The sequence below is a fragment of the Poecilia mexicana genome, unplaced genomic scaffold (assembly GCF_051168715.1).
Source record: "Poecilia mexicana isolate PSO_F unplaced genomic scaffold, ASM5116871v1 scaffold_22, whole genome shotgun sequence".
Classification (NCBI taxonomy): domain Eukaryota; kingdom Metazoa; phylum Chordata; class Actinopteri; order Cyprinodontiformes; family Poeciliidae; genus Poecilia; species Poecilia mexicana.
In genome coordinates this window covers 10,637,338-10,760,426 of record NW_028263391.1, presented here as the reverse complement: position 1 = coordinate 10,760,426, position 123,089 = coordinate 10,637,338, and the positions used below count along the sequence as shown (strand labels likewise).

Sequence of the window (123,089 nt, the reverse complement as noted above, 5' to 3'; positions counted from 1 at the left end):
CAACTTTACACTCACAACCCCCAAATAGTTGCGCTGTGGTCTGTTTGTTTACTTCCTGCTAGAACCATCTGTCCCGACTGAAGCAAACTTTTTTGTTGTATGCTCATTGCTCAAGTTTAGGTTGCTCCTTCCGTTAAAGTCTTTCATAATCCTTGGGCAAATGAAGTTTTGTTCTGATAAACTCGTTTTGGTGGATGAGGAGAAGCACATTTTCTCACCTGTTTAATTCCACAGAGGTCACTTTCTGCATCAAAAGTGTTGACTTTTTCTGTTGGCAATCAGCGGAATCACATCCATTCAACATATTCCTGTTCACAAACTCATATATATATATATATATACATATATATATATATATATATATATATAGTCATAGGACTATATATAGTCCTATATAGTCTATATATAGTCATAGGACACTGACTATATAAAGTAGTCAGTGTCCTATGTACAACAGTATCAGACACTGAGGATCCAACATGGTTTAAATTCTTCAATAGATGTTAAGGATCTAAGAGGACATCCAATTAGGTGAATCTGATAACATGCATTAGCAAAGCAAATCCATCAGTACTGCATTACTTTCTAATTATTATCCTCTTTAATCGATTTCCTGTCTTCCCTGATTAAACCATGTAGGTTTTTGCTACCATTTCATAAGATGATGACGTCATCATCAGGTGGTTTTAGGGGGTCCTGATTCGTCATCGCCCTCCAGATTTCAGGTGTTTCACCAGTGACATGTGACTGTCCACTGAAGGGGAACAAGCAAAAGCCTGAAAATAAACAGATTGTCAGGGGGCGTCCTCGGATTCAATCTCTACCTCCATTTGGCACCACCTGGTTTCTGCTGGTCAGACTGCGTTCGTCATGTTTGGATTGCACCAGGCTCAGACTGTCGCATGGAGGCGTACTTCTGGTTGAACTCTGTCATCTAGTGGAAAGATAAAGCCAGTGCATACAAAGCTTTAAGGACGACTTCAAAGAGACTTCCAGTCAATAATTGTACAGCCTAAAGAAAAAAAAAAAAAAAAGAAGTCACAAAGTGCAAATCTCATGCAGATTTAGTCAAACTCATTGCAATAAACTGCTTAACAAAACTTCATAAGACAGCATTTTACATGAAGTGACAAAAAAGTGAAGGTGTAGGCAATATTTTATTCAGAACTGATGGATTAGACTGCTGGAAGGCAGTTTAATCCATCAGTCCATATATCTCCTGTTCGCAAGTGAACAAGTACACCATGATGACTTGTCATTCTCTCTGCACTCGGCTGCTGTCAGCAACTCAAGAACTACTATGTATGCACTATTAGAGTCCATATCTGAAAACACAAATGCCCCTACCACTTGGTATGTTTTTTACAGAGATCTCTCTGCAAAAAACTGGAGTCAAATAATTTAAATAAAAATTACTTTATTATGTTTTTTTAAAATAAATGCATTTTTTTACAGTCAGAAAACAGAACAGCAGGACATGCACAGCTGCTCTGGACACTGGAGGCAAACAAACATCAACAAGAACAAAAATATATATTTATTTATGCTTGTTTTTTTCTTCTCTCAATTTTTTATTAATATTAATTTTTGTTGAACTGTCTCAAACTCCAGGGTCATCTTCTTCACCACATTATATGGTACTCTTCAGTTGTGACAAAAAAAAGTTATAAAAGATGTGAACAAGCTGAATATAAGGCAGAAATGTTTGTAAATAATTGTCAGTTCAAACAAATAATAAATATGGTTCTCTTGGCCATTAATTGACAGGTTTTTTTTTTTTTTAAAATGGGACAAGAGAATACACAAAAATAAATGAACAAAATAAACTAAGAACAACAATGACTCAACCTGGGGTCTGGCTGCACATAAGAAAAAAACATCTCAACCAAGTCAGGAGTTTGAGGCTAGTGTTATCTTCATTTAAAGTCATATGCATCATCATGTGGGACCTCAGTAAGACCACAATGTACAGACACAGTTCTGAAAGCTACACACGTCGACTGATGGCTTCTGAAACAAAACAAAAAAAACCCTCCAAATCCCCAAAGCAGAAAAAAAAAAAAAAAAAAAAAAAAACTGTACAATTTTATAAAATGTTTGCGTTTTTACATTAGTTACAAAAAATAACAATACTTCATTTATCAATCCTTCATACTGAGAAGAGAACAAAAGAAAATTGCATATTCATTCTTTAAATTCTGTGACCTTTTGCTGGTGTGTATTGATAACGATATAATACTATACGGTGAGAAACAGGACTTCATTGACGTAGGACATGCTTCGAGGGACTGTGATAGTGTTCCTCCTGTTGCGTAGTGTACATGCACTTTAACATCACAGCTGTAATTTCAAGTCTCCGGTTGCTTAAAACTCGTAAAAGCAGCTACAGACGGCCACATCTCTTGCTGTTACAGTTTAAAAAAAAAAAAAAAAAAAAAAAAAACGTAGGCAAGTCACAAAAAAATTGGCGCCCTTGCATATAACTCAAACTGAATGAAACACTGAACTTATTCGGTACACATAGGTGGTAAAACCCACAGGACGCTTATTACAGCGCATTGAAGTGTAGCATTTTCAGAAATGTTTCCTATTCAGTCTGCTGAATACAAATGAAGGCTTACAAGGGGGTCTGCGTCAGGCTAATACATGGCCAACAGGGTGGCTCAACCAAACAAGACCAAGGGTGTGAAATAAGAAAGCAAAAGAAAAATTTAACAGATTGCTAATAGAGAGGAATCTATAAATCAAAAGTGTTTCCATGAGACATAAAGTAAAGTAATAGAAAGGGAAAGGTGGGTGTAAATTTATCGATTGACTCATTCCTTTATATGAAATAAATATTAGTTAATATGGCAAGATTTTAGCTCCTTCAGTCCAGGTATAGATGAGAATGCAGGGCTTTTAAATTTTCCCTGTTTTTAACTTTATCTTCATTCATTAGTATTCAGAATTATTTGCCAAAATCTTTTTGTCAGTCCTTATTACATTATTATGACCATTTGAAAACAAAACGTAAAAGAACTGAACTACTTCAGTCATCTTGAGCATTTTGCAAAGTATAATTTAATCCATAATTACTTAAACTAGTTATGACATCACGAGGCAAGATTTAAAATAGCTCCTGTAAATGTTACAAAGATTAGTTAAAGACTAATCTTAGATAAATGTTATTATTGAAATAACTCCACATGTTATGAAATTTGGATTTTTTAAAAATATTTTGTATAATTAAAAAAGTCTGAAAGAACATTTCCTCTACATTTCTCTAGACTTGGCAAATGACAAACTCTAATTCCATATTTTTCCAACCTAAGGAAAAATACGGAATATGATTAAGAGAGACAAGTCTGAAAATATTCTTTGGGATTAAATCTAAAGGTTGATCAAACAGTCATCATGGATTAAAATTTGTGGCCACAACTCTAATAGAGGAAAAGACAAGAAAGCAAAGAGGAGAATAAGAAGGTGGTGGTACAAGGTGTTATTCTAAGGTTCCTACTAAAACACAAGGCTTCATCTGGATTGTACCAACCAAAACATTAGTGACGCAACAAATGACTGTGAGAGCATTAATGCTATATATATATATATATATATATATATAACTAGAACAATAATTGTGTCAGTCTTGGCAATACCTGTGCTAAACTTTGACTTCTTCGGCACAGTTTCAAACAATTAAAATGACAACAGAACACAATAAAATAAACCCATACAAGCCTGCTCCTCTTCCCGACCCCTGACCTAAAAATCATCGACCCCTGCTGGCCTGGGACTGCTCAGACCCAGCCGCTGGTCAGTTTATAGAACATTTCCTCATCTAGCGACTCGTTCTGGTCCTTGGCGCGTGTCGACAGGAAGATGTAGCCGCCGATGAACTCGTGGACCACCTTGCAGTCCACTTCGGCGCAGATGAAGGACAGACTGGGCTCGTCCGCAAATTCAACAGTCACCTGAACGCACAGGACATGACGCGTCAATCAGACAACACACAAACAATATATGACCCCCCTTTGAGGAACTCATAAAAAGTTTTGTTTGCCTCAATCCTTGTCAGAGACATGGTTGAAAATGGAGAAGAACATGTTCTGGTCAGATGAAAACCTAACGCCAAACCCAACAGTCCCATGTTATATGACATGGTGGAGGAGGAATCATGCTGTGGGGATACTTTGTTCAGCAGAAACAAGAAAGCTAGTGGGAGAAAATGTTAGATGTGTCTTATCCCAAAAGATGAGCAGATAGAACTGCTGTAAATTGTGTTTCTACAAAGAATTGACTAATCAAGGATTCATAGCAATAAACGTCAAAGATTTTTTATTTGTAAAACCTTTGGCTTTTGGAAACCTCTACATCACAATTATGTGATACACTGTGTTGGTATGTCAGATGAAACACCAATAAAATACACTGAACTAGGGATAAATGTGAAAAACCTCAAAGGGTGAGGACATTTTTGATAAGGCACCGTATGAAAAAACAATTTTAGTGACTTTCGTTGGTCTTCCTACCATCTTGATCTCCCAGTTGACATTCCACTGTTTCATGTTGCTGAAGCGCCAGGTCTTGATTGCGTCTCCAGTGTGGGCGTCCATTCGGATCAGGCGATTATAGGTGATTCCGATCAGCTCTTCTTTTTTTCCTCCTTGGAATCTGAGGAGCAAAAAGGGAAACAAAGAGTGACGGTTTAGCTCAGCAGACTGCATGATATGCCACAAAAAATACAGATTAAAAAGATAGATCATGGTGATTGAACTATGTACTTTGCAAGGAAGTGAGTGATTCCAAACTCTGGCAAGGACTGCCATGCCTGAATGAAGCGCATCTTGGCCTCGATGAGACTCATCTGGGCCACGTTTTGATGGGCTTCAAGAATTCGGGCGGAAATCTGCCAAAGACAAAAATCACACACATAAAAAAACAGCTTTTTGGCATGGCGCTCTATTAAACTAATACAAACTAAGCCCAATCCAACAAAGTCATCCCGTCACCACATAACACAACAACTACCCCATCAAATATGAATCCACACTTCAATATAAACTCTTGCCAAGACATAGAAAGAATTGAGGTGAGTTCACAGATATGTTTGTGGTGCATTTGACCTGGCGCTTTAGAAAGATATAAAACCTCAAGTATTTCACAAACAAGATATCAAATATAATAAAACCTTACCATGTTCAAGATGGCGCATGAAGTGACTAGTAAATACATCACTGCGAGGGAATGCAAAACTTACGGTGTGAATGCAAAAATAAGTCCTGTCACCTAGGGGGCGCCATACGTTACAATCCAATGGTTTTTCTAATGACGCGTCCTGATAACTCTTTAATTTTGTTTTAATGTGGTGGTCATTATTTTTCCTGTGCCTTTTATTTTTATTTCTGACAAGACGCTGGCTTGATGCTGATGCATAAGAACTGCAGTGAACCTGAACAGCTATTCTTCTCCGACATCAATGCCACACAAGTCAACACAGGATCAGAGCTACCCTAAAATTGTTTCAGTCACAATTGTGTGTATTTGTAAAGTAACTGTGGCCAAAACACGTTTACTGTTGCCACTCACTTACCTCCAGTTGAGTTATATTGGAGACACACAAACTAAAGCAGTGTGATAAAGCTAATACTAAAGTCATTTAAACGCTTATTAATCTATTATGAGTGTTAAATGGACTAAAGCATGCAGCAGAACTCCATGTTTTAGTCTTTGACATATTTGTTAAGATTGTTGTTTCAACATGAAGTAGAAGCCATAGCAATACTTTCACATGTGATTTTCTTTTCCTTATTAACTCTTAGAAACTCGTTATAGCTGAAGACAAACAAGACACATTAGTAATTATCCCATCTACTTTCTATAGTTAGAGGAGCACCCAGACAAAAAAGAAAGTATATACACAAACATGCAGAATGGCTTAAAGACACCCAGTGGACACACATCACTTACCAAATCCCTGACATAGCCTGGCTGAAGAGAGGAGGTGGGTATGGAAAGATGCAGGAGTTTGACAGAGATGCAGAAAAAACAGAAAGAGGAAAAAAGTTTGGACAACAAACAGGCAAAACAGATTAGAATCAAGGGAGGAAGGATAACAATAATAAAAAAGTAATGCTGGAAACTGCGGCATAACTGTAATGAAAGAGCAGGACTGTGGGGATGAGGTGTCATGCAGTATTGAGCCACAATGGAGAGTAGAGCTCAAAAAAGAAAAGAAGGACGGCAACACTGTTGTCAAGGAAAACATCAGTCAAATAGAAACTGGAATTGTATATTTAGGCTTTGACTGTGTTTACTGTGTCATAACTTCCACAGAGACAATAAAATATCAGAGCTCCTCATATATTGTACCACAAGATGGCGTTGTGTACCAACTTCAGTGGGGCTGAAGATTAAAGTCTTGAAGCTTTAGGAGCTGCTTTTCAACTCTTCCATCGCTTGCTTTATGGCTAAACTTGTACAAGCAGACCAGACAGTGCTCCAACCCACGTAATGCAGAAATTCCTGTGTGTACATCCGCTTGGAGCAACAGCACGGAAGTCTCCCTGGACGAATCTTGCAACAGGAAGCCTGATTTGAAGGGAGATGGGGAGGGGTCGCAGCCGGCTAGAGGGTTTACAGGTTTTTTTTTCCCCAGACAGTTTTCCCGCGCAGCATTCCCAAGCAAGGTTCATTTCCTGATGCCTCAACGCCCACTACACAAGTTCACGTCACGTGTGCATGTGTGTGTGTGAGCATAAGGCACTCACTGTACATACAGTACAGCATTACCCTTTCATGTTGAGCCCGTGGAAAACATTCATCACACCGGGCTGGTGTGAGTTTTGGTGATGTATTTGAAATGCAGCTATTACAGTTAAGGACACATTTGTTTGCACCCCTGGTAAAAAATGTGCAAAGTTCCTTAAAAACAATTAATATTTTAATGAAATAGCATGGATTCATATGGAAAATTCAACATGTTTTCAGTAGCATATAGATGGGAGGACTTCGATGGTTATGCCAGAAAATAGATTTTTTGTCTGGTGCACCATTTCTTTGATTGATTTTTCAGTCAAGACAGAAACTAAATTGCATACCAAACTAGCAAAAAAGCAACATAAAATACAGTACATTTATCCACAGTAGACTATAATAACTTATTCTTTTACGATTCCCAACTAAATCTCAACTACAGTCAGTTTTGAACAAAGCCTTTTAAAACAAAGTTTAGTTTTCTGTATTACTAACCACAACTGTGATATCCCTGGAACCAACACCAACTCTGACGATGACTCAATGCTTCCTGTTTTATAGCAATTCGTGATTGTCTAATCCTTGTTCTCCGTCTCCATTTCTTTCTGGATATCTGTGATACTCCAGGCGGCGGTCCAGACTCCTTGAGTCATCGTTTACTGTATCAGCTCCCCCCTGACATCCTTCCCTCTGGCAAAATGCCACATTTTTACTTCCAACTTAAACAGCTCCAGATTGAGTGACTAAGCTAAAGTACAGAGGTAAGATCCTGCCTCATCCATCCCTAACTAACACTGCCATGGCAGCCGTGTACACAGCTGCTGCATTGTACACACAGCAGCCTATTTGTTTGCATGCAAATCGGCTGAGCAAAGTGTAGAATCTTCCCAACATCTGAAAGAGAATTGAAAGGCTGGTAGGGATTAAATGTTGGAAACTTTCACTCCTACTGCTGAAACAACTTCAGACGCACCAAATTTGGAGATTGAACGAAAAATAAAAGAAACAAGTCAACAGTTTTCAGCTTTGTGTTGCCTCAACTCTAGGTCAGTTCTGTTGTGTAGATTTAAATAGAGCAGTGATTTCTAAACAGAATGTAGGAATTATGTGATGAAAACACTGATGCAGCTAAAACCTTGTGCAGCCGATTCAAACCCCAGGCTTTGGTAAAGTTTTCACCTGCTGATGCCAGTTTTACGTTTATTAGATTGTCCTGTAAGAACTAAAATATAACAAGTATCAAGAAGAGCACTAAAACTCCTTTTTTGTAGCTATCCTGCTGTGAATGCTCATTTTTTGTTAGGATCCAAGCTAACTTCTCAATAGTATGTAACAAAGTAGCGTCTTATTTTAAAACCCTCATATTTTAAATTATTAGCTTTTATTAGAGATCAGTGCACATAGCCTGGCTTACATTACAAAAACAGCAGCCTCCTGTCATTACCTTTCCTGTTAGTTTCCCAAAAGGCTGGAAACTTTTCCAAATACAGAATGAATGGTTATAAAGCTCAAAAAGTTTTTTTAACGTAATCTATAAAGTTTTCTGTCTGTTATCTGCTGATGTGCAAATACTGAGAAAACGGTTTCCTTTTAAAAAGCTTTGTCGTTTGTGATTCCTCTGGTTACCTCACTAATTACCCCCTTTGGGTTTTTTCAAGTTACAGCACCCACATTAAAGAGCATTTCTGTCAACGTGACCTGCTTGAGCTTAGTACAGTGCTCTAGCAGTAAAATATTCTTTGCTGGAGTTTCCAACTAGCCAGGGCCAACTAAGCTGAAAATTAGCTCAACTTTTTTGGTGCATTTAATATTTGGCCATAAGGAATTAGGGCTGTTGTAAACGAATATTTTAGTAATCGAGTAATCTATCGATTATTCTTACGATTAATCAAGTAATCGGATAAAAAAAATTCTAAAATGAAATACTGGTAAATCTGGCATAATACCGGTGTTACTATCAGATATCAATATCAGTCCAATTTTTCATATTTGAGCATCCCTAACAGTTGCTTTTTTGTAGTTTAGAAAACTAACCTGTAACAATAATAGCTCACTTTCTAAGTTAACCAGAAGAAAAGTTATAGAAAAATCTGAAATTATATTGAATTTAATAACAAAGAGGCAGGCTCACAAATATGCTTATAAAAAATGTCTACAATCCAGCTTTTAGTTTATGTATTCATCTTCAGTGAGTTTAATAGATTAATTAAACTCACCTTGCCACCTAACCTGTCACGCTTTGGGTTTGAAAATACGGGAAATGCCGCCTGGAGTGGGAGGAGAGGGCGAATGAACGAACGTAAGATGGGGTGGAGGGGAGGAAATAGACCAGCGGACTGACGAACCGTTAGACCGGGGGATGAACACGGGGGGAAACAATACGGGATATTTACGACACCTTCACTGGTCACACTCAGAAACTCATCTACCAGCCATGTACGATGCGCTCCGCCACCCGTTTCTTCAGACCGGGATATGAAATTTATTGTGCGGTTCGTCGGTAAAGCTACATTTACACGGTAAGCATCAGCTACTCAGCCACCCGCCCTGTTCAGGCTATCCGCTCACCTCAGTGCTCTTCCCGCCGTTCGCTTTCAACCAGCAGCCCCGGAGGAGAAATGCTGCCGTACTCCAGGCATTCCCCCAGTCATTTTAAGGATGCTTATTGGTTCCCCAAAAACGATAAAAAGTCGGGCATTATCATCAATCAATAAAATCCCCACGGGCCAGTCTTGAAGATTGGACTTTATGCCGCTGAGACTTAGCTTTTGTCAACAACTCAGAGGCGGAAGTGAGAGCTCCGCGCAACGCAAATGAAGTCCCGGCCGGAACACGGTGCGCTAACTAATAAAACATAAATTAACGAAGCTTCGAGGCAGGTAAATTTTCCTCGAGGAATTTTAGTAATCGAGGTATTCGAATCATTCGAGGAATCGTTTCAGCCCTATAAGGAATTCTGATTTGCTGCATCAGAGGATAGAAAGAGTTTAGCAAAAGCAGCTGGGTGTTGTAAAGATTGTGCTTTAAAAGTCTGATGTAAAGTTGACTGTGACAGAGGAAGATATGTACGGGAAGTTAAGGTGAAAAAAACAGTAAAAAAGGAAAATGTGGAGTAAGAGTCACTGATATCTGGGCATAAAACGTTTCACCAATCAGCTCAACTAATAAATTGCACAGTTAAACAATCTATAAAACAACAAATTATTTGAAAAAAACAAACATTTGTTAAAATATTACATTAAAGCTTCCAGCAGAACCTGGGTGGCTCACCTGCTTGTTCTTGTACTTTTTAAGATACCGTGGAGACACCAGACACTCTGGGTTGATGTCAGTGGTGATTGGTTCAATGAACTGAGGGTCGGGGTTCATGTGTTGCATCTTGAGGAAGGAGAGAATGTTCTGGACCTCCAGGTTGTATGAGCTGTCGGCCATGGTCTTCCCTTTGGAGGCCAGGCGACATGCTGCCATCCAGTGAGCGTACTGTTTCTCCTGCAGACAGAACAGTGGAATTAAGGAGAGCAGCAGAGAGAGGAGAAATCTGGGGAAACGATTCAGCCTTACTGTGTCACACCGAAGCCAGATCTCGTTCATCCCATCGGCCACGGGGATTAGCAATTTGATGTTGAATTTCTGACCAGAAATATTCACATCTGGCGTTACCTCACAACCTGAGCAGACGGGAAATGAGGACAAAAGGTTTCCGTCATTCTTTTAACACGCCACCTACCATAACATGTTTAAAGCAGATAAATAAACCTTCACATTTCACGATGAGAATCATGCAACACTTTAGGCATGTTTGTGTTTCTGCACCTCTGAGATTCATTTGGTGTGCCGGTGTCCCGAGTGCTTCCTCTTTACTCTTGTAGCAGGAAATCGTGATGTCCTTGAACGTGCACCAGTACTGCTTATAGCCCTTCAGCGTCAGCTTCTTGGGTCTAGAAATGCACAGCAGACAGACATATCAGGGTTCAGCTGGAAAAATGCTCAATACTCTTTAGCAGGAAGAGCGGGGGAGGAAAGATCATAGGAGAATACAAAGAGGGGGAAGAGAGGGAGCTCCTGAAGTGTAAAGTCAGCGAGGTGAGGAGGAATGGAGCCAGCATTGTGGAAAACCATTACAGAGGAAATGCTCCTCAATATCACAGCCCCCACTCCAAACAACTTTATCCTGCATATTTTATGAGACAAATACCCCAGGAGGCAACATTTTGTCAGCAACGTCTTTGAGCCAAAAACGGATTGGATTCAAAATATGCTTCCACCAACTAATCTCCCTAAAGAGAAACTAAAAGCTCCCTCCTATTTAAATGGTCTTTGGTACTGGCACCATTACAGTTTAGTGCAATGTTGGAAAGAGAAAATATTTCTTTAAAAAGTTAATAAAAATTATTTTAATCTTTTAATCAGAGATGTTTCTGAATTTATGAGGAGTTACTTGCATTTTGTATGTCAGAGAAAGAGCAAATGCTTTTTTTAGGGAGGTGTTGCTCTGAAAATACACTTACTTGAAAACTTTGACGTAGTCTGCCAGTTCTGGAATAGATGTGATGTCACCCTGAGAGGAAATGGGGAAAAAAAAAATCCATTAACATTTATGCTTCATGTGTCAACAGTTGAATTAGCAACTCTGAAGTGAGGAAGTTTTACACCAGAAATATACCAAATCTAACTTTTAGCATGTCCTTTGGTTTAGAATTTATATGACTTTAAATGTATCACTTTTAAAGAGCTGACCAATATAAGAGGACTAAATAAAAGATTTTTATTTGGTTCTGTGCCCAAAATCAAGTTGTATGTGAAGAGAAAAACAAACCGCAAACAAAGAAAATGAGCACAATGACAATGAAAAACCGAAGAGTGATTACTTTATGTACGCAACGAAAAGGCAGCTCAAGACAAAATTGGTGACAAGCACCTCCCTGAAACCAATGCCAATTTTTCCACTGAGGAGTAACACACTGCCCTCATACCCAGGGATTTAACAGAGCTCAGTGGAAGGTCCAGCTTACTTGTAATCCATTACACTGACGAATGGCTGCTTGTGACAAAAACTGGTAGAAAAAAAGAACTGAACCAGATGTTATTTCTGACCAGCATTCCCACACTGAAGTGCAAAGGCTGGCACATTAATAATTGTGTGAATTAAAGTTCATATAAACACGTTCATATAGCCAAGCAGTATAAAAACAGCTCATAAATCTTAAATCTTAATTTTCAGTTTTAGTCACTTTTGAGCTTGCTACACCACTCAAAAGTGTCCATCGGTTTACATGTCAGGCCCTAGAAATGCACTTAAAGTAAATGTTAGCAAATGGCGTTGAAAAGGAAGTAAAAGTAGCTATACACAATCTAAATGATATATTTACTGAAATTGTGAGTTTATAGTACACTCAAGTTGTATCTTGTTTATTTTTCTTCGTACTCCTTTTTGTGTCCTTGTTAACTTTATGTGAAGCGTAAATTAAGCTCATGAACTCCAAAATTGAAACAAAAACACGGACCAAAACCTCAGAACTGGGGAAAAAATTGGTTTCCCATTGTAAGTTTGCAAAATGCACTTCACCAATAAAAAAATGCAGCAGAGTTTTTCTCATACCAGTGTGCTGGAGGTTTTCCCTCCCTCCAAAGTAATCTCCAGGTCAGACAACGCTGCATCCACCTCATCCACCTCCTTCTCGCTGTTATTCATGTGGTTGTCGGAAGACATGCCTGACAGCTTGTTGATGTGGTACTGAGGGGAAAAAAATGCTTCAGTTCAGACAACTTCAATGATTCATTGTTTCTTCCATACAGATCAATCAGGAGTATTGAAATGTCACTATACCAGTAAAGCTGAAACAATTAGTTAAAGTAGAGAGAGCAAAACCCGTAGTCATGTTAGCTGATATCTGTGAAGTTTGTTGCTATTCTTGCAAAAATGCTCCAAGTTCCCTTTTATAAATGAAAGCTGGGCTGCAATGAATGTTATAAAAATACTTGTATGGTAAAGCTTATTGCAACTGTGTACCATTTAACGTTTTTTAAACTGAGGAAGTTTAAAAAAAACAACAGGATAGGACAAAATGACAGACGATGCTAATGCACCGCATAATAAGCGATGTGGTCAGGGAAACATTCATAGCACGTATTTGAAGTTTAACAACAAATAAAAATCTTTCTCACTGGGGTACATATGTGCAAGATGAGGAAACGTGTTAGTAATAATGGAAACAACAGTTCAGAAGGATAGCCTCATTACAGAAAATCCTCCAGTGAGTCACCAAAACTAAAAACAGCTTGTTGACAAATGGCATTTTTCCATGTCAACTCATCACCAGCCTCCTTCACCGATATATGAATGAACAGCTGCCCAGAAAGTGAAAGCCACAGAGCTGCGTTTGGCAGAAATATGTTGCATACAAGCAGTAAGGCTGGCAGAAAGAGTTTGATGCGATACATTTTATTCTGAACTGACATTTCTTTTGAAAATATGGTAAAGAACAAAGCTTAATTTCCCATTTTGAGGCTCTAGGTTATATTTTTAACCATCACATGCCAAATTTCTGCGTAATGTCAAGATGACGGCATGCAAACGCCCAGCGGAACCAGACTGGAACTAAACGATCACTGCTCCTTTTTTTTTAGATGTCTGCTTGCCTCCCTCAGCTGTGAAATCTTATGCTCTTAGTAAGTGGATGAAACGCAGCAGAGCTACGTGCTAATAGACAGGTAGTGATAGAGCTGCCACCGGTCGGAACACCAAACGTCCATCAGCAACACTAATGGCACAGCAACAAGAAACCATTCAAGTGTGATTTATTACCAGTCTGATAAAATACACGTTCACACCTCAGACTGCAAGAGCTTTCACAGGAATGCCCAGCAGGTCTATGGGAAGGTATCTTGTTGGAATGGGTGGTCTGGGCCAATGCATGGAGCCCTGCGGCCAAATACGCACTATAATTACCCTCGGGGTGAGGACAGAGTGGCGTCCTCAGGTCTTGGCACCCAGTTTATGATGGTCAGAAATAGCTGAGGGCACCATGTGGCAACTTGAGGAAGCAAAAGGGGCTAACATCTGTAGATCATTTCCACTGCTCCCCTTTCACTAGTGGCCTGCCCAGGGATTACCCCACTACTTGACCAGCAGCCTGGATAATAGGCTGGATTCTAGCCTACTGTAATTCAAAACTAGAAGTAACTAAAAGTAATGGATGTATGTAAACATACTAAAAAGTCCCATAGAAACAATACTGAAAATGTAGCTTATTCTCAGAATGCAAACAATATAGACATTATTTATTTGACCTTCCAATACAAAGTGGTGCATAATTATGAACTTTAAGTAAAACGAAATGGATTTTAAGATGTTTTTACACTTATAAATCTAAAAAGTGTGGCATGCATTTGCATTCATCCCCTCTTTGATCTGACACACCTCTATAAAGTCCAGCTGCTTTCAAAAGTCACCTCATTAGTAAACTGGGTGTTTGTGTGGAAATCAACCTCAGTATCAACCCAGCTGTTCAGTAAAGACCCCAGAGGTTTGCTAGAGAACATTAGTGAACGAGCAGTACCATGAAAACGAAGAAACACAGCAGCAATCAGGTTGTAAAGCAGCATGAACACCAAGACACTGTGTGCACTGCCCAACTGGCAGCCATATGGCCCAGCTTTTGACTGGGATCCAGTCCAATTAATTAGCATCAGGTAGTTGGTTACAACATCCAAAGACAAAAATGACTGCAAAGCCCTTCATATTTAAGATCTATATACCCAACAAGGAAAGAAAAAAAAAACAAAAAACAGGCTTTCGCACAAACACACTGTTCTTACCTGCAGGGCAGCAAACATCATCATTTCCTCCTCTGTGCACTCAATTTCCTCCAGCAGGATGGCCCACTTGGCCTGTTCATAGAGCTGGTTGACTCTGATGGCATCATACTGCAGATAAATACAAACACATGCTGAAGGGAAAAGGCATTGCAACACCTGTTAAAGTCTCAGAACTCGAAATGCTCTGCCTTAACGACCAGACTAGCATTAAATCACAGAATTTGATTAGATTCAAACTCAAAAGAACATCACAAATGTTTCTTGAAATATGAAGACGGCACACATTTTAGTGACTATATTTTTCCCTAAAATATCACATGACTGTATAGTACAGAAAACTAGCTACTGCTTTACTTGTGATTTCCTGACTTTAAGACGTACCTTAGGGTTGAGGTCAAAGAAGCTGTGATATTTAAACCTCAGCAGCAGCACATCGTTCTCCTTCACATCCTGCTCCATGAGAGACCTGGATGAGTCCAGCCACCTGAACAAACATAAAAACTACAATAAAAACCCGCACAGCCCTAAACGATGTAAAAACAACATATTTACATTTAAGATGATTTGGCTTTTTTCCAAACTACTAGGTCAGCATCATCTCACCCTTGATTGATCTTGGCTTTGTCCAGCAGGGACTGGGGTTTGTAGAGTTTAACCAGGATGTCTGGTGAGGCTATCGACTGGCTGACGGCAAGGATGCCAGGATTGCCCTCTGACAGGGGGCTATCCCCAAACCAGGCTGAGGTGGGCGACAGGGGGCTGCCATCTCTGGAATCGTAGGTGGGGGTCATGGTCTTACTGTACAAGCCTGGACTAGAGTAGACACTCCCTGCAATAGAAAAACCACAAACCCAAATCTCCAGTTAATCCGCCATTATCCACATACAAAGAAAAGCACACAATGCATAAAGACAAACATTTTCACTACATAAATGGTGCTTTGCAAAGCTTTTTTTTAAATCTTTTTACCATGATCTTTTTTCCCACATTACAACCATTACAGTAGAATTAACTAAACTGAAAGTAGTGTAGATCATCTACAAATTATCTACAAATCATTTGTAGATTTCATTCTACAAATGAAAATCTGAGGTGTGGCTTGCATTTCTCCACTTGTGCTGGAATTTATTTAGCAATATCAGAGTGAAAGGGACTGAATATGAAAGCATTTTTTCCCCACTTCACAATTATGCCCCACTTTGAGTCAATCACATGAAACCCTAATGATATCCTTAGTAAGACCAGTTAGCATTCAACATCACTATACAACTTCCACCCAGCAGTGTTCCCAATAATGCATCATGATAAGATAAGCAGACCTGTTGAAGTACAACCACATACCGACAGAATTACACTGCAGAAGCAAACTATGCACAGCCAAGGCGAGATTCAACAGGCAAAATTAACAATATGAACAAATTAGTTGAACAAAATATTATATTCAAGCGCTCCAAACATTGATTTACATGTACAATTTTTTTCCTTAGGTTTTCAGAGTTGGAATCCAACACCACACACACAAGTCCCTGGGGTAAAGCTGTTTGCATTTCCTGTTGAGAGTATTTTTGGCAATCTCACCCCCTTCGTTCCCTCTCTTCCTCCTACAGCCGTAGGTCAAGAAGTAGCTGACTAAACCACTAAATCTCTTCAGAAACAAGGAAGTGGGTTTGGTTGGAGTTTGTGACAGTGTATGTTTGTGTTTGTTAGCTAAGGTCATGAGAAAGCGGTGCCGGCTTTGACCACCCATTTTATGTGGGGGAGGGTGTTATCCAACTGATCCTCCAAGGTCTTCCTCCTAATGCCGAGTTCACCAGGGCAGGGAGAGTACTCCCATCTCCCATAGGGTCTCATGAGGAATGTCAACCATGTAGTGCAAGTATGTAGAAGACAAAGCTGTCAGTTTATTGAGAAACACAAATGAGCTTCCTCCATCCTGTTTACTGTTTAGTTCTTGCAAAATGGAATTCCCTTAATTTCCCACACTTGGATGCATGCTGCAGTTAGGACCTCAAACAAGAAAAACAAAAGCAGAAGACAATAAATTTAACCGGATTACTTTTCTATTTGGGTTGTTATCTGAGCCATAAAGACAGAATAATAATGTATGTTTAAACTGCTGGCTGTCCTGCACATCCTTTAGAGAGCAAATTACTAAAAAAACCCCAAAAAAACTGAGGTTTGACCTAATAGGATGCATAAGTTTGTATCATGAGACTACTAATGTCAGGTGACTCTCTCTTGAGGAGAAGTCAGGTGACTCTACTGCCGACCTTCAGCCTACGGATGAGGTCTAATGCGCCGACGGAAGGGGGAGAAGGATAAGGAAGCAGTGCAGAAGACACAGGACAGAAGAAGAAGGAAAAGCTTACCTTTCACTGGTCCGATGAAAATTATCTCAGAGGCTGGTGTGAGAAAGAAAGTAGGAAAAGGAAAGACAGGAAAAAGTGAAGGAAAAAGGAGAGGAATAGTAAGAAATAAAATTAGTAGGATAGATTCAGGATGCTTCAAACTCTTCAAGGAAAGAGGAAACAGAAAAAAAAAAATCAGGAGAAAAGACAAAAGATGAATATTAAAGTAAGACTATGTGGCATTTCCGGAGACAGTGCCAGGGCGAATGAGTCAGTTTGTCCCATTTTTAGGAGATGGGTTGGGCACAACCAACATGGTTCCCTCCATGTATGCGTAATCACTCAACACAGCAACAGTGACTGCAAACTCAGACAAGGTAGTGGTCAAAATGACCACGTATCCTGAGTGTACAGTTTAGGAACAATTTTCTGATTTATGGTCCAATTCTAATATCTGCTTTGAGTAAAGTTTTCCAAAGTCTGCCAACATTTCCAAATCCAAGATTTAGATATATAGACAGTATTTATTAAAGACAGAGGTTAATAGCACAAGATAAAATAAGGAGAAACCTTGCTGTAATATGCACATCCCTGCTGTTATCTGCTGAAGCCTCACTCTCCCTTACTCTAGCAGTCTTAATAAATGTATGCTGAAGCCTGGCTGTCTTCTACTCCACTGCAGCTTGAAAAAAAAACCTTCATATTATCTAATGAGGTCAATTTAGGGTCAAGTTCTCCTCTTTACAAAACTGCTGAGACATCAAAATGTTTGAACTGTCATCCTCCGGCAGACGTATTAGGGCGTGCTTGTACAGCAGATCAAACTGAAAATTCTCGCTGATTTCTCAACCAGAAATCAGAGTTTAAGAAATCAAATTCTGGTGCATGTCTGGTATGAAGCCCTAGTCATCAGAGGTTTTGCCAACTTAGGAGAAAACTGTGGGAACAAGTCTCAGTTTGTGTCATAAGCACGACAAACAACAAGACAATTGTCTAACCTTTTAGCTCCGTTTATATAACCAGTGATTTCTTTTCTTATAATGTTAAGATCGTCTCTCAATTTTGTTATTTTATAATTTACTTCTACGACTGGAATACCTATGCACATTTAATTTTGCTAATCTGTTGTAAAATGGAATGAGAAACATAAATAAAATGAATGGTGTAATTTCTTATTTTCATACATTTTTGCTTTAAAAAAAGAAGAAGCATAAATCATTCCCAAATCGCCGTTAAATCCTTTTCAGTTTATTGACTGACTGATTAACAGCAGCACCGCATGTGACGAGTCACACTGGTAGGGAGTTGGAAAGGGGAAAAGAGCGCACTCTGATTGCATCGCTGCCTCTCTGCGAAGCCTTGTGATTTTGATCAGGAGACCTGGGCTAAGCGGCCACCTCCTCCCCTCAAGGGACAGAACATCCTACAATCTGACCACGAAATAAAGCCTTAGACTGCAGCTTTTGATTTGAAAGGGAGGCCCCGCAGGAAGCACACAGAGCAGACAAGGAAACCAATGACAACAAGTAGATTTTGCACGTGTTTGTTGAAGCTCGGCTCCGCCTCGTAGTGTGACCACACGCACCCACTGGGAAATAAGTACATCTTGAATGTCACACACCCATGTTATGCAATGATGTGACTTTGGGTGTGATCATCTTTGCTATTATGAGGTGGTTCCTTTTTGCGTTTTCTGGGATTAATTCTAATTTGACATAAGCATTTTAAAAAAGCTTTTCTACAGGAAGAATAAAAAGAACAGCAGTGGAAATGGAGCAACAGTCAAGTAGACTCATTTACTCCGTCCCATAAATCAGTGACAGCGACCCAGCCTGTTTTGTTCTGCTCCTCCTTGCTCATGTGGTTGCAACTCTCCATCACTCAGTACAAAGAGAAGGAGGAGGAGGAGGACGGTTATAATAACTGCACTCCTCTTCCCTGGTTTGGGCTTAAAATGGCAGCGTGACCAGCTATGTGTGGAATCTCAACCATTCTTAGTCCTCCCTGCTGAAGAATTGGGAGCCATGGCTGTCAATCCCTTGCAGGCCTCCAATTCGCACATTCACATTTGGTCACAAGAAACAGCAGTGTGGAGTTATCTCAGTGGTTTCTCAACCACAGGTGCAGTCAAGCACAAACAAAAAGAATGGAAGACGCTCCGTGTGAGCCAGCAGAACCTGCTGTTCAACCTGCTGCTTCAGGACAGTGTCGGTGTAACATAAACAAAGATTATTTTAATGTAGACAGAAATATAAAAGCTGTGTGTGCCTCACCAGATCCAGGAGTCAACAGGGGACCCTCCAGCTCCAGACTGTCCTCTTCTGCCTCCTCCAACTTTTTCTTTTTCTTCTTGGGGTCACGAGGTTTGCGCAGTAGAGACAACTCCTCTGGGTGGCGGATATCTAAGGTGGACGACACAGAAATGGGAAGCAAAGGTTTTTCGATGTGGTATAAAAATAAAGAAGCCAAACAAAACTCGACAAAAGGGAGACAGATTTTGATACTGAAAGGAAACATCAACTTGTCACAGGCTGTTGTGAGATTTGACACATTATTTTGATCAGATAATGCTGGGTGAAAATACCAGGTCTGTTTCCAAAACAGGAATGGAGTAATTATATGTACTGCAGCAAAGACAAACCATACTAAGGAATACTCAGTGTTAACTTAGTTTTGATGAGTGCAGCAAAAAACAAAAAGAAAAGTTGGATGTATTTTCAATTACATATTGCAAAGTACACTCTACCATTTTCTGATAGTGTTATAATATAACACTGATGATACAATGTTGTTATATGCCGTTTAGTCAGACGATCTACCTGTGCAAAGCCGGAAGTTGTTTTTTTGTTGTTGTTTTTTTAACAGATAACTCCTGGTTGCATTTGATGCAGTTGTTAAAGAGCCTATTCTGTCCAAGGGAAATCTCAAAACATTTATCCATTCTTTTATAACCTTGCATATTAGGTACTCTAAGAAACTGCTTTTAGACTTTATCTTCCATTTCTCACCATATATATTTGAAATATTGCCTCCACTTCATTTGTGAATTCATTTTAAATAACAAAAAAGTCCCTATGCAGTGTTGCTCTAATAAGCTTCAACTGCTCCACCGTTATGCACATACTGCTGCACAGTATGCAGCATATCAGCTAACCTGATGCTTTTACATGGTCTAGACGCCATTCACACCGAGAGGCGTCTGAGATCTTGCTTTCCAATATTTTGGAATGCAGTCTGCGGACAGGATTGTTCACCAACTACTTTTAAATCTTTAATAAAAAAAGACTCTTTTTGTGATTAGTGACATGTATTCAGACTCTACATGCTAATAATATATTTGGTTAGCCCTTCACGCCTAACGTTTATGTTAATTTATGTTAATAATAAGACGCTTAAGCTCACAACAAGTGTTTAGGAATTTTGATGGGACCCTCTGAAACCGTTGTATACCTTGATACCAGTAAATGGCCCCTGTCAACGTGAACAAACAGTAATTAGTGCTTTCTCAACTATAGGCCTTAAATAAACCACCTGGCTTCTCCTAGGGACCAGAAACAATACCATGAAGCCACACAAGACCGGAAAACAGGGATGCCGAGTCAACATAAAGTGTGAAAGACAGAAAGGAGGAGGAGCAGGAGGGGGTATATGGGTAGAACTGCAAACAGCTGTACACACATGGCGTGGAAAATTGAAAATCCTTTTTCTCATGGCCCCCAAAAATCTCGCTTTACTGTAATCACCAATTGAGCCATGGGAGCCACAGCCTTACTCCTCCTTAGCAGAAGCGCATCAAAGATGAATTCAGTTGGTGCTGATGGCAAATTTTAAGGAATGACATCTTTTACCCAAGAAGCTTCCTATTAATTTGAATAATGAAAAAAAAAAAAAGAGTGCAAGAAGCCGACACCATGCAGAGTAGATGGACTCAAGCAGCGGCCCGGGCTTCTCTTATTTTCTCTCCATCCCTTGGAGCAGAAAGCCAACATTCAGCAGCAGCTTTGATAGGACGATTCTGACGAAGGAGGTGAAGGAGCCAGAAAGTGTCAGCATTAAAACAGATGGGCCAAACGCAGAGGGAGCACATCTGGACTCAGCTGGATTTGGCTTTCCTCGCAGATTCCTTATAAATCAAAGAGTATGTCGATATTGGAAAGACATTTCTAATTATTTTTAATTCGTCTTCGTACACAGCTGATCGTTGTCTCATTTCCACAGACATAAAGAAAAAAAACCCACCACAGATGAAGGCTTTAACAACTGTGGCAGACTGATTGAGGAGGTCGCTGGAGGTGCTGAGGAGAGCGAGGCCAGGAGGCTCGAGGGGAACATCTTGACTTGGTGAGAAGCTGTTTGGCTTGTGTAACTAAAGCAAAAGCATTCCAGGAGTTTTAAGAACTACCAGATGGGAGTTGGTCCTCTCTCCCCGTCTCCCTCCTCCCTCATTCTCGTACTGTTGCAGCACTGGAGCAGTCCCTCTGCCCTTATACAGCCATGTGAGCTCCAAGCGTGCTGCTGAGCTTTAACCTGACTGAACTATGCGAAGGGGCTGGTTGACACACAAACACATGCACTGTGTGACGTGTTTCAGGCTGCGAATACTTGGACAGGACATGCGTCTAGCTGAGGCATAGCAGAAGCATGTGGCATTTTACTACACTGTCATTTTAAGAGTTTAGCTCGTACACACATAATGGAAAATTTTCTGATTCACACAAAAGAGACATTTCGTAATATTGTGCATCTGATGAAAATGAAGATATGTCTTTAATTTGTTGTATCATGGGTTAAATTGTGACCCTCGTCTGTGTTATTCAGCTCAGATTTTAATGATTTTTTTTTTTTTTTATAAATTTGTTGGAAAACTTGGTCAAATCTCTTGAATTATACATCCAGATTACATGACAAAATGAAACGTGTATGTCCTGCTGGTTGGTAACAAACATGACGGTTGTTTTAACGATTAGTGGACATAGCAGAAATAAGCTTGCGCCAACAACACGCTCTTCAGTGTGGGAAGTCTTACTGAGGTAATAGTTGGTAATTTTCAGTTTCAGTTAGGTGTTTAAATAACAACAACAGGAAAGACGTAAAAGCTGTAAGAATCAGTTTTAAAAGGAAATGGTATTTTCTAGGGAGGCATGTCAGTTTATTCTGGCTGCTACAAAGGAGAGCGAGAAGCTTTCCATCTCTTCCTGTTATGGAACTGACTTGATTTGGAAATGTACCACCACGTTCTGTGCCCCCTCAGATCACCATTAAGTATCATAAATTTGACTTTTTTTCCCCTCCACTAGCAGCAGCTCTGCCCTTTCATACTTTTAAACAGTGATTAGATCTCAGGATTTACCAGCTTTCTCCATTGTGAATGGTATTACATCATGTTGTCTCTTACATTATGACCCTCTAAGCATCTTATTTTAAAGAGATGCAGCACTTCAGTGATTCCTCATAAATCTCAGGAATAAATCTCCCTTCTCCAACATACCTGAACTTTAACAGTTTGTCATCTGCTCCCACAGAGAGAAGCACCCGCTGACTTATTTCCAGGCAAACAGTGCGAAGCTTGTGTTCGGTTCCAACATGCAAACGACTCAGGAGGTAATTTATGTTACAAAATGATTATATAATTTATTTATTTATTTTTTGGCCATTGCATTGGATCCCCACCAATTCACCGTTCAGTAATCACAGATTCATTTCTTTAGAGAGGTCTTAAATATTCACAGACATTTGCAGGTGATTGTGGGCACCAAACTCCACAATGCATTGGGTCCACTGTATTGTGTTTTTATTATTCTAATGACAGAATTTCCTTTAAAGACCATGCAAAATATTCAACTAAGATTCTTTAAATACGTGCACATAGATGCTCAAACATCTCACACGAGACATCTGCATTGATATATTCTACATCCTACTTTTATAAAGGTAGAATTACCGGGAAACGGCATAATAGAGTAAAAGTCACAATATGATTTACTTTTGTGAAACCACATAGAAGTAAAGCACTGATAGAGCAAAAGGAGCCTGGAAGAATAAAGTAAATATTTTTAGACATTGGAAAACACTCGTTGATTTTTACCGACATAGTCAGTGGTCTAACTGTATGGCATTGTGTTGGTTTAAGACTTCATCTTAGGGAAATCAGTTCTTCTAAACTCACCACATATCCTGGGATGATCTTGTATGGAGGAGATGTGACTAATGAGATTTTTTTTGACAAATGTTTGTCGCTTTTCTGTCAACAGAAATGGGACAGGAACAACAAGTCCCCCATCTTCTATCCTACAGACTTCTGACAGCAACCAGGCCTGAGGTCAGAGGAGCGGGGCTGACAGGGAGCCAGCTGTATGTGAAAGATCTGCTCCTTGGAACAGATGACTCAGTTCAGTGAGTAATACCCACCACAAAAAAGACAGAAACTTTGTCACAGTCTAATTTTAGAACACCAGAAATTACAGTATAAAAAGGTGCAAACCCTACATGGACATCCATGAAGACAAAAATTAAGGATTTACAATATGACATGAGCTCATTCGTAAAAAAACAGCTTGCTTTGTTTATCAGACAAGGCCTAAAGTGTAGTAAATAAGAAGACACTTTTGATTTAGGAGTCAGAGTTAAGTCAAACCACAGTTGTTTTATATTATAAACAAGACTGGCCAGTACATTTAGGCCAAGATAAGTAGCCCACAGCTTGATGGGCCATAAATCTGCTGGAGCTAAACAACAAAGCAACAGCCCAAACATTAAAATAACTTATCAGAAACTTTACTGAAAAGACCATCAAAGTCAAACTCCCAATACAAAAGTGCTGCCTTAAGCCTTTGTTTCCACACTCATCTGGATCCACTGAGATTTATTAATTCATCTGTTCGTTATCCATCCCTTACCCACACACCAGGTCAGAGGTTATTGGTCCAGGAGGGGAAACACATTCTTCCTTCCCGCCAGAGAGACCAACTCATTCTAGGGGTTTCCAGAAGAGAAATACTGTATACTCCCTACAGCTGGTTATGAGTCTGCCCCGGAGTCCCCCTATTGGATAACCTCCACAAGGAGGCATCCAGAAGGTATCCTGATCAGATACTCATACTGATTCAGCTGTCTCCGCTCAGCTTCACTAAGCAGTGCCTAATCTGCAGGAGGAAGCTCATTTCAGTCGTTCTAAATCTATTGGTCCTGATAAATATTTCCTGGCCAAAAGTGAGGATTGTTACATAAACAGATTGGTTAACTGGGAACATAACCTTTCCTTTCAGCTTTTTCAATCAAACTCAAGCTCCATCCTACAATCACTTGTGAACACCAGGATACTTGAAAATGACTCTGTTTTAGGCAAAATCAACCTCCACCCAGATAAAGAGCATCTTTTTCTGGTTGGCAACTATGGCCTCTGAGAGGAGTTGATCTATGTACTGTAAAATGGGTTAGTACATATGAAATCCTGCTTTTGTGTCTCTGCTTACTGTAATGAATGACTAAATGTCATAATTAAGTGGAGAAACCTTACTCGTTACCCTGCAGAAAGGAGGCTTTTTGTTAACATCACAAAACCCGTAGCAAAGTGTTGGTTAGATGTTGGAAAGTAAATAAATCCTCATGGTGGAGGAAGGCAAATAGGATGCACACCAACACAAACTGGAAATGTTTTTATCAGAACATTATTATGGGCTCTCTAGCACTTTAACCAGAGTTCATGAGAATTCTCATTACTGTTGACTAAAAAAAAAAAAAAAAGCACACATCATCTTATAAGCAGAAAATTCCCTAAAGTCATCCCTTCACTATCAACTTAGCAGCACAGAACAGGATGTGAGAGCAGCCAAATAGCAATAGTGGTCAAAAATAGGAGTGGTGGAAAGTTATTTTCATTACAGTGTATTACAGCACATCAACCTTTAGCTACATTTTTTCCTCAATGTGTCAACCCAGATGGGCTTTGTCTAAGTCAAAAGACAACCTCCTACAACATTCATATTTTGCTTTCCACTTAACTTGGAGTGTTTAGTTAATTTTCTGCATGTTGCTCCTGTGCAGTATAAGGTATTAATTATAAAAACGATTGTATGACGACAACGAAAAGCTTGGATTCCAAACTTTTTAGTATGATGAAAAAATTGACTAACAGTCAAAAACAACACTAAAGGGCTGAGCTTCTGTGCGACCAGCTGACCACATAAAACAGCAAAATCAAAGAAACATATCAGTGTTAGAAGTGCAACAACTAATAACCTGTCATCGGAAAACAAATGTGGTCATGTCTTCAATACATGAGGGGTCCTTTCTTTTCTCCTGTCTGCTGGACAGACCTCGTCTCTTCCTGTTCCTTCTGATTCTCTATCCTTCGTAGCTCAGCAGAAATGTTCAGGAAACTGTTAAGCTAAGAGTTCCCTCGAAAAAACAACGTACCCAGACGTGAATGTTGCTGTAAATTAAGCCAAGTCAGCTGTCATAAAACTACAGTGCAAAATTGTCTCTTGCTAATGACCAATAAAGAAAAGTGATGTTGAAGGGAGCATTTAGAGTCAGCAAACAATATCCTGACACATACAAAGTCAGCCAAAAGCTATCTGCCTTCAATCTCTGTGAAACTAAAACATTTTTTAATGCCTGACTCACAGAAAAGCTTTTATTCTGTTCACATCAGCAGGCTTCAAAAACAGCTGTTGTTCGATTTAAGCCCAATAAAAACAACTATGTAGTTTAAATTAAAAACAAGAACATTTGCTGCTGTTGAAAACATTCAAAAAGGAGAAAATCTGCTGCTTGAGCCTCTGATATCTGGCTCAAAACAGTACTGGAACAAAGATGTGTGTTTTGACCATATCCATGAATCCTTCATACGTATTCTTTAGGTTGTTTTACATTTTTTGATGGCACAACAGCAAATGTCTATGGTTCTTAGGGCGCAAAAGTTATCCTGTCGACAGATTCTTCCACCTTAGCTATGCATCTCTGTAGCTACTCCAAAGTAACCATGTTTTAGCAGTCTGATTAATGCTCTCCTTGTTTGACTTGCAAGAGTAAATAGCAGCTATGTTTAAAAGTAGTAGATAGTGACAATGTTTGCAGTTGATCCAATATTATGTGTACATTGTGTATTATCAGATAAAATCCCAATTATAAACAGCCAAATTTTTGCTTGTAAAGTGAAAAAGTGTCAAAATGTGTAAAAATGTTTATGAATACATTTGCAAAGCCATACATGTTCTCCAAGCTAGCGAAACATGGATGAGATTGGTGCAAAGAGGCCTTCTGGAAAACACAGAGTTTGTTTTTAGGTAAGGGCTCAATGGGATCTAGAATGTGACCTCTGACCTGTCTCTCAGAGAACATAGTGGAGCCAGGGTTATGAGAAATCCACAGAGGGAGCATAAACATGAGTAGTCATGTTTTCTTCCAGTGTTTTCTGTAAGCCTAACACAGATTGATAATCTTTGTATACTAAACATTAATCTGAGGTAGCTACAAACCTGAGTTCAAGGACATAACTTCATACAGGCGGGCGTGCAAAGAGGAGAGAGTGTTTGATAAACACAAGAAATTACTACATAAAAACAGAGCCACAGGAAGGGTGTGATTATCAAAGCTCAACGTAGAATATTTCCAAAAATACCATCACCAGAGGAAGTTTTCAGTTCAGCAGGGTGTGTGCCTTCAGCATATCCTTAAACACTCCAAACAATCCGACGTCATAAAAAAAAAAAAACGAGCAGATGGTTTCACTCACTGAAAGTCTTGCAGATGTCCGACACAGCCTTGAAGACCCGGTCTGAGAAGTTCACCTTGACCTTCATGTGCTTCATGTTGGGCAGCTGCAGGCGCAGCAGTTTGTGCTGCGGCGTGAAGAGCAGCCTGGCGTCGGCCTGGATGCCGTACTTGTCCAACGTCCAGTGGGTTTTCAGCAGCCATGTCTTCTTCTTTTCCCACCACAGGGCATGGTCTGACCAGTCCTTCTTCACATCTAAAATATGGAGGAAACAAAGAGATGAAAACGCTTAGAATATTTACAGTAAAAAGAGTTGACTAACAAATAAATCCGTATTGTTTACTTTGAGACTAAAAAAAGAAAAAGAAGAGAAGCAAATTTGTATCTGTAGCTACTTAAGATCATCAAATACGCTCCTTCCAGGAAACGGGTCATAATTGGGAAGGACACTGTAAAAGGGTTACTGAAAAAGCTTTTAAAAGGGGCAGCAAAGTCAGAGTGTAAAGGGTGAGAGGAGCGTGTGAAAGATGTGGCTGTTTGAGTGACACAGTGGGAATATCGGGTTCATACCTCCTTTATTCCCAAGTCACACTGTGATCCCTTTTAAAACAAACACAAGGCACCCAAAACCCCACACAGCTTCTAGGCTTTTGCTCAGGAGGAGCTCAGCACAATAGCGACAGGCCTGTGGTCTCATGGTCTACGTGTCTGACTTCAAGGTGGAGGTGAAAGCCGCAGGGATTTTAAGGGAGCGTGCAGCATCTGTTTTCAACATCGCATGGTTTCTATTCAAGCAATGCAGCCGTAAGCTGAGGACTTTCAAAATCCCTTCAAAGTAAAATGTAAACATAAAGCTATACATCATTTATTAACAAATACCTTGCATTTCCTTGAGTTATATGCAAAAGAAAGCGAAATCAGTTTTAAAGTAAAGACCCCTTCAAAATCAAGCCTTTCAATTATTGTTCCTCAGTTTCTTAGAAATTAATTATTTTCCGTTTTCCTAGGGTATCCAAAGCACACTAGAGGTCTGTATGTTTTTTCCCCACTAAGCTGTACATCGTGTTACCACACACAGCGAGCTTGAATGGCAAGGGAGAGTAAAAAATAATCAACAACAAAAACTCATCTTAGTGTCACAGAGCCTCTATAACAAACATTACCATTACTTCTACATTCTGGTTACTTAGAAGTGATGCAAGATAAAAAAAAAAAAAAAAAAAACATTTTCTGTCCTACTACAGCAAAAGGAAATGTGTAGTTCTCCGTCTCGTGTCTGTAGCAATACGAGTTGGTCAGATGGGACTGAGATTCAGGGTTTTCGGATGAATATGTGGAAGAGTATCTCATGCCAGCTGTTCGGTGTGGTGGAGTATATGTGGGTTTCTTTCTCTTCCAAAGGAACCTTATGTACCAATATGAACTTTGAAATACAAGAAGATTTTAAATGAGCATTCTCATTCTGGACACTCATATCCCGTAGAAAACTTGTATGGCATTTACAGAAAACCAATGGTGAGTCTAGGGATTTTACGGAAAATACTATTTATGTAAATAAGGCAATGTTCTCAAATTAAATGTTGGACTCTCAGTCAGAGATTATGTTCATTTTCATTTTAATGCTTTTTACACATATTTAACAGGTGTGCCAAAAAATTTATTTGTACACATTAAGAAAATAAATAGAGCAATGTAGTATGTCCCATTCATATATAATCCACTCATAGGACATAAGCAAGAACATAACATAACCTTTGTTCTTCACTTCTTCTACAAGAGCAACGGTTTACAGACACAGATAAATAAACACGATGTTGGATGTTGTTTGTGCCCAATCCCCATGCACCTGTCAGGTGAAGAGCTTGTTGCCATGACGTCCGAAACCCGACGTGGCCGTGTTATTTCAGAGTGCTGCTGTTGTTTTCCCTGACCTTTACTTTACATGGGGGCAAATACATGCATTACTGGCACGCCTGCTGATTTTGTCTGAGAGTTGAATGAATGGGATTAGTGGGTGTCTGAGTGAAAACACCAGAATGTCTGTTTGGACCAAGGAAACAAGGCTGCTGTGATGAGGGAAAAGCAAACTGAGCAGAGGAAGGAATTACAATAATGATTAAAATGGAGAGTGTGGGGGGGGTATGAGAACTGGGGGGACCCCCATCAGCATCTCAAAGCTTTGAGGACCATCTTGGGGAGGGGTTGGTTGTTTGTAAAGCTGCTGGCTTGTATGCCGTTTACTCCAACAGGCAAACACTTGGAGGCCGAGTGAAAACATTCCAAGCTTTCCGAGTCCTTGTGCAAGTTGCTCCAACAGCATGGGGTCAAGCTGTCACCGCTTCCTTCTGATGCCTCAGCCGTGCAGAACACGGCTTCATTGCTACCATCAGCATAACTTTGCCCTCAAGTTTGGTGCAGCTATTAAAAACAGAACTAATGAGAGGGACTATGGAGAGAAAACCTGAAAATAATCCTGAATGTATTTTCATAACACTGCTCAGTTTTTCCCCTCAGACAACCTTGTAATTTCTGGTGTCTGGGAACAGCCAACCATAACATTTGGCACTAAGGTTTGCACCACACTCATCCTATAGAAATGCTCTTATATTCATGCATTCCTGAATACATCGACTTGGCTAGTCTTAAGACACTCTTAACACACTCCCTATAGACTCTGCTTCTTCATAGCTGCCCAATGCTGAGCCCACGGTGAACACGGCCTTCTGCCCTATCCCTACAAGAGTCATTATGCAGTGGTTCGATGAGTTGTGATTGGACAAAGGCAGCTTGGGCAGCCTTCTATTGGTCCCCTTCAGCAATAACAGGGTAACTCAATCCACACAGAGCGGAAGAGAAGGCCAATGGCATCTTACAGCTAAAAATATAGCTTGCCAAGCCTGACGTAATGCAACAGCCAGAGGAATGGGGGGCCTAAGTAATTGGGTGCATTAAATGTAGACCCACAGCTCCTGATCTGTGCACATGGACTGAGAGGGAAGGGGAATCAGAATGAGAAAACCATGTTTTATGACCTCCACATGACATGACAAATGATACAGAGAATGTATGTTATGTGCGTCTGCATGTGTGTGCTGCTTTTATCCTCCCATTAACTACATTAGCTCTAAGTGTGCTGTGCATGAGTGTGTCTGGGCTTTAATAGGCTTAATTAATTCATAAATTCTAGCAAAATAAGTACGTCACATTCTGCACCATAATTTCTTAATCTGATTTATGCATAAATTGCCGTGAGCAGAGATACAGGTTATTAAAGAAAAGAAAGACAAATCACTTCCCCCAAAGGCTTGATCTATCAAGAGGAAAGCTAAAAACCATGAAATGTTTCTCAGCAGGTACAAAAGTACTCAGTCTGAAGGGCTTTCATTGGGATTTGCTCTCCTCTACATACTCCCTCCATATCTTGTCTTCTGCTCTGAATATCTTTTTTGTTTACACTGGGAGGCTACTTTGTTTATGAACGCCTGTCTGTAAGGGGGAGGGCCAGGGAAGAGGGATGATGAAGGGAATGAGTAAAAGGGCATGAAAACGAAGGGTGAGCAGGATGAGCTACAGACAGGGAGGAGCAACAGCAATATGAAAGCAGGTGGTAAAGCAGCAAGGACATTCAAGGTTAAAACTGATGTTAAACCACACCTTCAATTTATTGGGAATAATTCAAATTAACTAAGAAAGAATAAAATTTACCAACTGTAACAACCAAAAAGGCGCCCTCTGCTATGTCATATTAGCCAGGTTATCTACGTTATTCCAAGCTGTATTGACATAGAATGGATTCTTTTTGCAGCTTCTGCCAATGATGTGGAAGTTACACTAAAATAATGGTTACATCCTTTTACTCGTCAGTGCATGACATCCCAGTATTTCCATTCCTGATCACATTCTAACACAAAACAGTCAAATACATAAGATTTAGAAATGTGGAAAAACTCCAGATCCATATTGAAATAAATTAAGATTTCCAACATTGCAGCTGAAAGCCTGCCTCTCCCTGGTCCTACGACACGAGCATCCCAGCGTCTGCAGTTTTTCCAAGCAACATTTGAACAAAAATCAGGTAATGTGTGGCTCTTAATTTTTCCAAGAGCCACATATGCTCTGCAAGACATGAACATATCAGACTGGTGGTGTGAAAGTCACAAAACAATGTGGATAAAAGCTTTTTTTTTGTTTGTTTTTTTTTGTGATATGCAATAAATGCAAAACCTTCTTGTAGAAAAACTAAACTGCTTTTTGGAAAAAAAAAAAGATTTTAAAAAGTGAGTCAATGGTTCAACTGAAAGAAAATATTTATCACCGTCAGCGCTACTGCAGGCTGAAATCAAAACTAAATCTAAAAACATAAAGTTTAAGCACAAAAGAAGTGTTGTCTTGCAGCTTTAACGGGGAGATTGTGGAGAGTGAACTCAGTGACATGATGTAGCTATTTTTTTTTCAGTGTTTCGCAGCAGTAGACATCAGCTGGCAGCCAAAGCCAAAGCCACCCTCATAAAATGATTTAAAGGGGCTGTGTGTGGAGCTTTTGTGAGGCTTTTTAACTCCGATCAGCCAGTGCAACCAGTACGTCAGTCATCACTAAAAACATGTCCGTGCACTGAAAGGCCGTGTCACTTTCAGCCATCAGTTGATAACATTACGACCGGGTAAGACTAGTCATGCCGTTTCCAAGGCGACTACTGTCTGACGCCACAGGGGCTGCAGTGTGACGACTTGTTTTCAAACACAACAAAGACGAAGAGCAAGGTTTGTTAGAATTAACCTAGCACATTCACAAGAACACAGACTGGACAGAAAACGCTACAATAAAGATTAGGAGAGCATTGTTCTTAAGTTGGAGATACTAAATACATTATCCATAATGCATTCACAGCACTTCACTTTTTCCATATGTTCTTTTTCTTCCAAATTCTAAATATAAATACCCTTTTATGACAATGAAAACAATTTTTGAGATTTTTGCAAAAGTTTTGCAGAACAAAATGTCCTGAAGTGGCCAAGCAAGACTCCAAGCTTGAATTCAATAAGCCATATCTGGAGAGATCTGAAAATGGCCAGACAGACGTCTCCCATCCAACTTCATGGAGCTTCAGAAGTTCTGCAACAAAGAAGGGGTAGAACTGTCTAAAGAATAGGGGAGGTAGGCTTGTGTGTCATATTTAAAAAGGCTTCAGGCTGTGATTGTTATCAAAGGTCGATCAACAAACTACAAAATGTTATTTCTTGTTTTTTTTGTTTGTTTTTTTCAAATTACAAGAGTCTCAAGTATCTTTCTATTTTGTCGTAATGGGGTATTTGTGCATAGAAATATGAGGAATGAGCTGAATTTGATACAATTTGGAATAAGGCTGTGACATAAAATTTGAAAAAAAAAAAACCCTGAAGCCCTGTGAATTCTTTCAACAAATGTCTCCACATATTTTTTTTTAAGTTCATGCATACAGAATCTTAAAATTCTACTTACATTTATCCCATAAATCTACATAAATTTAAAGCAAGTAGTTAAATCCGGTAATGCTGAAGTGTTTTTTATCGATAAGGTTGAACTGAAGGAGGATATCTGAGCTTGTTTCCAGGCCCCTGGTTATATAACAGCTCAGTTCTCTGCCAAGAGTCTATCAAACTAAGCATTTATCACATAAATTAAATATGCAATGCACACAGAGCTTGAAAGGGAGTCAGGGAAAATTCTCATATGTTATTGATTGTAGTCCTTTGATACCCCTCCTATTCCTGCTACCACTACTAATGCTACCTCTGTGCCTCACACGCAACCACAATCCAGCCAAAATCAAGGTAATGTCTTTCTCAGGACATATGGTTTCGTCATTACACAAACAACCCAAATTCAATGAATGGAGTATTAAAACTTTGTTCTGTAAATCACCGTTTTGCCTATTGTAAAACATTAATCTACTTAAAAGGTTAAACTTTCGTTTTTTATTTTGCGAAGCATGGATTTGAGACATTGCAGCTGTAGGTTTACATTTTATTTGTGGTTTCTTAAAAATAATGAAGCAACATTAGCAGAGCTAATGCCTGAAAGGCACATGGATAAATATGATGTAACTGGTCTGAATAATTTTATAAACCAGGTAAACAGATAAACTCCTCCCTTTGCAACTTTGGCTGTTTAAACATCATATACAAGTACTTCTGCGTTACTGCAGATGTCTTGTTAAAACAAATTCTCTGTCACAACGTGGAAGCACTAACGGTTTCCATCAGAGACTGGCAAATGGTAGAATGCAGGCTCAGATGAGGAGATCACATTTATTACAGCTGAAAAGATTTTGTTCAAATGCAGAAGTATATGGAAGATAAAAATACCGGCTCAGTCTGAGATGGCATAAAAGCCGGGAAGCATTGCCCTTTAAAGTATCTGAAACCTAAACCAGACACGTTAGAGTGGCCAGCCTGTCCAAATGAGAAGAATCCAACATTTCTGGCTTTGACGAATCAGACAAAAAGCCGGAGGGCTACAGGGCGCCTCCTTAGATGCAGATACTTTGTATCCATTTGTGTCATAATCCCAACAGAGCAAAGCAGTGGGGATAGTAGTCCTCCACCCCGACACAGCTTTATGCAATTAAGTATTCTGGGTCCTGGTGGAATAATGAGATTACAAAGAAACTCTGGGAATAAGATCAATGGAGAAGATATACAATATTCATCTGTTCTTTTTTTTCCCCATACAGGAACCCAGTTAAAATTCCCTTCAGGATTTTGACGAGCTGCTCCACTGAAGCCTCTTTGAAACGAACAGGATGCTGTTGCAACAGTTCAAGAAGCTCCAAAGTGGGCCTAAGAGGTAAAAGGAAACCTGAGAAAACGTCCTGCAGCTCAGGAGGGCTGCTTCTAAATAAAATGATTTAGTAAACCTTAGTACACCTAAATATTTGACAAAACATCTGGTTCCACTCTATTATTGCCAAGTGCCTTGGTTGTGAAAACAAACTCCATGGTAGGTTTAGAAATGAGTGAAATGAGGGCCGAGAAGCTGCACAAACCCCTCCAGATCATTTTACTCTATTGACACAAAGGTTTGTGGTGTTATACCAACAATGAGCAGGTTTAAGGTTTCCCTGCTCTAAATCTACTGTGCTATTTGTACTAGAGGAAGGTGAAAGGGACAAAGCTATTTGCAGTGGATTCCTTAAGGAACCAATGAAAGGATTTTGCAGTTCATGGTTTAGATGCCACGTATGATTAAATCATCCTTAACAAGCACAGGAATGTACAAGAAGAGCAAAGCATTCCTGAATTTCTTTGATTCCACAGCAAAATAATAATAAAAAAAAAAGATTAGATTTTTCCGTATTTTTCAGAAGCCGGTTCATAAATAGTACATTTCTAGAGAAATGACTGTTTATAATTATACTATTATCTGTTCCTTGAATAATCAAGCATTGAACAGTAAAATGATTCTGCAATGAAACCAAGAAGAAGATAAACAATAATAATCCTTAATAGAAGCTTTTAATCCACTTAGTAAAACAGAAATGGAAAACTACTGCTAATGTCTGTCCATCAAGCCTTCTCCTCAACATGACCTAATAGTGTGTTGCAATAAATACAAAACTCATTATGAGTCTGATTTTATGTTAAACAAAACCTCAAATAATGTATTTAGGACTTTCACTTTATCTTCACAGAATAGTGGAAGAACCCAGATACATACAGAGAAGGAAGGACTCCAAGATGGAAGGGTAGAGGGATGGAAGTAAGGATACAAATAACACAAGGACAGAATAAATGGACAATCTGAAGGAAAATTAAAGTAAGAAAAAAAAACAAGGAGGAGAATGAGGAAGGAAATATGTGTACAAATGTGAGGAAGGAGATGGGATGACAAGGACGTAAGCACAGTTGGAAGGAAAGAAAGACAACTTCAGACAATGGGACAGAAAAAGCCAAGAAATACTAATTTTTCCCTTCATGCTTTTCTTCCTTACAATCTTGTCCATGGCTGGAAAATATTTAAAATTGAATTCCCTTCTTTTCTGAACTGTGCAGGAAACCCGTTTCTTGGTAAGTTACCACAGAGTCTTCAGGTTAAGCATTCTGCAGGCTTGTTGTGTATGAATATATTAAGCGGCTCTTAATAGCAAATGATTTGATTCTGTCAACCTGTGTTCACATAGGAATGCTGAATATGCTTCCAGTTCTTCAGGGTCATGATTTACGTGAAACCACAGATCTACTCTGAATGCCGAGTAGCACAATCACTGTAGCATCTGAAACAGGAAAGCTCTAGCCTGGGCAGGACCACCACTTAGGCTAACTACGTCCTGTCAGAAAGATTAAACAGCAAGATGATTACATGAGCTGGCAGACCATTTCTCACTTCGAACCGACAGACTTAGAACAGCTTGACGGCCACAATCAATGAGACTCCTATACATAGGAATATGTCTCTGCATCATGCTTTAGTGGAACAAAAAGAACGCTGAAGCCACTCATCAACACAGTTCACATCTGCAGTAAAGGGAATAAAATATGAGACGCGTCTTTACATCCTCAGGAAAGATATGACTATCAATATCTCAGACCGATCTTTCCCTAAGGTCCTTACAAAATGTCTGACATAGCAAGAGGGCAGGAAGGCGGGAAAGAAAGCTAGACAGAAGGTAGAAGGCAAATAAAAAAAAAAGAGGAAGTTGAGCATCCTGTGTTAAACAGTAACCATTTCCTAATGAAACCTGGATCTATTGTCAAAGAAAAGCCATCTCCATGTGGTCACCACAACCTGTAGCAGAGTTAGGCTGACATTGCAAAAAGGAAACTGCAATAAAACAGCTGTTTAGGTGAAGAGATACATTTAAACAAGGGAAAAAGTTTAGTCTGTAAATTTACTTTCTACAACTATAACTATGTGCTGGTTAAATTGTAACTGGTGCATTGACAGTAGTTGTGAGCATTACCCCTTCAGATGAAAGAGGTGCATACCTTGGCTATTCTCCCTAATCTTAATGTCAGTTATCAAAACTAATGACATAACTCCTGTCGAACGAAGGTGCTCCATGTCATTTCAGCTAGTGCATATTTGGTAAAGTTGCCATTCACAGTGTAAGTGTTGCTCAGAAAAACAGGAGGAAAACAGTGAGACTTACATACACAAAGGGTATCCATGGTAGAATATGACTAAAGAAGAAATACCGCAAAATGTTCTGTAAACAATAACCATGCTAAACGCAAAGCTAAATGTACTTTCCTATCGACTCTTCTGCTATCACCTCTTTAATAGAGACGATATGGTTTTTTTGGTGTGCCTCGTGATTTGTTCAATTAAAACAGTGTACCTTGGCTCAAAAAAGGTTGAAAAACACTGCTCTAAGCAGCCAAGCCAATCATTGCATGAGAAAGGATGTATTCATGAGGCTAGAAGTGAGACAATACTCTGTTTGCTTAGATAGACTTTTTCCCCTCAATTAAAGCAGAATAAAGTTTTACTGTTTTCAGTAAATTAGGAATCACAGAATAATTTGATTTGATAGATGCCAAGAGAATAGATTTTTATTACTTTTTTTCTCTAATTCAGAAGTTTACACACACACACTAAGATTACTTTGTAAAAAGTGTGGGAAAGCCCTGAGGCACAAAACATTTAAATTAACTGGAGGTACACATGTGGATGCATTTTAAGGCAAAACATCAAACACATTCCCTTTAATGTCTTCTTAATGTGCTTTCTAAACTTCATTACATTTTATTTAAAATATAACCCTATGGAGGATAAATGAGGGCAATATTGACAAATGGCACGGCAGCTTTACCTCCTGTGAAGACACTGAAACAAGTACAGAATTAATACATTTTGCTCATTTCTAGCAAAACGAATATGTAGGGCACAGAAAATGCAAAACACACATAATGTTTTCCACGTAGGAAAAGTTCTATGTGGCAGGTCGGTGGTACGGCAGCCAAAACCTGCATGCCTTGCACTGGAAGCAACCACATGCGCTATAGAGACACACCAGACCAATTAGTTTGCTCAAGTTCTATTTCTGGAACACTGAATAGTCAGCGTACATGAACCCAGGTCAGAAACAATGAAAGAATGAACAAAGCTTAGTTTGGAGTTTCCAGTTGATCATCTACCGACATCTTGCTATATTTTAAGACACGTTATTCTTGGTCATAAAATAAGTCTGAAATACTCCCATAAAAACGCAGCTATTTTAGTGGCAACTAGAAAAGAAGGTGAAAACAGGGAGAGAGGCAAAGAGGGAGGGGTTTACGAAGAAAGTGGGAAGAGGATGAAGAACGCAACAGAGACTCCAGCAATGACGGCAGCCACCAGAGAGCCACATGCCAATCCCTGGAGCTCATTTCCTGCTTCATCGAAGACTTTTATGGAATTGTAGTAGCATGGCTAACGTCACACTGAGGGGAGATGGCAAGAGGAGAGAAAGATCAGGCCCTCTACTCTCTTCTCGCTCATCTGTCTCTTTTCTTATTTTCTCTTTTCTAGCGACAGTGCTTTGAAAAAAAGTATTTGAATATTTACAGATTTTTTTCTGTCTTTGATCTGTTACAATTAGCTAAGACAAAAAGGTAAACAAATTCTAGTATTGGAAAAAGATAACCTAAGTGAAAACAAAAGTTCTTAAATGGGGATTTTATTAGCCTTGGCCTATAAGAAAATATATTTGTCACTTCTGGTTTTACCACAGCGATAATGTTTGTCCTCTCCTTTACAAAGATATTTGAACTCACCCACACAGGAAGGTTTTCAAGCATTCACAGCCCGTTTTACGCCACAGCATCTTAATTGGATTTAAGTCGGGAGTACGTCTAGTTCAGTTTGACTTTTTTTTTTTTAGCATTCAGGGCTGAATTTTCTGATATGCTTTGATAATTAATTTGCTGCATAGCCCCTGTGTGCTTGGCCTTAAAAATCACAAACTGATGTCCAGATAGTCTCTCTCACGATTTTCTGCTAAACAGCAGAAATTTGGATTTTATCGGTTCAGAGCAAATCACCCAGATCCTGATGAAGCAATGTAACCTTCACACTACTACTACCATGTTTAACTGTTGGAATAATGTTATTTTCTGAACTGCTTTGCTACTGCCAAAAACGGTTACACTTTTGTCTCCTAAATCTACAAACTACTTCGAGTGTGAAGGGTTATCAAGATGTTTTCTACAAATAAATTCAGCTGTTTGTGGTCAGCAGTGATTTTATCTTTTCTTTCTTTGGTAAGTGAAACTGAAGCAAAAATAAGTGTTCATTGCATGCAAGTCATGAATTAACATAATTATATTCACATCAAACAAGTTACATTTGGACAACCTTTCTTTTAATAAATAAAACCACTGATATTAAGATTGTTTGATGATTCAAAAAATGGAAGTGTGACTCAGGATTTTTCTTTTTTCTCAAAAGCACTCATGTGTAAGTTTGGATGTGAGAAGCACACACTGCTACCCAGATTATCAAAGCTAAAAACCATCCAACTCAAAAAAAAAAAAAATTATTGCTTTAAACTGAATCAATCTCATGCGGCTCACAGCAATCTGTACAATATGTTCCCTACTAAATGGAAAAGCTTTTATATAAACAGATTGTTATTCGTTTAGATAACATGTACAAATTGAAAGAAAGCTCCAATGATGGAAAGCAACAAACGGATGAAAGGATTACCAGACTCAAGGACCGAGAGGCGGTTAATCGGCTGCCTTTTAAATACAGCTCTCCTGCAGGTTTGCAAGGGGGAAGTGGAAGCAGGGTCCGTCACTGTGATCAATACCTAAGTGGCTTCCTGGCATTTGTCTATTCAATCCATTATCAAAGGCCATCTGAGCCTGCAGCTCACAAGAAGGGTCGAATGATGGCGGGAGGATGCACATCGAGGCGACACGCCCACCGAGCCAGACGACCACACTCACGTGTGGGAACACATGCGTGTGTACGCCTACTGATGAAATCTCATAATCCCAAAAATATACCACACTGAAAGGGAATACCGCTCTTACCTGTACCCAAAACAAGTTAATATTCTCAAAATGTCAACCACCAAAAACAAATTAACCAGAAATCTTAACAGAGTGAAACAAGACATTAATCATTAAACCTAGGATGTTATTTTATGTTAGACTGTTCAACAAAGGATTCTAAAGCATCCCATGCCTGTACAATAGCATAATAGAGTCCAGCTATCATGCTAACGAGTGTTTAGAGGCTAATGTGCAATAAATAAGACCACTGCGACCTCAGAGGAACAGTCTGGTTACTAGTAACAGGAAAAGACGTGATGAGTTTCGTTTTAAACGGGTCACACTGGAGTTGCTCCAACTACATGGCTGATGACCAGAAATATTCCTGAATGGAAAGTTTATTTCTTAAAGAAACAAACTTTTAAGAAAAAAAGTTCTTAAGTTATTTTATATATCTTAGAAAATAAGTCTGAGATATGCAGAAAGTCATGCAAGGGTCTTGTGTGAAGCTGACATAAGTGTTGTACTCCAACATCATTAATTAGTTGAATAATGAGAAGAGGTGGTTCTAGTAGAAGAGAAATATAAACATATATAATGCCACACCGCTGACATGACTTACTGCGCTGGCATCTGGATGGAACCAGTAGTCGTTAAAGGATGCAATAGAGGCCAAAAAGGTTCCTGTTTGTAGGACAGATACAACTGAAAACTGACAATTTTTAGGTTGACTGGCATTGCCAGTGACTATTATGCGTCATAAAGTCAGATTAAATTAGATTGGAGCGCTTTTAGAAACATGCATCAACATAACTCCTTGAAACACTTGCCTTTTAATAAAGCACATGCTCATTAACAGGGGGAAAAATGAAGTAGCTAGGCTTAAAATGAGGTTACATTTTAGCTGTGCAATTCCACTTGGAAAAAAAATATTCTCCCTTCCAGCATAGTCTGAGTTTACGCCCCTCAACTCAGATTGTTTCTGGTCAATTTTTTGACTGGGCCAATCAGCGAACATCAGGAGAAGTTGTGAACGATGACATTGATTTTCTGCGTTGTTTCAGAATTGTAGTCTGCCTGTAGTTTTAGCGATGGATGTGGACGGTTGTTTAGAACGCAGGCAATTTCTCCATAACGTGGAACTGGTGCGTTACAGGCAAATGTTAGCGATTGGAGCAACAAAATGACCCAGAACCAAAGTTTTATATATGTATATATATATTGTATGATTAACTGATCTAAATATTAAAAACAGACTTGTCTTATTGGTAATATGTCAACACTAAAAGCACATCAACATGAACGCACCAGCTAGAAAAACACTAACTTCAATCTAAAATGTCAAATTTAAGTCTGCCATTCTCCTTACGCCAGTCTCAGCAGCCCAGGTTATACTTCATTTTAGTGCAACAAGCTTTTACATAGAAATTCAAAATTTATGGATATGCCCTTCTTAGCCTTATGATTTGGCCAGCTCTATAGTAGCTCTTCACACAGAAAACCTTCTAACTTTGTAACGATTAATAAATGTCAAAAATACACATATCTTCTCCTTGTTTTAAGAATAAAAATGTGCTGCATGATCTGTATACTCTAACCAGCAATGTCCAACCTTGAGTTAAATCCAGATTTTAGCTGGATTAATGATTGAAATTCATGACAACCTTATGACTCAGGGTAGCAGAAATATTTCCACTCTTATGTGTCAGTTGCACAAATATTCTCCAAAACTTGGAGAGAAATTTAACAGCAGCACATCGCTCTGCTACTCAGTAAAGAGGAATCTCTCAAATTCAATCATACTTCAGACAGATGAATATAGAGCAACAAAATGGTTATCAATGCCAATGGAAATACAGGAACTCTGAAATGAATGAGTGGCCTAAGCAAAGATCCATAAACATATTCTGCTACATTCCCTTTTAAAGTAAAATTGTACTCACGCCTGTCAAATAGATCATGCATTTCTAAATGTTGTAATGCCAAGACTAGCTAAAGTACAAAAGAGCGTCATATGGTTTACCAGAGGGAGGCTGTCCAACAAAAAAAAATGCTCCTAGTACATCAACACAACAATAATGGATAAGGGCGGGTCTTTATCGCGTGTGGGATGACAGGAATTGCATCCAACACTGCACTTCACTGAGCATAGATGCATCCCAACACAGACGACCACAGAGAACAAAGACTTCAATTATGTGGCGCTCCAACAGGAGAGCTAAAAACGGGACCCGAAGGCAGGGAATAAAAACCTTGGAGCGCTGGAGGAATTCTGAGCATCTGAGCACCATCAACACACAACAAGCTGTCACTCCTAAATCGCGCTGCCAACGCTGCTGACCTTTTCTCCAGGCTGCATGAAATGAGCCAGTGTTCAAGTGGGTGGAACAGAGGGCTCTTATGCTCACGGGCACCCGAACTTCTCCAGAACATATCGCTGCTTACAGAATCGTGCATGCTGAAGAGAGGCAAGGGGCGTCATGCATGGCTTCAATATGCATCGAGCTGCTTAGGCATAATACGCTGCAAGGAAAGACAAGTTCATTCATACAGCACCATTGAGGTGACATAGAAATACAAAGTTTCATGTTGTCAGTGTACATATGGTACCGTAATCTAAGCAACAGATACTGAATTTTAAAAAAAGTATCCCAAGAATGGAGCCTTGAGGAGACCCAAATTATATACAGTAGTCCTGGTCTGCCAAATAAGATCTGAACCAGTTTAGAATAGTACCAGACAAGCTCACCTGCATTTCCAGTCTATTAACCAGTATGTTACATTCAGCTGCGCCACGTTCCAGAGACACTACTGTCATTTAAAACCTTCACCAAAACAGTCATAGAACTTTGATTTGGTAGAAAACCTGACTGAGAAAAACTATAGAGTTTTTGGGTTTTCTTAATCAAAAAGAAAGGAATGGTCATATGAGCCTTTACACTGGTCACAAAAAATACAAACATACAATCGACGTTTTACATTTTCCTCTCCAGATCTCAACAGAAGAGATTCTTTTAAGCTCTCAGTCATCAGGGTGATGCAAAACGTCAGCTGCTGACTCTTGTTTTCTGAAACATTTTGTACTTTTGCAATCTTCATGGAATTTAGTTTCTCAGAGTGGTGCCTACTTCGAATGAGGCTTTTACAGCCCAACAAATGTGAACAGATAACACAAGCCAGCTCCAGAAACGCACACAACTCTCTCACACGGCAAGGCAGAAAAAGGAATAGGTTTTTCGTAGCTGCTCCATTACAAATGGAGCAGCTACGAATAGCAGCTACGAATAGCATCTTCTGCTATTTGAAGATGTAGTCGTACGTGTCACGTCAAAATCAGTCAGGAAATTATGCACACATCACGACAGACTTTATGTGTAGTTTTCTGCAGAGACATAACAAAATGTACATGTACCTAGCTTCTCCACAAGTTTGAGCATAACTCCACCGATGTGGATTTCCCCAGTGACTCTCAGAGACACGTCCCTGTGGAGGTCGGTGACATGCATCTTCAGCTCCCATGTCCCATCGGCATAGCAGCCATCGGGCATCCGGATCCCATCCAGTGCCATCCTGCTGGAGAAGAACCAAAAATAGGTGGTGAAACAACACAGCCAAAACATACAGCACACATTTAAGGTCTTGGGGGGGGGAAAAAAATTTAATCCCCGGTTTGATAGTTCAAAGACCCTCCCCTCCACGTCCGTTACATTTTTTATTAATATCCACCTATCGCATCTGATCTTTCGTCAAGGATTAACACAACTACAACCGTACCAGCAATCTTTGCTGCTGCTTTGTTGTTCCCCTCATGTCTTCTGTTGCTCTGGAAATCTTTTGGAGCACATAGGAAACACAACCCTGATGTCATAGTGGGTTTTCAACCAAACCCTCCAGCCCCCGGGCTGTTTGCTCTATAAGCACAAAGTTTCTGCTGAATTTCCAAGAGTTTACCAAACTCTATGTTTATGCCTGTGATAGTGGGACAGAAAAAATGTTTGCAAGCTGGCATCACTGCCAAACTAACTGACAAGCTGACCACACCTAATGCGTGTGCCAAGCTTTGCTGCAATTGACAGATTTGGAAATTGCATAATTACCTCACTATACGATGGCAAGATAAACTAGGTCTTTGTTCAGCCTTGTTTGTCACAGTCCAGTTAAATACATTTTTAAATTGCTCTTGCTGTAGGTATAGGCAAGCTTAACAAGGTAGCCAGTTTTTAACAACAATCTCCTGACTTGTGAAGTTCAACACATATCTGCCTTATTGGACTTGCATGTTTTATCTTTCTCATTTTGAAAAGCAGACGCATAAAATTGGTGTCTGTGTCATGTTAGAAAGTTAGATTAGAACGTTATTGGACATGTTAATGAACTTTAAGAAATCTACAGCTTAGAACAAAATTATTCCTGCGCCATGCAGATTTAGATTGAAAATATATTTCTTTTAATTCTATCAGTAAACTGAGTTCAGATGGGTCCGGAAACTCTCAAAACATAATACAACATCAAAGGAATACATTGGTTTTATTTGCATTTTATGAGAAATATCTCATGCCAAAAAGTGTTTATATGCCTTTTAGTAAGCATTGGAAAAATCTTCATTAGCATTAGAGCAATCAAATCCTTCTGTTAATATTACTTCCAGTCAGAAAAAGCATGTAGGTAAAATTCTGAGCCCAACTATCAAATAAAAGAAATACTCAATAACATTTACTGTAGGTTTTTAAGAAGTACAAATAACTGTTCTCTATGAGACGTCATATATATTTTTTCCGTCACTAACTAATTAGTCTCAAATGTAAGGTGGTATTTTTCTAAATGTTTCCAGTGAAGGACTAATTTATTTGAAAGGTTTTTAACCATCTTTAGCATCTTATCCTTACTCACATCAGATAATGTTGGAAAATAATGTAACCTATAGAAAAAATAGATGCAGAAAATATCAAATTATTGATAAAACCCATAAATAATGTGGCAGGAGTCATGTTTTAGCATCTCTCCCTACAACTTCAATAGTGTAGCCCAGTTTCTCCAGCTCTGCTACACAGCCATGGCCGCTTACAGTTTTCAACATCTCTCAGTGCTCAATAACTCAGTCTAAAGCATTAACTTAGTAAAGAAGGAATGACTAGAATTTCATGGTGCCCGTTTATAAAACATGCCCTGTTGAACAAAGTGACCGCCAAAAAGTTACCACCGTCTCTGTACATGTCACTCCATTATCTGAGGCTCTCTGTTGGAGTGGCCTGGCTTTTCAAAGCAGCCGTCCAGTCAATAAAAACACGGCACAACAAAGGCCATCTTCCCGCGAAAGCAGCTTCAATAGAGACCTTTGGCAGCTGTTATCTACGTCAATGTGTCGTTTCACCTGTTAAAACTAACGGTAAAGGCTGGCTTACAAATAGGAGTTAATTATGTAAGCACAGCAACTCCCCGGCTGCTGTTGCATGCAGCATACAAACCACTCAGTCGGTCCCTGAAGAAATAAGTTCAACTAAAAGTGTTGAAGAAAACAAAACGACCCCTAAAACCTCACAGGGAAATAAAAAAGTAGGGTTTTAGTGAAAAGTAAGCAAAGTGAAAAGAGGTTTTCATATTTCCGAGCGGCGAACGAGGACAGCTTTGAGGTCGAGCATTTAAATGTGCACACTCACCTTCAAAAAGACGGGGAAAAAACACACCAAAAGACTCGACTACACGGCACAGAACAAGCCCCCCTTCTTTAAATCATGTATATATTCTTGACTGGGTGCTAAAAAGAGAGAAAAATCCCCGAAGAACTCGCCGAAGAAGTGAAGTATCCCAAACACTTTTCCAGGCAGCAGGCTTCGCATTAATGGAGTCCAGCCCTCCCTCTCTCTTCCCTCCCTCTTTTCCAGCAGGGATAACGTCACCGCCCCAATCCCACTTTTCCTTTCTAACCAGGAGAGTCCACTGCTGGACTCTAACTATTCTGAGCATCTTCCCCCAGTTCATGCGCTTTGCTTAATCTACAAAGGCGCATCTAGAAGATTTTGTAAGGAGTGTCCAGATGGGAGGGGGGTGGGGGGGGCACTGATAATGTTGGGGTGGCAAAAAGTGAGAACAAAAAAGCCAGATCAGAGTTTTAGGAGTTTCATCAAACAAAGTTGCTGTGGTGGAAATTGAAATCCAGGTTTGTTTAAAAAAATATTCACAGTTGTCCCCAGCATTTAAAATAAACAGTTTTGTTTTTTCTTTTCAGGAAAATTCAGAACAAAAACAAATAAATAAAATTTAACTTTCATTTTTAAATGGATTGATGAACAGACATTTAAAAAAAATGTCCTGTAAAGTAAATCCTAATTATACAGGAAAGATTTACTTTCATGCATAGTAAAATAACCATTTACCCTTATTGTCATAAAACAGTTTCGGCCCAGAATAAAAAATAAAAAATTAAAAAAAACTGAATAAAGCTCACTTAAATGTAAATCTATGAGTAAAGAACAATGTTGAATATCTTGAATCAGATTTAAATTGAACTGAAAGCCTCCAGGACATTCAGCAGCCTGCAGGGTTAATGGAGACAGGAAAGATTTCAAGCTGCCCTTATATGGCAACAATGCAGCTGAGCCATGCATCAGTAGCCAGGGACCAGGAGTTCCTAGATTTAAATAACGACACAGAATGACAGGAGAGATCATTTTAAAACACTTTAATATCTTAAATTCTTTTTTTTTTTCTGTAGAATGACAAAAGATTTTTAAGTCTTAAATCTTCCTCCGCTACACGAGTCATTGAATAAACTCCGTAGCTCAGAAAGAACACCTAACATGAGTCCCAAGATTTCTCCTGGTGGTATTCGCGGCAGCTTTTCTAATTTTAAATAACATTTCTTCTCCCTGCTGTTTGCACAGTTTCAGTTCAAACATTGTATTCTTTTGTTTTTAAATGGTTTTAAAGAACATTTTCTTTTCCATTGCCCTACTCAGTTGCACATTTTTTGGATCAGAGTCTGCCATTTTTGATTACTGCACAGTATTTTATAGTGTAATTTTGCTGTTATTGTACAGTATATTATTGCTCATTTAAAAAAAAAAAAAATATATATATATATATATATATATATATATATTTATATATATATTTATATTTTTCTTTGTGTGACCCCACATGCCTCCACTTCCTGCCACTTTGCTGCTTTTACAAGTTACACATGAATTCAAGTTACACATGAATTCAAGTTAGACATGAGTTTCTGTTATAAATTTGCCAAACTACATTGCATTTTCTGAAATTTTAAATTACAAAAGTAGTGTGGAATTGCAAAGTGGAAAGAAAAAGAGTTGTCTTTCAGACTTAAGCGTGAATAACAGCCTGGAATATGTGTCATGCTTTTGCATTCTGTCTCACTGAGTCGATACAGTGCAGAACCACCTTTTATTACAATCATAGCTGCAAAAGCTTTGCACAACAAAATGAATTTTTTTTTTTATATACCTCTAGCTCAGCACATTTTTAAGTCTTGTCAGAGATTCTCAATTAGATTAAGATGTGAACTTTGACTGGACCATCCTAACACAAACCATTCTAATGTATCTCTGGCATTGTGTCAACGGTTGTTGTCCTGCTGGAAAATAAATCTCCACGCCGGTCTTTTGCACTCCAGCAGGTTTTCTTTGTTTTTTTCCTAGGTACTTTGGGCATCCTGCAACAGAAAAAGGCCTCCCTGCAGGATGATACACACACCTTTAATGAGGACAGTACGTTATATAGTTTTACTTCAGTCATAACTAAAAATTTCCATTATGGTCTATTTGTCTATTCTTCTGCACACTTACTTAGTCCTTTACATGGCTTGTGGTAAAATTCAAATGGGATTTCTTGTCGCTTTTTTAAATAAAGGTCAGATTTTGACATTTTAAAAACCTTTGAATCCTTCCAAACTTTTTCACAATAATGCATTACATCTCATTTGTGACTGTAAAGAGAAAAGCTGTTTAAAAGTATGAATAGTACGAATAACTTTTCATGTGTATTTTCTTCTTAGTATACATTTGATTGAAGTAGTTCTTTCAAATAATGACACTTAGTCTGGATCACAAGAAGCAGATGACAACACAGCCTGCAAGCCGCGCGGCTCCTCGTCTCACTGTTGTAGATGAAAGATAACAATTTACGCAACAATGAGCGACTACACAAATCACACGTAGCGGGGGTTGGGGGGTGGGGGGGGGGAACGTCATGAGCCTCCCTGAAGCAGGACCACAATACGCACTCTGCCGCACGCTCTCCAAACGATCAGCGGCAACATCTCATGAATCATGAGCGTTCTTGGCGCGGTCTCCTGGTGAACTCACTCTCCTCCAGTCCTCCAGCGAAGGAATCTGGGCCTTCAGATCCCAGGTCTGCATCAAAGCGATTTATAACCCATCTCCCTGCTGCTGCTACAACCCCCCCCCACCCCCCACCCCCCAAAACCCCCCGTCAGGATCTGGCAGCAGACCCCATTGCCTTTTATAGGCTGTGTTTTAATTGCAGAGTAAACAGTTCAGTCCGACGCAAAGCAGAAGAGTCAGATAAGAAGTTGGCCCAGCTGCTGCTGATGTGGACGAGGTCGGAGGAGGGGTGAGGCACACGAAGAAGAAGCAGAAAGTTGAAAGAGACATAAGTTTGATCGTTCACATAAACTCATAGGTTGCTTTATTGTCGTACATGCCCAGTCTACGTGTCCAGGCGTCACTGATCAATGCTAGTTACAGTTAAGAGAACATCTGTTAAAATGGCTCATTATGCAGACACAGGATGAGACCCTGAGCACTGAACAGATGGTCATTGTGCCTTTGTTTCAACATTACCAGTGGTACACTGACCTCTGGTGGTCAGAGAAACCATGGCGTCATTCGTTATGTATGACCCAGCTGATCCTATTTGTTACTATGTTGCATAAAATAGAAAAAAAAAAAAAAAACACACACACACACACACCATGAGCTCATGTGGAAGCTATCAATGCTAATGCGTAACCTATTCATCAACTATGAGTTAAAGTCTGTTCAGGGGGTGTTGAAGAAGGAATCCGGTCTGTGTCGCTGATGAACAGACACACCCATTGTCTACTGAATTGAGTCTAAAATTGAGAGAGGAGGGCATCTACATGCTCCTGCACAGGAGAGGGACCAGTTCAGTATTTTCCTCCCTTTAATAATGTACAAAACAAGACCAAATGAGAAAAGGAAATGATTTAATAAAAGGAAATAAATACAGTGCTTTGGATGGCAGTTGGAATCCAGTACAGGAATGGGTTATTGCACAGCTCTAAGGACAGACAAACTTTTTTTTCCCCTCCCCAAAGACATCTGCTCAAAGTTCAAACAAGAATAACATTTAATTTGGACCTCCTCCTAATTCAAATGTTTATTTCCCTTATCCTCGTACTTAAGACGTGCAGAGCATACGCAACTTATGCATGAAGCTGCTATGTTTTACAAAACAACAAACATCTCGAGCTGGATCATAATCGACGGCTTCAATCTGACACCCAACCCATAGTGGAAATTCTGCAAACACGTAGCAGCGGACAATTCCTCAAACGCCTTTGCTACGAAAAATATGCTGTCATCAGTCAAAAAAGCTGTACATTAACTGGACGTAGAGTCAGTCAAAATGTATGTTTTGCGAAAACTCTCCCGAACGCTTTCCTGTGAGCTCGCAAGCTTCTAAAGCAAGCAGAGTGAAGAAGTCTGAGCTTGAACTGAAAGACTTCGAAATGTGCCAGTTTGCACATATTTTAATGAAATACTGTCAAACTACACAGTTGCAGCGCCACCCGGTGGAGGTTTTGTTGCTATTACAGTACAGACTGAATTTGTCACTGCATGAATGAGAGACGAGGCCAGGGTAAAACTGCATTTCTGTGGGTTGAAATTAGCTTCCCGCATGTGTTTCTGCAATGTTACGTCACGCTAAGCAAAAAAGATAAAACAAATGGGAATCTTTAGTAAAGATTCTGTGCATTTCTTAGTAATGATTGTAAGATTTCCAACAGATCAAATCAATAAATAATCTCATATTACTCTGCCTTATTTGCCACAGGTAAACCACCGATCTTGCTATCATGTCAGCTTTTCAAGGCAGAATGGTTTAAGCAAATTGGCCTTTGCAAATGTAACAGTCATTTTACACTCATAATAAACTGATTCCACTCAGCAGCAGAGCACAAAGAATCAGACTTAAGGTGGTGCAGTTCAGCTGTGTACATCAAATTCAAACGAGCTCCTTTATTACTACATATGCATCGCAAAGTTATAACAAAATCAATAAGTAATTTGCTTCAGTAATGCAATTCAAAAAGTTAAATCCTTACACACAGAGTGCTACACCTCAGACATTATCTCTGTTCGTTTTGATTGTTATGGCTCGGAACTAGTGAAAATCCAAAATTCTGTTTCAAAGAACACTTGCATATTAAGTCATGTAGAAACAAGTCAGCTTCTGCTGACTTGAAGGTTTTCCAGGCGGCAATCATTGACACTCTCTCCGAAGAGGACAGACCACAAAAAGGTTATTGCTAAAATATCTGGCTGGTCAGAGTTCTGAAGCCAAGTAAATCATGGAGAGATAAGTGTAAGAACAATAAATAAATAAAATACCTTATGCGTTATTCTAATTTTCATAGAAACCAAGTTTTAGATTTTCATTGTATAAACCATAACCAATAAATCACTCTGTGCAATTAATCTACACATTGTAAGAGTTTCACTTCTAGAAGCGCGTTACTGAAATAAATCAATTATTTGATGATATTCTAACTTAATGAGATGACCCTGTATGATAATGCAACAAAAATGGATACATTAAATTTGATACTTTTTAATGCAACTCTGCTTTGTTTCTTCATCCTTTTGCTCGCGTGTTTCAAATGAGTCATTTTGCAGTGTTAAAAAATTCTTGGATGTGTGTTGGCACACAGCACTATTTTTTTATTGTTCCGACATTCATCAGCTATGTATCTGAGACCATGCAAAGTGCAAAAGCATTCTAGTTTCTGCAGAAATATTACTGGGGCTAGAAATTAAAGAGGGATCTCGTTTGCACCTACAACCACAGATCATTTCTTTTTTTTAGAAAATAATTACTTACCATATCCTGTCTTCGTTTTTTTTCTTCTTCTATCTTTTTGGAATAAATCTAGGTTTCATACAAGCAATTGTACTTCAAGTGACTTTGTTTGACTATTTGACTGCAACTGTAAATTTTCATAAATAAACACCAATATAACATCTGGCCAAAGGGGGGAAAAAAAGTGCACATTGGTAACAAAAAGCGGAGAAACGATAACATGTGCATCGTCTTCGAAAAACACCTCAACGAACGTACTTTTAAGTTTCACACCTTGTCAATTACATTTTTCCATGGACCACAGACGGTAGCTTTACTACAGCAGCTAACAACACTGGACACATAAATGTTATTTGGCCACATGTCTGAATCCCACTTTTCACATGATGAGATTCAGGTTTATATGCGCAAGCGCCTGAAAATCATTATGAAAATATAGAACCATTCATTTCATTTGGACATCAATGAAAACATATAGGCAAATATAAGGACGATCAGATGCATCTCCATAAATTAATACAAATAATAAAGAAGCGTTGATTTCAGTTGAGCAACAATGACTGCTTTCAGGAGAACTCATGTAAATCACACCATCGAGACCTTCCCACTGTCATAAAGCGTAAGAAAATAACTATATGCTTTCCAATCTGCCTGTTGTGATACAAGAGGTACACGTCTGAAAGTGACATGGAATTCAAAAGGGAAATATTTAGTTGCAACTGCTGAAAGAAAGTTTCCCCCAAAAACTAAAAGTGTTTTATTTTGGTGTAACTAAACCAAGAAGTCATACTTGACAACAAATATACAATATGCCGAGGTTGTATTTGGTTTACGCCTTTCAAATATTACTGATCTTAAAAAGTTGAAAGCAAACAACTGAATAAAACTCATATTGCCAATATTATTAAAGGGTTTATGCCTTATTTTTTTTTTTTTTTTTTTTGTGTGAAAATAGTATATTAGTAACATTTTTGGGCTGATTTCAAAAGGCATTTCATTCCCATGTAAGCAGTGGGTTTTTCACATTTTGGCTAAACATTTCGTGAAAAAACCTTTTTGTAACAATCATTCCTTTTATAAATCCAAAAATACATCAGAAGGCTCCAGAGTGAGTGTCTGCAGAGTAGATGGGCTGATAAAACATTACACTTGTAGACAACCTAATAAGCCAAACAGACTCGATGTTGGGATGAAAATAAAATTGCTTTTTTGATGCTGGAGGAACCTCCATGATTTAGGGTAACTGCCTCTTCTTCCATGGTACCGTTAGCGTTCACACTGGCACAGAGTTTCCTTCTGTAGGGTCTCCTGGACCATCAATGGCTACATCTCGGAATGAAGTTTTCTTATTATTTTTAAACCAATGATTCTCAAATGTAGCTGGATCATAAATCAAGACAAAGGACAGGTTGATAGTTCATGTATTTGACAGGTTGCAAGGGGAGAATCAAGCAGTCACTGTTTTGAGTTTTGTCAGGAAACGACAAAAGCTTCAGCAGTTACAGGACACCTGCTCAGGCGTACGTGTTGGAACAAACGCCTCAGTCTGGTTCCGGAGTCTGTTCTGCTGAGGCGGAGGGTGTCGACTTATTATATAGGAAGGTCAGCAAGAAGAGCGCAATGTCATGTGAGCACCAGTAGCCAGTGTGTGAGGTCACAGCTGACCAATAGCGGCTCTCTACCAGACCCTCCCTCAGCTCGAAGTCGATGCGTCTCTCCAGCTCCACTGCAAGAGAGAAACAGAGGATTACAGTCAGAATATGCCAACAGATACCCTGCTGGCCCTCCTTAAAAGTTCATTAGCCTTTATGTGAACTTATAAATTACACTGTTTCTTTTCTTTTCAGCTTCCTAAAATATAGTTTGATGAATGATTTCAAAACAAAATACAATTTCCGTATATATACAATAACATGCAGGGGGTCTATGTCTGTTAATCTGATTGTGATTAAGTCAGTCCCTCACCAGCCATGAACCTCTCCGCACGTCACTGATGCACACAAACACACTTTGGTTAATGCTTTGTACCAGAAAGAACATACATAAAGTGTCACCAGTGGGAGATGTTGGTCGAGTTATTGTGGAAAGACCATAAGACGACTGGCTTTCGGTGCGCTTCTCCTCCTCTTCCTCAGCGTTCGCTCCTCCCTCAACTCCTAAGGACACTGAAGGTTGGCTGTTTGATCGGGAAAACCGTGAGAAGAGGATGCCTCCTAAACCCTTTCCTATGCTTGCTGCACCTGCAGGTTGACATGAAGGAAGAGTTTAAAATATACAGAGAACGTTCCAGCGCCTGATATTTGTAAGAACGTATTTTTTGAAAACAACGCATCGTTTTCCATGTATGTCAAAATGACAGCTTTCTTCCTGTTGGTCACTCAGCAGTCTAATGAAATAATGTTTATGAATATAACATGATCAAATGTGAAAAGAGGGTATGACTAATTCTTTAAATGTATTTTTTATATATATATATATATATATATATATATATATATATATATATATATATATAAAAAAAGCAGAGCAACAGTAGTTGCCCTTTATGGCCACATGATGGCACCACTGACTCAAAGTTGGGGGAAAATTCAAACCGCTGTCTAATACAGTCTGATATTTTCACCAAAGACAATTACCGTACATTTTCAGAAAATTCTACAGAGTATGTGTAATTAGAAGCAGTGTGTGAAATTTGTACTAACCTGTTTCATTTGATGATATTAAGTGGAACAAAGTAAAGGAAACACCAATCAAACAATAAAAACACGCTAAATTTACCTAGTATACTGGCCTTGCCCAGGCTGGTGATAGACTCTCCATAGTGTTTACGGGCCAAGACAGGAGACGTACTCGGACTGGGAATGCTCTCCGTGTCTGAAGCCGGATCTTTAACTGGATTGAGGAAGGTCGGCCGGACCTCATCATAGGACGAAGGGTTAGTGGCACTACACCTGGTGATGAAAACAATTTATACATTTGTTACCACTTTGTGCTAATAAAGAATAATAAAAGTGTAAAACTTAAGCTTTTACCAATGTATCTGGACAGGTGCGACGTTACTATAATGCTTAAGGATGAGAGGCTCCAGTCTGTAAGCCTAAACACAACAGAAAAGAGTTAACTCCTTAAAAGAAAAGATGCAGAGCATGAACATTTATCATTTTCACTTCTCATTTATAAAATATATATATATATATATAAATTATAGGCATATATCAGGCATATCTGACCACAGGGTCTGTTGGATGGAAGACATTGAAGAGCCGGCTGCAGATGGAGGTGGGCAGGATGTGGTCCTGGTGGCCGCTGGTGCCTGGGCGAATCCCTCGCAGGGCCAAGAAAACTGCCAGAGGAGACCCCATGCAGAAAAAGTTTTCTACCTGTGAGACAAAAGGTGAAAAAATTGATAGTAAATCCCCCAACAAGAGCTTTATGTATATATACATATACATCTTTTTATCGTAAACAAAAGTTGTTAATTGTAATAAACAACAACGTGAGGCGAGTTAAGTTTTTCCTTGATGCATTAACATGTTTTTCGTTGCTTATTTAACTGCAGCCAGTTTCAGTTTACATTAAGCTGTTCTTGTTTTACAGCATTGTTGTCTTTCTGTGCCAAAACCCCGAGCCAGGTTTCAACCACCAGTTTCTACAGGACGATTCCCGTTTAGCAAGGAAACATACGACCACCACACACGGCATGCCGTAAATGCTGCACCTGGGAGACGCTCCTTTGAGTTTCAGGAGTTATAAACTACAGAAAAACATGTTTTGACTCCAGGTGATGCTACCAAGACTATTGGTAAATAAGACTTCATCCTCTACACAGGGCAGACATTATTCCTGTTTGCTCTGGAAAGACATACACTTGGGGGGGAAGTGTATTAAGCGATGTTGTCGGACATTACACACAGTCATCGTCAGAAATGTGCTTGATCTACATCTATGGTTTTCATTTTTTCCAAGGGTGTATAATGATATCATCCTATCAGTACCATCATATATGTTTATATTTTGGCTTGTATGTGAAAGGAGCCTAGGTCAGTTAGATAAAATCTAACTCGAGTGTCAGTTTTGCTTCCTGAAATTTATTGTAGCACACTACCACCCTTAAATAAGAGTTGTTTAAAAACATTCATGGTCATGATGATTGTATGTAATCTTCTGACTACTATTGCAAAATCCAAGAGTCCAAAAAAATCGTACCTTGAATTTAAGAGCTGGGGGAGCTGAAGGATTAGAGGCCTCCAGTTTGACCAGTTGATTTTCCAACTCTCTTAACCTGGCAAAAACAAAAATAAAACTAATTTTGCACCACACCACACAAAAAATAAAGAGATATTATTCCCTGACCTTTTCCCATCCTTAGTCAGCAACATATCCTTTGAGTCACTGCTCTGTATAATTAATATCCCACCTATTCTTTGTGAGCCTCAGCTCCTCTAAAAGCTGCCTCTCTTCGTAAGACATCCAGCGGAAATCCTGCTCCTCCTCTACTGCGCAGTGCTCCTGCAGACAGAACCGTACGGGATCCCATCCTGTCATAATGTCATAGGTGATGACACAGCCGAGGGAGTGAGACACAATGGACACTTTTCCACCACGTTCTTCAAAATCAGGGTTCCGCGAGCAGAAGAGCGAGTACAGTCTGTTCAGCTCTTCTGTGAGCCCCTTGGTTATCTAGGGGAAAAAAACCAAACAAACAGAAGAGAAGAAGTTATCTTAAGGATAAAAAAAAAAAAAAAAAAAAGGCTACCAGAGACGCCTTTTATAATCTGTAACTGTATGATTCTCACTTCGTCGCGATAGAGAGGACTGTTGTAGTACATGATGTCCATGGCACTGCTGTTGAGAAGGTCACGCAGCCCTCGCACTTTGTCTGGTGTGATGGAGTCAACCGTATCTATGGAAACGTGCCATGTATGCATCACCCGGAACACGCCCGAGGTCATCGATAGTGAAACCACACTGCAATCCTCACATACCTCCATCCAGCGCTAGTTTAGAGCGCCATTCGACAGGGAGAAACTCTACGTGTTCATCGTTGTGCTCAGAAAAGTGCTTCTCCTCCATCTTCCTCACGCCTTCCCTCAACCTTAAGGAGCACAACAGAGAAAGTGTGAATAACGACAGCGTTGAACAGCTGTACCGACAGAAGTCTGACATAAGAAAAACAGTTTGTGTGCATGACAATATCAGGTATGTGAGTGGTGATTGACACTGAACCCCCATTTTATCTCTCCCCATTTCTAATAGAAGAAGTTTAAATGTAGGATGTGGCTCTTTATGGAGAGGAAACCACATGTCACATGCCTGTCTGCAGGGGGAACTTGCACGATCCGAGTGTAGGGAACTAGATTGCCGATTTAAATGTGGCTTGCACACCACGATCTTTGTTGATGTAGCAACATTTTTAATCTGTGAGAAACAACAGTGTCAAAAACTCTACAGTTCCCCCCTTTAGTTGACGACAAAGAAACCATCAGGCACGGTGCTGAAATGACACAACATGTAATAAAGAGTCAAAGCAAAAGTAGAACACTGCTTTGGCAGATCTCTTCTTTTGGCAGTGGAAGGTGTGTGTAACGTAATCCACAGGAAGATACGAGGCAGGCTCAACAACATGCTCTGCAGCTTGACTTGGTCTACTTCGGTTACTGAGACGGCGTGAGCAGGATCAATGAGTTAAGTGTAAACTTTGGGACACCGTGGAATGTTGCGTCATGTTTACATAAGATTAGGTTAAATATGAGATGTGACATGAAGGCAGTAGTCGAGTACCGGCATAGAGGTATGTGATTTGAAAACACAAGCCCAAAAGCTTTAAAATGTGTCTTTCTTGTAAGCAAAATGAATACATAGAAGCTTTCCTTTCCCTGCTTGTTTCTGCATACTGCCACCCAGACTGCTAAACTAAGATTTTTTTTTTTTTCTTACTTGCTGTGAAGTGGCACCACCCACCAGGATCACTGGGGTAAATCTGTTTTAAACACCAGCACCAGATGATAGTCCAACTAGTTAACCAGAACATAAACTATGAAGACAACATTAAGGTATAAAGTTATATGATTCTGCTCAATAAGCAGATTTTAGAGCAATACTTACAAAAAATGCTACTAAATAAATCAGTGGTTTATTCTAAATTACATTTCTATTTCAGTTCACGAGTCAAAATAAGAATAGATGCATATTTTAAACAAGTTTTTTTTTATACTTGTAATAATGTGTTAAATAATTTCAACAGTAGTAGGAGTAACTGTTGATTCAGTTTAAAAAAAAAATCAATTAGATCATATTTGATATGTTTGTTTTAAATAATTGTGTTAATGCCAGGATATTGCATCATCTTTAATTTAAATCATCACCGTGTCAATTTCACACCCATCCATGTCTAATAGCGTGAATAATATGTTACTCTTTGACTTGTCCTATATAGCTTGTTATTTTTGGGAGATTTTGGGTACATTGTACTTTCTGGGCCACCATAGTTTGGATGTTCCCAAAACAAAGCATGAAGTCAGCTTTCCAGGTGTAGAACAGAAGACGAATGTGGGGGGGGGAAAAAGTGAGAAGCACGAGGACAAAACACAGACTGCAGCTGCAACACCATCACTGTTTAAACTGCAAATGACCTTTGATTTAAAAAAAATAATAATAATAATAATAATAATAATAATAATAATAATAATAATTTAAAAAAAAGAAAACATTGATATTTCTGGAAACATGGCAACAATTTTTAGATTGTTTGGATGTTTTATCTGCCTGGAGATTCTCTTATGTGAGCAGATTAAAATCCTTCTTATCGAATCTGGGTCTGGAGCCAGAACAATTCTTCAGAACACTCAACTTTAGGATATCACAACCAGAGAGGATGGATTTATACCTCATCTTCCAGACAGCCTTATGAAACATAGATCACTGATCATGAAACATTATATTCCATCGTAACAAACGTTTATTCTCTTTCTTGAAAAACAGATTCTTAATCTTAGTGGCACGTTCCTAGGTAAACAAAGGTAAAAACAAAACAAAACATTTCCTAGAAGAGCAAAAAAGCAGCCCAACAGGTTGATCTCTGTTTAACAGGTTTGGACAAAAGGCCAGGCAATTACCACATAAAGCCAGCAGTCAATGTAAAACCCTTCAGCAGAAGATGATGTCATCATTTTTGCATGTGATAAAAAAGAAAAAAAAAGTGAGACCAGTGCAAGAAGGTGAGTAAAGTTGGCATCTTAAAATAGAAACAGAAAGGAAAAATTAAAAACACTTCGAGCCAAGACAAAAGCTTCATTCCTCCTCACAGTGTGCTCGCATAAAAGTATGGTGGACAGAAATCTAAAACTGAAGCTCGACTTGAGATTTTACAAATGAAAATGCAGCTAAAAGCAGGCTTTGGAGGACATCTCAAATTACAGTAACCTCAATAAAACGGACAACTCACATTCCAGTGTTTTTGATGATGCGGCCCTGATCCATCTTCTGGCCAATCCCGTGCACCACAAAGACAACGTGGGTAGTCTGAGGGGGCCGGTCTTCTGGAGAGGCCTCCTCCACATAACCTCGATGGAGCCGTGTGCCGCTGCTTGAGGCTGCAGCAACAGGAAATTCAGATTTTCATTGTCCACTTCTCAAACCAATAAGAAACTTAAGTTTGATATTGAGTGTACAACTCTGGCAGAAAAAGAAAAAAACAGGAAGACTATCAATAGTCCAACATGCTGTATTGATTCCAAGGAGGTCAGTAGGCGAGACATGGACTCCTGCTGTGGCCACCGACCACGTGGGAGCATGTGTAAAGTACTGGCAGGTCAGAGTGTGTGTCTTTACTTAAAACCTATAATCTGATCATGTTGTGTGCTAAATGGAAACGTGATAGGAGCCGGTGAACTCGCACTAAAGACAGATCAGTTCGCAGAGCGTTGGGTAACCAGGGAACGTTGAGGTAACCAGTCAAGGCTCCGGAAAATAACATGGAGAGAAAATAAATCATGGAGTTATGGAACTGTGCACCAGATCATCTTCACATACACTGATGAAGGTCAGATGTAAAATTGTACTTAATTTGCTCCCTTTCTTTCCCCAACCTTCAATGTATTTAAGACCAAAACATGATGTGGGCATCACCAAATAATTCCGCTTTCTTTTAACCTTCTACGTTGACCAGTTTGCAAATAAAACACCATTGCATTGCCACGTCCATCTCATATGATAAAGTGTGATGCAAGTGACACAGACCTTTGGAGAAGCCCAGTTTCTGGGTAACAGTGCGAGCAATCTTTGACGTGGTAGCGTCGCTGTAAAGGTAGACTTCTTCCACGCTGTGCCAATCTACATGCGTCCGGCTCAGCTTCAGATGGTGGATGGCTGCAGCAGTGAGAGAGAAAAGTCAGGCAGAGTCAGAAGGCATTGAGACGGAGCCTAGATCATTTTCTGACAGAGAAATGAGAGAAACAGAAAACAAGAGAAGCTAAATATATATATATCTCTATATATATATATATATATATATAGATATATATCTATATATATATATATATATATATATATAGATATATATCTATATATATATATATATAAAAAGGTTTTCATTTTAGGGTTTAGGAATCATACATACTTCTGAGAAGTGTAAGTAAAAAAAAGATTTACACCAAGTTTGTTATTTTAAGTAGCAAGGACACAAAAGTCCAAACTCTTTTCAGACAGCTCAATCAAAAGCTGTCTGTCGCTTTGATCTGCTTAAATAAAAAAAAGAAAAATCACACGGCATGATCGCATACTTCAGCTCTTGCTTGTCGTCCTGCTTTGCAGCTTCCAATTGCCAATTGATTTTTTTCTAAACTTAAATAAATGTCTGTCCTCCAATTTTTTTGTTTGTTTTCTGGTTCTTATTCGGTGGTAAATGCAGTGACTGAAGCAAGTAAGAGCTAAATTATGGCTTGAGAAAAACCAGTTGATACCTACAAAGGCAAAGGACCAATAAATGAAAGTAGTGGACTAAACGGAGGCAAAGCTGTGCCCCATGTTCCTGTTCAGTCAGGTTCATTTGGCTGAAATTGTTGAACACGCTGGCATTTGTCCAAAACGTAATCATGGACTCTTTGTGCTATTCTGAAACAAACAAGGAATTTAAATCCTGAAGGAGCGGGTAAAGTTCCTGGGAAAATGAGGCGTGCTGGATTAGTTTATTGCTGGAAATTCAGAACAATACCTTCCCACAGAGGGAAAACTGTTGTTTCCTTTTGGTCAAGCACAGATTTGTAGGACAAATAAGTTCCCCATCAAGAAATTCCACTATTTGTCCCGTTCACATCAATTAATGAAACGAGCAAAACCTCCATTTGTCCAATGCAGCTAATGATTCTCTGTTACCTGCCCAATAAATGCCCTGAACCATGAATTTTTATACTCCGAAACTAAAAATTATCAGTCAGTTCCTCTTGCATGAAGATGAGAACAAGTTAAACAAATATAGTGACCGTCACTTTTTGACACCGAATCCTATAAAACTACAACTTCTGCCAACAGGATTTTTGTTCTGTCACACGTTTAGCTTCCTCTTTGTAGATTATCAAATTAAATCACTCCACGGCAAAAGAAACATAATCGCTATTTATCACAACATGGCGGAGCACTCAACTACTCTTGGACAGCAACAGTAAGGGGTAGCTGTTAGTATTTCATGGAGAAGAGTTTAGTGATTGCCTGTTGTTGTGCGTCTGCTGGAAGAGTGTGGCAATGGTCGTTCTACTTTGTAAACAGCCTTGGAAGGACGAAAAGGATCTCTTTATAGTCTACTTGTTGAGCCTTATGTTTTGGTCGAGCAGAGGTGAGAGTCGAAGGTTACTTCAGAGATGCATCTCAATAAATTAAAATATCAAAAGAGTCATTTAATGATCAAAATGAACAGAAATGTTAGAAAAATCTTACCTTGCATGTAATGAATATTTATAATTATGTTACTTTTAAAAAACCAAAAAAAAAAAACAAAAAAACAAATTGTATTACCTAAAACATTTCAATGATATTCTTATTTACCGAGATGTGCCTGTAAATAAAACATAAAATAGAGAGCAGGAATGTAAGAAAGGATTAAAGGAGCCCCATAACCTTTGCAGTCAAAAAGAGAAAATATATTTTGTGACAAAAAACCCCCCAGATAATATAAAGTAAGCTCCAAGCTGGGAAGTGCTAAAGGTGAATGCAAGAGGCAAAAAGAGCCTGCCAAAACTATCATCAAATTTGGCCCTGCACTATATATATATATATATATATATATATGTATATATTGTGACATTGAAGTTAATGTCTTTCCAGAAGGCTTCATAGCACTGCAATGTTAAAAGTGAGATTGTCATCTTCAAAAATCGTGTGTCTTTTAGGGCTGCTGACTTTCCCGCTGGGCTTCGGATCAACAGCCATTTCATCCTCCTATGAGACGAGGAAACAAACACAGAGACGTCTCTCCTCTGTGAACCCAGAAACAGGACATTAACAGACTTCAGAATGAACGTACACAGCATGCTAGCGCTGTTTCACAGAAAGACTACAACAATGACTCTTTGTTCCAGCTTATGAGTTGTGCTCAACTCTCAATAGAAAGCGTTGTTCAGAAGGCTTTATTGAGCTGGTGTTGCTGGTCGAGTAGAAATATAGCAACAGTGTCTAAAGGAATTGAGAAAAAGGCTGGGAATTAAAACAAACAAACAAACAAACTGTGTTGAGACATTTTGATAGTCATTTTTAATTTCTGATGCAGTTCTTAAAGAGTCTTGCAATTGTAGTTGAGTGATCCATGTTGTGTACTTACTATTCCAGCAAGGAAGCACGCAGGATTCCCCAAAAAGCAGCAATAGTAGTAGAACCAAACTCTAGACCACAGCACTAAAAAGTGATTTCTAGCAACTAGGCTCAGTTAAAGCTGCAATGTAAACCAAGATAACAGACTAAATTCAGCTTTACGACAACCACGTCTAACTGAGCCTAGGTCTAGTTCCAAATGGAAGGCTTCAAAAGGTTTAACCCACAAAAGAAAGGAAAAACTAGTCCAACAGAGGCCTAGAATCTAAAAGGATGAGGGATAAAAAGCTAAAGGAGCTAACACAACAGAAAACGTAGGATTTCACAGTACCTTGGCAGCGTTTGCGCTTGTGACCTGCCGTTTTAGCACCCGTCTGATATCCACTCCATTTGAACAGAAACGGGAGATAGAAAGGGGGCAGGTGGGAGAGAACTAACAACCAACAAACAGTGAGTAGTGTTCATTGCCCAGTTCAGGTCACAAAAGACTTCATTTGTCATTAGTCCTAAACATGGCGACTTATCAAAAGACAGTAAAGGTAACTTATAAGTTCAATGAAGACTGCTTAAAATGTTCAGGAGCTGCACTCTGTGACTTCTGAGCAAGTTTTTTTTTTTTCTTTGCAGGATTTTGTCTGTTTATAGCCACTTATAAAAAGAAAAGAAATCTAAATGTTTGCCTTTATTTAAATACCAAGAGGTTAAAATAATAAAAAAAACAACAAGAAAATCAGACAGACCAGAACATTTACATTTACTATATCATAAACAAAGAGCATAAAGACATTTTGAATGTGAAGTCCACAATCTCAGATTTGACTGGCTCATTCGATTCATGATAACGAAGCAATCAGACTTGCAAATATTGGCTGAGGTTGTTTCAGCTGAGGTGAACGGCAGAGGATGAGTTAGGAGGGGAGAAGTGCTGAGGCGCACAGGAAGTGTGATTGCTGTAAAAGCGATCGGTACAGCACTGATGGAGCTACTGAAAATAAGTGCTCTGTAATGCCTGGGATATCTATCAAGGCTTATAAAAGGTCAAAATGAACTTACTAGGTTGTGTTTTTATGCAGCATATCACGCTGTGCAGCTGGCCTTGGGTCTTTTGATTCCTGAAGAATTATCAAAGTAGCAAGTGGATTTGGAGCTTTAATACTTATTAAGCCCAAGACAGTTGATGAACAATTTAGATATCTTTTGGATGACTTCCAATAAAGGGCTCCGGTGCATTTTCTTTCCTTTAAGTTCTTTCAAGTTTCTTTTTTTTTTTTTGTCAATAATTATGCGTAATCATAGCCTCACAAATATCTGAAATAAGAAGGCAGGTTACATGGGAATAGCTACCGGGTCTCGCCCTCATCAAAAACATACAGAAAACAAAGCTGACGACACGGCTGGCCTGCTGGATGTAATTTTCCCTGACGTCTTTCAAGCCTGAAAGATGAGTCCACACCCTATTGTCTCTACAACCTGCCTAGTACTCTGCACAGCCAAGGTAATGGGTGGAAACAACAGATGAACCTTACCACGAAACATCACAAATTCACTATGTAAGCTTTATTCAAGTCAAACAGTGTGAAAAATAATGTTGAAAAAGAATCTGACCAGGTGCTATTTTCACTTATTGGGGATATTTTAAATGTTGGATTACTTATCTGAAGTTCATCGTTTAAAACGGGACTGGATGCAGTTCAAAGCCTACCATGTCTTCTGTTTCAACTAACTACTGCAAAATACTGTACTGCAAATCTGTATGGTATTAGTGCGCTTATAAAATCCTTGTATTAGATGTAATGCAGTTTAAAACAGCCTCCATATGGCTCTGAGTGCTACAGATTACTAGTGTCAGGGCAAAATATTCTTCTGCAAGAGGCAGAATGCAACATTAGCTCAAGGATAGTGAATTAACAAGATCTATCGTTCACTTTGCTTTCAGGCTCAGCTAAATATAGAGGTGGAAAACGAGGTACAAACAAAGGAGGAGGTGGGGAGGGATGTAGTCTGCAGTCACCAATATTGTTTTCCATTAGGTAGAACCATGAAAAGTAAGAGCAGGCATTGCTTTGGCTCATCCATTCAACACACTGAAACTGTGTGTTTTGTGTGTGTGTGTGTGTGTGTGTGTGTGTGTGTGTGTGTGTGTGTGTGTGTGTGTGTGTGTGTGTGTGTGTGTGTGTGTGTTCTCGAGTGAAACTTCGTCACATTTTAGAAAACAAAATAAAAAGTCTGTGTATTAAATTTAACACAGCTTACAGTTAAGGTGTAATCCTTCTGTAACTTGGTGTCATGAATATGTCCAGCATTTATTCAGTGACTCTATATATATATATGCGTGAATGAACCCAATGCATTTTTTTCTAAATGATTTTGATTATTTTTTTTTCTTTTCAAAAAGTGTATGAAAATACTAGCAACTGTAACACAACTTAAAACTTTTAATTTTTAGGGAGATACAATCAGTTTATCCTGAGTAAGAATAAGACAATAACATTACAAGGAAAAAATTTGTTCTTTTGAAGTCTAAAGAAATCAATAAAAAAAAAATTCTCAAATGAAGATTGATTATATATATGAATATATTTCTGTGATATTCTAAACTTTATGGACTAAAGTTTAAATTCTGTTTCTCAGAAAATAGCAAATGAATAATACAGGAATACTAACGCAGAATTTTAACACTGGAATGTCACCTCTTGGCCTAAACACTGCTGACCTAACAGGTTTTCAGCAAAACGTTTTTCTAACCCACTTAAAAAAAGACCGTTTGTGTATGGGAAGTCACTAATGGTCTTTGCTAAAGCATCTAGCTTTATGCAGAGTGCTGTTCCTAGAAAATTAATGGAAATTTAAGAGGAAGGAAAACATGCCAGAAAAGGGAGCAGTCATCTAACAGGAAGTTTTAGGAGACATCCATCTGCTGTGAGCTTTATGGAAATAATATTCAAATTTCTTTTTGTCAGCTGTGGCAGGCAATGATCAAAATAACTAGAAATAATTGCTTGTAAAACATAACTCAGTGTAACTTTCTGAGTGTTTCACTTCCTTAACCAAATTTCCTGAATAAATTACTACTCTGATTTTTTGAAGTGATTTATCAGGGTTATATTTTATTTATAACGTTAGGGTATGTTGCTGGGACATCTGGAGACGATGTCGCTTTTGTCCAACTTTCTCCTTTTTCTACATACTCAATCTCACTCTTTTGCAGTCTTTCAGTATCCAGTTCACACAACCAGACATTCATCAATCTGGCCACCTTAAGGAGAGCTCTGAATCAAACAACCTCTTTCTTACTGCTATCCAAAGCTACAGCTTGTGACATTTTGCTTGAGCCAGCTCATCAGAGAGGGTCATACCAAACTGTACATGGAGATCCTGCTTTACAATGGTGGCGCACCTGTCAAGTTCATTTCTAACTCTCACACCGCAGTATGAATCAGTAACTTGACCTTTGGTTCAAAACACAGCAAAAATGTAAAAGCCCAACTTTTTGTCATTGTGGGTTCACAAAAAGAAATTAGCAACAGGAATTAACAAATAAGTGCTGTCTGACGCTTTGAAGGATACACTTGTAAACTGTTATCCCCTTTCCCAGCACTCACCATCTTTGCTGTCAACGGTCTTCACCACCAGATCCGTCTCAAAGGTGTCCTGCAAATGTTGGCCTCGGAAACGGTTCAGGTGCTCCTGCTCAATGAGGTCGCTCTCTTCTTCTTCCAGCGGCAGCCAGCTACCATCGATGAACCACTGGCCTCTCATCACAGGAATATGGTCTTGTTCTGAAGCAGACACACCTCTGATTTAGCTACATAGACTTTAATAGAAATGATCTGTATAGTTAGACATTTGATTTTTTTTAAAAAAATTTTTACAGTTTCTATTTGTATCATAAAAGTTTTTACCAATTAGCATTAAATGCTCAAATGACTGATTATACTGCGTTATAACTTGTATTAAATAGGACTGTGTGCAATGGGTGTTAATTTGAGAGGCAACAAATTAATGTGTACTATATTGGATTCAACAAACTATAATTATGTATGAAGTGGAACCATTTGTCTAGCTATTTCTCTTACCTTGACATGACTGTTGTGAATTGATGCCATTTCAATAAATCTTTTTCTAGGCACTGACTCATTTTCCCGTGGCACCTTAGATGACGTACGGCAAACTGATTTCCATTTAATTAAATAAGTCAGTCAAACCCAGGAGGACCAAGACTCGGTGTTTAACCGAGCGGGGCCAGGTTTCATTACAGTCTAGAGTCAAATTATGAACACCATTCTGACTTGAATCCCAAGTGGAGAATTAGAGCGAAATAGCTGAGCCTATATCAGCGACACTCCAAAAACGACAGAACCAAAATGAACCAAAATTTTGCAAAATGAAAACAATGATACTGAAAATACACCAGTATTTATTTTTTTTTAAATGTCTTACTTAAATCTAAAGCAAACACAAACACACACTGAGATAAAGGCTCAGGAGATAATATTGGGTCGTCAGTTGAGTCCATTTGCGACAGTTCAGAGAAGATAAGCTTAGAGAACCTTTAATGTCTCAACTATTTCATCATGTGTATTAAAGTCCAATACACAATAAGTGCTTGCTCATCCACCCTTCCTTCTCCTGTTGCTGCCTACTGGTTGTCAGCTGACTGAAATAAGGCAACTATACTTTTCCCTCACTTACAAGGTAAAAATGGGTGGAGTCTTTGTGTGGAATCAACCAGTAGCAGCCTCCTATATCTTTTCTTAGGGTAACTTGTTTTAAAGATATAAATGCATTGCAATGATGTTTGTCAAACTGGATGTTCCCCAGCAGATAGCCCACAAAACTAAAATTCATGAGAACACTGTCTCTATTGTTGATGTTTGTTTAAATAAAAACAATTTTCTTCAAACTAAATACTGTGACACCGACCACGGTACTCCTGGTGTCACAGTACCAGTTCAGAGAATATTTATTTCCTGTAAGCAATCATGACTAGATTTAATTTTGCTAGAGATACACATATTACTGTGGGACAATAAAGATGAGTTGTATTTTATTCTAAAAAGACCAGGGATCAGAAATGATCATTATCCAAAGATTGGCTCCCATGTCAAATGCCAAACAAAATCATATTTTTTCCCCCAATTTATTAAATTCATCAAAACTAAGAATTCCCATTTTCAGTCTATAAACATATCGTATTTTTATGCACTTTTCTGAATTTAATTAAAATTGGATCTTGTGAAAGTCATATAACTTCACTTTTTATAGGTTTTGGCATCTTCTGTATCCGCAGCTCCTGTCTTTCTTATACACTACATTATTTGGAATTTTTTTTAATCTAACACATTCTGCAAATGTACACTTCAAAAATCTACAAGTTCCATGTTATGAGTGACAATATTGGCAACAATCGTATTACCCCCCCCGAAGGGTGTAGTAGGTTTGAATCAAGAAATTAAACAATAATCCTCATTCATGCATTAAAGTGTAACATTTACCTAATTTTTATGACACAAAAAAGAACATCAATGGTTGACACGTTTATAGGATACTTGGAGTTCTTTATTGAGAGGATTTAATGAATAGACTAATAAAAATCTAATTGTATTTTTGACCTGCTGATGAAGAGAAAATTAACTTATTCCAATTTGTGGCTAATTTATTGGTGTAACTCTACAGTTCGGAAAACCTAAGTGGGTTCTTGGAATTAAAAAATGGCCCAGCAACTGTTTTTACCAACCAGTGGTCACAGATGATTTTCAAACATAAACTGTAACAGAGTTAATGCAATATAATGAATGGCAACCAGGGGCGCCGCTAGGAATATGAACTTGACACCCCAACCCTCAAGCGGCTCCTTCCACCACCTATTGAGTCTATCTGACCAATCAAAAGCTTTAGATAACCAACTTTAAAAACTTGCTTCCATTGGTCCAATACTGGTAATAGCACATTTACTGGTAGTAAATTAAACATACGACAATATGCAAGTAACAATTTGAAGCAAAATTAAAATGACTAACAACTTTGTGTCCGATAAAAGGCTTCCATTCCATTCCAGTCTTAACATAGCAATACTGCAAAGCCTGTCTTGAGGCCTAGCCTCCAGCCCAGACAGGAAGCTGTTTTTATTACCATTTTATAACAGTTGTTTAACATTCTCTCAGTAATAAATATTTCAGTTTTTTTTGTGTAATTGTAAAAAGAGCAAGAGAGACAGAGAAATCCCCATACATTCCCTGCACTGATGCTAACTATCATATCATTGAACAGTATTGCTCACCTTCTTCACTGGGACAGGGAGGAGGAGTTATGCTGGTATGGGGAGTTATGGCTGCTGCTGACTCTGAACCATCTGTTGTTAAGTGCGGTAAAAGGTACAGGGACAAGTTAAATCTTGTAAATATCTTGGTAAATATTTCCCTTCCCTGATTAAATGCTGGTGAAATGGAGACTAGGTAGTCTGTAGCTAAGCTAACTAATGACTGAAAATCACACTTTGTAGTCTACCCACCTTTCTTGGAGGAAAAACTGGGTTACAAATTGACGCCTTTCTCTTTTGTCTGTCTTCTTTTTCTGTTTTCGAAAACCTGACTTTGGTCTTGGCAGCATAGTTATTATCACTGACTACTAAACACTGTCACTGTCAAGTGCGCAAAAGCAGGTATGCAGATACTGGCGGGTGTAAATATGCATGTTAGCTTTGTTGATCTGGGAGTGCTTGTATTTAACCTTAGTATATACTTTAGTGCATATATATATTTATTTATTTTATTTCATTTTTTTGTCCCCACCTCCCTATTGGTCAGGGGCCATTACAATTGTCCTAACTCCCCCCAGGTCCCCTAAACGGCGCCCCTGATGGCAACTGACCATTGACTGTGGCCCAATAATCTGTATGCTGCCTGTCAGGCATTATACTGCAGACTATTAATTATATATGATATGAATGCACACTACACAAATCGGTGATGAATGATACGTTATTCAAAGTGGACCCAAACATTAGCTCGATCGATTTTGTGTGAGTGATGGAGGAGAGGAAATATTACTCACGCTTCCAGTAGACAGGGTAGCATTTTCTCTCTTTTATGTCGACCTCATAAAGGCCTCCTCGAACACACACAGGCTCTACGTTGATTTCAGTGCCGTCCGGGTCGGTCCCGTCAAAGGACACAGTAGATGTGTCAAGAGAGCCGCGGCCTTCGTCCACGCTGCTAGTGCCAGTGTCCACGGGCACTGCGCCGTTCTGCCCCGGGCTGTCCACACATTTACCGCCAGTCTCCTCCTCTCCATCGCCAACCCCGGAGCGCATCGCACCGGGGTTCAGCTCGCAGTATTTCCGAAACATCAGCTCGATTTTAAGAGAGTCGTGTCCGATAAAAGGCTTCCATGTTTTCTTGTCTTCTTTATAGAACCACCGAACCTCCTCCGGGACTAGCTCCGTCACCACCTCGTTAAACCTGTGTCTGGAGCTGTTGGAGCGAGACCTCTTCCTCCTCTCGAATAACGGGCCAACGCCGATCCCATCGCTGTCCCTGTACTCTAACGGGCTGCTGTCCAGGTAGTCTTCCGGGGAGCCCAGCTCGAAAAATATGCCATCCTGAGAGCCGTGGTTCTGGGCACGTATTAGTGGCAGGTGACCGTCCAGTCCCGGTTGGACCGACGACATCCCCGCCTGCATCGAGTCGTCCACGAGGCTCATCTCGTGACAGCAGGAAAACACATCGCTTCCCAGAACCCAGTCCTTGTTCCCGGTGTCAGCGCTGACCGCTGGACCCTTACTGTCTGCGCTGAAAGACGAGCTAATGCGGAGGTTTTGATTGAAACTACTCATAACTATTTGAGCAGGGACTTCATCTTAGACAAGCTAACGCTGCCAGACTACAACTACCACTAGAGTCCATGTTACTAAGTAGTGCAAACAAACCTAAATAAAACACCTCTGCAACACCTTCCAACGCCCCACAGCTGTTGGCATGTATGCTAGTTCGTCAAGCTAATGAAGCCGGTTGGAAAACTACCCTGCGCCGATAAATCACAAAAAAAAAAAAAAAAAAACTGTAGGGTCTCTGTTTACCCCTAGCAGCGTAAACTTGATTCAAACCTCGCAGATGACACCGAATCGCTTCGGCCCAGCTTATCGCTGCAGCCGCCGTACTTTGAGTATTCCTGGTCCCATCGGAATATCAAAGACTCCTCCATTTGAAAACAAATCTCGCATAGAAACAGAAGTGTAGCGCGGGCGCGCGCGCGTAACGCACCAGCTGACGCACCAAACAATGTGAACGCGTACGTCGAAATTGAGCAACTATGACGAGAACGGTTGTGTTTTCTGTCTCCCACATGAACCAAACGGCAATGATCGCACGACACACTAGAGGACGCCAAATACTTATTTTTGTAGCACTATTAGTCTAACATCGATAAAAAAAAAAGGAAATTAAGGATTTTTTTTTTTGACTGATTAATGCTTTAAATTTGTAACTTTTATATTTATAGTCTACATAACATCTTAACTCCCAAAATATATACAGTGTGTTCTGTTTAAGATAATGTATGCTAAATGTTACATAATAAAATTCGTCCTGGAATTAATAGAGGATATTTTAATGTAATTTTATCATCGGTAGTTTAGCAATTTTCTATCTAACTTTGGATTTCTCCATCAGTATGAATATTGGAGGGACTTAATAAACTATCTAACAATCAAAACACAAATTTTAATTCACATTTCTTTGATGTTGCACTGCATTTTATACCAATGATTTTTATGTAACTATATAAGGACTTAAAAGGGCAAATTTTTGGCATCCCTACAAAATGTGTTTGTATACAAACATATCAACTTACTTTTTCAATACTTTAATTTTGTTGGATATACTTGGTACAATAATGTTGAATCTTTTTAAACCTAGGAATGACAAAGACTTAATTTACCACTAGAGGTCAGCAAATGTCTATTTTAAACTGAAGACTAATGATTCAATGGAGTATATTTATTTTCCAAAAAAAGTAATTTCAGTCACTTGAACTAACAAAAATAAATAATAATATGCTTAGCAAAATACATAAAATGTCTAAAAAGAAGATAATTCAGTTAACATGTAACAAAAATCTATTTTAAGATTAACATTACAAAAAGCAAAGTCAAAGTACTTACTTTTATTTCCTTAGTTTTCTGTCAGCAAGGCATTAGTGTCCATGAGCTAAAAATCTGTACATATCTCTGTAAATATGTATGAGTTGGTGTGTGCATCTCTGATGATGTGCATTTGTTCCTTGTTGTTTATCTATACACATTGCTTGTATTTAAACAATATGCATTTTTGTGTCCTGGTCCAGGTGATTCTGAGGCCATGGTATGACCTGTGGGGAGAGATGGAGAGAAGGATAGAAGAAGAGAGAGAGAAGAGAGAGAGAGAGAGAGAGAGAGAGAGAGAGAGAGAGAGAGAGAGAGAGAGAGAGAGAGGCCCAGGCAGCTGTATTTGGAATAAACAGACATTACCCCGCTGTGCTCTAATTTACTGCAGAGTGGGAATTAAACTTTGGGCTCGTCCCACCCCTCCACAGGCCAGTGCTCTGCGCTTCTGGCCATCAACAACTACTTGCACAATGTGCGTTATTAAAGCGCTACTCCACCCAAACTCTGTCTTTTTAGTGTCAAATTCGCACCCCACAACCACTACCCCCACCCGTGGCTGTGAAAAAAAAAATGCTTGGCTTCTGGAGGAGTTTAAGTTTTTCAAAAGGCAACATGCAGAAGCGGCACTCATAGCTGCATCTAAATGAGACTCTGACTGTTGCAATGGTTCACAAGAGATTTTTCCCCGACAGTTTACACGCTAAACTCAACAACCAACTCAACATACTTTTTGGACTGCTGTAGTACATAATGTAGAGCAACCGAGATCATCAACAGGTTAAACATGGATCCGATTATGCCAAGAACTTTCTCCCAGCCCCCTTGTACACTAAAGGATGACATGTGGCTTTTATATATGAACTTCTCTCTGGCAGTTGACTCAGACAGGTTGGCCTCATTGCTCTCTTGTGCTCTGTGATGTTTTGCAACCACCAGGCCCACCACCTGGATGAGTGGATGACAAACAAACTGCAAATTTTCCTTCCAGTAACTGGCCAAATAGATATTTATAACCAGCTGGCCGCCTCCCTCGTGCCCACTGGGCCCCCCTTTCCCTTGTTCTGTGGAACCACGGCTGGAAGAGCTTCCTTTAAAGAGCAGTTGTGTCACTTCTGGCTTTGTTCTTAAACAAAGAGAACTGCCCCTCATCTGCCCGTAATTGGGTTGGCTCTTGGAATGTGCTTGATGTCTCCTTGCAGGCTGGCAAGGTATGTTGGAATATGGCAGACAAAGGAGTGAAAATGTAGACAGCCAGAGTAGAAAGAGAATATTTGTCCTCTAAAATTAGATATATTTAAATGAAGTGAATTAGTTTGTAAATTAGATGTTCAGTAAAAGATGAATTCCATGATTAGTAACCAATCCTAACTGAATATTGTGGTTGGAGTTTCAATCAGCTATTATTCTCATGGTAAAAGACAACAGGTACCTCCAGCAAGATGCATCAAAAACTGCTCCTATAAGTGTCCGTTACAAAACAGTGTAGGGTTATGTGAACTTATCGTCATGATTAAGAAATTAGACATGATTCAAGATTTGCGATGTGAGATTTGTGATTTTAGACAATGCTAAACTGGTACGTAAGGGTCCAAACAGGGCCAAGTAAACCTCCGACGTACCACTAAACCACCACCACCAGTCAGAAACAAGGAATGGACAAAACCCATTGATGGGATTCTGCGTACTTTGTTTGTAACATCAATTTGATAAACTATTACCTTTAATCTCCAGCATTTTTACCCATTCTCCTCTGATCTCTGACATCAACAAGGCCTTTTTATTTACATAACCTTCATTCACGGGATGGTTTCTCTTCTTCTTAGCTTTCTCTGTAAGCCAGACTGATGGTTGTGCAAGAAAGTCCAAGTGCATCATTCTGAAGTATTCAGACCAACCCACCTGGCACCAAAATCCATGTCACATTCTGAACCCCCTTTATAATGCGTGGTAAATTGTATAACTTACTGTTGCAAAACTAGCTGTCTAAGCTAACTATGATTGATGTTTTAAGTTCATAAGGAAAATAATTGTAGATTGAACTTTAATTTAAATTGTGATTTGAAGGTACGCTATTTTCCAAAAAGGTATTATGCTAATATGAAACAAAACTGAATGAGCAACTGAAATGTTAAACATTGGTCATATAACAAATTTTATTGAAGAGTTCATATCTGAACTCTTCAATAAAGGATTCTCTTCAAAAAAGGTTTATATTTTTAAAAAAACTTTGCTAATTCCTACTTAGAGATACTTTCAACTCTACCCAAATAAGTTTTAATGGTCAAACTTTGGTTCATTTGCAAGAACTTGTATTGTCAGAGCACCTTCTACCCTTGTACATTTGTTGTTTCCCCGTCTGTCTTCTTACTTCTATTTCACCCTCTCTTAGCCACCATTTTGGAGAGATTAATCCCCACCCTAAACCAAAAACTCACCCATCCACCCACCCGCCACACACACACACACACACACACACACACACACACACACACGCACACACACACACACACACACACCCTCGAATGAAATACAGAAATCCCACACTCACCGTAAATGGAACAATCTGTCGATTTTCCTGTCAGGGTCTGTTTGGTCTCCGTGACTTGCACCTCCACATTAAGGTGGGGTAGCTGGAGGCACAACAAGGCCAATCAGCGGCACATGTCACCAGCAGTTACTGTGGTGATGCTGACCATGCACAGATAGTTGAGAGGGGATTGGAGGGTGTTTATGGCATTGTTACTAAAAGGAAGCAATTTACTGAGCTCAAATTCCACTTCCAAGGAGGGAAAATGCTGAAACAGTAGTTGGCAGGCTACCAAAAGCCTGATCCCCTAATTGTCGTCATTAATAGCAAATAATCTCAAAGTACTTACTTTGTATTCTGGGTAACATTATGGTGCTCTGTTCAAGACATCTGGCAGGGCTCTGGGGATTAGTTTCGAAATTTGTCTGCAGCAATCAAAAATAGTTTTGAGATTTCTTTGGTCCAACCACAAATATGTTTAGTTTCTTTTCGGAGGTGCTGTGTAGTTTTGGTCTTTAGGCAACCTTGTCACCAGATTCCAATCTTTTGGTTTTGGTCATGACTCATTTACTCCTGAATCCTTCACCTTTCACCCCCAGTCCCACTCTTCATGTCACTCACCGGCTATCCTGGATAAGTAAATACATGATGTAATGTGTGGTTTTCCCCTCTACCTTCCATCCCGCTCCATTGCACCAGAGTTGATTCAACTGGAGACCAGTTGGAAGAGACCCTGAAGTTGTCCACAAAGCCCTGGAAAAGGAGGACTTTTACTCTTGAAAAGTTGAACAGGGAACGTTTTTTTGGTGTAGGTATGACTGAAAACGGAGTACAAGTCACCGGTACTCACAACCGTCTGATTGACCGTCTGGGCAAATGAACCTAAATCTCACCAGCGACTCCACCTCCCCCCGTGGCTGTCTAGACTACAGGTTTGAGGTGGGAGATTGGGGCCATTGACTCCCGGCACACGGCAGTCACTGCCTACCCCTGCTGTTCTAACGCTCTCCTCCAGGGCTTGCCAAGCCATTGTCATACAGATCAACTGCTACAATTCACAAGTCTGAGATCCTTCCATGCTGGTGCCTGGACTGTGAATGACTTGCCTAACTGCTATCAACATGTTTGTTTGTGTGAGTGTGCTTGAGCTTGTCAAGAATAATAAATCTTTACATGCTGTGGTATTTTAATTACACTGTGCTCAAACAGCAGTGAGCTTTTAATAATCAAGGCTTTTGTTGGGCATTGTGTCTCCTTTTGTTATCTGACGTGGAAAACAAGAAAACAGATCTAATCTCTGGATACCAGCAGGTAAGACTTGAGGAATAGCAGCCCTCGGTGGATTTAACCTCGGTGGACTTAACACATTTGCTGTCACAATGGTTTCACTGTTGAAAGAATGGATTTTGTTTGAACAAGTAGTTTATTATTCTCAAGTGGAAGAAAAATAATACATGGATTTTTTTTAGCTATTTTCTTTTCATACAAATAAAAATCTGAAAAGTGTGACGTGCAATTGAATTTAACCCCAAGAGTTGACCATTTGGTGTAAATACAGCAGTAGGTCTTTGTACCTCTAGTCACTGCCATTATGGTCCAACAAATGAATCTGATTTGATCTAAAGGATTCATCTGCAGTTCTGGCTATATATTTAGGATTTTTACCCTGCTTAACCCATACCCCAGTAACAAAACTTTTGCAGCATTTCACACTCCAAAGAGACAATCTCTTTTAGTATTATCATTATTTAGGTCCATCCACCACCCACTTTGATCACCTTGCTTGTCCCTGCTGAAGAATAGCATCCTCACAGGATGATGCCACCGCCACCACAATGAGGATTGTGTGTTGAGGGTGATATGCAGTGTTAGTTTTATTGTCACTGTCACCTTAGGCGGGCCTTCAGAATTTTGCAACAATTTGTGTTTGTTTGTCATACCCAAAAACTACGATGAATACCAACGGCTGTATTATGGCAACGATGGGAAAAACGTCAAGAGACATAAATACTTTTGCTGTCTCTACAAAATCGGAGAAAAACACACATAGCTCAACTTCTCTCATCACAAACTTAAGTCAGTACATTTTCTTGCAAGGCAGTGTTTTGATAGTGAAACTGATCAGAAAAAGTTTTGATGCCTTGTCATCAGGATGTCGTAACCGACCAGCAGTGGTGGGAAGTAACGAAGTACAAGTACTTCGTTACTGTACTTAAGTACAGTTTTCGTGTATCTGCACTTTACTTAAGTAGATTTAATAATGGATACTTTCTACTTTTACTCCACTACATTTTACAGTAAGTATCTGTACTTTCTACTTCACTACATTTCTACAAAACCGTCGCGTTACTCGTTACATCCAAGTCGCGTTGAGCTTTTTTTCTGTTAAAATGTGAAGTTCAGGGTCTTAAGGTGGCGCCGTAAAATCCAAGCAATAACGTGACTTGGTGTCTGTTGTCATCCATCGCCTCCACCTTTACTCGCACGCGGAGCTCCAGACATGCGCAGTGGTGGATATCCGTCTAATCGTCAGTAATATAATAGCGCTGCATAAACCATAAGATATGGCGACATGTAAAATCAGCAGCGCTTCGCTTTCACAGATGGTGGGGACTTAGTCCAACTTTTAGCGTCACTTGGAAGGAAAGCTTAAAAGGTAAGATCTGTGGACGTGATGCTAGCAAAGCTAGCTGTACTGACTGAGACACATGTTGCATCTGCGATGAAAAAAAGTTGTCACTCATGCCATTGTGTGTTGACTGAGGTGTCGCCTATATGGGACAACGCTGTGACCAAAGTGCAATATAGTAATATGACATTCAGGAACGATCCGATTCTTCTGGACGGATCTTTACTAAGTCCTAAGGACTGAAGCCTCACTGAGAGCCATTCTTTGTTCTTGTGTACACTGCAGTAGCTAACACATACACACGTTTATTTAATCGCCGAATAAGTAAAAGTTGAACAACACAGAGCATGCTCATTGATTGATTTCGTCTCCTGTCATGGTGGCAAACATGGCAGTGGGAGGGAGGATGAGAACAGTCACGGTGCTCCTTCTGCTTGGTTTCTTGTTGCGCCGTTGGACAGTGTTCATAGTTGAACGTTATTTACCGTTAATTGCGATGTTTCAGTTGTGGTTTCTGACATGGGCAATATGGGCAACCGTCCAGGGTGTTATTTTTCTAGGGATAGCAGGAGACCTCTGCGGATTGTAGCACAGCGATGAAAGCAAAACAGAATGAAATGAGTTTTAATTGATACTGGTTAAATATATTTCAGCTCTAAGTATTTAATATCTAGGTGTTTTTTATGGGAATGTGGATCTTTCAGATCAATCTGAGAACCAAGTTTGATAGGTAAACTTAATTTTATTGTGTCATGTAGCTCAGGGCGCTGGTCTTGGTCTCGGGTTCGGTGGTCTTGACTACAACTCTGCTATGTGGCTCCTCGATTGCATGTTCTCCCTCACCCACCTTCTTTCCATCCCCTTTCTGTTGGATTTCTTTCTAAATAAATGTCACTAATGAAGTTCATGCTATGTTAGGACAGGAGACGAGATGTTTCCATCCCTGAAATTATGATTCATAGAATCACATATCTAAGTATAAACTGTTACAGAGGATAAACACAATAAGAACATGTTTAATCTGTGGCATTGTTCATTAAAATGGCACATTTCTTATGTATTAAAATTAAATACGATCAGTTCACTTAATGATATTAGCGATTAGGTTATGTATTCAGCAAGTACTTTTACTTTTAATACTTAAGTATTTTTAAAAGCCAGTACTTTTTTACTTTTACTTTAGTAAAATGTTAATGTGGTACTTTGACTTTTACTTGAGTACATTTTTGACTGTGTATTTGTACTTTTACTTAAGTACATTTTTTGAGTACTTTCTCCACCACTGCCGACCAGTCTGGAGGATAAAGACAGTCTAAACATACTACGGATGAGACCAAAGGCCCAGCAGCAGTACGCATTTACTGGTTAAGAAAACCCCAGTAAGGTACAAAAGTGTGTAAGCGATCACTTGTGGGTGATGTTGAACATTTCTCATTACATTTGAAAAGCATCTATTTGAGGATCTGTCACTTTCACCTCCGCGTGAAAGTAAACTTGGTGGTAAAACAGACTGCCATAGAGAAGATTAATGAGGTATGCCTCTTCTCTCTCTTGCACTATCCTTCTCTTTATCCCTGTGTTTGACTGTGCAAGCTGAGGGTCAGACTGTGCAGGAATCCACTTAGGTCGGCGGTACGGGGTAACGTGTTGAAGTAAACACGGAGGAGAGACAGCAAGTTACTGTTCCACTCACTTGGGTTTACGCACATTAAACAAGGAGATTTCTTCACCTTATTTAGCTTATTTCTAGAACGTTTCCTTCTTGTAGCAGAGTAATCTACACACTAGGGGTCATGAAGTGGTTAATAGTCACATCTGTTGTATACATGGCAACCCAAAGAAACATGTTCAGAAGTGAGGCTAAGAGCTATTTCGAATAAAATCTAAAAACAATGTATTTCTCTTAAACACCCTAGGAACATACATTTATTCAATGCCGGAGGTCGGAGTGTAATGTGTAAGAGGTAATGGGATATAAATGAACAGAATGCAAAGAAATTTCGCTGTGACTGTGTATTCATGTGCAAAGTAGCCATGTTGGATTTTAATGTTTGGCGAGAAACCTTCAGTTTCCAATTGCCAGAAACATTTCTGATTACATTGACACCTTCAAAACTTGGAGATATAAACTTTTTGTTAAAAGCTTAACACATAATTACCACATATCTCTCATGCAACTATTTAGTGCCAATAAAAAAAAAACAAGTTTTTTATGCTTATGTCACAACTTGAACTGAAAAAGTTCAAGTTCTGTCACTCTACAGTTTTAAGAGAGCTGGTTTAAAAAAAAAATATCCAAAACCACTGAGTTAGAAGAAACTAAATATTTGTTTTCAACTCATTTTGATTTTGAGCATTAAGGATTACAAAACGCACACAAAAATCTTGGCAAATCTGCTGCGCTGTCGAAAGCTAAACACAGTGAAAACATGTTCAGTGAATAAATTATTGGTAAAAAAAAAGAAATGACATGATTTATGAGTGCACATGGGGTTTTCCTCTTCCAAGAGAATGAATGTTGTAACATGGTTGTTCATCACCAGTTTTCAAGTTTTATTTCAATTTACTTTTCACTGTTTTTTTTTGTTTTTTGTTATGTCAACCTGTTGTATAATTTTCAAACATTCCTCATTTTTATGACCCCAAGAATTTTTAGATTTTTTTTTTTTCCAGTTTACAAAAGATTCTACTAAAGTCTTTCCTACTTTGACATTTACCAAAAATAGTTTAATGGGGCTCTCAAAATGTTTGCAACCAAGATTTTTTTAATAGCATTTGGGAAGCCTGAAGGACATGAACATTTCTGGCTTAGTGTCCGATTCATACATTCCTATTTGATGCTAAGCTAAATGGCTGTTTTATTGGTTCTTTTAAAAGAAGCATTTGAGCAGCTGCAGCCTAAAATTTAAACAGCTTGAATTGGTCAAAGACAAACTGGAAAGAATTTCACTGACATATGAGGACTTTCTTTACAGCACAGTTTGGGATTCATGAAACCTTTATTTCTATTTGTGTGAACACAGTGTTTACTTAATGTTTCACTACAATAATACTGTAACACATACAGACCTGCAGATGGAAATATTAAGTCGTATCTTTTTTACATAAAGACATATAAAGTCACAAACAGAAACGGTTTTAATCTCAATGGTAACGTGTTGTTAGTGAATTATTTTTGCCATTGGCAGTTAAAAAACATCAATAGAGTAGTATGTTTTTTTTTAAAATATTCAATTAGTTGTTTCCTTTCATTAATGGTGTATATAGTAGTTGTTCTTTTTTTTTTTTTTTTTTATCAAAACCACCCATCAAAAGGGTTTAGAGCCACGCAAAAAGAATCCTCTTTGTTCTAGACATATTTAGCAAATTTACAGAAATCACAGAAAAAGCCTTGCTGCATACATGGATGGCTTTATTCAGGTTTATCCTATCACACTGAAGCCTACACCTTCCACACGCTGGTAGCTTTCTCTTGCAGTCACTTGTAGGGTAGGTGTTCTGCTCTCACAACCTCTTCAGATCAACACGGAGACCTACACATGTTTGGCCGGTTCTGGCTGCTTTTCGATGATGTTTCACACTGTCAAGGTTGACTTATCTGAGTGGGAAACAGTGTCCAGGGAATAGACTTATCCGACAGACAGCACTGGAATGTTTTTACAGTCTGGCTTTGGGGAAAACCCTGAAAATACGGTTATTCTCCAGAATATGCAGAATGTGGCAACTAGGCTGAGATCTATTTGTGCATTTTGGAATTTGCTATTTTAAGAAAGACTTGGAAAATTTAAACTGGCTTTTGCATTGAATTTTTACTTAATGAGGTTTGCATGTAGTGTTCATGTTGTACACATATTGGTGTGGTGTGTTGGCTTAAAAATTGAGTGCATATGTTTATGTTATCTCTTGAAGAGATAAAAACATGCACTACAGTCCAAATTTGAAACCTTTTTTATATAATAAGTATTACCCCCTCCTTTTAATCTCTTTCATCTTTTATTTTCCCTTTTTTTTTTTCTTCGTCTTTTAGTAAAGAGCCGAGAGATGGGACTGAAAGTCCCCTCAGAGGCTTGGTCTTCCACTGGTATCCTTAATGGATGTCAGATGTATGAGAGGAGGCCATAGCGTGAGTGTGTTTCATGTTAGCTCTCAGCATGATGAGCAGTGTAGCAGCTGGGGATGAACAGAAACGGCCTGAGCCTCCTTACAATAACTCTATTTTTCATCCCCCAGTTCCGTCCTGGCTCCGCTGTTTTTCTCAGCGTAATATATTGGTATTAATAAAGGCAAACAAAGGCAAACATTCTTTAATGGTGGAGGAAGATATGTTGGGTTCCCTGAGAACCAGACAGCAGCCTTCTTGCTGCTTCTCACAATAAATCTCTTGGCTGTTTCAGTGGCTTGAGAGCCAGGCCCTGTGTTAATGTTTCCCCAAAGTTGATTACAGAGAATTTTCAAGCAGCTGTATTGTTTTTGCAATCAGTAAATCTTTTAAAACTCAGCATCAATTAAGAGTTGAAAAGAATTTGTTCTGAAGAAACTGCTAAACGGAGGTGATTCTTTCCAATAACCAACATCAGATTAAGCAAAACTAAAAGCTTGTCGTCCGCCCCCCCCTGGCAACAGGCATCCCAAATTGCTTAATAGGAATTTGAGTTTCCCCACAAACTTCTTTGTTGGAACGACACTCTTTTACCACAACCATTAAACACTTTGGCTCCCATTTCCACAGAGCGCTCAGTAACATTAAATTTGAAGCACTTGAGGGTTTTAGTTTGCACTATTGCTCCTTGGGGAGACGTTGGACGAGGGACAGTGCTGAACTGCCAAGCCTAATGAGTGAATAATACAGCATGACTACACACAGTATGGTGTTGGTTGCATTTCATATGGTGACTCAAGCCAGGTGTTTTTGTAAAGGGGAAACCAGCGTAAAGCAGGAGTTTGAGTGTATTGAGTTCAGCAGACAAAGATGTGATGGCGTGGAAACCGGTTCAGCAAAGGTTTTGGGAAATGTTCCCTTTTTTGTGCACTTTAATCAGCTTAGGCACCGTAAAATTGCCCAATGAGGCGCAATGGTAAAATGTAATATAATATTTCCTCTTTACATGCTTGCACTCGAGAAAGATCTTCATGTGGAAAAAGTGGAGTAAATAAATGAGTTTTTCCCAAATTATCCCTGCGAGATTGTTAGGTTATGAAACCCATCAGCTGAAAGCTTGTGAAATTTTCTGGACCAAGATGGTTCAGGACCCTGAGCAGAATTTGATTTGAGAACCACTTCCAGGTTTGTTATTTGCAACCAGTCACCAGAGCACCTCTAATGTCTCTTTGCCTTGACGCCTTAGCCCTCTATTTTCCCCACTACTTCAAAATCATCCTGAGCCGCTAATAAACTTCATAAAGCTACAGTAAAGAGTAAAAAAAAAATAAAAATCTCACTGGTCAGTGTTGCCAGATTGGCCAAGTTTCCACTACATTGAGGTTCATCTGAACATAGGGCTGGAAAAAACTCATCTCTGGCCTGGTTGTTAAAATTTGGGCAGCTTTTTACAATAATTAGTGGGCTTATAGAAAATATTGTTTTTTAAAATTCAATCAAAATTGTTATTTTGCAGAAAAGTGGCAGAACAGTAAAAAACGTCTCCATTTACTCATTTTATTAGTTCATTTGTTTTAATATGCGTAGAAACTATTGAATGCGACGTCGTAAATGAGTAATGGTCATTCATGATAGTTTTTGCTACATTTTTTTGGGGGGTGTGGGGATTTTACATTTTGGAAACCACATTTGTGTTTCAGTAAATGCCATTGTTGAAAAAGCAGCAGTGATTGAAATAGTAAGAAAACAAGACTCTTTTTGCCTCGGACAGATCTTTAAACATAGACATCAGATTCAATAGTGTGACAAATTTGCAAATAGCACTCCAAACAAATATTTACATCATTATACCCGAAGCAGTGTTGCTTCCATTTTCTTACCCTTTTGTGCAGAGAAATGTTTATTGTCTATGAAATTGCTTCAGTTTTTTTCTGCAAAATATCAAAACAAGCAAATGATAATGTATTAAGCTTATGTTTGTGCACGAGTCACAAGACACTGATGTTTTTTATGGTGTTGTTTTTTCATACTTTGTAGCCATATGTTTGATTTTCACAACCTCCTACGAATAATGACATAAATATGGGTTAAGTCTCCATAGAAAGTCACGGTTGAAACTTCAGTTTGTTGAGTGAAAGTCAGTAAGCTCTTTTTTCCTTTTATCCCTCTGAAGATAAAATTTGAAATCACAGTCTACTAAAAATAGGACTAAAGGAGTATCTCTCTGGCAAAAAAAAAAAAAAAGTTTTGCAAACAGTTTCTGCTGAAATTTTATTATGTGGCAACTTGGGAGAAGAATGTTGTCCCATGCAACATGTAACAATAACTTTCATGCCTTTGTGTTTTTTTTTTTTTTTTTTTTTTCAGGAATGTACTTCTCTGGAAAACTTGAAATTTCAAGAGCTATTTGGACCCCAAAAGCAGCTGACTTTTTTTTTTTTTTTTTTGAGGATTTCCATTGTGGTGACCTGGAGACCAAAACACGGTCGCAACATCGACAGACGCTAAACACCAACACCTCCCTCTGCCGAAGCATCATTCAGGGTCTTGCTCAGCGGCTGAAATCAAGAGAAAAAGGGACCCCATTGTGGAAGTGAATGGGATGACTTTCAGCAAAAGAAAAACTTGATAATTTCATCACAACGACTACACTTTGTATCTGTACAGAGTCACTAGAAATACCACTGAACAATTATGCGCTAGTTTGTGTTAGTTTCTAACATAAAATCCATAAAATACATTGAAGGTTGTGGAGTTAAAGCATTAAAACGCTCAAAGCAAAACAGGTATTAATACTTTTACAAAGCACTGTTTATGTGTTAATGTCAAACTGTGTGTGAATAACTTTCTCACAGTCTTAATCTTTTCCTCCTTCCAGCACATTACCTGCCTGTTCTGCATATTCCTGATAGATATTTGGATATGTTCCATAAACAGGGCAAGGTTTAATTTATGGGAATCAACCTCTTCTTTTAGTTTTAGCTTCAGAGCACGAATTAGAGAAAATAAATTGCTTCTGCAATTTTATTTCTGCACATGCCACACAAACTCTGTAATTGTTACATCAGCTCCTAATAGCAGCGAATGTCTTACCTCTGCCAGAAAGTGAAATAGTGCCAAAAATGTCAAAGCAATGAGAGAAGAAAAAAAAAAAAAAAAAAAAAAAAAAAACAAAGCAAAACAAAGAAACGTAAAGAACTGTGTAAAAGGGGTTCAAAAGCGGCACTGTTGTTGGGGAGGTGAGGGCAACTGAGGTTGAGGCAGGTTGACTGATCATTGGGGAATTTGAGTGGGCAGCCAGTTGGTAGCCTTTCTTTTGCTCTGCGGGATAGGGGCGGAGAGCCTCATTAGATCTCTCTCCATGTTGGGCCCTTAAGTCCATCTCCTCAGCGCCTGTTCTGTTTGTTTAGAGAGCCAGAGCCTTTTAAAGCTACGTTTGGCCTAATGAGCCCATTATCTGCCAATGATCCACAAAGAGGCCCTCCTCTCCCGCTCTCACCCTATTTCTCTGCCACCTATCCCCCTACCATCTCTCCCACTTTTTTTTTTCTTCTCCTCCTGCACAGCTTGCAGTCTTTCTCATTTTACCCTGTTTAGCTCATTTTCTCCTCCCCGCTGGCCCGCTCTTTTCCCAAACCTGTCACCCACTGAGCTCATTTCATTTCCTCAGGACAGCAGAGGAACCTCCTTCCTTTCAAAAACACCCGCCTCCCCCTCCTTTTGAGGCTGCGTGTTTTATGCTGTTATTGGAAGTGCTTTGGTCTGGGCCTTAACTGCCTCACACCTGCAGACATTGTTGACTCTCTCCATCACAGCTGACAGTATGAATTAATAGTGCGGCAACAGAGGTGAGTTGTCTTCGGGAGAGTGCTGGAGAAGATTTGTGGACGAACATGGGATGCTGATCTTCCCCTCAGGAATAAAAGGATGTGCACCCCTCTGCTGTTTCAGATGACCTTGTTCATCTGCGCTGCCCCTTTCTAATAGAAGCAAAGGCATGGATCAGAGCTCTGCTTGGGCCTGGCTGCCTCTAACGCTGAGGACTTAATTATGGTGATCTGGCAGCGGTGAAGAAAATGGAAGGAATGCTGTCCTCATGGCCGTCCTCGCAGCAGGATTAGCTGCACGGGCTGCACTCTTCAACCTCCAGGGGCTGGATGGCTCCCCCCTTTTGCAGCTGCTTTTGTTTTGCTCTCCAGAGGAAGAAGGGCATAAGGAGGAGGGAGGGGTGAAAGAAAAGAGAAGAAGAAGGGGGGGAAAAAAAGACAAAGAAAATTAATCTGCCCAGTGCAGGATCTTAATTCGATTTAATGAAGGGAGCCAGAAGCCCGAGAGGCTTTAAGCTCCCACACCTTCAGTGGACACGTACACATTCACACACGGTCGGCACTCTCTCATGTAGGTCCTATTGATCTGTTGGAACAAACCCTATTAAAGGCAATTATGTTATTCAGCAGCCATGGCAAATCCATTTCTTTGCTTTATTTTCTTGCTAATACATGAAAGGGAAATGTATTAAGCTTGAACGTGATGCTTCCTGCTAATTTTTGGTGTGAGATCGGAAATCTTTGCTTCCGTCTTGCCATAATGCTATTGTCTCAAGTTTCTTTGAACCCAATACTTAGACAAAAAAAAACATGAAACATGCCCCACCATTTATTCTTTCGTTCTTCCTGTTTGTTATTTGACTAATTTGCATTGTCATGTAGTAGTATTTATGTGTCCAGGGCAGAAAAACTTGGTTGAGTGGGACACATTTCATTTCATGATTGACTGGGTTTCCCTTGGTTGTACACAGTTTACATAAGCATCACTAAAAGATTTTACCAGGCACTATGATTAGCTAATGAGGCTAAAGTCATAACTCTACGTCCACAAATCTGGATTGCTTTCCATTTTCTCTTGCTTAAGATGTAAAGTTCTCAGGGCTGCAGCAAGAAGGTCCCGGGTGCAAATTGAGTTTGGGGTCTTTCTCTGTGCAGTTTGCATGTGCTCCTTTACGTAGGTACAGCAGCTTCCACTGCAGTTGGTCCGTGATTTACGGGACATCTCTCGAGGGTGTGTGCAGCCTCTTGCCCCATGGGCCCTAGATTTATGCGCCAGTCCACCTGACAACCCTGCATTGGTAAACCAGGTATAGATCCTGCCTTTAAAGTATGTGTGTGCTTTTTTGTGCTGTACCTGTTTCCAGTGGAGCTTGTGAAAAGGGATCAAAGGTGTGAAATTCACAGTATTCTGCAGCACCTGCACTGGATAGTTCAGTTTTTGCTGTGATGTCTTTTTTTTATGTTTAAGAATCAACAGACTGTTTAGGACTGACAATTCAATGTTCTATAATGATCTACAGTGATCCCGCAGTGGAAAGGTGGAAAGGTTGAAACACCATTTAGAGTAATACAATTATTATTAAATGTGTTTTCTAATTTTTTTTTCAGCATTAGGACAGTTTTAGATTGAATCAAGTGTTGGGAAGGTTAACTATGACCAGATTATTCTACACTATTCATAGGTTCTTTGAAATACAGTTTATACTCTAGAAAATCTCCATCTGGGAAAATGTAGTACATTTTAGTTTTCAGAAATATTGTTGAAATCTTTATCACTCTTCGTGAGAAATGAGACTAAAATCAATCATGGTAATGCAAGAACTGCTTATATGACTCAATACATTTCTACAACCGACGTGCTGTTTTCATTAAAATGTTCGTTATTCATGTATTTGTTGCAACCTGTGGGAAAACTTGCCTTGGTGGGAACTCTCTGCCACACACTGGTCCCGCCATAAAGCAAAAACAATAACAGAAGAAGGTTTCTCTTTCCACCCCTTTATAGTTCCCGTCTTAAAAAAAAAAAAAAAAAAAAAAAACAGCAAGCAAAAGCAGCCTTTCCATCCTTCCTACCAATGCAGGAGAAGCCCATTACAGTGTTCATCTTCTCAGCATTTGACAGGTGGAAGTAGAACTTTGGGGTTTATGTTTTAATTATAAAGAATTCCAGATGTGTAGGGGGCTCATAAATTAGAAGCAGGGCTGCTCAAATGTCTTTTTTCAAAGGGACCAAGCGGGTCAGCATCTGCTTCTCATTGTAAGCAATGTTATTAAGGGCCCCGACTACAGAAAGGCCCAAGTCCCCTGTCTGGCCCTGCAATAATTGACACTATTAAATGTGCCTAAACAGATTTAGAGCATTCAGAAAAGTTACATTTGTCTTGCAGAGTGACTCTAATCATCTATTTCAGATTGAAAGGACCAAAGGAGAAGTTAGCAATATCTCAGTCAGCTGCACGTTATCAAGGTAGTGAGAAAAAAATAGGGTAAACCAGAAAAGTTACAAAAAAAAGCACAAATACATAGAAATTAGAATACCTCTATATAGGAAGGTTTGTGTGTGTGTGTGTGTGTGTGTGTGTGTGTGCGTGTGTGTGTGTGTGTGTGAGTCTGAGTGGATGAGTGAGTATGTGGGGTTTCTGCGAGTGGGATAAAGATCTGACCTGTATTATTATTGAACAACATCATGTTACACAGGCAAAAGTGAAGCTGAAAAACAATTAGATTCAGTTCAATTTAGACAATTTATGTATAGGTCGAGCATCTTTGCTTTAAAAAGCATCCATACACTATGACGTTTTTCCCATGCACTTTATTCACATTGCAACCACTACTAAGTTTCATGCATTTTATTTGGCATTTATGTGACAGACAAACGTAAAGTTGCAAATAATTGTGAAGCGTTGTGTCTACAATAACTGTGGTCGTAGTCGTGGCTGCGCATCGCAGGTGATGTTCAGTCTTGTTTGCAGCCTCTGATTGGCTCTTCCTCCAGGAAAGCCCCGGAGCGCATGGCTTTTGGGTTCCTGCTGAAGAAATGCGTCTCGAAAACATGATGCTGCCTCTACTATATTTCACTGTGGGGAAACGGTGCACAAGGTGAGGTGCAATTGTGTGTGAGCAAAACATGAAATTTTGGTCTCATCTGAACAGAGCACCTTCTTCCAAATTTGCTGTGAAAGGTGACTAAATAGAAATGCAAATCATAATTTTCAGATTTTTATTATTTTTTTGTAAAATTATATTTTTACAACTCCATATCATTTTCTCTCCCCCCCTCCCTGTCCAAAAATGTCTTCATTTTGTTCTGCTATACCACATAAAATCCTAGAAAAAGACACCAATGTTTGTGGTTGTAAAGGGACAAAAAGTTAATTTTGGCTCCCCTATTGAAATCCCTTTGTAGACCCATGCGAGTCTTGTTAGAAGGCAGATCGTAAGTAGAGATTAGTGTGAAGATGTGTTTTTCTATATGATTCAATTAGTAAAAATGTCTGTAAATATTAAAAGAAAATATAGTTTTTAAAATCATCTATAGGCATAAGTAAATTGGGGCAGAAACTCTCAGGGGTGTGATTGAAAGGGCGAGAAGTTAATTTGGCAGCTTTTCCTCCTCACTTTGCTAATGTTTCCTCTCAGGACTAAAGTCCCTCACCACCTAGCCCCTCCCCCCACCATCTCCTAATCTCTCCAAGCTCTCCAAAACACAGACACTTTGCAGCCTCATCACTTAACTTGCATTTCTGACCGGTTTCATAAGTCACTGCTCACATTTGCATGATTGGTTTACATAGAATATCATCTTCACTTTTTCTTCTTACCATTATTATTACAGACCCCACACATCCCGCGCCACACACAATTATTCACACACACACACACACACACACACGCACGCACACACACGGCCTCATGAGAAAGCACCCTCCATCGCTGAAGTGCACACTGACCCAAATCGAAACCTTTTCTCCAAAGGAAACATCCTGCTCTGCAACACTTTGGCTCAAGTGTGTTTTCTCTAGGGGCTTTAAGGGTGCACGGGTGGGCGGCTGGGCAGGTTGCAGGAAGAAGGGGGAGGAGGAAGGGTGGTCCAAAGTGATGGCAGCGTGGTACTTGAGCTAAATGGAGACCATGTTGGTGTATCTTCACGGACTGTCAATCAGAGGGCTGCTGATGTGTATGGGGCAGGAGGCTCTGCAACAGCTCAGGAGAAGATGAAGGGTCATAAAGGGCAGTTGTGAAGGTGGCGGAGGTGGGTAATGGGCTTGGCGTGAACATAAATGTGTGTATGTGCACGTGCATGGTGTGTTTCTTAGTCAGTGGAGAACTACATGGGATCCTTGCTCTGCTCACTCACCACATTCAGGCTCGTTTCTCTAAAGAGGAGTGTCGCAGGTTGTGTGAAGAGAAAATTATGCTTGAGAGACATATGCTGCCTTTGGTATTGAAAATGCATAATATTTTCTCAATTCTGTGAATTAAAAACAAATATTATGCCCCACATAGATGTACTTGATGACAGAAGTTGATCTTCACTAGTGTAGTTTTAGCATTTTCACTAAAGCCTCATATTTTTACTCTTGGTTTCAATTAATATGACTGGCACTATGTAGTAATTTATTGGTGATAAAAACCTTCGGATCAAGAAAAACTGTTACATAAAAGACCAAAAAAGACTAGTCTGCATTACACAAGAGGATGTGTTTAGATAGGAAGAATAAATAACACAAAATATGAGTCCATCTAACACAAAATCCACAGTTGCAAGGAAAAATATCTTACTTTTTGGAATGTGGCACGACATCTGAAAGGTTTCAAAATACCTCAGGTGGAAACATTTGTGATAAAACCTGATAAGATAAAATAAAAAAGTCAGTGCCCGGAATACATCTTTATTTTTATTTTTTTGCAAAAAAAAAAAACAAACAAAAAAAAACCATATATATATATATATATATATATATATATATATATATATATATATATACTGCTCAAAAAAATAAAGGGAACACTTAAATAACACATCCTAGATCTGAATGAATGAAATATTCTCATTGAATACTTTGTTCTGTACAAAGTTGAATGTGCTGACAACAAAATCACACAAAAATCATCAATGGAAATCAAATTTATTAACCAATGGAGGCCTGGATTTGGAGCCACACACAAAATTAAAGTGAAATGTTCCCTTTATTTTTTTGAGCAGTATATATATATATATATATATATATATATGTATATATATATATATATATATATATATATATATAAGACGGAAATGGGCGAGAGACGAAAACATGGATCTGTTGGAATGCTACTACTCAAGTAACCCTAGTCAGAGGGGTTACATGCAAAGACTGAGGGTGGAATGGTTACTTCGACACCCACAGTCTACAATGACTGCCAAACAACTAGTAGCTCAGTGCTCCAACATCCGCAAACGGCAACTGCTATCACAACTTGAGATTGACGAGGTACAACACAAATGCTACGGCATAAGGGAGGAGCCCAAAGGTAAGGTCAGGGGGGAGTTAACTACTCCCCACCCCGAGACTGGGTATGCAGCCCCAGTAATGAACGAACTATCAAAGCTGAACGAGACAGCAACTGACCTGAGAGAGAGAATCGTGGCCCGAATGAACACCAGGCAACCCCGACGCCAATTACAACGGCTGAGTGAAGTACCATCAGAAAGTCTCATTGAAGATGTGAATGCAGCATTGAGAACAATCCCTATCAACACCATAACAGAAACCAATGAGCTGATATACAACTCAGCATCAGTGATCCTTGAAATGCTCGGCTATAAGAGCAACCATGAGACCCAATATCCATCATGGAAAAGACGGTTAGAGGCTAAGATCAAGATAACAAGGAGGGAAGTGAGCCAGCTGTCAGAGCTCCTAAGGGGTGCAATGAAAAGATCAGTACCCAAGAAGTACAGCCAGATGCCCATACCTGAAGCACTCGAAACTGCCAAACAAAGGCTCCAAGCCTTGGCCAGCCGCCTAAAGAGATACACAAGAGAGAATGAAGCCAGGAGGATCAACCGGCTCTTCTCCACCCAACCAGCTAAAGTGTACTCTCAATGGCAGGGTACTAACAACAGAGCAGACCCACCAAGGCTGGAGACTGAACAATACTGGAAAGGCATATGGGAAAGGGAGGCGTCCCACAACAGCAAGGCACAGTGGCTAACCTCTCTACGAGAGGACCACAGCAACCTCCCTGAACAAGCCCCGGTAACCATCACTGTGGCAGATGTCCAAGAAAGAGTCTCGGGTATGAAAAACTGGACAGCACCAGGGCCTGACATGATCCATGCCTACTGGCTAAAGAAACTCACTGCCCTCCATGAGCGACTGGCAGCTCAACTGAACCAGCTGCTACAGAATGGGACTCACCCTGAATGGTTAACTGAAGGGCGCACAATCCTGATCCAGAAGGATCCCTCAAAGGGTTCAGTCCCATCCAACTATCGGCCAATAACCTGTCTCTCTACAACATGGAAGCTCATGTCAGGCATCATAGCGGCTAAGATAAGCGGACACATGGATAAATACATGAGCACGGCACAGAAGGGCATCGGCATAAATAGTAGAGGAGCCAAACACCAACTCCTTGTAGACCACACAGTCGCCCGAGACTGCAAAACCCGACACACCAACCTGTGCACCGCTTGGATTGATTACAAGAAAGCCTATGACTCAATGCCACACACCTGGATCATTGAATGCTTAGAGATGTACAACATCAATAGGACTCTAAGAGCCTTCATTGCAAACTCGATGGGGCTGTGGAAAACCACCCTTGAAGCCAACTGCAAACCGCTTGCACAAGTGTCCATCAAATGTGGCATATACCAAGGAGATGCTCTGTCCCCACTGCTGTTCTGCATAGGCCTGAACCCCCTCAGCCAAATCATCAACAAGACTGGCTACGGATACCGACTTAAGAATGGGGCCACAATCAGTCACCTCCTCTACATGGATGACATCAAGCTGTACGCCAAGAGCGAGCGAGACATCGACTCACTGATCCACACCACCAGGATCTACAGCACTGACATTGGGATGTCATTCGGACTAGAGAAGTGTGGCCGGATGGTTACAAAGAGAGGGAAGGTCGTCCGCACAGAAGGGGTCTCACTCCCAGAGGGAACGATAGCAGACATAGAGCACAGCTACAAGTACCTGGGAATACCACAAGCAAATGGCAACCTCGATGAGGTCACAAGGAAAGGAGCCACAGCCAAATACCTCCAACGAATAAGGCAAGTCCTGAGAAGCCAGCTCAATGGCAAGAACAAGATCCGTGCAATAAACAGCTATGCCTTACCAGTAATCAGATACCCTGCCGGAATAATTAGCTGGCCAATGGAAGAGATGAAGGCCACGGATGTTAAGACTCGGAAGCTACTAACCATGCATGGAGGGTTCCACCCCAAATCCAGCACCCTGAGACTGTACACGAGCCGTAAGGAAGGAGGCAGAGGACTAGTGAGTGTGAGAGCCACTGTCCAGGATGAAACATCTAAGATCCATAAATACATCAAGGACAAAGCCTCAACGGACGATGTGCTCAGCGAATGTCTCAGGCAATGGGGAACAGAGGACGAGGTGCTGGAGGAACCATCATGGGAAGACAAGCCCCTACATGGGATGTACCACCGACAAATAACTGAAGTGGCTGATATCAGGAAATCCTACCAATGGCTGGAGAAAGCTGGACTCAAGGACAGCACGGAGGCCCTCATCCTGGCCGCCCAGGAACAGGCCCTAAACACCAGAGCAATAGAAGCTCAGATCTACCACACCAGACAAGACCCAAGGTGTAGGTTGTGCAAGGAGGCCTCTGAGACAGTCCAGCACATAACAGCAGGGTGCAAGATGCTGGCAGGGAAAGCGTACATGGAACGACATAACCAAGTGGCGGGCATAGTGTACAGGAACATCTGTGCAGAATATGGACTGGAAGCCCCGAGGTCAAAATGGGGGACACCCCCAAAGGTGGTGGAGAATGACCGAGCTAAGATCCTGTGGGACTTCCAGATCCAGACAGACAAGATGGTAATGTCGAACCAACCGGACATTGTGGTGGTGGATAAAGAACAGAGGAAAGCCGTTGTGGTGGATGTAGCAATACCAAGTGACCACAACATCAGGAAAAAGGAGCATGAGAAACTGGAGAAATACCAGGGCCTCAGAGAGGAACTGGAGAAGGCCTGGAAGGTGAAGACCACAGTGGTGCCTGTGGTCATCGGGGCCCTCGGGGCAGTCACCCCCAAACTGGAGCAGTGGCTCAAACAGATCCCAGGAACAACATCAGACATCTCAGTCCAGAAATGTGCAGTTCTAGGCACAGCCAAGATACTGCGCAGAACCCTCAAGCTCCCAGGCCTCTGGTAGAGGACCCGAGCTCAGAGGATGAAAGAGACCACCCACGGAGGGTGAGAGGGAAATTTTTTTTATATATATATATATATATGTATAAATTAAGAATGTTTGAAATTAATCCAGTTTTAATATCAATTTCAAACAATTTGAGCATTTATATAAAGTATATAAAATGAACTGCAATCTAAAACTCTAAATCATTTAAATATGCGAACATATCTAAGTAGTTATTTTTAATAGACCACATTTGAGATGCTTAATGTGAAAATAAATTTTTAAAAATGGCGCATTTCTGCCAAAATTTGTAACAGGGTAAGTCTCCAAACTGTTCCCACGAGGCTGTGATCATGAAATTGTCTCAAACCTTGTTGGCATGCTTATGTATTAAGAGTTCCTCTGACTGGAACCAACTGACCAAACCACAGTCCTGAAAAACACTACTCTGCATCTCAGCGTCCGCTGACCTCCACTAACATTTTACTGTTGAATATTTATCAGGGAGGGAATTTCATCAGTTTTTGCATAGGTGGCATACTGTCAAGGCATCAATCTAGAATTCACTAAGTCTTTCATAGCCAGACCACAAGTCAATGAGAAAGGCGATTATTTTGTTCAGGTTATCAAATGGTGGGTAGAACATTTATTTTTTTTTAGTGCTAGGGCAAGTGCTTGGTGGTGTTTGTAAGAAAGGTTGCTAAGTGAGCTACAGCCTTGGATTAACAGTTAAAATGGTTTTATTGATTTGGGTACAAGGGTGTTTAAATCTTTGGCCATCCACAATACCAGGGAATTTTGGAAGGTCACAATACTGGAGGTTTAAAGTGAAAACCTGTCACCAATAAGTACATTTGGTGCACTATAACATGACAAATATGATAAAGAGGATCCCAAACTGTTCAACAGCTATTACTCATCAAGAAAGAACAGGGAAGGTCTTCACTTTCACAGCTACAGTAAGTGGTGAGCTCAGTTTTTAAACTTGTAAAGACAGACTTGTAAAACAAGATGAGCTTATCCAGCAAAGGTATGTGCACAACATATTTGAGACGTGTTTTTAAAAATCAATCCAAGGTCAATTACTGTACACGTACCAAGTCTTTGTCATTGTCCTACTGTATATACAGCCTGGGGCAGCTTGAGTCTGTGCAAGTACAGAACATTATTTCACGTGCAAACATTGGGGGACATCAGTTTAACGTTTAACTTTAGTGACAAATTGGTCGGTTGTAAACGTTCCAAATCCTTTTAATGGAAGGGTGGAGCTTTTAGAAAAGGGTTCCAGTAGGACTGACCTCACTTTGTAGCTGTAACTTTCATTACAGCAGAGGCTCTTGCATTGAGTCAAACACTATCCTGACATTCTTGCTGGCTGAGGCTAGCTTGCACATAGACCAATGATCTCAGAGGTTTATCTGTGTTCACACGTTCAATTAAGACTCCACTGTGTACTGAACAAAGACCATGAACACAAACATGCACATCCTACAAGCAACGTCCCATGAATTTGACTTTGCCTCCTTGCCCATAAGTTCCATTGGGATCCCCATTACGTGAACACTTTTCTTGGCTGTAGTGTTTCTTGACATACCGAGACGCTGTTATGGAGAAATCACTTGAAACTGACAATGATGTAATCAATGGTGACACGCTAACAGCAAGTGCAAAGAGTGCCGTTTTCAACCTCTGACGACAAAGCTAATCTTCAGACAGAAAAAGGGAAAAGGTTTATTCACAAAGTATCAAGCAGGGCACAAAAAGTTATCTTCTAAGGTAAAAAGTCTGCATGTGTGTGCAGTGCAATGACATGTCTGCCAACAATTTGTATGATTTTTGTGTGTGCATGTCAGGACATGTTTGTGTGCGCGCGCTAATGGACCCCTTCCCCAAAGCCAGCTGTGTCTGCTGGATAAAGAAGCACATGCAGGCTAACACACTACAGGTTGCTGGGTGAGACAGACCAGGTCGGCTGGTGACAGTGTGCAGCCCCTCGCTTGCCTCATTTATCTGCTGTGGCAGAGGACAGAATGCAATTTCCTGTGAGGGGGAGGCTAGGGGAACGGAGCTGTTAGGGGGCCGGGGGATGCAAGGAACATCAAAGGCCCCTGAAAGCTATCAGGAACTTGAGTACTGCCAGCGCTGCGTGCCAACTCGCCAGTTCTCGCTCTCCCTGTGGTGCACCCGGACATCAGCCGTGACTATACCCCCTATTCACTGTGTTTGTTAATATATGTGTGGATGTGGGTCTGTGGGAGGAGGATAAAAATACCCCTCCATTTAGAGGCTCAGACACCTTGAGCTGGAGCACTCAGAGCAGCCATTAGGCATGCTGCAGAATGAAGAGAAGGTCACAGTTTATCACTCCTGCCACCCTTCCTCTGCAGCAAAGACACCCCTCTTGCTTTCCTCTCCATCCCTCCCTCTACCTCTCCTTGGCGATTCCGCTTGCTGGCTGACCATCCTCTTGTTTGTGTCTGAGAAGAACAAGAAGACAGCAGGGATGTTTGGTGGAGCGCACGTGTGAGTGCTGTTAGAGGAACCCTCTAAATTAAAATCAGACTGATTTTGTTTGCCGTAGCTGTGCGTTTGTTTGTATATTTTTGTGCTTTTGTGCACATGGGCTTTCTTATGTCACGATTTCTCAGTTTTGAATGTTGTCAAAACACTTCATGTGACTTGTGAATAAGTTAACTATATAAGCTCCAAACTGGTCTTAAATAAGTTGGGGCATTTAGGAGAGAATTAATTATATTACAGGAAGTACTAAGGCTAACTCACTGGGAGTTTTATCTCTGTCTCCATGTGCATCCTGCTAACAGCACCATTTTAAGAGAAGGGGAGAACATTCATCTCAGCTTAGCAAATACCAGCCTAATTTAACAGAACTAATCCCACATGGAAACTAGTGAATATTTAGATATTTTTGTTCAGTTTCTTATCCCTGCTGATATAAGTGATTGTACAATAAAGCATCATTCCACATCTCTCCCTCAAATCTCCAACTGTTTCAAATGAATGAATGAATGAGTATCTCTGAATGACACAGACCCAACTCTCTGATAGCAGTGATCAGCCATGTCTGCCACCTCTGGCATCATTTGTTTGGAAATCTGTGTGAATGGAGGGAAGTATAATTTGTAAGTGATTTTTTGAGCTCTGGAAATAGTGACCAGTGTGTGGGTTCCTTAGCAGGATTTGAGTTATGAGCCTACTACTAACAGCTAAGATCCATCGCCTATCACAGCACCCAAAATATTGTATTTCCTTTTAAACGGTCTACGCTTCATTGGCGAGTGGTTTATCAATCAACAGTCGTGAGTTCTGCATTCAAAATGCCTGTATCCTTGTCTTGGTGGTCTAAAACAAAAAAACATACAGCTGCCAGCTCCATGGAGCAGAGTGCTCTGTTGGGTCTATCTACAGCCTATCACTAACAGGATGGCTGGTGCTGCCTATGGAATGCTTTTGTGTTGCTATGTACATTACTGTGTGTGGGAGGTCACAGACGTGAACTCCGCTCATTGCCTTCTGCTTTCACCCGGCCTGCTGGATTTGTGCGTTTTAGCACAAGGCCACCTTACTTTGTCTTTCATTACCAGCTCTTAGAGACACATTTAACCTTGTTAGTTGAAAGACTGGAGCTGGAGGTCTGGTCAAGGCTGTAAGGTAGAACACCGGGGGTGGGATATCTTATCATGGGCATCAGAAATGGCTTGTCGGCAGTCATTCATTGGGCTTGGGGAAATAAACCAAACCTCCTCCCTTCAAAATGACTGAGTGAGACAGATAACAGCGGACCAAGGGGGTCCCCTCTCCCCTTTCCTCGATTCTCTATCACTCTTGCTCCACATCGTTCCCTCTCTGTGGCTGGTTTTATTGGGAAGGAAACAAAACAGAAAGCCTCAGTGTGGGAAGCCACTTGTTATCTGAGAGTCTTGGGAATCGAGGCCCGAGCAGAGGCTTCACTCAGCACACTAATGAAAGCAGAACAATTTGGCTGCTTTCGTTCCCAACATAGTTAGACCTCTCCATTCCCATTTCAGTGCAGGTACTCCCACTTCCATGTGCCTCCCATCTTCATTTTCATTCCTCCTTTTCAACCACTCCACACCTTGAACTCTGGTTCCATCATCGGGTTGGGTAATTCTATGAGCCCTAACCCTAGCCCTGCTTTGGATCAGCTTGGTAAGGCTCATCAATCATTCTAATGACAAATATTTGAGACATTTAGACCTCATATCAGTAACCCATGAGTGCAGACATCATCCAGACATGTATATTGTTAGAATTTGAGAGTTATTTTTTGCTAGATTTGGGTCTAGAGAGCATGATGGACAGGTTCTCAAAAGTCAGATATGGCCCTTTTAACAGGAGAAAATCCTCCCTATTCAAAAGTTTATTAAGGCAAGAAGATTTAGGTTTCCACATCTTAACAATGCAGCGGAGAATCACTAAGTTCACCTTTGTGTGCCACATAGCTGAGGTTTACCATCCCCAGGTGAGCGACTGAGAGCGCCTCTCTGTTCTGATTTCCTCCATCCTGTTACTCCCAGTGGAGCCGGGTTAGGGAGGCAGGAGGGCCATGTGAATGCCATATAGTAAAGTAAGACTTGCCCGCTGGGCATCTGCAGAGAAGGCTCAGCTCCCTTTGTCGTTCATCCCTGACAAGTTGAGGCAATGCACAGACCAACTCCTCCCATCCACTTTCACCTGCAGTATTGTCTCAGGTGGAGGGCTTGCAGGGGTAGCACTGAGATGTCCCTATAGGGCATGGCTTCTATGTAGCTCGATATCCCAGTGGGCTTTGCCGACCTCCAGAGAGAGGTTAAATGAAGCCAGGGCTGTCTGACGGACAAAGGCCGCAGGTCAGCACCCAATCCTTTGATCCATTTCTGCCCTCTTCAGACCAGAGAGCCAGACCTTTTTGTTTCACCATGCTTTTCTATCCCTTGGGCTAGTCCCCTTTTTTCCTCTCAATCTGCCCCCGACAATGGAGTCACTTACAAAGCTCTGTGCGTTGTATGGTCTGCCAGTCACCAGAGGGAAAAGGTTTCAAAAGGAAGGTAGTGGGGCTCAGTATCTCCCAAGTCCCCTGTGAGGAGATAGATACCTACTCTTTGAATCCCCTGCACTGGGCACAACCCCACAGCTGTACCCAAGTTACCGGGCCTTATGTGACACGTAGAAGATCTGAGAAACTTATTCATAAGGGTAAACATTAGCAAAACGGAGCTGGGAAAGTTCTTAGCACAGTTGATTTCACCTCAGCTCCCAGTTCAAGAGAAACAATCTTTTAATTTCGAAAGCCCCAGTTTGATACCAACAGCTCTGAGTATCACCTCAAAAATCACCTTACAAAATCACCTTCAAGCATTTAAAGTCATAATTCTTTGCTTGAGAAAGATTAAAGTTAACCTGCTGCTGCTATGTCTCTGAGCCACTAAGTGAAGGAGTCACAGACCCATAGTTGTCTGAATGACCAGCTGGCCACTGAATTTATGCCAAAAACACATTATGGCCATCATAGTGTGGACTCACGCACATCATTTATTGACAAAGCGACACATTATTTTTACCTTCTGGAATAAACCACCTCTCAACTACTGAATGTCTATTGACCACCTTTTGTTGGAGTTTGAGGAAAGTCAGTCTGGTCTTTCTTTAGACCACCAAAACATGTTGGAAAAGTCCAAAACAAAGTCATTCAAAAATAAAAACAATGAAAGTCAGCCTTGTTCTTTTGATGTTTTGAAGGCATATTTTCACCTTTTACATTCAAACATTTATATGTTGATCACATGTAACTTCTTGTCATTTTTTAAATTTTTTTAATAGATGATTTTATAATCAACCTGTGTTGCACATTGAACAACACCATTGCAAGATTTGCGTCCAGTCAACCGTTCTATTCCATTGCACTACACCATTCACCATCCACAGTCAGGTCAGTAAGATGGCTGAATTATGGGGTAACATAAGTTGTGTGACCAAACTTTAAGTGTAAGTGTATATTTTGGGGATTTTTATTGATTGAGTTGCCAGAAAAAAATTGCTCCAACACTTCAAATTAATCTCCTGAAAACAACTTTGTGCCCATCCCCTCAAGTCTGTACAAAGTCAATTTGCTTACAGGTAGGACCCCAATCAGTAATAATTTGACCACAGTGGGTTTGTGCAAGCAGACACGGAAAATATGCAGAAAGTTTCAAGCAAATGTATTTTAAATACATCTGCAGCCAAACACGCTTTCATAGCAGAGACTACTTGACGTAGGCTAAACATCCCAATTCTTGCATACTCCATTGTGCCTAAACCCTTTGAAGTGTATGTGGCCTTAAATGACAAGCCAGTAATTGGTTGTTGGAAATGTCAGGAGAATCTAAAGGAACCTTCCTTGACACAGCGTCAGAAGATTTGTATACACCTAAAGCTTTATCAAACTGTTCAGTTGATGTTGACTCTTTAGTTTAGCTAATGGTTTTTCTAGTATGTTATTGTGATGCATAGGGAACTGTTGTCTTTTGCACCACAAAGGCGCAAAAGATCTTGACCTGGCATCCATTGGACAACTCCGTCTGATATAAACAATTTTAAAATTTGGCTAAATCTCACCACAAATGCACATTTGTGATTACTGGGTTAGTGAAAGAAAAATACTTCAGCATTACTTTGAAAGCTATTAAAATGTCATTCTCAGGTATCCCATTCGTTGCCTATAAAGACATGCTTTACCACCAGGTGGTAAATTTTTTAATTTAAAAAGGAAATTAATTATTATTTATTTTTTTTATAAAATGGCACATGCAACATAGTAAATTTTGTAATTGCTTTAAGTTACTGAGTGCACGTGTTATTTCAGTGCCTTCCCATCAATAGGCGTAGCAGTCAGTATTTGTGTGTGGCAGGAATCTTTACAGAGGGCCATAAGGACAGGAATGTAAAGACTCCACTAGGGCCCTCTGTGGTGCTAATGGATTAACAGACCAGCATGGCATGCTAATGGAGATTGTCTGTGATGTAATGAGCTTCTAATTAGGTCACCTCTGAGCTTGACCCCCTTGTAATGAGGGCGGGGGGCAGAAGGGAGAGGAGGGGCCAGGCCCGGTGATAGCTCCCTGACCTGCAGGTGTGAACCGGCCTGGGCTGTAAACAGGACTGGACATTCCTGGCATTCTCAACTCAGCATCCCCTCCCAAAACTCCCCTCCTCCTGTCTGCCAATAACCCTTCTCCAGCACTATGGGTAGATACACACACAGAGAAACAATTGGAGCCATATTTCATGCTCTAAGGTGCTTCCCAGTTTGGTTTGAAGAAAAACGGTTCACTTGGCTTTGATTGTGTGACACTGCTCTTAAAAATATCCTGTGAACATTGAGATGTTGGGACATCATAAGGTATCCTGTCATATGTCAAACATGAGGAAAGGAGAACTATTAGATTAAATGTTGAAGAGTTTGATCACTCAGTTTTTTTTTTAAAGATGTCTTATCCTTACCCAACTCATCTGTCCTTGCAGAATCATAAATGGCACTGAACTTTTCACGCTTTCTGTTTCAGAACCCCTGATTTTTTTTTTTTTTTTTTTTGTAATCTGCATCTAGGGAAAAAACAAAACATCTTTATTTGTCTGGTACATAAAACAGAACAAGCTAACGAAGCAAGGGACAAGGTAAAGTGCAGTAATCTCCCCTTTTCTGCAGGTTTTCTGTGAAAGTATTCTAGAACCATTGCCAGGGCTTTTATTGCTCACTTTATGAACATTGGATTATAATTTACATTACAGTACTGGTCTAGCGGGTTTATGGAAAGTGCACGGTGCTGCGCTGAGTGAAGTGTAAATGAGGGGAACTTTGTTGGTTTATTTCTCCTCCTCCTCGACACATTGAATTAATTTGAACTATTCTCAAAATGTCTCTCTACGGAGCATTTGTTTCCAATTAACATTATGGCAGCATGTGGGCTGGGCCTGCGTGTATTCGTGCATCCTAATTCTTCTGCATACTTACCACAGGTGGGTATGCAGACTTGCCTATAGGTGTGTGTGTGTGTGTGTGCGTGTGTGTGTGTGTGTGTTCATGTAGCTTGAAAAGAGTCAGTGTGAATTTGTAGCGTTTGTTGTTCTCTAGGGGATAGATAGGATCAGAATAGGTTATCAGCCTTGGAGGGCGGTGACCAGGATGCAAGGAGCTTTGGGTGGGTGGAGTGGTATGATGAATGACCTGTAGGAGCTTATCGCTCTGTTTGTAATGTAGAACTTATCAGATGTTGAGGGCCAGTCAGTCTCTTGGTTGGGGTTCAGGCTTTGGCTTGGAGGTAAAACAAAGTGTGACCAGTTGTGAAAATTCTTGTAAGGATTTATTTAATTGAGGTTGTGATAAAGTCAAGCTCTTTGTAAAATAAAGGAAAAAAAAATCAGGTCCAAAGACAACCTTTAGGTCATCACTGACCAGAATTACTCCTGCTTTCTGGTTGCGGTGCTAAATGTCCCACAGCATTTTGGAACTAGTTGTCATTCTGAGTTGAAATAAAGTCACCACCAATAGGTACAATGTCAACAAAACAAACAAACAAACAAAAACATACTGTGAAGCTTTAAACACACACAAAACAAAAAAACAAAATCCATTGTCAGTTATGTGTGACAAGATCTTTTTCTAGATATTTGTCAATTTTAAAATTTTAAGTTTCTTGTCAAAGCGTAGCTTAAGAAGTCCTATTCAAATTTCCCTGCTGTAAATGTGTTCAAATTGTAATTGTGGCATCATGTTGAGTTTTGACAGAGAAACACTGCGACCAGCTCACTGCTGGTCGATAAGAACACTATTGTTTGCATCCGTTTCAGAGCTTCCTATTGATCTCTATTGCTACATTAAGACTAAGTCATAGTTTTCAAAAAAGATTGACTACTCCTCCCTTATGGAGGAAGAGTTGGTAACACTGTTGCATTGACTTTGATTCCCAGCCCAGGATAGTATGTAGAGTTTACATCTTCTCCCCTTTGGGTACTCTGGCTTCCTCCAAAATTGCCCTTTGGTTTGAGTGTGTGTGTGCGCGAGTGTATGTGAGTAACTATCTGTGCTATGAGTCTGTAGTGTGCCCTGTGATGGACTGGCTACCTGTCCATGGTGTTCAGGCCAATGACTGCTGGAGATAGACACCGGCACCCCTGTAATCCTACACAAACAATAAGGTATAGACAATGGGTGCGTGGATAAATATATATTATTCCTTAAGCAGAATTTGAGATTAACGAAACGCTTATTCTGTTTGTGAAAGCACATAAAGAGCATTTTCTGTACTTTTTTGTGTTAAGACCAACTCAGAATTAGACAAACTTGTAAAACATGAATTAAATGACTGTACAGTGGGTACAGATTCTTTAAAACACAGTTTATAATATGTGAAACCCTCATCACAACGATCATACAAAAGGTTTTGTTTTTTTAATTGCATGCTAAAGTCTAATTTTGTCTTGACATGTCTCAACTCAATATAGTGAACTTCTTCAGCTCGCGATGAATCACTAAAAAGAAAATTAGAAAAGTCAACTGTTGGGATCGGTGTTCTTGGCCAACATTTAGTTACGGGTATAACGTCTTCAACAAGTCCTCTGAGGGCAGGGAGGTGCTGTAAAAGGAGCACCTAAGCAGTAAGTGGAGACTCTCTTTATCAGTTTGAATTCAGTGTTTTCCTTTTGTGGCCTAGACTCATTAAGCCATCTATAAATGGTTAGCGCGTAAAGAGAAGGCTTTTATGGGTTTTTTCTGAGCCTTGAGGGGATAATCAAACTCCAGTAGTTGTAGGATGTTGTCTGGGTTGATAGCGTACCCTCTATTTTCTGTGGTGGTCCAGTCAGGCTTGTTCCACTTCACAAATGGACTTCAACCCAGCAGTTTTACCTCTCTTTAACTATTTCTTCTTCCATTAATTTATATCCCCAGTGTTATGCATCTTCAACAACAAGAAGATGTAGTCTAGCCTCCAGGACTAAAGCAATTACAGGTTTCTTAAATTGCCTCTTTACTTCCCTGTGGCATAATTGGTGGTGAGTTTATGAGTCCCAGCCACTGGACCCAGTGGTTAGCTAGCATCACTTCCAAGAGTCCTTCTTTTCCAAGACATTGGTGGTAACACACAAAGGAGGGAGTGATAAACACTGATATAGTAAGCAAAAAATCATTTCTACGTAGGAATGAAAGGCTATAGTTTAACCAACTTTAATTTTGTAATGAAAAGGTTGTAAGCAGTTGATGTTACCTGCATTGAATATCCCCCTTGGGGTCTTTATTTAATGTAAATCCAGAAGTAGTGGAGCTGACTGCTAGTCGTAGTCAGCTACTAGCCGTCTTAAAATGAGTCAAACTTTAGATACGCCGCTGGACAAAGAAGACAGTTATTCAGTTATTTCAACAGGAAACTAAGGTTTGTGGTTGTGCATCAGTAAAGATCAACTCCTGTGAAACACACTCTAAGAAAAGTCATAAGTAGTCTATTTATAATAGTCTAGAATAAATCTAAGAAAAAATTAAAAGGAGAGTAAAATCCAAAAAGCTTTGTTTTTTGAGTTTGAGGCTAATGCTATTTTATTGATTTCTACACAACTCCAAGGGGAAGATCATCGGTTCCCTTTTCAGTCTTTCACTGTGAATAATAATTGATTGTTCTGTAAATAGCAGCCCTGTTCAAACATGTCAAAGCTCTAAAAGTTTGTGAAATAATGTTCACATAGAAAGCTGCGAAGTTTGTAGACTGAAGTTGTTTTAAAATTTGCTGAAGTCCTCTTTGGTCTTCTCTCCTCTCCAGCTAGCCCTTAGCTTCAGCCTTCAAGACAAGCTAATCTGAATTTACACTAAAGCAGCATCTTACTTTGTGTAACTGCGTATAATCTTTTCAAGAGAACCATTCCCACTTATCCTTACAGCTTAAAGGCCTGGTGCATTTCTCTGCTGGTCTGTCACCCTGTGAACACGTTACCAGGCCATCAAAGGGCAACACAGCGGACAGACAACCATGCATGCATTCCCTGTCTGAGTTGTTTAATTTGCTGATATCAAGTATAAGCAGTCTGTTTCCTTCCTACCACTCACGCCAATATGGCATCTTTCTTTAGACAAATATGAGAACTATTTCCGATGATAACCTCACAAAAAAAAAAAAAAATCCAAACTATTAAACTTTTTTTTTCTTTTGCAGAGTTTTCCCTGTGGGCACTCACCAGGCAGATCGGTTGCCATGTTTTTTACTTCAGTTACGTCGGTAATGAAGATTCATTTTATGTTCTACCTCTGGTGGTTAAAGGTGTATTCATCACTGTCATTGCAGGCGGTGCTCGAATGAGGGTGAAAGCCTATCCATGCGCAGATGTTTACCGCTGAGGTCAAAGAGCACGCTGTGTTTACATCAGTTGGTTTAGGATGGCCATGTTTGGAATGGGAAAAGCTGCTGTGGGCAAAGAATTTTATCGAATTACGTTGCCCCTCTTCCCGTCTCGATCCCCCTTAACTTTACTGCCGCTTTTAAGAGCTTTCGTCTTTTGCCTTGCAAGATTCAAAACAACTGCTGCCTGAGCGTCACGTCTATGTCACTTCCTGCCTTAGGGTGCGTGTGGCCTCCCTACTTCCTCTCTTATTCGTTCCAGAGGTGGGCTCTAAAAATGCGGCTCCAAATGAGCGAGCAGAGGCCCCTTGGGGGATCTCTAAAAGGCATGCAGTTTGTGATTTGGAATAAGATATGTAAATCTAGGATGGCCTTTAGTACGTTTCTGCGAGGAAAGTTACTCACCAGCTGCTTTTTGTAACTTTGTCTCAAGTCTTGCCTTTTAACTCTTGGCAACAGATACAAAGAGAGGTTGAGGAGAGAGAAGGGAGAGGCCTGGCTTATGGGAAATGGAATGATAGCTCAGACCAAAACAAATTGTTTCTGGTTTCAGTTGAGCCTGACCCTATTATCAGCCTGTGTCAGATCAGACAATTGCTGGAGCGGAGACAATCCAGATGGGAAGAGTATATAAGACACGTTCAAAATAGTTTGAGCCTGTGAGTAAAATATTTTTTCTTTAGGCTTTTAAATAGAAACGCACCGTCTCTGTGTGTATGTGAGATGGTGGTGGACTTGCATTTAATTTCTCCTAAGACTTTTCTGGTATGATCACTGACATCCCAAAAACTAAAGTTAAATTGAGTGATGATTGCTTATAATTTTCCCATTTAATTATGTGGCACAAATTTAAACAAACAGATATTAATGTGTTGGGTGAACAAAAGTAAATTGTGTAGTTCAGCACAACTGTTTATGCAAACATTCTGTATTTATTTTTAGTCAGAGCAGGTTTAGGCAAATCCACATGGTAGATACAAACTGTATCTCATGGGATGTATGGCTCAGTCGCAGTAGACCGTGATTTTTGAAAGTTGGCTCTAACTTGTGAGTTGAAGTTAGATCAACCAGAAATGGTAAAACTAGTGTTATAGTGTACATACCCTTTGTGATGAAGATAGGTCATTTCAAAACCTTTTCCACTTGTAATTTTGTGTTCAAAACTGAAAAAAATAAGTATATTTGTAAAAAAAACAAAACTGCACTGAACTGAGCTTAGCTGCTTTCATTTGTGTACACCACCACTAATATTTCTTGGCGTAGCTTTTAATTAAATTTCACCATTCAATCTCCTTCAGTTCACGCCTGTTTTTGTCTAATCTGAAAGCCCTGAAAAAGATGTCTTTTGTTAGGTTTGCGTCCGTCAGCTAAAGTTAGTCTGAAGAGGTGTTACAAACTAAACTGATCCCGTCAGGAAAAGGTTGGAAAAAGTTCTACAATATTTGCACACCATTTTATGATAATGATAGACATCCATAATAGGAAAGAAATGTGGGAAACATATCTGAGACCAGATGTGTCATAATTGGTGGTGGTAGTGGTGAGGAGAGAAGATGGTAAGATGATGAATAAGATGAATTTGATGATAATGATGCTCAGACAGTCCAGGACAGGCAGCACAGCAGATAGACAAGCGCACAGCTAATTGCCAGTAGCAACTGACTTACATGACAAAATGAGAGCGAACACAAACCAGGACTTAGCAGTAACACTGGAGAGCACAGACAGCTTGCGACATACGTTTGACAAGGACCCGACGAGGAACACAGACAACAGGTGGAACTAAATACACACAGGGAAAGAGACACACCTGGGAAACAATCAACGGGGAAGACGCAGAGACAGAGACTCACAGGGAACAGGATAACAATAAACACAGAAAACTACGGATCATGACAAGATGTTTCTCCAGCATGATCGAAAAGCCAATAGCGGCTTGTCGGGGGAGCTAGTGAGGGGGCTGAGTAACCAGAGAAAGTTAATATTTTATTATTTATTAAGAAAACATGTTTAAATTATGTAAAAGTGTTTTGCATCCTGTAAAACTGAAAATATAATTAAGTAAATAGACTTAACAGAAGCAATTACAAACAAAAAAACAAATGTTCACTAATCTAAAGAGTGCTTGTTTTAGATGAAACAAGCATCTAAAACTATAGATGCTTCAGATATGCGTTGCTCATTAACAGATTGCAATTGGATATCAAATGAGTATAAAATTAAATTCAGCTTGTCAAGGAGCCGAGTGGAAATGAAATAAACCAAAATTGTCATAATTTTAGACAACTGCAGCTGTACAAGTATTTTATTCCACATGGAAGTAGGAAGGTGAGGTGATTTCCATGTAATGCTGAAAAGCAAGAGCACCGCATAAAAAAAACTAAGGTGTAACAATGTAAATAGATAATAAAAAAAATGTGTATTTAGCCATTGATATTCTCAACAAAGACAAGTGGTGGACTCTTAATAGAGAGTCATGTTGTATCTTCAAAGTATAACTTGCTACATCCAACTTCAACTCCGTCCATCCAAATTTAATAGAAAGGTGTTTGAATATAACATCGATAAAACGGGGGGCACCGTTAGTCACCCTGGTTGTTGCACTTGTATTTATTATTTCTGTCAAATTCATTTTTTTTGTTTTGTCTGAATTGAACTTCACTGAATGTCACATCACTGTATTTCACTTTAAAAAAAAGCTGCAAATTTAACACAAGTTTGCATACCGCTGAGACCCGTTGTAGGGTTTGGTCACTTATAGGAGTGGCAGACAATATGACGTTCTAATAGGGATAGAAATGAACACAAAAACCCTGTGTGTGCATGTGAACCGTGGCGGGTCAGTAGGTTGAAGGTCAGGTCTAATGCCACGGTCCTCACTGGGGGATGGGGTCGTGGTTGGGTGGCCGTTGCCACGAGGGAAAAGTGAAATACACTCTCGCATCCTAATGATGTTTTCTTTTGCTGTAAAACATCTGAACATGTCCACTGCTCAGTAATGCGACCCCCACGTGGGGTCATGGTCACCGCAGGAAAGACTTGCGCTTCAATTAGTGGAGCTGGAAGCAACTGGGAGAAACGCGCTCCAGCAGGGCACGCAGGCCAAACGAAAACGTTTTCTGAGGCGGTTCCCTCGTTTAAATTTGGCATCCGACGTTCAATTTCAGGATATTTGCTGTAAATGAAACGGCTGGCTGTGATTGCTCGGCGGGGTGTGCCTCACGAGCAGCACGTCACCAAACAGCCAATGATGCTGATTTATTGCTTTTTCGTCAGGGGCTGAGAGGGTGTGTGGGATCCTTTTTCCAAAAAAAGACTCTTGCGGTTGTAATTAGGTTATAGTTCAGTAAAAGATGGAGCCACACACTGATTTTCAAACTTTTTTATTTTATCTTCCACCTTATCCTTTCTTCTCTTTCGTCTATTATTCCTGTTCTGTTACAGCCTCATTGCCCCCGGTTTTTGGCTTCCTTCCTTCCAGCTCGATTCTCTTGTGACACCTCCGTCTGTCTCACGCAGCGTTATCGTGGCTACCGAGCCGAGCGTCTTGGGTGAGGCCCAGTCTTTGTTGTTGACAGGATAGCGGTGATTAACGTGCCTTCTCCTGACCCCAGCTGCTTGCCTGCTCCCTCAGTTGTTCCTGAAGCCTCAACCCGCAGCCCCCACCTCCCCGTCTCCCCCTGTCGTGCCCCGTCCATTTGGTCGGTTGCAATGACGTGTGAGAACAGCAGGAGTTTATTCAGGTTGCATAATTATCACAGCTAATTGCTTCCTATAACTTTATAGTGTTTCCACAGCTTTATTGAGAATAGCCTCGGTGGCTTCTTCTCTTCCTTTTCAGAAGGAATTTGCCTAAATGACGCGATGTCACTCTTCCACGCCCCTCCGTCCAATTTGGCTCGGGGGCACCACAGACAAGGAAAATTAGAGGGGAACTTTCACATGAAAGACGGAGGCAGAGATGGCTTTTAAGTGAGTCAGGTGAGCTAAAGGAAAACAGGTACACAGAGGCTTTTATGTTGCTTGGTTGCAACAAATTCATTTAAACTCACAGAAAAGAAACATCCTGGAAGCCATTTGATTTTCCAGGCGGGCACTGTAATTTACTTCTGTTTAGCTTGGCCTGGTGGAAGAGTAGTTAACCACGTTCGAGTTGCTTGGAAGAGATTTTGAATAAAAGAACAGGGCCAAAGGGAGCACCTCGTAGTATGTTTTGTAAAATTACATACACAGTGTCTTGCAAAATATGTTCTATAAGGCTTTACGCGTTTTATCACATGATTATCACAAATCTCAATGCTTTCACGTGATATTCCAACACAAAGTAGTTGCCGAAGAAAAGGATCTCTACAGAATAATGGCACCGTCACCATGGAGCTATGTCAGGATCTCTGATAAAAAGGGTTTTGCATTTAGGCAAAAAGTTCACTCTCAATCTTATCTAACCAGAGCTTCTTCCTCCGCACGCGGCTACATGGCTTGTGATGAACACAACTTCTTTCAACAGTGACTTTCTTCCAGTCACTCTTTCAAAAAGGCAATATACATGGAGTACATGACTGGATGGAGTTCTGTTGGTGGATACTTTGCGTTAGTCTTTGACCGTGTCTCAAGCTAATGGTCCCTCTGCTGTATTTTTGCCAGAACATTTGAGATGATTCCATTTTCAGATGATGGATATAACAAATTACTGACTAAGCTTCAGATATGATATGTTAAAGCTGAGACTAAGTCAAACACAACTGGAGTTGTATATCAGAGTAAAAGTGATGAAATCCCAAACTGCATGCCAAACATTTCGCATTAAAAAAAGAAAAAGAAAACCACGTTTCCTTTTCCTTACAACTCACTGTTATGCTCCATTTTACCTCGGCGTATCCAAATAAAATGCCTTAAAATGAATGATTGTAAAAATGTGAAAAAAAAAAAAAAATTGAAAATTACATGCACTTGCAAGGCAGTGTATGTACGTGAAACGTGCATCCAAGTGGCATGTTGGGGGAGCGCGGATTCGGCTAATCGACGTAGCAAATCTCCCACTGCCTCAAACCGCCTTGAACTCACTTCATCGGGATGTGACTCGACTTGCTTTTCCTTCCTTCTGTTTGCCTGGAAACAACCTGTGCTTCATTTCTCAGCAGAAAACAAATATTAGGAGCAGAGCTTTCTGCTCCACCACTGCTACTGTGTATCTGCTTGGCCCTTTTGCTCGCTTCTGTTCCTTCACGTCCCAGATATAATTATAGCCGTCCGAGGGATGATTATATGTTTACTCTGGAAGCTGGCCGACTGCCTGTCCCCAGTCACAGCAAAGCTGCTTCTCAAAGGGGTTCCTCTTGAAAAGCACCACAAAAAGTGGCTTTAGCAGGGCTCAAACGCATGATGGGGCAGATAGGACAATTTAGGACAGAGAAAAGCCAATGGAAGTTTAGGCCACGTAAAATTAGTTTATATAGGTCCGAGTGCCACACTAGCGGCTCTGATGAGCTCCCTCTTCCGGTGTCTGGTTTACTGGGTCTGGCCAACAAGTAGCAGACAAAGGGTGGAAGAGAGATTTTGGGAATTACAAATTGATTGTCTGAGAAAGGCAACAATTTTGTTGTTATAATTGCTTAGCACGTTATTGGCTTTGGAGAGAGACTTCATTTTTAGCTCCAGCCTACGTCATACCAGTAGATGTGGGTTTTTTTAAAGAGGCAATATGGCACTTTGTCATGGACAATACAAGTCCTTGTGAAGTTGGTATCTAGATTAAGGTTTCTATTTGTGTGTAAATTGAAGGGCTCTTTCTTTTTTCTTTTTCTTTTTTCCAGGAGTCTATATTTGTTTTATTTAGCTAGCAGGTTTAGGTTGGTCAAGCAGGTCTTAGATGACTCTGCAGTGAGTAGATGATTGATCTAAGCGTGAGAGGAAACCATTATTCTGTTTTCATTCATTTTTGGTATCAAGTAAACATTAGCATAAATCAAACCAGCACTCTTATTCTGATTATATCAATATTGTGGATAGATGTGGGCCAGTAAACTCCAGGAGATGTTAAGTGCCTTAGATATATATATTTTTTTGTTTCCATCCCCTGACTAATACTTTTCAGTAACCTTTTATATGTCTGGAATGGTCAGTATGGATGGAAATGCGCTAAATAAAATCAGTCCATTTACTGCTGACCATTTAGCTGTTGCTGTGCACTGGTGGTCAGGTGACTGAGAGACCACTCCTACACTTTTCTCAGATGAAAAAAAGGATTTCATTTCAGTTTTCTCTGGCCTTCGAAAAACACGTGGAAGCTAAAGGAGGTCCATCTATCACCCTAATGAAGATAACTCTGTTTTAAAGCTACAACTGGCAAATTATGAGTGCCATGCCTGTTAAGCAGCTGACAGCAGCAGGCTCCAGTCCTGCAGAAAGTAGTTTGAAATAAGCCATTAACTTTCTAATTCTGTCTGTCTGCCTTCACACAAGAACTATGTCTTACTTAGTGAAACATCTTATGTGACCTTTACATCATCAGCAGATAGTTTTACAAGAAAACCGAGCAATCAGAATTAAATATAACATATCAAACATAAACTCCAATGAACCGCATGCAGTTTCAGCACAAAATTTCCAGTCCACGCATCCATGTTGCTTAGCAATCTCTATTAATCTTTCCATGTCTGTTATGAATGGAGGTTCTTTTAGGCCAGGCAAAGGTCATCATTCCACAGCTAATAAACCCTCCCTACACTACACTACACACACAAACACACATTTCATTTCTGCTGCTTCTTTAATTGCAACTGCAGGACAGCTCCTAAAAGAATGAAGCGGGAGACACGTTTACATGGAGCCAAAATTTGTGCAAAGGGATGCCGTGCTTCGACTTATTTACGATTTGGCATTTTTGGACATGAGGCAGGTCTGGCCAGTCGCTGTTAGTCAACTGCTAGTCCTTGGGAACTTGCTCCAGCTAATCACCTTGGCTTAGAATCGAGCGCCACCTCGACAGGAATGAGGACAAATGTTGCGCACAATGAAGCAAAAGCAGGAAATTCAGTGGCTGCGGTCAAATAGTTTCTTAACAGTGTATAAACAAATGAATAGTTTGTTGCCGTGTGTCGGGAGGACGGAAGGACACGCCAGTGGATGACTCTGCAACATTATTATTTTTTTCCTTTGAGTTGTAATCATCAACACAACGTCTGCCCGAGGGGTCTACGCAGTACGTCGCGGCCCCAACGAGGTCAAAAGTTATATGCAGACAGTGTGTATATTTGTGGATGTTTAGTTGTAAACTGTGCTTGGTTTCCAGTTCCCTAATTTCCTGAATGAGAACAAATAAATAAATACACAATTACGTAAAGCGACCAAAGACATCTAAGAACACTCTGGTTTTATTGGCCTACGGGGAAAGCACTCAAAAAAAGCTTAATGACAGACACTCCATTTTTTTTTTTTTTTTTGCAGCAGACACACTGAAGCCCACGCATCCCTGCTCGCCTTGGGTGCTGTCCTTGTAAAGGGTGGTATCAATGCTCTCTGAGCCCAGGAAAAGTGATAAAAGCCAGAGGAGCTGGGTTTTATCTGTTCTGCTGAAAGTCAGCCATTGACACTATGCACTTTGGAGGAAGTATCACTCAGTCTAAGGACTCATCCGTCTTCTCAACTCCTCAGTGACAGTTGTGCTCAGAGATGAAAATTGCATTAGTTTTCTTTCACGTGCTTTCAGATGACAAGAAAAGTTACCATCAGTAGACTTGCAAAAGGATTCATAAACTCTGACACATTCTGTCACTTTACAAGCACAGAGGTCAAAAAGATCCACTGGGTTTCAATGTAACAGATCAACAGAAGGTGGTGCAGATCTATAAAGTGGAAGAATTATTATCATTTTTATTGACCAATTTAAAAAAAAATGCAAATCTGAAAGTGTGGCGTGCATAGATCTGTTGCACTAATGAAGGACAATGAGAATGTAACAGAAAATATGTATTTTATCACTAAATTGTACATCATAACATTATGTTACTGGAATATAAATTTTTAGCACTTAAGAAACACATGTCCTCATGACGTCATCATAATAATAATATTGTAACACGAGTCAGGATCGTATATGATGACACAAATTCACATTTGAAAAGCATTTAGAAACATTTATTTATGTACACTTGTATCATATTATTGTTTTTATATTTATAACAAAAACTACATCAAAAATAACTAAACTTTTGTATTGTGAAAATATTCTAGGACATTTCACAGATATGACTGAACATTTTAGCATATATATATATATGGTAACACTTTATTTGAAGGGGGGTGAATAAGACTGTCATGACACTTTCATTAACATGACATAACACCTGTCATGAACATGAATAAGCCTTCATGAATATTTATGACTGTTGTCATAAAGCGTCATTCGGTAAATTATGACACTTTTAATACAAAGCTGACATTATTCAAAATGTCTGTTATGACATCTTGACATTAACCAATAAATCATTATTGATATAAATTTGTTATAAAAGCATTACTGATTGTAACTTTATGTTATTAAAGGTTACGTTTAAACAGTAATGATTTCTTGGTTAATGTCAAGTTGTCATAACAAAGACATTTTGAATAATGTCAACATTGTATTAAAAGTGACATAATTTACCGAATGAAGCTTTATGACAACAGTCATAAATATTCATGAAGGCTTATTGATGTTCATGACGTGTGTTATGTCATGTTTATGAAAGTGTCATGACAGTCTTATTCACCCCCCCTTCAAATAGTGTTATATATGTATATATATATATATATATATATATATATATATATATATATATATATATATATATATATATATATATATATATATATATATATATATATATATGTACTGGCCTAACTTGGCCAGTAACACTGGCCTTTTGTCCACACCGAACTGTTGCGCTTTTGTTAGTGATTCAGCAAATGTATTTTTTTTCTAATCCTTCATTTCTCCAATAGCAACCTCAACCAAAGAAAAAAGAGAAAAAAAAAGCCAATCATGGGCAGCTGTTTTTATTGACCAAAATTGAATTTGTCCGAGATCAGTTGATTGCTGACAAGTGAGGAGAAAAGGGCCTGTCAGCTTAGTACTGATACCAAACAAAAGGGAAAGCCATTGTAAACCCTGTAGCACTTGATTTCTGGATGATGCACAATTGAACAGCAGGCAGCCCTGGGCATGGTGAGCACCCTCCCTGTGGCTCTCTGCGCCAGAAATGACAGACTAAGTGCCAACAGCAGGTGTCTTTCATTCAAAGCAAGCCGGGTTATTAAAGTTTCTCCCTGAAAGTCAATAAACAAGAGCTTGTTCACACACTGGTTAATTGTGTCCATTCAGCCTTTCTTTCTTCGCATCATTACCAGTACCTCTGCGTCTTTCGTTGGCTATCTGCTCGCTCCCGTCTCGGATGGAAAGGAAAACTACTGAAGAAAACACACAGTTTAGGCTGAATCTTCAAGCTTGCTTTTTTTTTTTTTTTTTTTTTTTTTTTGTTCAACAACAACAACAAAAAATGTCTGGATTTAAATCATATTAAATTCAGTGATGATAATCTACGCTGACAAGCTACAACGTATTTCTGGTCAGTCAATTATTAATAATTTCCTCTCACTTTCAGACTCATCCTAACTTTCTGTGTGGCTTACCACAAGAGCTGCAGACCGCCGGTGTGGGAGAGCAACATTTTCAGACAGTGATGTGTTCATGAAGTATAGGTTTAGTCACCAAGGTGCCCATAAAGGAAGCAGCTGTCTAATGCTGGTCACTTTATCACAGCTAAACGGGAGTTATGTCCAGACTGGATGAGTCTGACCATAAACAAAAACAATACATCAGTGCAGAAAGACGTGTCTCGTTTTTAGTGCACCACGAGTACAGGAGGTGGGAATGCAGGCAACTACACTTCTATAAAAAGGCTGGAGCTGAGCTTAGCTTTGGTGTTTACCTTAGCATAGACAACTATAATTCTCCTTTAACTGTGGTTAAAGTTTCCTAACTTTACCATCGATTATTAAAAAAAACAAACATTTTTTATAGTAAACAGTTTATTGTAAACTAAGAAGGATTTATACTGAATTACATTATTTTTATTTGTGATATCAGTGAGTAATCCAGAGTCTCTACTTCATGCCCTAAACCAGGACTCTGCAATTTGTGGATCTTTGCACAACAGCTCTTAATAAATTTTGATAAAAATGACGAACCAAAGTTTTAAATACAGAGACGATAACGATTGCAAGTTTAAGCTTTCTTTCAGCTTCCTCATGGAATAATTGCATCGAATTTCCACAATAAAATGATCAACATCACGTCAAAGAAAAGGTGTGACTCTTCTTTTTGCAAAAGTTTTATGTTTCTCTTTATTTTACAAGCTAAAAACAAAAACTTTTCAAAAACGCATCTTTTTCAGAAGGTCATGTAACAGCTGCAGCGCAAAGATTATTTAGCTGGACTGAGGGCTGAAGCTTAAAGCTCGATACAAGGAGCTAAAAGTGAAATCGAAATAATAGGGTAAGAACAGGCGCTGGAAAATGAGTCCGGCCAGCTTCTCTGATAAAGACTACAAAAAGAAATCTCAGTGCCAATATTTATGCTTGGATTGGGACATCGTTTAAAATCCCTTGCTTTAACATAAGATACAGGAAACTATGAGGCTTCATAGATTTCCTTTAGACTTTTTCCAAAGTGGTTTTATGAAACTGTTTGGCTTTCCACAACCAACTCTTGCCATGTCGACACGTCACTATAAACATATCACCCTGTAAACCTTTGAATTTTGTGGAGGACTGTAGAGCCTGAAGACAGTTTAACTACACTAATACCCGATATAGCCAACTAATGCTGTTTTAAGCAACAAAGGCTGTTTGCAAACACTTCACAATCTCAATCAGATTATCTCTCTTCAGCACCAGAAGTGCTGGAAAACTCGGGTGTGCTCTATTGTAAGAGTCCAAGAGGCGGAAAAGAAGAACTATTGGCAAAAGTGCTTCAAATTGCAAACCTGCATGTGAGAAAATTGAGCATGCATATCTTTTCTTCTTCCATTGATTGTGCGTATTTGCTCAAAACAATGGAGGCTCCTGATACGGGAGACGTGGCTCACCACTGCTCAGGGAAAATTGTGCTGAAGGGTCTCAACGACACTTCAAACAAAAACGAGGCTTTTTTTCCAGTTATGAGTCAATTTTTTTTTTTTTAACATTGATTAATTCAATGCATGGTGATTGCTATGTTTAGCTAAAAGGACTTCAGGTACTCTGGGCTGCAATTACCTACACTGAAAAGAACAGGATTGTTCTGTACTAAGAAATTCCTTACACAAATCTTAAAGTATTCAGTTCTTTCAGTACGGTTTAGGATTTTCTAGACCTTCATCTGTGGAAAAAACAAACAGGAATTCTCAAACATATTGTTGGGGAGGGGCTGCCCAGGGCACTGTTCGTGGAAGAACCGCCACTGTTTGAGAACATGGAGCAAATAATGAGAGAAGGAACTGAATAAATGGCCTAAACTGCTCCCTTCCTGAGCCGTACGTTAAGGATATAAAACCCTTTTGGAGAACGAAAGAAGGGAGGAAAGTAATTCTGAACAGATTTCCAGGAAGAAGTAGGAACAAGTAAGGAGGAGGGGGGGAGGCACAAGATTCTCCCACAACTATGTAGTAAACTAGTTCTGTGCACTGAACCTGTGATCCTCGCTTGGGCAACCCAAACGCAAAACAGGAGGAACATGAAATGACATCTCGGTACGTTCATCTTGATAAGAGCGGAGGATGTTGAGGCGTAATAGGAACAATATGGTTGGTAATGAGAGGAACAAGGCACAAAGGAGGAGTGTATGTGGATTACTGTCATTCCTCCTGATGGGGCTTTATAGAAGAATAAAAGAATTGAGCTCCCTCATTTATTTGATTTTAGGGGTTGCGGTTCGGGGGAGGGGGAGAAAAAAAAGCAGATAAACGCATGTTTCATCAGAGCTAAATATTTCCACACTGCGGAAAAAAAAAAAAAAATGCCAGAAAGCAAACACAAGCCAGATTGCGAACCGGTGGCAGGACGATTGTGGGTATTTGTTTACACGTAAGTTGGTGTGCGCGCGCACACATGTGCATGCGTGTGTGCGTGCCTGTGGTTTTCCAAATAAATACAAAGCTTAACCACCCTACATGGCAAAGCAGGTGCTTCAGAAACAAAGGTAGCTTAAAGTTACTGTTTACCAAAGCCGCTTGCCCTGAAGTGCTCGACAAATAAAAGAGAGGGGAGCGGGGTGGAAAAAAAAAAGAGGGGAACATTTGTTAAAGGTGAAGGGCTGCAGTGGATCGTTTAAGCCTGAGGTGAACACATTCATCCCTGACAGGTTTGCTAAAAGGCTTCCATCAAAGTGAAAGATTTCTTCATAATCTTCCCCCATCTGTGCGCAAGCCAAAAAAATCCAGAGCTCCTACTGCGCTTTTCTTTCTCATCTGCAGATCCTCAAACTAATCTCAGGCATTTAGATTTTTCCAAAATCTCTTTAACCTTTTTTTTTTTTTAAAGTTTTGGCTTATTCTTTGGAAAAGATTTAGTATTTAGACAAAGTATCTGAGTCTCTGTGTGAGGTCAAACAGACACAATGGTAGAAGCAGCTCTGTTATGAGCTCCTTTAGTTAGGTTAAGTTGGTCTCGCTCACATTTCTGGGATAACTCACATTTCTCTGTTCTCTCTCTCTCTTTTTTTTTTTAGCAAAAGGATAATGAACGACCAAGATGAGATGATGAACACTGTTTTTTTTGTTTTTTGTTTTTCTTTTTGGTCACCTGCACTCAGGTCACTTTTCTATAGATGTCATTTTTGCCCCATCGTTGCACTTTGCCATCAAGTAAAATGTAACAAGATGAAGGAAGAGCTTTGATTTTACTTCTCTTTTAACTCTGACCAGCTTCAGAGTCGCTGCTGAAGAAAAAACATCCCCACACCATGATTCTCCCGCTCACATCTATCACAGCGGGTTCATAAAACGTCCACAAGAATCCCCTCTGTCTTCCATCCAGCTTTAATTTTCTTCTTGCTGTTGCTCCATAAAGGCCCAGAATTTTGTTGCGTCTGGCTGAGGAACATTGTTTGTTTGTGCAGAAGTGTCCAGAAGCAGGACAGGTTACCGGACTCTTGCTTTCAATAGTTTTTATTAGAATGTCTGTGGACACAGAACAAGCTCCCCAGATGCGGATAGTTGATGATGTTATTAGGAGTGTGTTTGTGGTGTGATGTCCCAGTGCTCTTCCGCCTGAGCTGTGGATCTCTGCAGATCTCTGCACCTCCTTCAGATGTTGTTACTCTGATTATTGCTCCCCCACCAGCTCAGGCGGACATCCATCTCTTGGCAAGTGTGGAACTGCCACACACTTTCCATTCTTGTGTCGATGGACTGAACTATTTTTTTTTTTTTTTTTTTTATCTCCTGGAAATGTATCCACAACTTTATACCTGGCTGTCTGGTGTGTTCCTTGGTCTTAAGGAATTTGTTGTTTATCTAAAAACAAACCAGTGAGTTCTTCAGTACTTATAGAGATTTTTTTTTTTAATTTGTTCAAATGTATTTAGGTCACTTCTCAGCTGGATTTTAATTTTTTGATATCGTTTAAGAGGGTTTAATAGTAAGATGTAGGGCACATTGTAAATTTTATTTGTAAAAAAAAAAACCCTGCATAATTTTCCTTCCACTATACAATTGTGTTTTACTTTGTGTTGGTCTGAGACGGAAAACCTAAATAAAATACATTTCTGTGAGTGTAACGTGTCAAAATGTGAAAGACCAAGGCTCTATAACGCTTCCCAACTTCTTGTTTCCTACACAAGACCTAACAACACTTAATACCCGCACTGCCTATTAGTATTTGTTCAGGACAAGAGCCAAATCCAAAACTAAATAAACTGAGATTTACACAAGTAGTCAATTTAATAATTACTGTTTACAATAAGTATTTGATTATAGCTACAAAACTCTACTGTATTTCTCAGATGTCACCTGTTTATATTAACCAAATCCTCTTCCTTAAACACTTGAGCACCACCAACATTCAATCCTTTCGTAGAATAAGTGCTGAGATATGGGAACAAGTCAACATGGATAGGCCCAACGGAAATAAAAAAAAAAAAAGAAGCTGTATACAGTCCACAAGTTAGGTCAGGCTTTGGATATGTTCGTCATCGTCTTTCGTCTCACTGGAAGGTAGACGGTATAAAGTAGGGGCGGGATTCTCATAGACCTTTTGGACAGTGAGCTCAATATTTGTCCTTGTTTTGCTTTCAAAATATTTTGTGGCTTACCATAATGTGAGGTTTTATTGTTGCATTACTTTTAAACAGAAGTCAAAATCCCAATGAGAAGTTTGTTCAAATTAAACATAAACACCATTACATTTTCTGTCTGCACTGCAGAGTTCGATTGTTTGCCCAGTTCTGAAAGCCAAATGTGAAACCGACTGCAGTTCGCGGGGGGAAAGCAGAGCAATTTCTGAAAAAAATGAAAATAAAACATAAACATCTACACCTATTTTTTTTTTCTTGTCCCTGACATATGTAAGAATATCTAAAAACAAACAAAAAAACAAATAAACCTTTACTTTATGTAAGAATTAGAAGGATAATAATAACATTTCAATAAACATTTGAAATGCAATAGGCCTTTGTACCGCCTTTATTGCCAGGGTAGGGCCTTATAATATGGATACAATAGTTTATTTATGAGGACTGGATGTAAGTTTTAATGGGGAGAGGTGGGTACAAAATGGGATAAAGGTGGAAAAAAGGACTGAACTGACCGACTGACATGATAAATCTCATAAAAATAAACAGAGAACAAAAAGCAATTATGCTTAATGTTTGTACGTTGTGAGCGCTTAAAACTGAAGTAAAACTCCAGGTTTGCACACGCAATCATCTCATTCTGATTCTAATTAAGGTTAATATGACTTCAGTAGACCGCGAAAAAATGGAAACAAACAAAACACAATAAAAAAAAAGTGTTTCAAAGTGCAGATAGAAAATTTAATATTCTACTTGGCTGATTTAATGCGAAACACGTCAAAGTGTTGGGGTCAAAAAACTGCAGAAAAAAACTTTTAAAAGTCATTTTCCGAAGTTTGGCAGTAGTTGTTGTTTAGGATCCACCAATTACCTCTGCTCATTTTAAAATTTAATGCACAAGAAAGTTTTACCGGCTGAAACAAAAGATAAATCCCAGGTGCCGCACCATTACAACTACAAACCTCAGCTGTGTTGCCAAAAAAAAAAAAAAAAAAAGAAAGGTAATTTTACATGCAAATTCAATTAGTAACAGCCAAAAATAGAAATGCCATGCTTCAGAGAAGCACCCCTAAAGACTGCCAAAACATTGTTGCAACGTTATTAGTTGGGTTTTATTAGCAATTACATCCAAATGAAAAGCAAAAGTGCAAATTAGACATGAGCTGCTTTGAAGCAGTGACATTGGGATTTGAAAGACAAAACAGGAGAAAGGGTGTCCTGCAACAGAAGCCTCTAGGTTTATTCAGAAAAATATTCCACATTTAGTTGCATTAGTTTAAGGCCAGCTTTCTGAAACCTAAATTTATTCAAAAGTGGCATAAATCTTCTCCGAAACAGTCCAAGAAACATCTTAAGCATTTGAGATTTTAAGCATATCTTATTTCAACAGTTTAATCCCTCCTTTCTCTCAGTTGTTACTGTTTTCTTTTTTTTTTCCCTCCCTTCATCTCTTTTGCTTGATTTCCTCCAGTCTGCCCCATGGAGACTGAGCCAGAGCACCTGCAAGTGCTCACTTTGAAAGATGTTGCAGGCTTAAGAATGTGTGCAGTAAACACACGAGAGCCGTATTTATAATAAATCAGCTTTATGGCCGTCCGATGGAGGTGATATCAGCGAAATTTATGCTGAGAGACCTCGCCGTCCTTAAGCAAACAGCTGCGAGATAGCGCTGCACCCCTCCCACCGACCCCAACTACACAACAACCACCATCACCAACCACCTTCACCCCACCTTTCCGCCGACGGTGCCCCACCCCGCCGCTGCAGCTACCCGGGGCTGGCTGGGGTTAGAGAACCCGACACAGTCCCTCTCTATGCGGTGCGGCCTGTGGTCTCTGGAACGGTAAAGTCCAGACTGAAATAGAGTGTGGGCAGTGAAGCGGTAGCGGGTAAGCGCTGCATATGCGGGTGTGTGTTTATGGTTGCGTGTGTGCGCGCGCCGTTTTATGTGTGCTTTCCTCAGCCCGTGGGGGATGCACAAATAGCACGCGCCATGTGCGAGACACTGAGAGTCTGCTCGCGTTTTAAGGTGGACCTTCACTGATCCGTGCTGTCGAGATGTTTCAGGATGAACTCGGCATTCATAGAAAAAAAAAATAAAGCTGTCGTTCCTCTCAGCTCATTCCTTGTAAAATTGTTCTCTCGCAGATAATTTACTGCTAAGATTTAAAAGTGAAACATAAAGCAATTCCACGTGATCGACTCAACAAGAAAAGAAAGAAGAAGAAAAAAGCTTTTAACAATCCAAAATGTTAAAAGATTCACATGCTCCATCACACACATGCTCCTGCCTCCTTTGATCGTCTTCTCCAGCCTGCCCAGATGGTTCCTGTCACTGCTTGCAGTGGGGACAGAAAACACATTTCCGAGCAGTGATGTCACGGCCGCGCTTGCGTCGCGAGGTTTCGCGTTACAGGACCCATTCCCATCATACCATGATGAAAGGTGACCACCCGCCTTTATTTGGAATTCAGCAGATGCAGGTAATAAAATGGCCTGTTTGAAGCCCCTGTGGTTAAGAGTTGGTCCGAAAGCTTCTAAAACTCTGCGGAGTTACACATAATCAAGCAAAAAATAAACCACGTAAACAGAGAACGGCCGTGTTTTCCCTCTGATGTAATCCCCTGCTCGTTTGGCCAGGGAGGGTGCAGCGGCTTCTGTAAATGTTTGTTGTCCGTTTTGTCAACAACCCCTTCCAAAGGAGGCTTGTTCAAACATGGCTGCTAATTTGGTATCACACCGATGAGCTAAATGTGTGACATAATCCGACTGTGATTCCAAATATGAAGATGAAAAAGCTTGTGACAGTTTTTTATTTTTTATTTTTTTTGTCTCAAATTTTCGGAGTCACGCTTTCAGCGTGAGTCTCATCTTTTTGCTCTGGCTGAAGAGAAACACTTTGGGTGTGACCTGAATCCGGTCTTCCTAAGGCTTTACGAGGCCAAGTCCATGAAATTTGCGTGCGCCACCAAACCCTTCAGGATACCGAAGAAGAGATATCCTGCCTCGCAATTTTATTTACCAAACAGTTTCCTGTTTTATCACACCAATCTTTGTCCTTTCTGGATCACCGGTGTTTAGTTTTGTGCTGCATTTTCATCTAAAAATTGCAATATTTGCACAAGTTCCATTGGCTGTTTTTGAGTCCGGATCCCGGCCCCGTCTCGTGACAAAGGTAGTTCTTTCCTGTGGTCCATTTGTGAGCCGGTCCCAGCCAATGACACGGCTTGCAGCAGAGGGAGCATAATTAAGTGTTGCTAAGAAAACGCTAGCACCATTTTAGCACTGGAAGCAGTTTGGTGGAGGCTGCAATTAGCTTGAATCTTTGGTGGAGGTTCACCTTCCAGCATGATAATAACCCCTAAACATAAAACAGCCACCACAGTGGCATGGTTTGGATAAAAGCATTTTCATGTGTTAAAACCGCCTAGTCAAATCCAGACACAAAATCACAGTTTCTGTTTGTTTCAGAAATGAATTTAGCTAATCTTCCATTTCCAGATGTGCAGCTGGTTGCAGACACAGATTGTTCTATGCAGAATTAAACCAGACTGCACTAAGAAAATCTAAAATGAAACATCTGATATTCTCTCCATTCACCAGCTATCCACTGTCTCGATCTATCACATACAGTTCTATGAAATACACTCCTGTAGCGCTAATAAATTGTACGGAGAAAAGCAAAATTATATCACAGATGATTGAGGATTGCGAGGTGGATTTTGGCCCAAGCTGCAAAAACAGTGTCATCTTTCTCCTCTCCTTTTATTTTCCTTTCCTCCCCTTGTTCAATCTCTTCCACATGTTCTCACCTGTTCACCCCTGCTGCCATCCAAGCTCCTGGAGCAAGAATATCAGAAGAAAAGTGCGAGCAGTTTTCCATGAGAACCAACACAAACACAGCAACCCTAAAGTGTCGTTTGAAAAGTTGCTGAGGTAAGGCTGCAGCAGTGCCGCTTCTCTCACTTGTTACACTAGACGGCAGGAAGCAGCTTTGGACGAAAAGGTGATTTGTTGAAGGAAAGGAAGAATAATGAACCGAAAGAGATTAATTTTAGCTTGAAATTTCAGTTCCAATGTCCTTTTTGACAAAGACATGACACGGTAGAAAGGAAAGCTAAAATATTTTGAATCTCGTTCTTTTTAATCTAATTTGATTTATTTTCAATCTGCCAAAGATTTACATAAAAAATAAAAATTGCCCAATTAATTGTTTTTTTTTTCTCTCTCTCTACAGAAAGAAACACTGCATGTGACATTTTTAGGTTATAAACTTAGCTTCCCAAGACAGCCAAATACTTTTCGTCACCAATCCCAGAGTCCTTTGAAAGCTGAATCCATCATTGCACTCTTTACACTGCGCTACTTCACAGCTGCTCTCCTCTGGTTTTATCGCCACCAGTCTCGATGGTTCCATCTCGTTTTAGAATTGTACCGTTTTATTATATTGTCAGCAGAAAAATCTGTGTCATGTCAGTGGGCTCAGGGGATCAGTGGTTATCCACAGTGACGGCGGATAACCAAACCACTTTTCCCTCTCCTCTCCACGGTCCCTTTTTTAAACAGTGAACGCTTGTGAGGAAGGCAGTATTTTTTTTTAGTTAAACACAACTGTTGTCATGTAATTCATTACATTGTTAAAATTCATACACAAATATGATGTGTGTCGTGATCAAGCCCTGTTTGTGCTTCATTTTGGTTCTGGATTTTTCAGTGTTATGAGCCTTTAAAATTTCAAACTAAATATTTTTGTTGTATTCTGTCTTATTTCAAAATCACATAAAATGGCTGAAGACGACTTCCACTGTAAACGGTTTTAGAATTTCAGCTCATTTTAACAAGGATTGTTCTTTATATACATACGTTTTTGTTGTAAAGATTCATGTCCTCACAGTGGAAATAAGTCTGCTTAGGACTTAACCCCATGGTTATATTACTAGACTGATGTCGTGCACAGACGTTAGTGGTCGCTAAACTTCTACCTTCAGAAGAAAAAGACTCGTTTAGGGGCAAATTTCAATGATTTTTCTCCTTATCAGTATTTTCTGAGACTGTAGTTCATGTTGTCACTATTATCCCAAGTGGACAGTGTCTGTCTTGCTATCTGTAATTATGGGAAGTAAGGAACTAAACATATTACGCAATAAAGCTGATGTGACTTTCCTGCTCAGAGTTCCCCTGTTCCAAAAGAACAAATACAAAAAAATAAATCAAACAGTCTGGAAGATTTCCGGATCTGGAGCCTTTTTCAAATGTCATATTTAAGAGAACGACCTTCGTTCTTTGCTCAAAACACATACGTAGACGTTTTAGTAATGCTAGCTGTGCTAATTGCTGTTTTAAGATGCTTCAGACAATGCAAAATCTATGGAGTTAGATTTGTTTCACAATTATTCAATCAAACAAAAAAAAAAAAGTCAAACAAAAAAAATTGTATTCAATCAAAAAAAAATCTTAAAAACGTTTTAATCATAACATTTTTTTTTACGAAACAAAAAAATTTTTAAAGATTTTTTTTTTTATTGAAGTCACAAATTTTTGTTTGAAACTTTTTTCTTGGTTGAAGCTCCTGTTTTTTGGTTGAGTCTTTTGTTTAAGCTCCTGTTTTTTGGTTAAACTCGTTTTTTCTTGCTTATACAACTTTATTTGCTTTGGCGAAGCTTACATGAACATTCTGGGCGGGGCTTAAGGACGAGCAATGTAAGAAGTGTTCCGATTGGTTAGCGCTGACTAAAGCAGATGACTCCCTGAGATCTCAGAACTCTGTCCCGAACTGCAGGGCTTCGTAACAGGACACAGAATGTGAATGGTAAGTAATCTTCACAAAATTACACCGTTTAGCAGCTACTAAAGTGTCCACCCTGTTTCAAAGAAGAAATCTTACACAATTTATGACGACAGTCACATATTTTGTCTGCCGCGATCCCTGGTAGCATATTGTGCTAGCTAATGTTAGCACTAGGTAAAGTTCATAAACTAGGCTTGTGTAATATTCGCCTGTCTTTATGTTGAATTTGTTAACCAGCGCACCTCTGTCGAGTTGCATTAAGCGTGGAAGATACCAAATATATCTGGAGGAAATATGTGTTAAAAACTGTTGTGTAATCCTACGTGTGTGTGTGTGTGTGTGTGTATTAACTAGCATTGAAGCTAAAATGGGAAAACAGCAGATCGTTGCATCAATGTTATTAGGACCACGTCAATCTGCACCACACATCAAGTGACTGTGCAGATTATTTATTTACAAAGCACATAATCAGTGTTGTCGATGAGGGTTGGCAACATAACTCTTAAATATATATATATATATTTAAGAGTTATAAGAGT

At 39.7% G+C, this 123,089-nt stretch overlaps 2 protein-coding genes across 9 annotated transcripts; both read right to left on the bottom strand.

The window, feature by feature from the left end:
* Positions 1–1,400: 1,400 nt before the first annotated feature.
* Positions 1,401–44,442, bottom strand: fermt2 (FERM domain containing kindlin 2). Of its 5 annotated transcripts, none has more exons than XM_014971810.2 (17): positions 44,232–44,442; positions 41,987–42,147; positions 26,638–26,871; positions 19,175–19,303; positions 16,923–16,955; positions 15,157–15,382; positions 14,935–15,037; positions 14,554–14,661; positions 12,335–12,469; positions 11,244–11,293; positions 10,549–10,673; positions 10,297–10,403; positions 10,006–10,224; positions 5,950–5,970; positions 4,764–4,888; positions 4,512–4,653; positions 1,401–3,953 (listed from the first exon to the last, which is right to left on the bottom strand). In XM_014971810.2, the coding sequence occupies exons 2-17, from the start codon at positions 42,141–42,143 to the stop codon at positions 3,780–3,782; spliced, it is 2,088 nt and encodes a 695-aa protein (XP_014827296.1). In that variant the 5' UTR covers positions 42,144–42,147; positions 44,232–44,442; the 3' UTR covers positions 1,401–3,779. The 5 variants fall into 5 exon arrangements, with proteins under 5 accessions (XP_014827296.1, XP_014827304.1, XP_014827313.1 ...); XM_014971818.2 differs by having other exon boundaries at positions 41,987–42,144; XM_014971827.2 differs by lacking the exon at positions 5,950–5,970 and having other exon boundaries at positions 44,232–44,441.
* Positions 44,443–50,392: 5,950 nt separating this feature from the next.
* Positions 50,393–68,716, bottom strand: ddhd1a (DDHD domain containing 1a). 4 transcript variants are annotated; one of them, XM_014971774.2, is made up of 15 exons: positions 67,513–68,716; positions 66,740–66,811; positions 64,062–64,238; positions 60,791–60,892; positions 57,898–58,026; positions 57,104–57,251; positions 54,645–54,754; positions 54,456–54,562; positions 54,077–54,339; positions 53,866–53,941; positions 52,890–53,039; positions 52,692–52,756; positions 52,438–52,610; positions 51,702–51,899; positions 50,393–51,385 (listed from the first exon to the last, which is right to left on the bottom strand). In XM_014971774.2, exons 1-15 carry the CDS (start codon positions 68,291–68,293, stop codon positions 51,201–51,203), a joined length of 2,736 nt encoding a protein of 911 aa, XP_014827260.1. In that variant the 5' UTR covers positions 68,294–68,716; the 3' UTR covers positions 50,393–51,200. The 4 variants fall into 4 exon arrangements, with proteins under 4 accessions (XP_014827260.1, XP_014827279.1, XP_014827273.1 ...); XM_014971793.2 differs by lacking the exon at positions 60,791–60,892 and having other exon boundaries at positions 67,513–68,714; XM_014971787.2 differs by lacking the exon at positions 66,740–66,811 and having other exon boundaries at positions 67,513–68,714.
* Positions 68,717–123,089: the final 54,373 nt, after the last annotated feature.

Excerpts from the sequence above, each read along its gene's own strand:
- fermt2 (XM_014971810.2), bottom strand. The coding sequence starts at position 42,143 with ATGGCACTGGATGGGATCCGGATGCCCGATGGCTGCTATGCCGATGGG. Across the intron at positions 10,225-10,296 it reads TCTGGCTTCGGTGTGACACA|GAGAAACAGTACGCTCACTG; the intron begins GTAAGGCTGAAT and ends TTCTGTCTGCAG. Across the intron at positions 5,971-10,005 it reads AAAAGTACAAGAACAAGCAG|CCAGGCTATGTCAGGGATTT; the intron begins GTGAGCCACCCA and ends TCCTCTCTTCAG.
- ddhd1a (XM_014971774.2), bottom strand. The coding sequence starts at position 68,293 with ATGAGTAGTTTCAATCAAAACCTCCGCATTAGCTCGTCTTTCAGCGCA. Across the intron at positions 64,239-66,739 it reads TCCCTGTCCCAGTGAAGAAG|AACAAGACCATATTCCTGTG; the intron begins GTGAGCAATACT and ends TGTCTGCTTCAG. Across the intron at positions 53,942-54,076 it reads CTGAGGCTCACAAAGAATAG|GTTAAGAGAGTTGGAAAATC; the intron begins GTGGGATATTAA and ends TGTTTTTGCCAG.